Raw genomic sequence first — 129167 nt, forward strand, 5'->3', positions numbered from 1 at the left:
ATGGAACAACTGAATTCCGAGTTTTTTTCTGTTTGTATAATTTGATAAAGTTTTCACTAATTCCCCTTTTGTATAATGTTAACATTTTTTTTTTTAATCCGTAACAGAGACGGAAATTAGCCAGCGGGGATAGCAAGTTAAATGCATTAGATCCCAATGAATCACTAACAGCAACGCAACGTTGCGCTTGGTGGGTATCCGGATGGTAGAACGTCTGAGTAATTCGCGTGCTGTTAGAGCTTTTCCCGGCCCCACTCAGACTGAGTAATGGTAATGTGAGTAGATCACTGGGCAAGGTTAGCCCTAACGCGCTTGCTTGCGATGCAGAAGGTCCCGGGTTCGATGCCCACCATCGACAAAAAATTGTACTCATTTTTTGATCGCAAATGTTTCAACGGGTTATTTTCTGGTGTTCTTGTATTAAACCCTGCACCTAGATGGCAAGTAAACAAAAAGTCATTTGTATTCCAGAAGAACCTAAAAGGAAGTGCAGAGGACAAACCAACAACCTACCAACAGATAAATGCATTACCTACTTTTTATGTAGAACTTTCATGATTTTTCAATGTTTTGTCTCATATTTTATGTAAAAAAAAAATAATAATAAAATGCTTACTTACCGTTCAATTGAGAGTATATTTTTCTTTTGAAAAATGAAGTTCACTCAGACAAGATCAAATTAAGAGGAAATAGTGACTTGGATGGTTACACCACACTATGTCTAAAAAGTTAAAAACAAATTTAATATTTTGTGGGGATTCAACCAGTTTCGACCAGCATGTGAGAATCAATTCGGCAGCTTTAGCAGGTTTAGTCTCTGAGGAGCTCTGAGTTTACTGAATTCCCTTCCTTGTGAACGGGGCTACTGATTGAATGAAAACATTATAAATAAATATTAATCATTTGTTCTTTTTATTATTATTATTATTATTTTGTCTCGATCTTAATATTCTGTCCATTTCTGTACATTTTTGGTCTTTCTAATATTCTCTGCTTATATTTCTCTCATTTTAAAATTCCCTGGACTAATTCCCTTAGCTTTTAAAAAATGTTAGGAAAGCTTATTACTTAAATAAATACCTTGTGTGATACCTTTCTATTTTTCTAGTTTGGTTCTTTTTTCCTCAAGAAAATGATGTCTGGGTATAAACCTGTTCTTTTTTTCTTCTATAAAGTGGACGTCGAGCTCTGAGAAAATATAAATTAAAGACGTGAATTCCCGTGAGGTTTTTCACGAGGTTAGTATTTCTTGCTTAGTCTTAGAATTAAGCCTTATTGAAAGGACTTCGTACCCGTATAAGAACATTAAGTGGGAGGTTAAGTAGAGAAGTGTCAAGAATAACATTCACCTCCATTAATATTGTAAATTGAGAACTCGGGAAATTGACACTGGAAAATTTCTTAAAGGTAAGTTTCTTCTTAGGAAAGACTTACTTTTTCAGGATCCCAAAGAAGGAGAAGAGGAGGACGAGCAGAAAAAGAAGGAGGAAGAAGAAGACGACGACGAAGAAGAAATGGTTGAACGAGTTATACCTTGAAAATTTAATTCAGAAGTCCGCTTTTCTCTTTATTGACATAAATATGTATGCTACTGACATTTTTTTTTCTCTATCAAATTCGTCACATAGAGAAATATGAAATTAAATTTTGAGTTTCGATTTCAGGAAAAAAACGTTTCGAGGTTTTGAATTATCTGACTTTGCACATTTCAGACAAATGAAATTAGGTGTCAACAGTTAGTACATTTGGTGAGATGACATTTAACAAAATCCATACAATCCAAAAAGATTTTCTGTAATCAAATTTCGTAAAATGAAGAAGAAAGGAATGAATTTGAGGAATAAGAAGAAAGAAAATATTTTGTGGAGACAAAGCTTGGTTTCCATTTATGAAAGCTCTTCCCATCTACACTTGCTTTAATATCACTGTAATTAAGATGCTCGTCTGAGAAGCGAAAGAGTGCGGGTTCAAATTTCATTCCAGGCGAGATATTTTAACCTGAATAATCGTTAGAGTAAGGTTGTGGTTATGTCCTGGGTCAGGCTAGGCTTGAGTTGATTTTTTTTTCTTTTGCAGTCCTAGCAAGATACATGACGACAACCTAATACTACTCGAACGGAGATCATTTCTCACCTCTAGTCCTCGCAAATATTTCACGCTCTGAGTTTCATATCTCAATCGGTCGAACTGCTCCTGAGTGAACACATACTCCTGCTCTCCCGTGTCTCCAGCCTGGACTGTATTGTCCCCGTCAGTCCTGGCACTGAACTGTTCACTAGGATCCCCGGACTGGGAGCTAGCTCGCCCCCCTGAGGCGTCTACACAGAGGTGTTGCGGGTTTTGTTGTCCTCCTGGCGAGGCTTTGTGATCATGATTGTTCGGGGCGGACTTTTTGCATCTCTTCGCCTGAAAAGGCAAGAAAGAAGAGCACGGAATTTCATTATAACTCTTTATTGTTCAAAATTCATGCAAATCCTACAAAAGGCGAGATTATTACCTTAGGCAATATTTGTCATTCAACCCAGAGAATTTCATCTGTGTGAAGTATGCTTGAGAGAGTACCTATGTTTAGCGAAATCTGTATTGTTGAATTTGTTGAATAGCGGACACTTTAATTAAATATTTAAATAATAAAATAAATGTAGTTCAATATGAAGTTCCAAGCTCAATGTGAAAATAATTGAATTGAAAACAGATTTATAAACAGAAAATCCGATAGCTCTTCCCTCTTCTTGCAATAATTATTAGTCATCATTTTATTATTCATCAAAATAAAATTATTTTGAAGCAACAAAAATTCAATTCTAGGCATTTCCTTTGATTTTCCATTCAATCGCACATACCTATTTCGCGAATTTAATTTCGCTATGAAATCTAGACAACCTACGCTCTTGATTATTTTTTGCACTCTACAATACGATATTTCGGGCTTTAAATCTCTTTGTTTTCAGGAACTTTTTTTTTCTCCTCTCTAAAATTTTGAAAATTTTCATGCTCGATTAATCCGAAGCTTTTGATGGGTATAAATACACCTTCCATTAGAATATGAGGACAGAATTCAGGAGCAAATTTCAAATTAAACTTTTATATTGAGACCCCCTCCATATTTCCTTGTTTTTATACTTGTAGGATAACTTCATCAGTTCCGCCTTGTAATTTTTGAAGCGACAGTTTTATAAAGGTACCCGAGTATCTTAGATACTGGATGAATAAATATATCATTCTTTATAATTTCTAAATTATTTGATAAAATTGTTATCTTTCACGTAATGCAATTGTATCTTTCTCTTGGTATTCTTTCTCCGTATATTATCACAAAGATAAGGACTACAGAATAAAAACCACGGAAGAAAATAATGGAAGACCCTCCACCACCTAAGAACTTTGGGCAAAATAAATGTACTCAGGTACCTATGTGAGAACATCTGAGTCCAAAGATATAAATTATTTAGTGCAGATGTCTGAATATGAATATTGAATAACTTTTATCCTACTAAATTATTGCTGGATTCCGTTATTATTTGTATGAATGCCGTTTAACTATTTGAGTATGCAATGTGCAACATAAGCTGAATTAGTGGAGATGTTAGGTTTTCAGTTTATTAGAATGTGTACGTGTAGTCCCATCCTGTATTGAATTTTTTCTATCAAGTTTCTGTTTAGAGTAAAGCTCATTGACTTGAAAAACTTTTGAATAGGTAGCTAGGTACCTATATATTACTTATAGCGCTGGTATTTTCGTTGTATTTTTAAAAGGAAGTTTAGGTAGTACAACTTGGATAGGTAGGTAGATTTTTTTCAAGTTGAATTATTTTGTCCAATTGATCAAAAATATCAAAAAAAAAAAAAAAAAAAAAAAAAAAAAATTAAAATTTTACCAATAGGACAGATTTCGACCTTTTTTGGCGGTCTTTAGCTATAGCGACAAAACGGTTGGAGATATTGTAAAAGTTAGGGTAAAAGAACACTCAAATAAGCATCATTCAATAGGATTGATGTTCACAACAGATTTTTTCATTCTTACAAAGAACTTAGATTTTGGTCGAGTGATGCAACACACGGCATAACTTACACAGACAAGACCATGGTGCATTTTATCAGTCACTAATTATTATTTACTACACAACCGGGCCTTCACTTCACTAATCAATTAATCAGCACATCGTAACGGCTTTAGATTTGGCACAAGACTGAACACTGATCAATGCTTAATCACACCTCGAAAGGTTTTTAGGAAAAATCTGGTGTGAACATCACACGACTCTCCTCATCCTGTTGAATGATGCTTAATTTGGGTGTTCTTGTTCTTGTAGCCAAACTTTTACAATATCTCCAACCGTTTAGTCGGTATAGCTGAAAACCGCAAAAAAACGGTCAAAAACCGCCAAAAAGCGGTCAAAAACCGCCAAAAAGCGCCAAAAAACGGTCAAAATACCGCAGCACCTATCTCAACCAAACATTTTAAGTTGCATCCTTGTCACATTTGTGGACTACATACCAAATTTCAAGTCTTTAGCTTATACCGTTCCCGAGATATTGTTAAGTTACACCGAAAGGTTTTTAGGAAAAATCTGGTGTGAACATCACACGACTTTCCTCATCCTGTTGAATGATGCTTAATTTGGGTGTTCTTGTTCTTATAGCCAAACTTTTACAATATCTCTAACCGTTTAGTCGGTATAGCTGAAAACCGCAAAAAAACGGTCAAAAACCGCCAAAAAGCGGTCAAAATACCGCAGCACCTATCTCAACCAAACGTTTTCAGTTGCATCCTTGTCACATTTGTGGACTACATACCAAATTTCAAGTCTTTAGCTTATACCGTTCCCGAGATATTGTTATGTTACACCGAAAACCGCCAAAAAGCGGTAAAATGCCGCCAAGCGTTACACCGGTCTTAACCAAAAGTTTCGTGTCGCATCCTTGTCACCGGTCAAAAACCGCCAAAAAGCGGTCAAAATACCGCAGCACCTATCTCAACCAAACGTTTTGAGTTGCATCCTTGTCACATTTGTGGACTACATACCAAATTTCAAGTCGCATTTCAAAATTTTCACTGTTTCAAATTAAATGCGTGTTGTAAATCTCGTTCCCCAATCAATACACCTAGATAAATTTTATGACTCGACTTGGACTCGAAACACCAACCTCCAAATCAGCGGATTCCATAGCGTTAATCACTATTATTACTACAGGGTGTCTACCAAAATGGAAAAATAAAATTCCCTGACTTTTCTCGGTTTTCCAGTCCATTTTTTCCAAATTTCCAGTCTACTTTGTACCAAATTTCAAGACTCTAGCTTTTACCGTTCTCGAGATATTTTGTTTACAGACAGACACACACACGGACCAATGGCTGAAACTTTGGATTTAGCAGGGTGTCTACCAAAATGGAAAAATAAAATTCCCTGACTTTTCTCGGTTTTCCAGTCCATTTTTTCAAAATTTCCTACAGGGTGTCTACCAAAATGGAAAAATAAAATTCCCTGACTTTTCTCGGTTTTCCAGTCCATTTTTTCAAAATTTCCAGAAATTCCAAATTTATATATTTTGTTGGACTAAGTATTCTCACATTTTAACTAAAAATTTAATTAGGTTTAGTTTAGACTTAACAGTTACACTTTGTGGGGAGGTATAAATCTATAAATTATAATAGATACGACAATAAGGTGGTAATAAATCTTTTTTCTTTCTTTAATAATATACCTACCTAATAATTATACCAAGATATTTTAATATAACGGAAGCTAATTATAACATTTTAATTGGTTTATTTTTACACAAACATAACATGACACCAAAGAGGAAAATAAAATAATATAATTTTATATAAACATCTAGGTATATTCGCCTTTTTTTACACTTTTAAGAAAGGTTTTATTCAAGAGGGACCCGAAAACAAAATCGAGTTTGAGTAAAGTTTTTTTACTCTCTATTACTACAGTATAGCGGAGCTATACTAGTAATGAAAGTATTGCAATCGGTCCAAATTTTCAAAATCGGGAAATGGTTGGAAATATCCGTGTTTTGACCCTGATTCAAAAAAGTGGTTTTTAGCCCATGGTCTGTACGTTACGTACGTACGTACTACAGGTTTAAATGGGAAAAAGTAGAACAAAAAAGTAGTTTTTTTTTTTTTTTTCTTATCGTCCCGAAATCGAAGAGAGAAGGAAGACAGGATAGGAGAAAGCCAGCCGTTCCGAGAACGAACACTATCCCATCTGGATAAAATCCGCCCCGGGCTGGAATCGAACCCTTGGCTTAGCGCTTACAAGGCAGACGCGCTACCAACCAAGCTATGCTGACTGAGTAAAGTAAAATAGCTTTAAAGTTTTTGATTTCCATCGAAAAGTATTGGAAGATTGATCAAAAATTCTCGTTCATCAACAAAAATTCTTTTTTGGGACTGATTTTTAACATATGTAGGCCTTAGCGGGGCAATTCTTGCATAAATGTTTTCAATCGTCATTGTTTTTATCACCATACTTTTTACCCAATTATCGTCCTCGCTGTCTCATTTATCATGCTAATCCTAACGTCAACCGTAAGCTTGAGAGTACCAACTTCTATTAATAAAATATGAGAGCTATGTGCCTACTCAATGTTTGTAATTTATAGGTAGGTACTTACCTACATTGTATTTAAAAAAATAAAAAAAACACCATGTTCTCTCTTTCTAATTCCCTTCTCTCTCTCCTTCTTTCATTCCTTCCACCTCCTCACGATTACCACATCTTTTCCTTTATCCGCTGTCTCATTTATCATACTAATCCTAACGTCAACCGTAAGCTTGAGAGTAACTTCTATTAATAAAATATGAGAGCTATGTGCCTACTCAATGTTTGTAATTTATAGGTAGGTACATACCTACATTGTATTTAAAAAATAAAAAAAAAACACCATGTTCTCTCTTTCTAATTCCCTTCTCTCTCTCCTTCTTTCATCCCTTCCACCTCCTCACGATTACCCTTCCCACATCTTTTCCTTTATCTCCTCCTTTCTAATCTCCCCTTCTCTCTAAACTCATCATTACCTCGTCTCCTCTCTGTTTCTACTACTCTCCTTCTTTCCTCCTCTTCCCTCTTCTCATCACCCTCCCCCTCTCTCTCTCTTTTTCCTTATCTCCTTCTTTCTAATCCTTTCTTCTCTCCTCTCGTCGCTACCCTCTCTCCTCCTTCATCCTCCTGATCATTACTGTTTACGCGATACCGGGTCGGTACGTCAACACCACCCGGTAAACTTTGTCCAGAGAGGCATTAAACTTGTCACGCGTTACCCTACTAATATTATTAGATCGAAGCATAGGCCTCTCTCTCTCCGCTCCTCAGTTCCTGAAGTGCCACTACACAAGACACATACCCACGCCATACAGTCCACACAGTGATCACACTCTTTATCCGATCCACACCCCAAAGGAAGAAAAGGACAACGCCGGCATCAAAGTAAGCGTGAAGAAACACACCAGGTGAGTGGTACTCCTCCCTCTCTTCACCTTGCTTTCCCCTACAATTACTCTTCCCATGTCTTTTCCCTTATCTCTCCTCCTCCCTAACACTTTCTTCTCTCTCCTCCTTCATTCTCCTTAACTTTACCCATCTCTTTTCTCTTATCTCCCCCTTCCTTAATCCTCCCTTCTCTCGTTCTCCTTTCCCATTTCACCATCAATCGTTCTCTCACCACAGACATTACTTACTGACGTGCAGGCGGTAAGAGGTAGACATACTGACGATTGGGTGGAAGCTTTTCCTTTCGTCAGAAAAAAAAAATCTTCGTGAAAATCAGCCGCCCTAATACAAAAGTTATTGCGTTACTGGCATATCTACTTCCCAATCTTCTCAAGCCTTCTTCCACTTCAGAAGAACTGAGAGAAGACATTTTTGAAGAAAGAAAAAAATCAGATAATCGTTGACTACAAAAGTTCACATTGTTTTTATCTGATGGAGGCGGTAAGAGGTAGACATACTGACGATTGGGTGGAAGCTTTTCCTTTCGTCAGAAAAAAAAAATCTTCGTGAAAATCAGCCGCCCTAACACAAAAGTTATTGCGTTACTGGCATATCTACTTCCCAATCTTCTCAAGCCTTCTTCCACTTAAGAAGAACTGAGAGAAGACATTTTTGAAGAAAGAAAAAAATCAGATAATCGTTGACTACAAAAGTTCACATTGTTTTTATCTGATGGAAAAGCCGTGACGTCATAGTTTGGGAAATTATTAGAGGGAATGACGTGTTAAGGAGGATAAATTGGATCTCTAACATTGGAGATTTTTTTTTTAATAATATGGAAAAAAACTGGACTTGAAGGGTCATCTTTTCTGTTGAATGTAGGTACTCGTGTCTCATGTAGATTTAATGGGTAGTTGGGGGGGAATGACGTATTAGGGAGGATAAATTGGATGTCTAACATTGGAGATTTTTTTTTTTTTTAATATGGAAAAAAACTGGACTTGAAGGGTCATCTTTTCTGTTGAATGTAGGTACTCGTGTCTCATGTAGATTTAATGGGTAGTTGGGTACCTATTACAGAAAAAATGTAATTTTCCTGGAAGCTATGAGTAAACCTTTGAAGTTTTATTCTTTTTATTGTTTCAGTTTCATATTTCATGGTCTACAAGTAGTATTAATTAATTAATGTTCTTTTTTTTCAAAAGAAATAAATTGAATATTTTCAATAACAATATTCATTTTTTTTCTCGTTTTTATTGAAAGTTATTTACCTTTTTTCTCTAATAAAGAAGGTAGTAATATTACAAGGAATTTAGGGTACACCTAACCTATTTTTTATGTACTAAGTACCTAAAATTGATACTAATACTAGTGAAAATTTGGAATACATCTATATTCTACAAGTAGTATTAATTAATTAATGTTCTTTTTTTTCAAAAGAAATAAATTAAATGTTTTCAATAACAATATTCATTTTTTTTCTCGTTTTTATTGAAAGTTATTTACCTTTTTTTCTCTAATAAAGAAAGTAGTAACATTACAAGGAATTTAGGGTACACCTAACCTATTTTTTATGTACTAAGTACCTAAAATTGATACTAATACTAGTGAAAATTTGGAATACAGGCATTCTTCAAAGTCCTATAGGTTGGAGTGGTGTGGACTCATTGGAGAAAAAGTTGTAGTGGAAAATGACGTACAAGAAAAATTCACTGAGTATAATGGTCACGGGATAAAAACTCGGGTGATAAAACCATCATAGCATACAAATTCCTCTTCTACGAATGCACATCGGTTGGAGTTGGTATCTGACTCATGGACCTAGTCCGTAGTCCACTAAAAAGATTATTTTTGGGGGGATTTATTTTTTTCAAGTTACAGGGTTCTTTCGTGAGCTCTTCCACCCAACAACTATAACTCACCTTGTATTTTTTCTCATCCAGCATTTGATGGGTGATCTTATAGTAATAATTACCTCGGGATGTCTACTTTGAGCTCCGAAATCCTTTAAAGTTCAACGACTATTTATTGACTCTCAAATAGATCTAAATTTGAAAAATTAAATTACTAAGATCTAGGTTGTTAAAATTCTTAGACAATGTGCCACAAAATAAAATCCTCAATGTACCTATTGCCTACTTACCTACCATGTTAGATGCGATGCCCCAAGTTGTAAAAGGTCACTCAAATTTGGTGATGGCAAAAACCCGTTCTTTCTTCTTCAGTCGATTCTAAACTCCCATGAAACTTGAAAACTTTTCCTTCTTTCAAAAGAGTCCAAGAAGTTTTACAATCAGGGGCGAAAGTTGGACGATTCCAGGGAATAAAATTGTGAACAGTAGCTATCTACAGACTGGTAGAAACAAACCCAGCCCTGGGAAAGACTTTATGAACACCTTGTTTAGACTACAGTGCTTAAACCTTATTTAAAGTGTGGGCGTAAAGGGACTTTTCAGTCTCATTGTAGCAGTAAATTTATGTATAAATGAGGTATATTCTATTGCACAAATGGTGTTTCATAGAAAGTTCAAGATTTCCATCACCCACAAACCTGGGGAAAGGGAAATGGTCAGTACTCTTTCATTTACAAGACAGAGGTATAATTAAATTGGTTTGTTTTTACTGAGCACAAGCCTGAGTTCTATTCCGCAGACGCCAAGATTCGAATGCTTTGTTCCTGATGACCTAAACAAGCATGACTTAATGTAATGTGCCACAAAGTAAAATCCTCAATATACCTACTGCCTACTTACCTACCTACCATGTTAGATGCTATGCCCCAAGTTGTAAAAGGTCACTCAAATTTGGTTATGGCAAAAACCTGTTCTTTCTTCTTCAGTCGACTCTAAACTCCCATGAAAGTTGAAAACTTTTCCTTCTTTCAAAAGAGTCCAAGAAGTTTAACAATCAGGGGCGAAAGTTGGACGATTCCAGGGAATAAAATTGTGAACAGTAGCTATCTACAGACTGGTAGAAACAAACCCAGCCCTGGGAAAGACTTTATGAACACCTTGTTTAGACTACAGTGGTTAAACCTTATTTAGAGTGTGGGCGTAAAGGGACTTTTCAGTCTCATTGTAGCAGTAAATTTATGTATAAATGAGGTATATTCTATTGCCCAAATGGTTTATAACAGTGTTTCATCGAAAGTTCAAGATTTCCATCACCCACAAACCTGGGGAAAGGAAAATGGTCATGGTCAGTACTCTTTCATTTACAAGACAGAGTTATAATTGAATTGGTTTGTTTTTACTGAGCACAGGCCTGAGTTCTATTCCGCAGACGCCAAGATTCGAATGCTTTGTTCCTGATGACCTAAACAAGCATGACTTAATGAACCTTAAAACAATAAATATTGAACCACGGAGACGGAAAACTTTGGACAAACTTATTGACAGCCCCAGAGGTCTGCGTTTAATTTCCATCTCAATCAGAAAGAAGGGGGAATTATGGTGCAGGGAACATAACATATGAAGTACGAGTATGCAAGCAAAGTAGTAGATAAATTCTTCAGGAACCTACATTGATGGAAAATTATGATACCATCATAACAAACCAAAATTTAATATTACCTAGAGAGTATACATATCATAAGTATTCGAAATAAAAATAATACCTAATTAGATAAAAACAGGAAAGAACTGTTCTAATTCACAGCTAGGAAAAGGACCTATAAAAGGCCGAAACAATAGGAGGTGGTAGGGAAAAAAAATCCCGAAACGATATGATTATTCAAAAGTGGGTCAAAAGTTCCAGCGGTGATAGCACGTTGAATGCACCACTTCCCAATGGATCATTGACGTCAAGCAACTTTGTACGTGGTTCATATCCGGATGGGCTACCATCTGGGCCATTACATGCTGCTGGCTTTTTCTGGTCATTCTCAGGTTGCTGTCTCCGAATGTGTTTTTATTTTAGGGGTTAAACCTTCATTTGTGGAAAAAAGTGCAAGCAGTTAAGCAGATATATACGTATCATCAGGCCAAGTAATGTTGAACCCGAATCCTGTACAAACAATCCGACGACAGATTAATATTTTAATTAACTTTCCTATAAAACAACCCCGGTTACACATTGAGGGCATGCCTCATAAAGCTTACTTTACAGTAAAGTTTGCACTTTGCACTGTTCGAATTCACGAGCAAAGTAAATGGAACAGGGCCTAGAAATAACAATGCACTTAGCAAACCATTTCTTGCTATGTTAATTGAGCTCAGAAAACTTTCCATAAAGCTCAAGCATCATTTGCCTCGGTGTTATTGTAAAGCTCGGTCATAAAATTTTACAATCCAGGGCATGCCTTGGATAGAGGAACGGGAGGGTAGGCGAAACATTACTCAACCTGAGAGGAAAGAGAAATAACTTATCACACTGGCGAAGCCCTTTAACTCGAACGTCCAAAGAAACGACACAGACCACATGCGTCCAATGTAGCAATTGTTTCATTGCTACGACATAAAAACGGCGGTGGGACATTTTTTTTTTTTAAAGTAGCGTTAAAAATAAGATATAAGGTATGTCAGCCTAGTTAGCTTTTGGAATAGCGCCCCTGACTTGCAAGCGCTAGGTTGGGGTTCGATTCTCGTGCACGGCGAATTTTATCCCACATAATGGCTCTGAATAAAGATGAATTTTTTTAGTGGATGTGCCAATTCTTCCTTGCTATACAGTTTTAATGCACCGGACTGGTCCGTGATAAAATTATTGGTATAAGTGGGGCCATCGGCTATAATAAACGCCCTTGGTCATTGCGACCTGGTTAGATCTTTTGTGACATGTGATAAAAACTAAAAATTGGAGTTTTTTCTTACTTTTTCACAGGGGGCTTTGAGTGTCCCATTGGGACCTGTGGGGTGCAAATCATCACTCCGTGTAATCAATATACACATTTCCGCAATTCTTGTCACCTTAATCGTAATTAATTTCCACCCGAAACCTTCACCATCTCTGTCAATCTCTCTCAATCTCCTCCTTCGTTCCTCTCTCTAACTCCTTCTCTGTCTCTCTTGCTCTCCCTCCCTTCCTTTCTCTCTCTCTCTACTTCCCGGAGGACACCACCTTACCCTCTTCTCCCATTCTTTAGGGTTTGTTACCTTCGCCACATTTCAAGCACTCTCCCTCTTCCTTACCTAATAAACCTCCTCTCTCTTTCTATCTATATTTTTCTCTCTCTCTTTCCTCAAAAAAAAACCGCTTTTTCTTTCTCTCCCTTTTCCTTTCCCCCTTCCCCCCTCTCTCTCTCGCTTACTCTCGCTCCTCTTTCTCCTACTCTCTCTAATCTCCCCTCAATTTTCCCTCCTTCTCTAATTTTCACATCATTTCCTCGGGTGGTTTTATTGAATCATTCGTTTAACCCCCTCCATACATTTTTGAATGTCATCATTTGCTACACGTACTTCCGCAAATCACGGAATAGTTTGACCCACTTTGAACTCTTTTTGTGTGCGGGGGAGTTTATTTGACTTTGGGTTGGGTCTTTTTGCAGACTATTCAATCTGTGACGTCCTTCTACTTATGATTGGAATTTCTAATGATGGCTTTTTTACTTTCTATTATTATTTATTTATTTAGAGATTTTGTGGGAACTGTAACAACACTAAGTGGGAACTGTAACAACGGAGGCATTATGGTCACCAAATCGAAGGACAGACCCTCCAAGCTAACTAGGCTGACACTATAAAGGATCTTTTGCTACTTTTGATGGAACCCTTTTGCTGATTTCTACGAAGAACTTTCTGATTTCTATCGTGGATCCGTTTTATTATTTCTACTGGATTCTTTACTCAATTTCTACAAAGTATCTAGATAGGTTCTAGGTGATTTCTTCCAAGAACTTGCCGATTTTTATCGTGGACCTGTTTTATTATTCCTATCAGATTCTTTACTCAATTTTTTACAAAGTATCTTAATGCTAGGTGATTTCTACCAAAAAGTGCAGGTGATTTCTACCACGAACTTTTCCTGATTTCTATCTCGGACCGTTTTATTTTTATTACCGGCCTATCGGATTTTTTACTCAATTTCCATTTTCTACAAAGTATCTAGGTATGTAGATTCTAGGTGATTTCTACCAAAAACGTGCCAATTTCTACCAAGCACCTTTGCTGACTAAGGCCTATAGCCAATTTCCATCTCCCCCCGTTCTCTACGATATTTACCTCTCGGCTTTGGATCCGCTTCCGCACCGTCTCTTCATATTCCTCCTGGATCTATCTAGGTGATTTCTTCCAAGAACTTTCCAATTTTTATGGTGGACCTGTTTTATTATTCCTATGTATCGGATTCTTTACTCAATTTTTACAAAGTATCTTAATTCTAGGTGATTTCTACCAAAAAGTGCAGGTGATTTCTACCACGAACTTCCTGATTTCTATCTCGGACCCGTTTTATTTTTATTACCGGCCCATCGGATTTTTTACTCAATTTCCATTTTCTACAAAGTATCTATGTAGATTCTAGGTGATTTCTACCAAAACGTGCCAATTTCTACTGTGCTGACTAAGGCCTATAGCAAATTTCCATCTCCCCCCGTTCTCTACGATATTTACCTCTCGGCTTTGGATCCGCTTCCGCACCGTCTCTTCATATTCCTCCTGGATCTAAAGAAACTTCCAACAAAAACGTCAGTAATTAAAAGGACAAGGACATCAGGTAGGTAGCACTCTGGGTATCAGATTTTCCTACATTAGCACATTAACGATACTAGTGGTTCTGTGAACTGTAGACCTCACTCAGATTCTTTTGCCCAAGCTGAGAAGAAGGTACGATTGAATGCTTATTCACATGTATTGAATTATCCTGGATCTTCTTCCTCAGAGACAGCATGTAGTTGCGATCCGTAAGTCGCACGACATTGGACCCCATGAGTTTTTCCAATCTGGTCTGCAACGGTGGTAGATTAAAACTGGAAGAAAACAACAAGAGGAAATGAATCGCAAAGGACAGCGGAATTAAATGGCTGAGGAATGTAGGAAGAAAAATGAACCTCTTTGGTACTCTGGTTGGGGGAGCCAGCTGTGACGTTATTTTGGAGAGAAAAGGTGCTCAACCAATCAACTGGAGGTTTACATACCTATTATTTTATTATTGTGCACCAACCAAAAAGATAGTTTTCAAAACTATGACCGGTCAATCACGCTGCGACTGTTGGCACATCTAGGTCTGCCAGACCGCCAGAACGTGTGTGCCGGTAAAAGCTTCCGACTCAGACGGTCTGAAGACTGAAGTCGAAAGCTTTTTTTTTTGCTACACACGTTCTGGCGGTCTGAAAGACCTAGATCTGTCCGACAATCGCAGCGTGAGTGACCGGCGACCTATGATGTTATACAGTATACACGTATGTACATTTCCCCGTTTCGTCCACTACGTTAAAGAATAAAAGTCGCTAAACGTTGTTTCGTCTACTGAGCAAGACGTTTTGTCTACTACGCTGAAGAATAGAAGAGGGATGATATTTTTTATTTCGAGCTTACTAAGTCGAAAGAAAAAAATAGCGTGTCTGAATATAACAAGGGCGGCGCGGTGTGTCACATACCACAACGTTAGGTGAAAGTTTACACCGATAGAGAGTATTTGGGCTATAAGGACTAGAATGTTAATAGTAGGTAATGGAGCAGTCTATTAGGGGTAGTTTCCATTTGAAGACAAGCTACCCGCCTCCACATATAAACCTAACCCAGCCTGAGTGAGGCCGGGAATAGTCAGCTTGTTGTACACTGACGTGCCTTCTATTGAGTGTTCAGCACAAATTAAGATCTATTGAAAAGCAATAAACCCCTATTATTAGGAAAATACACAAGTCCAAGACGAAATACCCCAGTGGCGAACCTAACCTGTAAGGAGAGGGAAAACATATATCAGAGTTCTCTACAGTAGAAATATGTTAGCCAGCCTAGTTAGCTTGGTTGATAGCGCGTCTGCCTTGTAAGTCCTATGCCGCGGGTTTTATTGCCGCCCGGGGAGGATATTATCTTGAACGGATAATGTTCGTTCTCAAAACGGCTGGCTTTCTACTATCTTCCTTCTCTCTTCGATTTCGGGACGTAAGCAGTTACAGTTCTCTCTATCAAACCGAGTTTAAACTCACTTTGTGGCCCCGGCCATAAGTAGTTCACTGAAGAAACTGAAAAGGGTAGTTTTTTTTTTATTAAACTTAATCTTCACACATCTGTCGTCCACACCACTGCCGAGTTATAAACACAAATTGAGAATTATTCAATACATAACCCCCATCTATCCCTTCTCTCTTCGGTTTCGGGACGTAAGACCTTAGCAGTTACAGTTCTCTCTATCAAACCGAGTTTAAACTCACTTTGTGGCCCCGACCATAAGTAGTTCACTGAAGAAAGTGAAAAGGGTAGTTTTTTTTTTAACTTAATCTTCACACATCTGTCGTCCACACCACTGCCGAGTTATAAACACAAATTGAGAATTATTCAATACATAACCCCCATCTATCCTCCTACCCGTATTTCTCAGCTTCCTAACATTCACCCCCCCAAATAACCTTCATTCCTCAGCTCCCTAACCTTCTCCCTCAAATAACCTTCATTCCTCAGATCCCCGACTTTCCCCTTAAATAACCTTCCCAATTCCTCAGTCATTTGTTTGTTTACATCATGGAATGATGCGTCTGCTTTATCACACGCTTCTCTGAGGAATGTTATGTTGTTGTATCGGCTTCAGCTGTAGCCGAATGGTGATGGCAGAATAAAGAAAGGATATCTATCATTTTATTCCCCCTGACGTACACCATGATCTCTAGCCATGCCTTATAAAATTGGCTCCTCAACCATTGAGAAATGTTATGTTGTAGATTTGTAATGGAGTGTAGAACATCTTGGGAATACTCCGCCGCGCTGATAGCACGTTGAACACACCAGTTCCCAGTGGATAATTGAATCAACGCAACGTTGCGCGTGGTGGGTATCCGGATGGATGACTCCGGGAAACCGGGTGTTTTTCCCGGCCCCAATCAGGCTGAATGAGTTTCATGGGACAAAGTCGAAAAAGAAGTATATAATAAAACAGGAGAAGAAGAAAGGAAAAAGATATAACATGCTCGATTTTTTTATTTCCCAGCAGCAAGTTAGTATGGTATACTGGTACTGACATCTCTAGCCAGGTAATGTGATCTTCATAACGCCACTATTATAGCTGAGATTCATTACAACCTTGGGGAAAAAAAAAGTTCTCGATATGGGTTCTTCAAGTGTTTTGTACCGCCTTGTGAGGACGATTGAAGAGCTGATTTGAATTCCGGTGAAAGAGTAAAAAAAAGAAACAAAAAAGTTCTCGATATGGGTTCTTCAAGTGTTTTGTACCGCCTTGTGAGGACGATTGAAGAGCTGATTTGAATTCCGGTGAAAGAGTAATGGCTTTATCCCAAAGTACCCTTAAAACCAACAAATACATAAAATAGTAATAATTACCTCGGGATGTCTACTTTAAGCTCCGAAATCCTTTAAAGTTTAACGACTATTTATTGACTCTCAAATAGATCTAAATTTGAAAAATTAAATTACTAAGATCTAGGTTGTTAAAATTCTTAGAAGTGAAAATTTGGAATACAAAAGGAGAGAGAGCGAGAGAGATAAAGATAAAGAGACGACAATAGAGTCAGAACAAGATTTGAACACCAACCCTGAAAACAGTGAAAACACCTAATAGGCAAGAAATGAGTAATGCGAAACAGCAAAAACTAGCTGTACACAATTCCCATTCCTCCCCCGTCACAAAACACATTGAAGGTGTGTTGAAAATACTCAGAAACTTTTACTCATAAAAGTAGCTAAGAAGAAATGAAAGTTTAGCTCGAATAAAGGAGAAGGTTAAGTGAGAACCTTGCATGTTTGCATGACTTTCTCAAGGCAGACATAGCTATGCTTAATGTACATGACAAAATTTATACTGACAACAAATACATAATTTTGTATATCTTCCAAACACAACAACTCCTTCTGTCCCCAGGGATTTTGATAGGTGAATTATAAGAAGGCAAATTATAATTATACCTACGTATAATTTGTTCATATAAATTATTATAAGAAAGTAAAGACCAAGATATAGTTAGTTACAAAATTGATGTATAGGTCGACTATGTAGATCAGAAGTCATACTTCTCGAACAAGAAAAAAATTACCTTCACCAAAGCAGATGGCTACTACTTTTATTGTGGTCAAATAATCTAATAACATTTGAGGATGAAGATAAAAATATCCTCAAACAATGTTAATGGGATTGAACTCGGCTTAACGTAAATACATACACATAGCATCATTGAGTATCTCAAACTAACACTGAAGAGAGAAAAAGTCAAAGTCGAATGTTGTACCATGAGTTTAACAAATAGAAATACCTAATGTAATGCCGACTAGCTCACGAGACTCTTGTAACCCAAGACAACAATACTATAGAATTTTCCTAGATAATATAAATAAATTAACTTACGGAATATTCATAGTTTCAAATAAAGGAATCAAGAGACAAATTTTATTTGTACTTATTCAATTTCCAAAGGTGCTTACATGATAACACATTAAAGGTTTACCTGGGAACTTTACTTAACCTAAGTGTACATGGGAACATAAGTATAATAAAACGGGAGAAGAAGAAAGGAAAAAGAAATAACATGCTTGATTTTTTTTTATTTCCCAGCAGCAAGTTAGTATAGTATACTGGTACTGACATCTCTAGCCAGGTAATGTGATCTTCATAACGCCACTATTATAGCTGAGATTCATTACAACCTTGGGGAAAAGATCATATTCAAAATTAGTGAACATTTCTTAAAAGGTATAAAATAATAAAAATACAACACTTGTATGTAATATCAAAATAGTATGAGAATGACAACAAGATTAAAATTGTGATTCCTAATTTCACTCGTTTTTTTTTCAAATAAAATCTCTTTATCCACCTCTTGAACACAAAATTACAATGAGTCAAATTGGTTTACTTGAATGAGTAAAATGAGCAAATAATTTGAGATCAGGTAAGTATTTACAACACATGTAGGTAATCAATATGTAACAATAATAATGGGCATTGTAATGAATGTAATAAATCAATCAAATAATTCTTGATTAAGATACATGGAACACTGAAATAAATGATAAGTCTTTTATGATTAACTGGTCAACAAAATCCTAGTAGAGTTTGAATTTTTGATTTCTGCTTGTTCCTGTAACAGAAGAAAATGTATGTTAGTAGTAATAAAGTAAGTATGGAAATAATAAAACGTACTTGATTCATACTTATACATCATTAGGGTATAATTGCATTTGTGACTGATCAACCTTGCGTACATCCTTGGTGTTCTGCGCGTGCACACATTTGTACACTCCACCTCCCAAGTGTTTCTGGATAATGTACGGGCCGTGCCATCGCGGCAGCAAGCTGGCTGTAACATTGTTGGGGGCACTGGATAGTTGATGATTTCTTAAGTATACCTCCTGAGCTGGCTCTAGTGGCTTAGGTGTTTCCTTTGAAGCATACTTTTCTTTATATTTAAACATGTTATCTCTGGCCTTCTTTTCCAGTAGTCTCAGGCTCTGTCTTTTCTGGTCCACGTATTCATCTTCTTCAACAGAATCGTTAAACAATGTTTTCAGATCCTGGGGGTGCCGAATGTTTTTCCCAAACATAAGTTCTGCAGGTGAGTATTTAGTTCCAGCATTGACAGAATTTCTCATGGAGAACAGAATCTTTTGAATGTTTACGTCCCACGTTTTATGATTGTTCTCTAATAGGAATACTCTAAGTTTGTTTTTAATAACCTGGTTTTGTCTTTCCACAGGATTCTGTCGTGCTGTGTACGCTGCAATTGTGTGGTGTTGAATGTTCCACTTGGTCATTTGTTCTTTCCATATTTTAGACGAGAACTGAGGTCCATTGTCAGTAATTACCACCAAAGGATATCCAAATCTTGCGAAAAACTCTTCCAAGAGTGGTAGAATCTTCTTTGAGTCCGGGTTTGATACTGGGTATGCCTCCGTCCACTTCGAGAATGTGTCCATTGCTACCAGTAAATAATTTTTTCCTTTCTTGGAACGAACGTAGGGACCCATGAGATCTACAGATACCGTATGCATAGGACTAGTTGGAGCTCTTGGTGTTAGATGAGTTTTGGTCGTTCTTCCTGCTGTCTTTACTCTAGCACACACCTCACACTTCTTTACATACCTTGCAACTTCTTTGTTCATTCCCGGCCAAGCAAACTTTTTTTTTTTTGATAGCCAGTAGTGTTTGGTCCCTACCTGGATGACAGTAGAGATCATCGGAATGATGAAGTTCAATGACTTTATTCGTTAGGGTTTTGGGGAGTAAAATCTTGAAGTCAGTATCAGGTCCATTTCTGATATACAACAAGTCATCCAGTTTGTATTTATTACTCTTATAATCTTTATTCTCTTCTAGATGTTTCACAATATTTTTACAATAACTGTCCTCTCGCTGCTCTGCCTTGATTTGTTGTAATAGGTCTATCTCTACAACAGCATTCACATGAATACTTCCATCCTGGGACAACTCTGGACATAGCATTCTTGACCAATTTTCAGCGTCCTTTCCCACTGGAGTGTCTAATGGCTGTCTTGACATTGCATCTGGGAGTTCATTCTCTGTCCCTTTTACATGTTGTATTTCGAAAGAGAACTCCTGGAGTAAGAGGGCCCAACGAACTAACTTACTTTTACTATCCTTGAATTTCTCCAGCCAAGTTACTGCCTTGGAATCCGTTCTTAAGATGAACTTTTTCCCATCCAGATAACCTCGATATTTCTTAACTGCCCAAACTACGGCCAAACACTCTTTCTCATTTATATGATACCGTTTCTCTGTGGGGTTTAATTTACTTGAAGCATTGGAAATAATTCTTCTTTTCCCTTCAGCATCTTCTTGATAAAGAGTGGCGGATATACCAATATCACTGGCGTCTGTTTGCAGAATAAAAGTGAGATTATAATCGGGTCTATGTAGGGGTTCTAGATTTTGAAAGGTTTCTTTTATCTTATTGAAGTGGACAGTATCTGTTTCATTCCAACGAAAAGGTTTTCTATGAAGAATGGCTGTCAGAGGGTTCATTACTTCGGAAGATTTAGGAACAAAATCCCTTAACCAGTTACACAATCCAAGAAAACTCTGTAGTTTCTTTTTTGACGTTGGAACGGGTGCATTCTGTATTGCCAGGACATGAGCTTCTTGTACTTTGTTGGATTCAGGTGTAATTGTATGGCCAAGATATGAAAGTTCATCCTTTCCGAAATGGCACTTCTTTAGGGAAGCACGTAATTGATGTAACTTCAGCCTCTCAAACACAAGTTCTAGGTGATGAAAATGATCTTCCATAGTTTTAGAATATACCAAAATATCGTCCAGAAAGACTTGACAGAATTTACCCAGGAAACCTTCTAATGTTTTCCTCATCAACCTAATAAAAGTTCCTGGACTGCCTTTCAAACCAAAAGGTAGCACCTTCCATTGGAACTTACGATTATCCGGAGTCGTGAAAGCAGTATAAGGTTTGCTGGTTTCTTCTAGCTTAATTTGCCAATATCCTCGTTTAAGGTCGATTGTAGAATAAATGGTGTTTTGACCAATATCATTTATCAACTCTTTTATGTTTAAATTTTCGGTGTCTTCATCATGAGACCATTCGTTGATCTTTCTGTAATCCACACAGAATCGTGGTTCTTTGTCGTCTTTTGCTACCAGCACAACCGGTGAGTTGTACGGTGAGGTACTAGGCTCAATCAAATTTTGATCAAGCATCTCCTTGACTTGATCGGAAATTATTTGCTTCTTCTCTGCAGAAACTTTATAGTTCATGCAGTTAATTACCTTATTGTTTTTCATATTAATTTTGTGAGTTATGTCCTTAGTTTGTGACAAAGGTTTTGAGTTGTCAAAAACCGTTGAATATTTTTCTAACAATTTCTTGAGTCTGGCTTTCAGATCACTGGTAAAGGCTGTATTGATCTCAGCATCATCTACAGTAAATACATCATTAGTTGTTGGAACATATCCGATGAAGTATAGGACTACATACTTGTAGTTTTGAAATCCCTTGCAAATTCAATATAAAGAATAATTATAATTTGACTTAACAAAAGATCAAAAGTTTTAGATTCAAGATTGAGCTTTGCTTTTCACGAACTGCGTTTCGAAGAATTTGAAGAATAAAAATCTAGAAAACCAAAACAAGCCGCGTCATCTCGTTTTGTACATATTTCCCACTTGGGGGCAGCACCTTACGGGCTATTATTTAGTACTAGAGAAAACCGCTAGGTTGAGTTTTATGTTAGTATCGATTTTTAAGTTATTTTTGATTTATCCCGCTACAATAGGGATCGTTCACACGATAACAAGCTACACGCGATTGCACAGATGGACGGACACCCACCAGGCTGTACCTACGAGTATGAGATCAACATCTAAGTCAAAATTTGATACTAGACAGCATATTATTATCTGGAAACCATCTTTTCCATTGTGAGATAACATGGAACAACAAAAGAACAAAAAAGGGATCAAGCTATTTATTTTTTAATTTACTCCCCGCTGGTTAATTTTATTATAATTTTTAGGAATTACAATGAAAGGCGTCTGAGCTAAAAGCTGGCTAAAATTAAAGCTCCGACTTAACTTTTAGGTTGAATAGACCCTGAGCTTCAACATGGTATGTATGCTCTACATGACGTACTTAGGCAAACGGCTGAACTTGATTAAAAGTTCGATGTACCTACGTATAGACAGGAAAAATGCTGAAAATAGGAAGGAGAGTGAGGATAAAAATCCCCAACAGAAGCAAGGAGCAAGCTGTTTCCAAAGGGGTTAACATGAGACGGGTAGACTCGGGGGTTATTTTATTTATTTATTTATTATTTTTTGACAATTATTATTAGTCTAAATTTATTTTAAAAACAGGAGCGGACTGGCAATATTTTCTATTCTAATAAGAAACAATTTAGCCCAAAGCCGCATTCCATGAGATGTTACCTGATATCATCAATCACATTTTTTCCTACTTCTTTAAATATTACATAACTATGTGGATATTTATATTCCAACATATTTATATTTTTCCATACATTTTTTAACATTATTTTTATCCTACTGTCATAAACAGAAGTCTGTTCGATCGATTTTCTGCTCATATGTGTAGGACCTGGTTTCTGAACGGACTAATGTAAAACTCTTTAGAGTCTTTAAGATTTTGAAAACTCTTGGTATCGAAGAGACAGGATGTTATGATGTTGTACGACAGCATTAGTTTTCAAGTTTTCATCGAAACAATTTAGCCCAAAGCCGCATTCCATGAGATGTTACCTGATATCATCAATCACATTTTTTTCTACTTCTTTAAATATTACATAACTATGTGGATATTTATATTCCAACATATTTATATTTTTCGATACATTTTTTAACATTATTTTTTATCCTACTATCATAAACAGAAGTCTGTTCGATCGATTTTCTGCTCATATGTGTAGACCTGGTTTCTGAACGGACTAATGTAAAACTCTTTAGAGTCTTTAAGATTTTGAAAACTCTTGGTATCGAAGAGACAGGATGTTATGATGTTGTACGACAGCATTAGTTTTCAAGTTTTCATCACATGTGTTCACATTTTAATTTTCACAAATATTCTTCTTAACTTTCTAAACCTTGTGGAGGACCTACGGGAAGTCGTTTTGGTAACCAACCTTCGATGATTTCAAAAACGATATAAATTCAAAGTCGAATGGAAATTCAAAGCCCAATTCATTTAACTTTGGTGTTTATGGAATAACCAAATCAATTTTATTTAGCTTAATACCAAGATTAGTAAAATAAGATTATTTTTGACGAACATTTATTTGCATAGAAATCAAAATACAAAATGAATATTTTTATGTGCAAGTGGAAGGGTAAGAAGAAGTTGCCCGTCAAATGCCTATAAAAAAGGCCAAGACAAGAAAGTCAAGACCCCTACAACGAGATTTCATCTCCTCTGCACTGAGTTCAAAAATCTCAAGATAGCTGAGGATGCGAAGAAAATATAGATACATATTGTACGTGATTGTGCCACCACACTGACTTTCCTATGCAAGTTTCTCTGAGTCTGAATTTTGAACATAACTTCCGCGTAGGAGTAAAATATCTGTACGAAACTAAAATTATTGCATACACTTATGCAACTACACGGGTAGTAGGTACCTACAAACTATTATGGTATTTTCGGAACTGTGCATTTCGAGACTTCCAGAGAAAGCCACAACATTTCCTATTTCAAGTCAGCGAACAAAATTTAATTAGGCACATAACATATCGTGTCTTAAGTAGTGGGAACAGCGGAACACTCTCATTTAAATTAAATTCGGAATCCCATGTTCTTGTATTGTATATTGCATATTAATGTTCATGTAGAGAAGGGTTAAAAGAGTCTGTAGGGTTACTTCTTTTTTGCGCCTTCCAGATTAAAATATTTTTCCTTACAAAAAAGGGTTTTTTGTGACGTTTTAATACAGTACCGGAAGAATAAAAAACTTTCAAACGATTGTTCCAAGGTTTGGCTTCAATTTTCCGCTTTCTCAACGGGGTGTCCACATTAATTGTATAATTTTAGAATTCCAATGAAAAGCTACTGACTTTTTAATTTTTCCTTCTCGTGGGGGAGAAGGAAAAAGTGTTTTGGAAGGTTGAAACTTTCGGAATTCAGCTATTCCATAAAGCTTACTTTACAGTAAAGTTTGCACTTTGCACTGTTCTAATTCTCAAACAAAGTAAATGGAACAGGGCCTAGAAATAACAATGCACTTAGCAAACCATTTCTTGCTATGCTAATTGAGCTCAGAAAACTTTCCATAAAGCTCAAGCATCATTTGCCTCGGTGTTATTGTAAAGCTCGGTCATAAAATTTTACAATCCAGTCCTAGTTTCCTACTACTTTTCAGATGGAAAAGTTTCCCCATTGGATATTAAGATGCGAACAAGGAACAAGGACTCTCTGATGGCGCAGAACACAAGATTTCTTATAAAGAGTACCTATATACTCGACTCTGAGAGGTATTTATATGTAGTTATGTACAGGTAAATGAAACAAGAAAGAACCAAGGATTTGGTTTGAAGAGAATAGGTACTCGACATGTGAGGTAGGTACATACATCAACCAAGAAAGAACCAAAGTATTGGGGTTCAGCTATAATAATACAAAAATGGTCTTCAACAATTTCAAACTTCAATCATTGGTGATTTGGAAATCCTGGTATTCTGAAAACTAAACAAACTTACCCTATGCGATACTTGTACATTTCAGCTTTTTCCCACTTGATCAATTTCACCCCCATTCTGGTAGCTTGATGGATCAAATAAACTTATATTTCCACAAGTTTCTGGGACCTTTTAACGAGTTTTTTCCCTTCAGACCAACTTTTAGGAGGTTTCTCCTTTCAAGTCAAAATCACACTAAAATTTTGTTCGCCCATCAAAGTTTGTTCTACAAATTTCTTCATTAGCTATGCATGTTTGATTTTTTTCCCTCTCTTTTCGGAAGGAACAAGAGAATTCTGAGGAACACTTTAATAGCTTTGCAACTAATGATCCCCATAACAAATTTCAACAGGGTTACCTATCCAGTACCTCCGCTATGGTTTACAGTTATTTTTTCGGAGTTTTGACCCGATATTTGGATTTTTCACAACTTTTTACATAGGAATCAACCATTTATTAATAATTTTTAATTTTTACCCATTTGCAACTGCTCCATTGTGAGGAAGAACGATCATTAGATTAAAATCCCTCCTCCTCATCTTTCCGTTCCATACTTTCATTTGGATTGAGAAGTGTGGGGAACAGCTTGTGGGTGGATGTGATTATTATCTACCCCAGTAAAATATCCTACCTTTCACCATTACATTTTAACAAATCGGTTTTAAAGTGAGAAATATTACCTCTCTCTCAAAGAGGTTGAATTTTTCCGAAATTGTTTTTGGTTTCGTCCGCCCACCTCTCTTCTTCTCTCCCTTGCTCCCTCCTCTGCATAAAATATGTATATTCTAATACCTACAAAATCTACAAATTTAGATGTACCTAATAATCACACAAGTAGGTACGTACATAAGCATGTGACTCTCAGACTACTAGTAACAAAATAATCTGATTTGAAAATACTTAATCAATATTTCAACATCTCCTCTATTGCTTACTAAAGGTCCTACCTTTGGTGGGTTTTAGAAAGAGGTGGAGCTTTGGAGGAATGGGGAAAATTTGTTGGGATTTGAATCAGCTGGTAAAAAGAACACTGACCCATCTATATATGTACTCCGCTATGATAAAGCGCTATGCAAGAAAAGCATCGAAAGAGGTATGCAGGGAACATGTCTTCTTCCATCAAACAATATAAGTATGTGAAACCCTGAACATTTTTCTACTCACGCAATCATGCAAATTACCTTACAAACGCCTGTTAGTGTAATAATAGATACGATTTTCATGTTTTATGTAAACTTTCCCGTTTTTGTTGTCCATAAAATCAGAAGACGCATGCGTGATGGTTCCCACGAAAAAGCATGTTGGTCTATAGCCCATGCTAATATTTGGATTATTCAGAATGAAAACCGAGAGATACATTAGGCCCCAAGCGACAAGCTGCCCAGCTCCTCACATGAACCTCGAACAGCCTGAGTGAGGTCAGGAAAATCCAGTAGCTTGCGATTACTCAGATGGTCATCTACAATTCTACACAGATACCCGGGATAGCAGCTTAACTCCATACACCAAAAGCCTACTCAGAGGCTTAGGTGTAGGGGCAGACAGCCCTAAAGGGCCCGCTATAATAGAGCGCTATGCAAGAAAAGCATCGAAAGAGGTATGCAGGGAACATGTCTTCTTCCATCAAACAATATCAGTATGTGAAACCCTGAACATTTTTCTACTCACGCAATCATGCAAATTACCTTACAAACGCCTGTTAGTGTAATAATAGATACGATTTTCATGTTTTATGTAAACTTTCCCGTTTTTAAGAATTGGGGTCTTACAGCGGAACATCCAAACAAATAAATAAAAAACAAACATCTAAACCAAATGCAAATTGGTCGAAACATTGACCTCACTATCGTTCGGTCAAAAAGTGTTAAGGTTCTTATTACAAAATAAAATTGAAAGTGACACTATCGGTGGTACATTAGTTGGTACCTGTCAAAGGCGAAAGAATTCCCTAACTACTGTACTCCATCTTACAGTCAGAATGTTACTTGTTTCTCACTTTGAATTAGAAAAGAGCAAACTTTTCAAACATGAAAGTATTTTTCAAATCAAGAGACTGAATAACATCATTTAAATTTAAATTAGAAACAACTTCCAGCTTTCAACACGCGATTGCACAGATGGACACCCACCAGGATATGTACATCTGTCTACATTTTATTAGATATGTAGGTACCTACCTATCTACTTATGAGGTTAACGTCTAAGTCAAAATTTGAATCTAGACAGCATATTATTATTATCTGGAAAACATCCTTTCCGTTGTGAGAAAATATGAAACAAGAAACAACTTCCAGCTTTCAGCATCACTTCAGAGGGGTTGTCCACCTGTAACTTTCGGAATAGGAACGTGTCAGGCAGAACGTCTTTTGAAGTTTCCCAAACTTCCGAAAACTTTCTTCACAAAGGAGTTTGTTGAAATTTGCATAAATTTGCTCGCCTTGTTGAAAACTTTTGATTTGCCTTCAAAAAAGACTTCTGATTACTTCATCCTGAGATTCCTGAGGCAAACGTTCTTTGGTGCTTACTTTTTTCCAATTTACTCTCGGTTTCCTTCCCACTTGATTTTTCGGTGTTTCTAGCTTCTACTTTTTTTTACGTTGTCAAATTTCAGGAGGGAAGCTAAAATGAAAAAGAACAGCTAGAAGGACATAGATTCTACGAATTGTTACCATTTAATCTCAAGATCACTTGAAAACTTTTGATTTGCCTTCAAAAAAGACTCCTGATTACTTCATCCTGAGATTCCTGAGGCAAACGTTCTTTGGTGCTTACTTTTTTCCAATTTACTCTGGGTTTCCTTCCCACTTGATTTTTCGGTGATTCTAGCTTCTACTTTTTTTTACGTCGTCAAATTTCAGGAGGGAAGCTAAAATGAAAAAGAACAGCTAGAAGGACATAGATTCTACGAATTGTTACCATTTAATCTCAAGATCACACATGATTTAATCTCAAGATCACACATGGCCTTTGTGAAATCAGGGTCGTGAAGACTGATAACAGTCCTTGGATTACACAGTACAGTCACATGATTTAATCTCAAGATCACACATGGCCTTTGTGAAATCAGGGTCGTGAAGACTGATAACAGTCCTTGGATTACACAGTACAGTTTCGAATACATTACCCATGTTAAATGGGGGGAGGTCAAAGCTTCTAAGAAGAAGAAGGAGGAGGAGGAGGAGGAGGAGGAGGAGGAGGGGGCGACCAATATGGAAGAGGAGAAGAAGACGGAGGAAGAGGAGAAGAAGAAGAAGAAGAAGAGGAGGAGGAGGAGGAAGAAGACGACGACGACAGAACAAAGGGAGATCAGAAAACAATGAAAGTGATATCTGATCTGTACTTCATTAAGAAGAAGAAGGAGGAGGAGGAGGGGGCGACCAATATGGAAGAGGAGAAGAAGACGGAGGAAGAGGAGAAGAAGAAGAAGCAGAGGAGGAGGAGGAGGAAGAAGACGACGACGACAGAACAAAGGGAGATCAGAAAACAATGAAAGTGATATCTGATCTGTACTTCATTGAACTCGTAAGGATTTTTTAATCAAGATTATTGAGAAAGACGTACGAAAATAACTTGAAGCTAAAAACGACACTATACCGACTCCCTACTCTATGTTTCAAGAGAAAAATAGGAGAGAGGAAGAGAGAAGGAGGGAGAGAGAGATCAAGCCAATACCATTTGGCCCACCATTTTAGAGAGGTCCAAAACTTCCTTACATGGCCTCTACTCGTACAAAATAGTACAGTCCAATTCTTCTTCTGCCACTTCTTCTCAAGAGAGAAGGAGGGAGAGAGAGATCAAGCCAATACCATTTGGTGCACCATTTTAGAGAGGTCCAAAACTTCCTTACATGGCCTCTACTCGTACAAAATAGTACAGTCCAATTCTTCTTCTGCCACTTCTTCTTCTTCTTCTTCTTCTTCTTCTTCTTCTTCTTCTTCTTCTTCTTCTTCTTCTTCTTCTTTTTCTTCCCTGTTAGCAACAAGATTGGCCAATCCTAAATTGGGTAACTCAAAATCTAACCACCTGGATGTTTTCTTCCCTGTTAGCAACAAGATTGGCCAATCCTAAATTGGGTAACTCAAAATCTAACCACCTGGATGTCCAAACCAAAATTTAATATTACCTAGAGAGTATACATCATAAGACAGTATTCGAAATAAAAATAATACCTAATTAGATAAAAACAGGAAAGAACTGTTCTAATTCACAGCTAGGAAAAGGACCTATAAAAGGCCAGATACCCGGGATAGCAGCTTAACTCCATACACCAAAAGCCTACTCAGAGGCTTAGGTGTAGGGGCAGACAGCCCTAAAGGATGAGTTAAGCTTCTACGAATCTACACGGATGCCAACTACCAACCACGCGCAACGTTAACTTCATTGAACCGGTAGGACCTGGTGTATTCAACGTGCTGTCGCCGCTGGCAACATTCCAATTGATCGATAGTTCGATACTCGTTCTACTTGAAAGTTGAAAGCTTTTGCTACTTGACCTTCTCTTCCAAAAAGAGTTATGTCTTGAGGCAGGGGTCACTTTAGCGTTTAAACTCGGTAAGTTTAACTCTTGGATTACCTGAGCAATCTGATTAGTTGATTTCAAACTTTTCAGCCAATCAGATTGCCCCAGTAATACAAGAGTTGAACTTAAACCGAGTTTAAACCCTAATTGTGGCCCTGGCCATAAATGTCTTTGGTGTTAAGAGATAAATCAAAATGAAATATGTATATTTCACCGCTCTTTAACTTTTCAAAAGAATAAGTTCTACTCGTACTTGAAGAAACTTTCAATGAAGAATTTCAAACGCCCTTACCCTTTTTAAACTTCGCGTTTTCTGACGATTCGAATATCCGCAGTCTATTTCAAGTAACTAACTGACTGTCAGAACATTTCCCCACATTATAAATAACTATGCCATCTCTATAGTACTCGATAATACACGTACGTCAGCGACACCCATTGAATTTTCCATCAAAGGTGTTTATTTACCTACGTGTGACATTACCATTCAAATTGGGTTGAAAGCGGAGGAATAAATAAAACGGCAAAAGTTTCGTTTCCTATATCATTCTTTCATGTCTTTCCCTATTATACTTCCATAGTGAAAATAACACCGAGAGGTGGTGTGAGGTGTGAAAATTTATTTGACAGGTATTGTTTTTTGAATTGTTCAAGGAATGAGAGCGTTTATCTTCTTATTGGTAACACCCTTGTGAAATTTTTTTGTCCTAGATGATATTTTTATTGTATTTTTAGGCATTTCTGAAAATTGATAAAAATCGAGAAATTAATGCAACCTAAAGGTGAGAAAATCACATGACCAAAGAAGATTATGTGGTATCTTAACTTGATCTAAAATCGGAAGAGATTCTGGATTGGTATTCTATCAGGACTGGGGACCAAAACATTACCTGATTGTGTAAGCTTGTTGCAAACAAGCTGCCTATGAAAGTCCTTGCTTGATCTAAAATCGGAATAGAATCTGGATTGGTATTCTATCAGGACTGGGGACCAAAACATTACCTGATTGTGTAAGCTTGTTGCAAACAAGCTGCCTATGAAAGTCCTTCCTTTTGGAATTAGGTGGATTATAAGATTGGAAAAACTGAAATCAATTTATTAAACCCAGTCTCATTTATAAACGAAAAAAAAAAGTTTCATCACGTGATTTTTCTGAGGGAGAGCGCGCGTGACTTGACTATAAAAAGTGGAATTTTATCAATGAATATAATCCACAGTAGTATGGCATAAATTAAAAAAAAAAAATGAAAAGTGTGACATTTTTTGGAGTAAAACGTGATATACGTACGTTGTCAGAAAAAGCTCCCTTTATCTTGAGAAAATGGTAAAGAATCGGGGGAGAAACTATACTTGAGTTTCTGTGAGAAAAGAGTGCTTTGCTGCTTGAAAAGTGTGACATTTTTTGGAGTAAAACGTGATATACGTACGTTGTCAGAAAAAAGCTCCCTTTATCTTGAGAAAATGGTAAAGAATCGGGGGAGAAACTATACTTGAGTTTCTGTGAGAAAAGAGTGCTTTGCTGCTCTTGTGAAAATTGAAAATTTTGAACTTTCTATTTCGAGAAAATGATGAATAACTTACGTGCCATAGAGAAAAGTCATTCTATTTTTGAAGGAAGGGACTCCTAAGACGCAATTCTAGATGTGTACCGGGGGTGAACTTCTGAGGTCAAGATGCACCGATCTGACAAGAACTGAGGGGAGTATTCACAGAAACCGTGAGGAGAACCTGTGAACAAAGAAATAAACGTTTTTGAGAAAAGCTGATTTAAAAGATCACATACTGAACCAAGAATTCACATGCGATGATCAGTTATTCTTCTGAGTTCTGATAGATTCTTGAAATAATACGAATTGCCTCCTTTATGCGTTATTTCTTGCGCGTAGGCAGTTTTACAATAGTTCGACACTCCGGCTTATAGGTAAGTACTTTCAAATTGAAGCACTATGAACAAGGGGGAATTCTAGTAACCCACGTACTGCAGAAATAAGAGAACACCTACGTTAAGTACCCAACTACTACGTAAATGTATTTTGTAATTATTGCACGGAGGAGGGTTTTTACGAAGAGTTACCCAGAAAACGTTAATTAGTTAGAAATAGATATTTTTACTTTTTTACATCCATAATATTTCAGATAGAGGCTTAAAAATACTCAACAGTAGCATTAGTTAGTTATACGCCACTGCCATCCACTAATAGTCAGTATTATTATTGTTGTAAATAAATGAGGCCTTTTTAAAACTGTTCACATAAGAGAACTTTTTAATCTTAGCCTACAGTATAAATAGGTAAATACCTACGAGTGTGTCATATTTTTTTTTTTTTTTTTTAAGTCTAACAAGACCTTGTACTGCTAGTAGTATTAACCCAAAATGAAAGTAAGTCTTATTTCTTGCGCGTAGGCAGTTTTACAATAGTTCGACACTCCGGCCTATAGGTAAGTACTTCAAATTGAAGCACTATGAACAAGGGGGAACACCTACATTAAGTACTCAACTACTACGTAAATGTATTTTGTAATTATTGCACGGAGGAGGGTTTTTACGAAGAGTTACCCAGAAAACATTAATTAGTTAGAAATAGATATTTTTACTTTTTTACATCCATAATATTTCAGATAGAGGCTTAAAAATACTCAACAGTAGCATTAGTTACCTGGATGTGGGAAGATAGTTCACTTTAACGTGGGAGTAAGAAGGAAAACAGGTGGGCGGTAAATGTCCTAATTTACAGGAGGCAAAAGTTCGCATCAAAATAAATGAGACACCAATTACTACAGAGGTTAATAGACCTTAACGTTTAATATCCCGCTTCATTGTGTCCGGCCTTTGTTCTTTAACCCTGAACACACATCCGGTTAAGGCCTGTTCCCTTTTGTGGTTCGGGGAAAAAAATCGTGTCGTGTGTAAGTGGGAACGCTCTCATTTAAATTACATTGCCTAAAAGGACATTTTGTGTCATTCGGAAAAAAAAAATCGTGTCTTAAGTTGTGGGAACAGCGGAACACTCTCATTTAAATTACATTCGGAATCCCATGTTCTTTTTTGTACATATATTGCATATTAATGTTCATGTAGAGAAAAGTTAAAAAAGTCAGTAGTCTCAGTAGGGTTACTTCTTTTTTGCGCCTTCCAGATTAAAATATTTTTCCTTACAAAAAAGGGTTTTTTTTGTGACGTTTTAATACAGTACCGGAAGAATAAAAAACTTTCAAACGATTGTTCCAAGGTTTGGCTTCAATTTTCCGCTTTCTCAACGGGGTGTCCACATTAATTGTATAATTTTAGAATTCCAATGAAAAGCTACTGACTTTTTAATTTTTCCTTCTCGTGGGGGAGAAGGAAAAAGTGTTTTGGAAGGTTGAAACTTTCGGAATTCAAACTTCTGCAATTTTATCGCAAAACTTCCTCTTTAAATATTGTTCAAGGGCTAAAAAATACTTTTTTGGGGACCCAACGGATATGCCTACCCATTTTCGGATATTTATATTTTGGACTGCTTGAGATACCAACCTTCTTATTATGTATGTGTAGGTGGTTCTGACATTACAAAACAATAAATAATGTTCATAATTCAAAATTAAATTTCATCTCCTTGTGTTAGGTTCTATGAATTTTTTCCCTCTCAGAAGATTTACTTATCTCTTGTTAAAGCTTTTGAAACTTGAAGCTTCTTGAAAATTTCGGAGACAAAAGTGACGCGTTCAAGCTATCAAATTCAAAACCTTCAGCTTGTTTGAAACATAATAAAATATAAAAACCTGAAGCTGTTCTCAAATTCCAGCGGTAACATGCGTTGACACTGGGTGTTGACATGGGATCAGCATTTTCTCGTCAGCAAATAATGAGATTCTGGTACCGATCAATATTTTAGATTTTCAGATATGATCCTCCCTTTCCAAAATTTAATAAATTCAATCACGTGTCCTCAATTTTTGCGAATACAAAAAAAAAGCTTGGTTTGTGTCAAAACCCTAAATAGAACAGTTGCGCTTACTTGGGTGAAGTTTCTAAGTCAAAGAGCGGACGAAAAAGACAACTGCCTGAAGTCTGACGTCACACATCTTTGCGGGATCAGCATTTTCCCGTCAGCAAATAATGAGATTCTGGTACCGATCAATATTTTAGATTTTCAGATATGATCCTCCCTTTCCAGAATTTAATAAATTCAATCACGTGTCCTCAATTTTTGCGAAGACAAAAAGAAAAGAATAAAAAACGCTTGGTTTGTGTCAAAACCCTAAATTGAACAGTTGCGCTTACTTGGGTGAAGTTTCTAAGTCAAAGAGCGGACGAAAAAGACAACTGCCTGAAGTCTGACGTCACACATCTTTGAACTCTTTCATTTGAACGGAAAATAAAAATGGAATTTTCGACCGTTTACAGTTACAAAAGGCATAACTAGGTCTCGGTTGTAGATGCGAAGGACATTTACAGCCTTTGATATTAGTCATTAGACTCATTAGCTAATGAGTGAATCGAATAATACGGAATTTCAAAAAGATTACAACGACGGAGAAGATGTGACGATTATCTGTCCTAGATATAAGTTTAGTGACGGTCCTTAGACACAAGGCGACACCAAGCCGCCGACCATTTTGAAACCCACTTTCCTCCAGATTTTGTCAACAACTGTCATTTATTTATTTTGATTCCAGTCACGGCAAAGGTCAGGAACCTTCATGACTATGAGTCCCGGATCATCCATGGAACTATTCCAGTTCCATCAGGGATTGACACCGCTAACAATGTGCGCTATTTCTCCCAAATACTCCTCAGTAAGTTGCACTTTTTCGATTACATCTATTATCCTCTTTGTACTCGTATATCCTTTTTTATGGTTCAACGTCACTGTATAACGGGTACACCTACTGATAGATAGTTTATGGGTTATAAGGACTAGATAGGTAATGTAGGAATCTATTAGGGGGTTTATTCTCTCCATTCGGAGACAAGCTACCCGCCTATTCACAATAACCTCACCCAGCCTAAATGCCGTGAAAAGCCAGCAACCACGTGCAACTTTGCTTAACTTCAGAGAACCATTGAGAAATGCAGAAATGGTATAGATAGTTTATGAGTTATAAGAACTAGATAGGTAATGTAGGAATCTATTAGGGGGTTTACTCTCTCCATTCAGAGACAAGCTACCCGCCTATTCACAATAACCTCACCCAGCCTAAATGCCGTGAAAAGCTAGCAACCACGTGCAACTTTGCTTAACTTCAGAGAACCATTGAGAAATGGTGCATTCAACTTGCTTTCGCCGCGCCGCTTTATACGCCATTGCCATCCACTTATAGTCAATATTATTATTGTTGTATATAAATGTGGCCTTTTTAAAACTGTTCACATATGTAAGAGAACTTTTTAATCTTAGCCTACAGTATAAATAGGTAAATACCTACGAGTGTGTCATTTTTTTTTTTTAAGTCTAACAAGACCTTGTACTTCTAGTAGTAACCCAAAATGAAAGTAAGTATAGGTGATTATTATTATCATCACTAATTCAACTCCTGATTACCAGGACTTGATCACTACTCTACCAAGATAGATTTCAAATTAGGATCTAATAACTAATCTGCTAATAATAGGGTCCACTTGGTCCCAGGACCACAACCTCATATTTTACCTGCCATCTATGAACTTCAGAAGGAACTCCCAACTACGTCATTGTGCCCAGAAAATTCAAATTTCAGAAAATTCCGCCAGAGGGGAGTAGCGAACACTCTTTTGCAGCATCCGCACCATTCCCTGAATGCATCATTTTCCTCAGCTCTTCACAGCTTCACTTTCTCTTCCTCTTTCTTTTCATATTGATTTCATCTCCACAAACGCTCTTTCGTGCTGCTGCTTTGCCTCTCGAAATTTTTTTGCGAAACATTTTTTGTAAGAATCACCTTCCTCCGTTTTTAAAAAATCTGTTATATTGCCTATTTTTCCGCTAGCTTTTCAGTAGTATATTTAGATCACATGAAATTCGTTTGACAGTTTGGACTGAATTTTTTTACGTTTATATGTGCCGTCCGCTCCCTTTTGGCCTTTATATTGGATAGAGTACCTGGTGTTGACTTGGAGCAGAATCATCTGTGATTTGTATGCGTAATAAACTAAGAAAATAATAATTGAGACGTAAATTATTTGAACAGTTAATGAAGAAATAATAAAAATAATAATAAATAAATCATTTGTTACATATTATTTTAGACACTTATTTAAATAATTTGGTCCAACCACACCCGAAGCTCACAAGGACATGACTGAGATTCAAATGAAAGCGGCACAGTTCAAAGAAGAAATGGAGCGGTCTAAAGCGATTCCCCTGGAGGAGAGACAACTCATGGGCAGGTTCGGTGTGTGGTTATTGGTTGGACTGTGCAAACCTTCACCTGATACCCCAACACATGTTCTTGGGAGATTGCTGTCCATGTTGTTCCATTGGTTTCATGTAACTGCGTATTCTTTTGATGGTAAGATCTGAATTATTCCTAAAATGGTCGCACATTGAACTTGGAGAGAAGTTCCCAAAGATATGCACTTTATGGAGAAGTTGATCCAGAAATTGTTCAACTACTCGTAAATCTTGCTTGCAAGTAAATGACATTTCGAATGGTAGTACTTTCATTATTGTCAAGTAATTGTTCCACTTACCTCATAATTTGTACCACGTCACACGCATTTCAGAGCTTGGTGAATGCACATTGGAACGGCTCAAGAAAGATTACGTGTGCGAGTGGATGGCTGACATTTGCAAGTATTGAAACCTTCATATTAGTTAAGACTTAATAAAATTTCCAAACTCTTATAATTTTTCGTCGAGATTTGAAAAAGGACTCTAAAACTTTCCAGGTAATTCACAGAATATACTACTGATAGGTACCAAACTTAAGGTTCTTCTGTTATTAATTCCTGATATATGATGACTGGAACTTCTCAGTCTGAATATTAATACAGATTAATAACTAAACTGATACTTACCGGTGTCTTTGGAAAACTCAAATATAATCATAATGAGACCGGATACTGATTGATGAGCAAAGTGATCACGGTTTTCGTATTTTCTTGCTGTAATTAATCAAAACGGCACATACATAAATAAAGTAATAATATCATGTCTAAAATTTAGGCATGCAAATAGTTCTGCATTGGAAAGTAGAAAAGTAAATTTTTGAAAGTACCTATGTCGACAAAAGGTCATCTAAAATCAAACATTTGGACACTCCTCTTATCTTCTATATGCTGATGACCTCAAAATCTATCGACCTATCTGTACCCCCCATGATTCCTTTCTCCTTCAAACTGATCTTGATCAGATACAGAAATGGCTTAATGAAAATAAACTTTCCTTCTCTCCCGAAAAATGTGAACTCCTCATATTTAGCAGAAGAAAATATCTTCATCCATCTTCCTACATAATAAACAATGTTTCCATTAAGTCAGTCTCAAACAAAAAAGATCTAGGAGTAACCTTTTCTCAAAACATGTCTTTTAATCCTCATATAGCCAACATTGTCCAATCAGCCTTCAAAACCCTAGGATTCATCATGAGAACTTTACAACCTACTGACGATCCTGAATCTTACCTCCTCCTTTTCCAATCTCTTGTCCTTTCCAAACTTATCTATGCATCTGTAGTCTGGATGCCAAGCACCAAATCTAAGATCTCACTGATTGATTCTGTGCAGGCTGCTTTCTGTCGTCGTCGCTTTTTCAAGCTGAATGGCTTCTACCCTGTATACCCTAATCCAATCTCGTACAGGGATTTGCGTGAGCATTTGTGCTTGCCATCCATCGAGTCTAGACATAAACTTATACAACTTCAATTCCTGCAAAAAGTCATTCATGACAGTATAGACTCGATGGATCTGGTGAATGACATTTGCTATCGTGTTCCCTGTACGAGAATTAGAAGCAATGAACTCTACGAATTTTTTGCTATACCTCGATCCTCACACTCCAATCTGTCTCCGATCTATAGAGCTCTTACTGAGTATAACAAATACCATTCAGATGCCATTGACATAGACCTATCTGTCCCATATAATCAAGTCTTAAAAACTTTAAAAAATATTCTTTACAATAACTAATATATGTAGATGTAGGTAGGTAGGTAGGCATTTATTCATCCCCCCCTCTTTTTTATTTTTTTATTTTTTTTTTATTTTATTATTTTTTTTTTTTAATATCAAATGTAATACCTATGTAAATTGTATGTAATGAGTTTTATCAATACAATAAATATTAATTGAAAACTACGTCATTGTGCCCAGAAAATTCAAATTTCAGAAAATTCCGCCAGAGGGGAGTAGCGAACACTCTTTTGCAGCATCCGCACCATTCCCTGAATGCATCATTTTCCTCAGCTCTTCACAGCTTCACTTTCTCTTCCTCTTTCTTTTCATATTGATTTCATCTCCACAAACGCTCTTTCGTGCTGCTGCTTTGCCTCTCGAAATTTTTTTGCGAAACATTTTTTGTAAGAATTACCTTTCTACGTTTTTAACAAATCTGTTATATTGCCTTTTCTTTTCCGCTAGCTTTCCAGTAGTATATTTAGATCACATGAAATTCGTTTGACAGTTTGGACTGAAATTTTTTCACGTTTATATATGTGCCGTCCGCTCCCATTTAGAGTACGTGGTGTTGACTTGGAGCAGAATCATCTGTGATTTGTATGCGTAATAAACTAAGAAAATAATAATTGAGACGTAAATTATTTGAACAGTTAATGAAGAAATAATAAAAATAATAATAAATAGATCATTTGTTACCTATTATTTTAGACACTTATTTAAATAATTTGTTTTTAAATCAAGAGTGAGTTAATTTAGTAAATAGTATTTGACATTGCAAAGGAATTTTCATGATTTAAGAATCAACATTAATGAGTGATCATTTGAAGTCAGTTGTTTGCACAAGCAACCCTAAATCCCAAATAACCGAACATTTTCTTCTTTTAAACGGTTCAAATAAAATCAATCAAAATTACTACCTCAAGGATGAGTACTTTGGCCTCTGCTTGTAAGTATTAGGTATTTCATTAGATAAGGAAATCGCAAAAGGCATAACTAGGTCTCGGTTGTAGATGCGAAGGACATTAAATTTACAGCCTTTGATATTAGTCATTAGACTCATTAGCTAATGAGTGAATCGAATAATACGGAATTTCAAAAAGATTACAACGACGGAGAATGTGTGACGATTATCTGTCAAGTCCTAGATATAAGTTTAGTGACGGTCCTTAGACACAAGGCGACACCAAGCCGCCGTCCATTTTGAAACCCACTTTCTTCCAGATTTTGTCAACAACTGTCAATTATTTATTTTGATTCCAGTCACGGCAAAGGTCAGGAACCTTCATGACTATGAGTCCCGGATCATCCATGGAACTATTCCAGTTCCATGGCGTATTCTTTTGATGGTAAGATCAGAATTTTAATTATTCCTAACGGTGCGCGGTGTCCACACATTGTCGGCGGCCATCGATCGATGACCGTCGACTATGTTTGGACGCACCTTGAAATGGTCGGGCATGAACTTGGGGAGAAGTTCCCAAAGATATGTACTTCTTTAGGTATCGAAGTTGGTCCACAAATTATTCAATTACTCGTAAATCTTACGTACAAGTAAATTACATTTCGAATGGCAGTACTTTCCGATTTTTCATTATTGTCAAGTTCAACTTACCTCATATACGTAATTTGTACTATGTCACACGCATTTCAGAGCTTGGTGAATGCACATTGGAACGGCTCAAGAAAGATTACGTGTGCGAGTGGATGGCTGACATTTGCAAGTCCCATTTCGACGTTTTCGTCTCCTGTCTCCTGCCTCATCCACCAGAGTACGCCAAAGTCGGTGGTCACTGGGACATGCTGGTGTCGAGAACATCCCATTTGAAGAATGGACTGAATCGATTTTTCTGTCTGGTCCCCTACACAACGTATACGCTGGAGATTTGGGACCATGTGATGCCATATTGGTTGGAAGCCATTGTCAAAGATGTTCCTGAAAAAGAACTGTCTGAATTGAAACTTCTTCTCAGGTAAGATAATAAAAATAATACCTATGAGTCCTATGACTACGGTGTCTTTTTAGCCTTAATATCTTTTCCGTTGTATTTCAACTTTCATCACTAAGAAAAATGGGCACTAGGCTATTACTACGGTGTCTTTTTAGCCTTAATATCTTTTCCGTTGTATTTCAACTTTCATCACTAAGAAAAATGGGCACTAGGCTATTATGTTTAGGTAGTTGAAACTTACTTTTTAATTTTTGTTTGTTTCAGCAAATTCTTGGATCCAGATCTGAGTATTTTGGGCGTTGAAGCGAAAAAGATCTACCAATTTGTGGCTATCCGATTCAAACAGACCAGCCCAAGGGTTGTGGAGCAGACATTATCATGGTTACAGGTAAGAAATTGATTCACAAATAATTATTTTTCCTTCACCTTGGGCCTTTTGCCTACTAAGAAAATTCCTATATTATTCCAGTAGGAGTAAAAAAAACGTTTCAAAGAACCTTTCATATTGTTTCAGATTTTGACCATTCTGGAAATCGCCATTCCCCTTCACTTGCTTTTCTCATTTTTCGAAGATGGTGTCACTAGCATGACGGAGGTTCCCAAAGCTGATTCTGAGAGAAGGAGTAGCATTTGTAAGTCAAAATTACTTATTGTTATGTAAGTCCCCACAAAAAGTCACTAGGCGATCAGACTTGGAAAAAATAACAGTGAAATCAAGAAACCAGAGATTCAAGACTCTAGACACCAACACACTCCATTTGTCAAGGGTCTAGGTTTTCCTTGCCCTTGGGATCACTTTAATTTGAAGAAACAATTTTACATAGGTATATATAAATTTATTTTAATTTTCTATTTCAGCTCCTGTCATGGAGGATGACTCTGCACCCAATTCTCCATTATCGGACGATGAAGGCAAAAGCAAGCAAAGTGGCGTTCAATTTCACACGGAAATCGAAATGAAAGTCACCAATTGCGTCCTTATGTGTGATCTCATCCTCAAGCAGGTACATTTTACATAGGTATATATAAATTTATTTTAATTCTCTATTTCAGCTCCTGTCATGGAGGATGACTCTGCACCCAATTCTCCATTATCGGACGATGAAGGCAAAAACAAGCAAAGTGGCGTTCAATTTCACACGGAAATCGAAATGAAAGTCACCAATTGCGTCCTTATGTGTGATCTCATCCTCAAGCAGGTACCTGTATGAGTATTCAGACTGAGAAGTTCCAGTCATCATATATCAGGGATTAATAACAGAAGAACCTTAAGTTTGGTACCTATCAGTAGTATATTCTGTGAATTACCTGGAAAGTTTCAGAGTCCTTTTTCAAATCTCGACGAAAAATTATAAGAGTTTGGAAATTATATTAAGTCCTAACTAATATGAAGGTTTCAAATTTCAGCTCACCATTGTCAAGTGCTGGAATGTCTGATGTCAATCAAGCTGACACTTCTGAAAGACATCCTCTGTGTAATCGCATACGGCACATTTGCCGCAAGAGCAAGTGCGGCCAAGCTGCTCTTTTACTACTGGCCCACCTTCAATTCCAGTCTGTTCGAGCGCAGAGGAGCCCCACCAAGGTTCACAAGTGAGTACTCTCCAAACCTACTTTGGGTAAACGAACAAGGTCTCTAAATTCTACTTTGAAAACTATATTTTCCAATTAATAGGAATACACGTATTCCTACATACCCTACAACCAAAAACTCTTGAAAGCTGCCTCGGTAACTTACCGATATGACGATTCTATTCCTTATTTTTCAGACGATTGGGTACCATTCGTTTGTCAGCGTGAAATGTGTCTGAATGGAAACGGTCGTCCTAAATCCTCTGCCGAAGCGGCCAAAGTCTGTTTCGATCCCAGCTTGTCAATAACATTTGCCACGAACAAGCCACCACCTTTGTACTTGTGTATTGAATGTGCCAACGAAATTCATCGAGAGCATCCCAATCAAGTATTCCATGACATCCTTCATCCTCTGCAGCAAGTTTCGGTGTCCTGTGAAAACAAGGTAAAGTTGGAAACAGAGGAAGCGAAAGCAAATACAATTTCCTCTTTTGGAAAGAAGAAATTGAGCTAACCTGGCATTAATCTACCAAAAATCTCTCACGGGGAAATCTAAATAGAGAAAAAAGCGAGTACAAGACAATAGCTCTACCAATAATTCAGAAACATCTATCTTATATTATAAGAACGAGATCCATTCACAGTTCACATTTCATAGTTCACACACTGATCGCTCTATCTCTAGAACCACAACAGTCCTCTGCCGAAGCGGCCAAAGTCTGTTTCGATCCCAGCTTGTCAATAACATTTGCCACAAACAAGCCACCACCTTTGTACTTGTGTATTGAATGTGCCAACGAAATTCATCGAGAGCATCCCAATCAAGTATTCCATGACATCCTTCATCCTCTGCAGCAAGTTTCGGTGTCCTGTGAAAACAAGGTAAAGTTGGAAACAGAGGAAGCGAAAGCAAATACAATTTCCTCTTTTGGAAAGAAGGAATTAAGCTAACCTGGGATTAATCAATCAAAAATCTCTCACGGGGAAATCTAAATATAGAGAAAAGCGAGTACAAGACAATAACTCTACCGATAGTTCAAACAGAAACACTACCTATATTTTCCAACACAAAAATTCGACCACTTGTGATGAACTATTTACTATTGTACACAGATACTCACTGATTTCTTCAAGTATGGTTATCTACTCCTACTAAGTATGGTTTTCTCATTTTACAGGGCTGTCGGTCGACGGATAAGAGCGTTGTGGCTCTCTGCTTCTCCACAGAGTGCGCTAGCTACAATGTTTATCGACCAATACGTTACTGTCGCCAATGTCATAACTCTCGGCACAATAATAAGCGAGGCGGTGATCATATAATTCACACCTGTCTGCCTAACGCTTGGAGCATGAACGCTGAGATGCAGACGTACCTTGTCGAGTCCATAGTCAGGTAGGTTTCTCAAAGGAAGAAAAATACGCAGGTTTCGATATTAGTAGGTGTAAGATTCGTATTAGGCAGGTCCAGGATGATATATTAGTCAGTCCCAGTCTAACAAGACTTTATTGTGTAAAGGCAATAAGTCACCTGGAAGTTTAATTTTGTAATATTTAAACCTTGAAAGTGTCTTTTTCAAATCATCTTACCCAATTTGTATTGCCAATGCAGTAGATTCTTGACTTTACAGTTTACATTGTTATGGAAATCAGACAAGTTTCAGTCTTCAATAAGTAATTTTATTAAAGAATCAAGTCGGTACGTACCTACGTACATACCTAAGTGTATAACCTGCATACTTTTTCAGTCTACTCAAAGAAGCCCGTCCAACCACTCCTTAGATTCCCATACAAGTCTTACAACACATTATGTGCACTATTTAGATTACCTAGGTCTTAAAACGTTGCTGATGACTACAGATGAGTATTGTAGAAAACTTTTATGTTGTAATCTAGTGAATCTTTTCTAAGTAAGGTTTTTCAGTAGAGACGCAACAGTAGTTATATTCCATGTGTTATTGCTTCACAGATAATGACGTCGCATACGGCACATTTGCCGCAAGAGCAAGTGCGGCCAAGCTGCTCTTTTACTACTGGCCCACCTTCAATTCCAGTCTGTTCGAGCGCAGAGGAGCCCCACCAAGGTTCACAAGTGAGTACTCTCCAAATCTACTTTGGGTAAACAAACAAGGTCTCTAAATTCTACTTTGAAAACTATATTTTCCAATTCCTAGGAATACTTGTGTTCCTAAATACCCTACAACCAAAAAGCTGCCTCGGTAACTTACCGATATGACGATTCTATTCCTTATTTTTCAGACGATTGGGTACCATTCGTTTGTCAGCGTGAAATGTGATAATGACGGCCACAGTAGAAACGGTCGTGGAGCAGCTAGACCTCGCTCCCATTCTCTCTCACGACAGGGGATCCATTCCTCAAAACATGCCCCGGTCCGTCACCCTATCTGATGGGGAAGACAGCAAGAGGTCCCGTAAGAGTGACAACGAGCCTCATTTGGACCCGGAGGAAAATCCAGAACCTTTGGATGACGATGTGTGGCAAACATCGGCCGGAAATTTTAAGTTCAACCTGGAGGAGCTTCCTCAACAACTCCAGTTCATTCATCAGATTCTGAAGGTATATCTGGAAGTACTCTTATTCTAAAGTTAAGAAAGGTACAGTTAAACACTTACCTAGAAAGCTTTATTTTTTATGAGGAGGGAAATGTTTCCCATCATAATTATGCTGGAGTCACGGTTCAGGGTATGGTGTTTCGTCCTTCTATGGCACCATTCTTTTCTTTGTTATTCTTGGAACAAAGGTGGTACTTGGTCAGGGAATAATACCTATTATTCTTAGATGTATTTATTAGTCCTAATTCTGTAGGTAAGTGTCATTTGTACAATTAGTTTCCTCTAAAAACAAATGTGCAAAGACAGGAAGACCCAACCCGGACATTGGACAATAAGACAGGTAATTTTGTATGATTTTGACAGTTTGAACCTACGAAGCAAGACACAAATCAAGAAAACCCATCATACTTTGAGGATGGGCAGAACATAGAAAGTCACCCAACCTAAATAAGTACGTACCTACTCTTTGCTAATAATGTTTTACCTTGGCATGCTCTTTTAGTTTCGAAATTCGAACGTTAATTTTTCTTTAATTTATTGGAGTGTGATGCATGTGTGATTAATTTTGTTTGAATAACTAGGGCACTTTGAATCAAAATATTTATTTAATAATTGTGTTTCAACTCACTAATAAAGTGCTTATGAACTGATAGGTCCAAGGTGCAAACGGTACAGCGGAAGTGTGGAAGTATCGACTATGTATGTCCGAACAATCAAATGTTGGATCGATTCAGTTACAATATGGGTCACTAGAGAAATGAAACAAAATACACCTTTAGCAAATTCGGCAACGAGTGAAATTCATTAGGCATATTAAGATCCTATAAAATAATTAGTGAGGTTTTCCCCCGGATTTCAGATGGTCAGCAAACTCAATCGTTGAACATCACAGAGGAGTCCAGTATCTCCAATGTCCTCAACAAAGTCATCGAAATAGAACAAAGTGACAAAGAGACCATACACTTGATAATTTTCCTCCTCATGCAGTTCCTATCCAGATCTGAACAGGTAAATGCCAATCAGATGTAGGATGATATAATGGAATAGAATATACCACATTTATACTCCTAGGATGAGACTGAAAAGTCCATTTACCCCCACAGATGATGTAAGAATTTTAGTATCGGGATGGGTGCCCATCTGGGCAATCGCCTGCTGCTGGCATATCCCGGCCCCACTCAGGCTGGCTGAAGAGCCGAGGTTAATGCGAGGAGGCGGGTAACTTGTCGCCGAACGGAGAGTGAAACCCCCGTCATTAAAAACCCGTTATAAAGTGACGTAATCCCTTACGAAGCATCAGAATCTGAAGCTCTTTCATACTTTTCAGGCATACCCATCGGACGAAAAAAACGTTGCCAAAAAACAAACCATTGTTTTACGACATCTGTACTTACGGTGAAACCCCCGTCACTAAAAACCCGTTATAAAGTGACGTAATCCCTTACGAAGCATCAGAATCTAAAGCTCTTTCATACTTTTCAGGCATACCCATCGGACGAAAAAAACGTTGCCAAAAAACAAACCATTGTTTTACGACATCTGTACTTGCTCCTGGGCTACAACCAAGTTGAGAGAATATTCCAAGTTTCGCCTTCTAAACTGAGGTAAGTGCGCTACATGCTTGCATCCTATACTAACCTCCATTACACTATGTAGTATCACACATCAAACCAACGCGTAAAAAATTACCTTTAAGATCTGATTTCACTTTTCCACTCGAAAGAATTGTAGTTCAACAAATAAAAACTTCAAGAGTTATCATAGAAATAATTTACTATGGAAGGATCTATGGATCCATGGATAAGTAGGTAGATACATGCTTGCATCCTATACTAACCTCCATTACACTATGTAGTATCACAGATCAAACCAACGCGTAAAAAATTACCTTTGAGATCTGATTTCACTTTTCCACTCGAAAGATTGTAGTTCAACAAATAAAAACTTCAAGAGTTATCATAGAAATAATTTACTATGGAAGGATCTATGGATCCATGGATAAGTAGGTAGTTACCCATTTTCTTTCTATGAGAAGACCTCTGATATTTCATGTCACCAATGTACACAAATTACCCACAGAATGTCCCCCGTGTTCAACATTTGGATAAGTAGGTAATTACCCATTTTCTTTCTATGAGAAGACCTCTGATATTTCATGTCACCAATGTACACAAATTACCCACAGAATGTCCCCCGTGTTCAACGCTTTCATCTCGAACCTCCCTCAACTCTACGATCAAAACAACCTGATGGGAATGCTCATGTTGCCTACGAGTCTTCTATTACTTCAATATTGCCCATGTCCTCCTCACCACATCATTCCGGACTTTCAAACTCACCCGAACTATTCCCTCTGGTACTTGGAACCCGTCGCCAGAAGATCTTGGTTGATGTCGTTATTGGTCCTTCTGTACAAAGTAAGTTATCATTCAATCATTCTACAATCTGCATAGTTGGTTTGCTAGATTTCACGGTTGTAGACTATAATGTAGACTTGATGATCGGCAACTGAGGAGTTCATCTCGATAACGAACTGAAACGAAGAGAGAGCAAGGATTTTGGTCAGCTGTGGATTTGATGATCGGCAACTGAGGAGTTCATCTCGATAACGAACTGAAACGAAGAGAGAGCAAGGATTTTGGTCAGCTGTGGATTAACTTCAATATTTAACCATGAGCTTATGTTATGAAGTCCAATATCCCGCGTCTGCCCTATGAGTGCTAGGTCGCGGATTTGATTCCCGCGCGGGGTGAAAATTATCCTAAACAAATAACCGAACATGACACGTCAAGTACTTGTAGTTATTTATCTTTCAAGTAAACCAAGTAAACACCATTTGAATCTGAAGCCACCATTTCAATGTTACCCAGCTGTTTTGGTCAAGTACTTGTAGTTATTTATCTTTCAAGTAAACCAAGTAAACACCATTTGAATCTGAAGCCACCATTTCAATGTTACCCAGCTGTTTCACATCTTGCTTTCAGTACCATTACAATGAAGAAACGTTTGCACCCAATGTGGTGGCCCTGATCAAAATCGTGATGAACACATTGGACGCTCAACATCATGTATGTCGTAGAATACCGCCCACAGTCGTTATGGGCGGTCCACCTTCTCGTTCAAGAGGTAGGCTTTAGTTCAAGATGGCTCAATTTTATACATAAGTATTTAAGTTCAAGAGGGTATCATGCGTTCTATGTAGGTATATTTTTGACTCGGCCTTGGGCATCCATATTTTTGCCATGAGCTTGTCCGTAATCAGGACGCAAGTTTATGGCAGAAATATGCATCACTCCAGCATCGATCTAACTATAATCAGGGCCCACCTTGAGATCGAACAGGGGGTCTCCTCAAGATGTCTATCAGGTAGTCCCATCATTTTATACCTGCGTACATCGAAAATTTGAGCTGATTGTGATTTGAAATCTTTCAGACGTAAGTCAACCTTCGCTCGGCACAGACGAGCGTGATTTGGGTGACAGTTCGGATACGCCTCCAGCCTCACCAAAACAGTCGGACCTAAGGAGTAACTTGAAGACATCGCTGGAATCTTGCTGGGGAGAAGAACACTCCATGCTTCCATTCTCACGACTCAAGAAACCGGCGTAAGTAGAGAATTTGCCTTTTAGGATGCTTTTGTCCCATCAGCTCTGAAGGTCTAATGGCAGGGTACAGAGTCCGGTGGGTGGGTAGGTTATAAACTGAAGATTTCAAAGAGAGCTCACAATGACAAACTGAAACCAAAGTGTTTTTGATTTAACTTTGACTGTAGCTGACACTAATGATTGTTTTTTTTTTTTCTTTTTTTTTTCAGATTTTCTCCTGAGGGAAATGGTTCTGATATTGAGTTGGCAGTTATTCCAGAAAAAGAAAATCAAGTAAGTTGACTTAAGGCATTGCCTTGCACAGTATAACCTATTATATATTTTAGCTAACGATTTTTTTAGCTGAATCCCCTTTAGAGATGAGCTATTTTCTACCTTCAAATTGATCTTTATAGGTCTAAAACGTACTAATTATTGCAACTAACCAGGATTGCTTTGTTTGCAGGATTCTGAAGAGGATGATGTAGCGCATGACATGGGAAAGAAGAAGTCCACGGGCTCCATTCGACCCATGTGGTATCATTTTAGCTAAGATTTTTTTAGCTGAATCCCCTTTAGAGATGAGCTATTTTCTACCTTCAAATTGATCTTTATAGGTCTAAAATGTACTAATTATTGCAACTAACCAGGTAAACTTTGCTTTGTTTGCAGGATTCTGAAGAGGATGATGTAGCGCATGACATGGGAAAGAAGAAGTCCACGGGCTCCATTCGACCCATGTGGTTCCCTGACGCCAACGAACGACATGTAAGACACGTATTGTTACTTTCTATCACTATGAATACCTACTTTTATACCTATGTACCTACATCTCTAACGAGAAAGTACTCGAATTTTGAAAATCGGGAAATGGGTGGAAATATCCGTCTAAAGGTGTGTCCACACATAGTCGACGGCCTTCGATCGATGTGAATTTATTGTGAATCGATGTCGATCGACGGCTGGTGGAGTATGTTTGGATACACCTTTAGGAACCCCATTTTTTTCTTTGGAATCGGCCCGAATTTTCAAAATCGGGAAATGGGTGGAAACATCCGTCTAAAGGTGTGTCCACACATAGTCGACGGCCTTCAATCGATGTGAATTTATTGTGAATCGATGTCGATCGACGGCTGGTGGAGTATGTTTGGATACACCTTTAGGAACCCCATTTTTTTCTTTTATTTGTGATTACATTACCGGTGATTATAAAGCCAATGGTCTTCATTGCCATATGTAATGATTAATTAACATATCTTTTTTCAGCAGCCGGAAGGCAAAGAGAACGCTTGTGCCAATATGTTTGCCAAGCTAGGCGTGCGGGAGGGTGTCAAAATGTTGGTGTCATCTTCCCTGTTCAATGTAGCTTCACCTACTTCTCCGCCACAAGTCAAGTCACCAAACACAACCGTTAGTCCACAAGTTATCCACAAGTAAGTGAGCTATACTTTTACTTATCCACCTTTAAATCATTATAATGTCATGTTTTGTGAGAAGTTTTTTTTTTTTTTTTTTTTTTTTTTTTTTTTTTTTTTCCCCAGCGTTGAGAACCATTCAGAAATGGTGAATTCAACTTGCTTTCGCCGCGCCGCTAACGCTGCGCCGCTTTGATCTGGCGCACTACCGTGCTCTCAGATTCGTGTTAGCGATCGTAATGGTAGATTGGTACATAAATTTCCTGTTCGACATTTTCATTTTCAGCCCTCCTCAAAGATGTCCCCAAGTCCCCGTACGAAATGCTCCCGTTTCCCGAGAAAGATTCCGCCCGAATGGCTATGTAAACGCTGCGCCGCTTTGGTCTGGCGCACTACCGTGCTCTCAGATTCGTGTTAGCGATTGTAATGGTAGATTGGTACATAAATTTCCTGTTCGACATTTTCAGCCCTCCTCAAAGATGTCCCCAAGTCCCCGTACGAAATGCTCCCGTTTCCCGAGAAAGATTCCGCCCGAATGGCTATGTACGCTTCCTTGGATTTCAAAGGACTCTACACAGCCCTCGTTCAGTTGTTAGATATAGCCCCCATCATACAGTTTGGAATGGTAGGATCCAAACAAGGGTAACTACGAAAAACGTGTTAATTACTTTTTTCAAGGTCACTTTGATCGTTTTTTTTTTTCACGGACACTATCGAACCTTTCTGCAAGCGTTAGGTGCCCTGTGGCTAAAGGTTCCTGAGAACCGCGAACTCCTTTTTAGTTTTTTCACGGTAAAGGTGTGTCCACACATAGTCGACCTACCGTCAATCGATGTCGACTGAACCGACCACACTGCCTCGACAATATAGATTTACCTCGTCGATCGACGGCCGGTCGACTATGTTTGGACACAGCTGTGTATGTGAAAAAAAATCTGCACCATCATTACCTTTTTTACTCGCCAGATGGAGTTGCATCGCGTGGAGAAACATACGGGAATTCATACCACAGTTTGGACACAGGGGTACGTATTTAGTTCTATTCATTTTATTGCATGTGCGGAGTAAGGCGATAAGAGCTTAAGGTCCGAAATCCCTACGTTCTAGAACCCTAGAACTCTAGGCCAATGTAAAACATCACATACTAGGTATATCATGTACATACGAGTTAGAAACAGAGGTATACCACCTAACTAACTTTGTAAATTGTATTATTTTACAGTTCTTTTTTCGGAGTTTTGACCTCATATTTTTTTATTTTTCACAACTTTTTACATAGGAATCGACCATTTATTAATAATATTTTACCCATTTGCAACTGCTCCATTGTGAGGAAGAACAATCATTAGATTAAAATTCCTCCTCCTCATCTTTCCGTTCCATACTTTCATTTGGATTGAGAAGTGTGGGGAACAGCTTGTGGGTGGATGTGATTATTATCTACCCCAGTATAATATCCTACCTTTCACCATTACATTTTAACAAATCGGTTTTAAAGTGAGAAATATTACCTCTCTCTCAAAGAGGTTGAATTTTTCCGTTTTTTTTTTTTTTTCACGGACACTATCGAACCTCTCTGCAAGCGTTAGGTGCCCTGTGGCTAAAGGTTCCTGAGAACCGCGAACTCCTTTTTAGTTTTTTCACGGTAAAGGTGTGTCCACACATAGTCGACTTACCGTCAATCGATGTCGACTGAACCGACCACATTGCCTTGACAACATAGACTTACCTCATCAATCGACGGCCGGTCGACTATGTTTGGACACAGCTGTATATGTGAAAAAAAATCTGCACCATCATTACCTTTTTTACTCGCCAGATGGAGTTGCATCGCGTGGAGAAACATACGGGAATTCATACCAATTGTATTATTTTTAATAAAAATCCATATAGGTCTTGGAAATCTTGGAAACTGGCAACATTCGTTTTCAATGAGGATTGCTTGGTTAATGGTTACTTACCATTACCTATTGGACCACCATAGTCATTTAGTCATTTCTGAATCTCATTCCAGAGTTTGGTGACGAGCTCCTGCAATCTTACCATTACCTATTGGACCACCATAGTCATTTAGTCATTTCTGAATCTCATTCCAGAGTTTGGTGACGAGCTCCTGCAATGTCTGGGCTGTCTGATGCCATTCCTCGAAGGAGAACAACTGGAAGGTTTGCCCTATCTCACAGCCTCCCTCCTTTCCGTGCTCCCAGAGTATCTCCATCAAGATGTCATCAATACCCTATGCTTCTACATCATCCCCTTCACCATAAGTAAGTAAACAAAGAACAATATAAGATTCACTAGGAATAAATTGACCAAAGTGTGCATCAAATTATGACAAAATCAACAGATGGGTTTCATATATATTTTTGATTTTGTTTCAAGTTTCGGTCCAAACGTTTGATTTTAGATGACCTTTTGTCGGCATAGGTACTTTCAAAAAGTTCCTTTTCTACTTTCCAATGCAGAACTATGTGCATGCCTAAATTTTAGACACGATGTTATTACTTTATTTATGTACGTGCCGTTTTGATTGATTACAGCAAGAAAATACGAAAACCGCGATCACTTTGCTCATCAATCAGTATCCGGTCTCATTATGATTATATTTGAGTTTTCCAAAGACACCGGTAAGTATCAGTTTAGTTATTAATTCATACCGTAGTGTCGCAAGATATATGCCGTATGCTCATCTCCATGATGTCGGCACCTTGGATGCAATATCACGTGTGTACGCAGAAGATGGACTGTCCGATATGCGAGGCTTGCATCGTGTGGCATCAGCTGTCCTTGGAATTGGTGGAGTATGTCACCCAGGAGCACCCTGCCCATCCGCCTGATGTAAGTGCTGACGTTCCTTCCTGGAAAGAATAGAATATAATTTGTTTATACTGCTCTAGTAATCCCTTTGTCCTAGTAATCTAAATAGAATAGTGCAATAATATACCTTTTCTTTACAGCTCAAGTAGTATTCATAAGTCCATTTACCTCATCAAAAAATAAAAAGATTCATAGAATAGTGTGTGTTTTACAATTGCAAGTGCATTAGCCGTAGAAAAATCCATGCAAAATACAAGAGTATCACTTCGCGGCTTAGGAAAAGGGTACCATTAATCGTTTTACTCCGCCTGAGGTGTGATGATCAGAGTAACAGGAAGGTCCAAATACGTAAATACATCCATCATTTTGAAGGAATGTTTACCATTGCCAATATTAAAATTTCAATGTTAAGCCGTAGAAAAATCCATGCAAAATACAAGAGTATCACTTCGCGGCTTAGGAAAAGGGTACCGTTAATCGTTCTACTCCGCCTGAGGTGTGATGAGCAATGGGTATATCAGAGTAACAGGAAGGTCCAAATACGTAAATACATCCATCATTTTGAAGGAATGTTTACCATTGCCAATATTAAAATTTCAATGTTTGATTCTGCAAATAATAACGGTATGTGAAAATACTTTTTGACCTTTCGTAGATTATTTTTTGGACTTCTTTAAGATAAATCAAAACTAATAAATGCCTATTGCCTATTACGGACCTACTCGTATGTGTCCGTCGCAAGAACATTTAAACAAAGAACACTGAAAAACTTGGAGGTGTTATTCAGGAAAATGGATGTGAGATTTAGAAATAATTGTGAATTTTTCTGTAACATTACCTAGTACATGTTCACTATGAAGACCTTTCATTGTATGGGTCGGATCAGTAAAAGAATTGAAATTTGGACTGTATAAAGTACCCATTAGAGGCAGATATTTTGTGAATATTATTGAATTAAATAAATTTTACGAGGATTTACCTAACTTATCTATTGTACATTTGTTTTCACGCAGATAAAGAAAAGGTCTACAACAGGCAATACTCGGCACCAATTTTACCAAAAAGGAAATTGTCACGATTTGGTTTAGGTGTGTTTCTTTCCAATTCAACTTGGAACTTTTATTGACATTATTAATAGTTTTATTTAAGTCAATTTTATAATTAGCTTAGAAATTAGATTTACATTTTATTCCCTAACAAACGTATTTGCTTTAGATAGGATGTTTCAACTTATTTTGACATTCTCTTTAATACCTGTACCATTGATTATACCTACATAGACTTAGAAATACACTTGAGTATTATTGGACCTTGAAAAACGTTTCAATGTTTTCAGGCCCCCGAGGAAGAGGTCGACATTGATGATGGAACGTCCAAACGGAGTCCTCCCGAAAACGAGAAGAAATGCGCCGAAAACAAGCCGGATGTTGTCATGAGCATTCCCAACATGATGGAAATGAACACCGTTGGAGGCATTCTGGTTAATATGCCTCACGTAATTACACACGGACACATATACATTTCCCCCTTTCTTCCTGTTGTCTTTTGGTCGTTTCTCTCCTAGTTAGGACTTTCCGTCTGGTCTATTGTAGAAAAGTATCCCTTAGATTCCCTTGTGTTTTTGTCCAATACCTTCATGATCTTTAATTTAAAGAGCTAGAAAACTGTCTCTTAGATTTCCTTGTGTCTTTATCTAATACCTTCGTGTATGTAGACCGTCCCTTGGTATTCCCTTACTTTCCTTTGTTGTTTGTATTGTAGTCTGTCGTCTGTCCCTTTCAACTTTCATTAACATGTAGCATATAGCCTACACCTTTGATTGATGTGTAGAGTGTCCCTTAGATTCTCTATAGTAGAAGAAACCTTCAATTTATTTGTAAATTTTTCCTCAAACACTTTCAATTTCCAATTTCCCTTAGATTCTCCAATTTGTGTATTAGGAAGCCCATTTTTTCTTGAAAAAATAGGTGAATAATACACCTGAGTCTCTACCCATGTGTAGTTATATTTTACTAGGTAAATAAGAGACACTTACATAATTCAAATTATACCATTAGTGCCTTCCAATACATAAATAAAATGTACTCCCGTTCCTCAAGTTAAAGAAGCTAGAAATTTACCTGGATACGCTTTCAGTGTAGTTATTATTCAAACGCAACTATTCCCACGAGAAGTTTGGCCATTGCACAAAGTATTTAGAACCTAAAGCTGTGTCCACCCATAGTTGACAGCCGTCGATCGATGCCAAACTATGTGTAGACACAGCTTAGACAGTACCAACATTGTAGTTTTATTAGATACCTACTATAGTAGACAAGTATTTACTTAGTGCCTAGTACCTACCATTTAGTTTTTTGACAGTACCGAATAATACCTATTATTCTTAGATGTATTTATTAGTCCTAATTCTGTAGGTAAGTGTCATTTGTACAATTAGTTTCCTCTAAAAACAAATGTGCAAAGACAGGAAGACCCAACCCGGACATTGGACAATAAGACAGGTAATTTTGTATGATTTTGACAGTTTGAACCTACGAAGCAAGACACAAATCAAGAAAACCCATCATACTTTGAGGATGGGCAGAACATAGAAAGTCACCCAACCTAAATAAGTACGTACCTACTCTTTGCTAATAATGTTTTACCTTGGCATGCTCTTTTAGTTTCGAAATTCGAACGTTAATTTTTCTTTAATTTATTGGAGTGTGATGCATGTGTGATTAATTTTGTTCACAATATTTGTCGATGTCGGCTAGGATTAGTTACTTAGTGACAGCTAACTACGTATGTATATAGTCTTTTGTGATATAATTGCTCCCTCTTCCATGAAAAAGATGTAAAACTACGAATGTTTTTAGGATCTACCCAACACAAAGGAGTCCAACATTCTTTACTTCCTACTACAAAGTCTTCACTTGTTTGTTCTGCATGGTGATGCTCTGAGCAAAGCTATGAAGGATCACAAAGGTTTTGTAGTTTGGTGTCAAGAAAATCTCATCATTAAAAAGTAAGTACATATTTAAATTTGTGTGAGTAGTCCAAATTATTGAACTGTAGCTTTTTGACAAAATTCATCTCTGTTGAGAATTGAACTCGAGGTCTTCAACGTGAAAGTTTTGGTTGGTATGATAAGCATTGAGCTGCGGAAGGGTAAATTGTTTATATCAAGATTATTAAGTAGGTAAATAATCCGGTGCTTCAAATAAACCCTGCCTGTGTTATCTATGTACATAGCTTTTATCGCATAGAGCAAGATTTACGTATTATCTTTTAGGAAAATCTTTTCCAAACTTTCTCAAACTAACTTTTTCTCTCCAGTTTATGGGATTTGTGCAATGCGGAACACTCACACATTTGTGAGGTGGGCGTACCCATCCTTCTGCACTGCATCAGTCTTGAGTATGGATCCGATGTCTTCTGGAAAATCATCCAAGAAGAGTTTCATCATACCGACTGGAAAGTTCGCTTTACGGCAGGTAGGCAAAAGTCCCAAATGAAAATTAGTTGATGTGTTGATATAAATTAGTATTTTCTTTGTGTATCAAATGTCAATCTGAAAATAACTACCTACTTGGTCTGCGCCGTATAATATTTCTAGTGTTGATATAAATTAGTATTTTCTTTGTGTATCAAATGTCAATCTGAAAATAACTACCTACTTGGTCTGCGCCGTATAACGTATAATATCTCTAGTAAGGCTGTCAAACTTTCTTGACTTGGCTAAGCGGAGCGCTACCGCGCTCCTCTTTGGCGACCATTTAATAGATTCCATCATCCTTTATTGCACCATTCACCATTTAACTTGTCTCCATGTATTGTGTTTTCAGTGGAAAGAGTGACGGTGATTGCAAGGTTCATGGATTCCACACCTCTGAAGACTGACAAAGTCCTGCAGGCAGCCCTGGCCAATGTTTTCTGTCACCTCATATCTAGCATGGATGACATTAGTCCTTATGTGGCACAACGGGCTACTCTGTATCTAGGAACTATACATGATACCGCACTCAAAGTAAGTGGACTTGGACATTTTATTTTTTGGGCCTTTCATAATTTACCTTTAGGGGTAATATTGATCGCTGCCAAATAAGAAATTTCGCGACAAAAATGCCAAATAAGATGTCATGGTAAAATGACCTAGTATCAAAATATCCGACATAGGCAGCGTCGACAACAATAGTGACAAAAACATTGCACCTTTTAGTAGATTACTCAACTACATAGTATTGGAATTATAAGGATTATTGCTTGTTGCCAGTTCTCAGTACAGATGTTGAAATTTGCAAAACTTGACTCATCTTTCTTTCTTCTAGTCTTTGGTGATTATTTCTAGTAAGGTTGTCAAACTTTGACTTGGCTGAGCGGAGCGCTACCGCGCTCCTTAATAGTAATTTTTCCAAAAATATTTTTTCATCGATTTTTCCTTTTTTTCTATTCTTTGGCGACCAATTAATAGATTCCATCATCCTTTATTGCACCATTCACCATTTAACTTGTCTCCATGTATTGTGTTTTCAGTGGAAAGAGTGACGGTGATTGCAAGGTTCATGGATTCCACACCTCTGAAGACTGACAAAGTCCTGCAGGCAGCCCTGGCCAATGTTTTCTGTCACCTCATATCTAGCATGGATGACATTAGTCCTTATGTGGCACAACGGGCTACTCTGTATCTAGGAACCATACATGATACCGCACTCAAAGTAAGTGGACTTGGACATTTTTTTTTTTTTTTTGGGGCCTTTCATAATTTACCTTTAGGGGTAATATTGATCGCTGCCAAATAAGAAATTTCGCGACAAAAATGCCAAATAAGATGTCATGGTAAAATGACCTAGTATCAAAATATCCGACATAGGCAGCGTCGACAACAATAGTGACAAAAACATTTCACCTTTTAGTAGATTACTCAACTACATAGTATTGGAATTAAAAGGATTATTGCTTGTTGCCAGTTCTCAGTACAGATGTTGAAATTTGCAAAACTTGACTCATCTTTCTTTCTTCTAGTCTTTGGTGATGTGTCTCGAATCGCAATTTGACAATGTGATCATTGATCGTCCAATGGTACTTCAATCGCTGTATCAACTCCATAATGCCCTCAGTGATCGGAAAATTATCTCGTGGGAATTTTTCTTGAATCGATTTGATACATTGTTTCTGGAGGCTCAAATCAATGCTGACAGATCCGCTGATATTTCATATTTGAGAGGTAAGATAAATATTTTTTTCATAATTTAAATTTACTCTGTATCTTTTTTAAATGTTTCTGTGAAAATATAATATATTCTTGTTTGTAAAACCCAAATTAATGTGGTAAATACTTTAATATTAATTTGATATTTGTCTCATTTATTATCTTTTAGATCTCTTGAATTTGGACTTCACAAATGAACTCTTCGTCAAGAAAGTAAATCGGATCCAAGACAATATATTCTTGTTTGTAAAACCCAAATTAATGTGGTAAATCCTTTAATATTAATTTCATATTTGTCTCATTTATTATCTTTTAGATCTCTTGAATTTGGACTTCACAAATGAACTCTTCGTCAAGAAAGTAAATCGGATCCAAGAAGCCTTGTCAACGCAATCATCAGACTCACACCTGGCGAAAACTTTGAATGCCAGTTTTGGACACAAATGGCCCTACAAAAGGACAATGTCCGCTCCAGCTTCAATTCTTACGAGGCAAGATTTGAGCAAAGGTAAGTTTTCAACTGGTACTGATGTAAACGAAATCGAAGTCAGTTAATTAAATTAAATGTTTAACATATTACTAGATAGAGCTAAAGATGACAACAGGAAATTTAGATGATATGGAACAAAGGTAATTTTTTTGTGCAGAATCCGTCATCAGTAACAAATAAAAACCTTAAGAAAACGTACTTCATTTTTTCCCTGAACATATCTATCAGCCAAAGAGAAATTCACTCCTCAATGTTTCAATATGGGTCTTTTTTTAACCACTTTTTGGAGAAGTTGGAGAAGTTATAGAGAGAGTGTTCCATCATCAGAGTGTTCCATCAAATCCATCATAGAACTAGATTTACTAGCTATTAAGACAGCATAGTTAGATAGAATGATACATGTTTGTTTTCGTGTTCTTTTCTCATTTTCTTTGTCTTATTTTCCTTGTTTTGGTTTTACTTTCTGCTTTGTGTGTGATATTTTCTTCCTTTGCATCAAACTGAAGACTCTCAATCGCCTCGCAGTACTGTAGGGGCAAGCATATTGTTTCCAATGTTTAGAGTGCCCCCGCCTTCCGGTGTCGATTCTGCAAATAATAACGGTATGTGAAAATACTTTTTGACCTTTCGTAGATTATTTTTTGGACTTTTTTAGGATAAATCAAAACTAATAAATGCCTATTGCCTATTACGGACCTACTCGTATGTGTCCGTCGCAAGAACATTTAAACAAAGAACACTGAAAAACTTGGCGGTGTTATTCAGGAAAATGGATGTGAGATTTCATGTTCACTATGAAGACCTTTCATTGTATGGGTCGGATCAGTAAAAGAATTGAAATTTGGACTGTATAAAGTGCCCATTAGAGGCAGATATTTTGTGAATATTATTGAATTAAATAAATTGTACGAGAATTTGCCTAACTTATCTATTGTACATTTGTTTTCACGCAGATAAAGAAAAGGTCTACAACAGGCAATACTCGGCACCAATTTTACCAAAAAGGAAATTGTCACGATTTGGTTTAGGTGTGTTTCTTTTCCAATTCAACTTGGAACTTTTATTGACATTATTAATAGTTTTATTTAAGTCAATTTTATAATTAGCTTAGAAATTAGATTTACATTCCACATGAGTGGGAAAAGGCAAAGAAGAAGAAGCCTGTGGAGGCACTCACTTTGAGGCAATTACTAGAAAGACAAATGGTCCTCAGAACTTATCTTTCAAAAATATTTATGGATTTACAAATCGTTATTGAACTTTCAGGTTACAGGACAAATCGTCACCAAAAGAGCCAGCAACGCTGACACCTAAAGAGAAAAATATTCCTGACTTGTCTATTTCAATGGACATTTATCCTCCGTGGCAAATATCAGCCATTCCCAAACCTAGCAAGAACTTGGTGCCCCCTCCCACACCATCTGGTGAACGGTTGACACCCGCTGGAATGTTGAAGCCTGGTATGTGTGCAATTATATACATTATAGTATGACAGTATGAGTGAGTCTGTTACTACTCACAGTTACAGGTTTAAGAGCAAACATCACGTACCCTTTCTGATCTAATACTATTAGACATACACATGTAAATTATACAAACAGACAATATAAGTAGGTATTGCTCAACATGCAGGTAGGTATCTTGTGAGTACGTTCTAAAGTTGAGTGAGTCTGTTACTACTCACAGTTACAGGTTTAAGAGCAAACATCACGTACCCTTTCTGATCTAATACTATTAGAGACATACACATGTAAATTATACAAACAGACAATATAAGTAGGTATTGCTCAACATGCAGGTAGCTATCTTGTGAGTACGTTCTAAAGTTTATTTGCTTTAGATGGGATGTTTCAACTATTTTTGACATTCTCTTTAATACCTGTACCATTGATTATACCTACATAGACTTAGAAATACACTTGAGTATTATTGGACCTTGAAAAACGTATTGTATCTAATACTGAAAGTTAAAGTAATATACATAGAAAAACATAGAATGATACCTACGTACATTACATAGTTATTAGTTTAATAGAGTTGATTGTATTCCGTAGATAAATAATTTTAATTATGTAAAATTGCTTATTGAATTTTTATATTCCTATCAAATTTGCGTTCTAAAGTTAAGATGTTTCACAAATTAGGAAAGAGTTAATTACAACTATTTTTGTTTTCTATGGTTTCAGGTGTTGGTCAAAGTAAAAGCATTTCTCCCAAAACTTTCCAATATGACGAGCCATGGGGTTCTCCCGACTCACCACTTTCCCGGATGGATATCCACATGCTTCATTCTCCTATGAGTTCTTTTGATTCATATTCTCAGTGTGAACCCTCTCCGACACAAAGTGTCACTCAATTAGAACTTCCTGTCCAGGAGAGACTCCTCCCCATTGGTATCAGCTCCGCAAATACAAGTACAACTGAAGGAATGAAAAATTTGGTTCAGCATATTACAGAGGATCAAATTTGTGTATTAGGAAGCCCATTTTTTCTTGAAAAAATAGGTGAATAATACCTGAGTCTCTACTCATGTGTAGTTATATTTTACTAGGTAAATAAGAGACACTTACATAATTCAAATTATACCATTAGTGCCTTCCAATGCATAAATAAAATGTACTCCCGTTCAAGTTAAAGAAGCTAGAAATTTACCTGGATACGCTTTCAGTGTAGTTATTATTCAAACGCAACTATTCCCACGAGAAGTTTGGCCATTGCACAAAGTATTTAGAACCTAAAGCTGTGTCCACCCATAGTTGACAGCCGTCGATCCCTTAGATTCCCATACAAGTCTTACAACCTTACAACACATTATGTGCACTATTTAGATTACCTAGGTCTCAAAACGTTGCTGATGACTACAGATGAGTATTGTAGAAAACTTTTATGTTGTGATCTAGTGAATCTTTTCTAAGTAAGGTTTTTCAGTAGAGACGCAACAGTAGTTATATTCCATGTGTTATTGCTTCACAGATAATGACGAATGAGTTCTTTTGATTCATATTCTCAGTGTGAACCCTCTCCGACACAAAGTGTCACTCAATTAGAACTTCCTGTTCAGGAGAGACTCCTCCCCATTGGTATCAGCTCCGCAAATACAAGTACAACTGAAGGAATGAAAAATTTGGTTCAGCATATTACAGAGGGGCCGTCGATCGATGCCGACTATGTGTAGACACAGCTTAGACAATACCAACATTGTAGTTTTATTAGATACCTACTATAGTAGACAAGTATTTACTTAGTGCCTAGTACCTACCATTTAGTTTTTTGACAGTACCAAATAATACCTATTATTCTTAGATGTATTTACCAGTCTTATTTCTATAGTGTCATTTGTACAATTAGTTTGATCTAAAATCAAATGTGCTAAGACAGGAAGACCCAACCTGGACAATAAGATAGGTAAGTTCCTATGATTTTGACAGTTTGAACGAAGCAAGACACAAATCAAGGAAACCCATCATAATTACTTTGAGGATGGGCAGAACATGGAAAGTCACCCAACCTAAGTAAGTAGGTACGTACCTACTCTTTGCTAATAATGTTTTACCTTGGCATGCTCTTCTAGTTTCGAAATTCGAACGTTAATTTTTCTATAATTTATTGGAGTGTGGATGCATGTGTGATTAATTTTGTTTGAATAACTAGGGACCTTTAAATCAAAATATTTATTTAATAATTGTGTTTCAACTCACTAATAAAGTGCTTAAATGAACTGATAGGTCCAAGGTGCAAACGGTACAGCGGAAGTGTGGAAGTATCGACTATGTATGTCCGAACAATCAAATGTTGGATCGAGGGTCTTCTTGAACCATTTTCCAAGATTTTAAGCTATAGTATTCAGTATCAGCAGCTGAAATATAATTACCTTATTGATCTATGTTATCTATGTAATCGAGGATTTGCATTTAATCGAGAACGTGAGAAGTTAATGCTGACACGCGTAGTAGTTAAGGTCTTCTTGAACCATTTTCCAAGATTTTAAGCTATAGTATTCAGTATCAGCAGCTGAAATATAACTACCTTATTGATCTATGTTATCTATGTAATCGAGGATTTGCATTTAATCGAGAACGTGAGAAGTTAATGCTGACACGCGTAGTAGTTATTGAATTGGTTCAAGCTTTGAAATTCAAAACAACCATCACATGTGCCAATTTCTTCATGTTGATTAGTTTTGTTCTGCAAGATATTGGAGGAGTTTTACCACCCAGCATAGCAGAAGATGAGAATCTAGACATAAGCAGTGTTCCCTATTATACGACAGGAGCGTCTGAGTGTATGAAAAACCATGTCCAAGATGTTCTGGACTTTCTGAGTGAGTTGAATATATCATTCAAACTGAAATACATTGGGGTCGAATTGAATGAAGATACTGTGATAGGAACATTGAAGTCTGCTATTGCTCAATATGTGATACTTGAGATTGCACGAAATAATTCTCGAGATGCAAGGGCTGTGTCTAAATATCTTCCTTGGTTATACAACGTGCAGAAAGAAACCAAAGACCTCTCGGAATGTCTCGTCCATATAAGATTATTAAGTTGGCTTCTGATCGGTGCTTTGACACAATCTTGTCTTCAAAACACTTCTTGCCTCCCAATACCACAGGACACAGCTTGTTATGTGGCCGATCATATTCATACAATTCTGGGATGTTATATCGACCACGTGAACTCTGGTACTGTGTTTCCTATGAATACACTTTACCATGTGTTTGTTCTTTGTCAACTTTGGACAGTCTACATCGAACATGCATCTTCTTTCAATCTCCCAAACACAGAGGCCCATGCACTCACCATGTCCATACTGTTTGACTTTTGGGGGAAAGTGACCAACGACATATTAACTCTCCTTAGTGTGTCGAAAGAGGTGGCATCCATTGTCAACTTCTACTTCGTTAATCTTCTGGAGACTCTCTATGCATGCAATGCATCATTATTGGCCAGGTTAATACCAATTTGGACTCCCATTTTGTTCTCACACAACCTGCAACTTTCCATGAGTCTTAGTGTGAAATTGCAAGAATGTCGTAACTTTACCCCTAAAGCAGCTCTTTCTCATCAAAGTATCAATAATAATTCTATTTTGAAATGGTTGAGGAAGTTACAATTTCAGCTAGGCCAGAATGAATGTTACCAGTCACAGCAAGATCAGGATGCACTGATTTGCGAGGAAGACTCGCCTGTTGAAGAAGAAAACGAGTGACAGCATGGATTAGATATTCATACCCTGTATATCTAATTTATTTACTCGTATTATTCAATTTCATCAATATCTTTAGTTTATTATTAAATAAATATTATTTAAAGTAGATAATGACTTATAATTATAATGAATATTATCGTACCTCGTAGAAAAGGTATTATCCTTACATGAAATTGTTGTTAAATTATTATTTATTTGATAGGTCAACTATAGTGTGTATCCCACATCTATGTCCAATTGTTCAAGAATGACACGATGAGTAATCTAATCTCGTCCCGTGTGCATCTTGATAATAAACTCAATGGATTACAGAAAAAAAAAAAAAATCAATAAAACTGATGTCAGATAACCACATCAGAAGAAAAAAGTAAAAATATAAAGAACACAAAATAATATTACTTATATACCCAAGACAAGTGGGTACATAAACATGCTTCACTGAAATGTTTATTAGAAAGTAGGTAGGTACTACATTACGTTATACAGCGTATACTACAATTTTAGTATAGGTGATTCCTACCGTGAAATGTACCCGAATTAAAATATGTGATTAAATTAATAATGAATTTTTTGTGATTTTGGGGCATGGAGCATCATCCCCAATTCCAATTTTATTATGTCTAAAAATAGTGTAAGTTTTTCGAAAATTGTGCACAAATATATTTCCGGCTATGAAGAACTTGCAGGAGGCAATTATCCAGGTAATCCAGGTAAGGCATTAATTTGCTTTTCTTTTCATTACAAGATATAAGATAAGATATATTTTTATTTTGTTAATACACAAGTACCTATAATAATTATTTGAATTTGTATAAATGTTATCTTAAAGAAAGTTGCAATGTCGAAACAATAGATGTCGTTGCATTGATGAATTGTGCAACAGGTTTTACGATATACAAATTTACAGAATTTAGACATCAATATTCAAACTATCAAGAAATAGGTACAAATACAATACCTACATAGAAGAAATAATCATTAGTGTAATTAAGAGGGGCTGCATGGATTATACACAACCACTTGTACAAACCAAGATAAGAAAACATCTTGCCACTTTTCATTCTGATATCAACTGTAGATAATTTTCAATACATTGTTTACGTTATTAATATACCTTAGAATTGAAACCTGACGTGAAATATTTGGAAATTAATGTTTTGAAAGGAGTTCCTACAAAATAGTCCTGTAGTCCTTTTCCGTAACAGGAGTTTATTTTGAAGTTTTACTTGATTTTGTGGAAAATGGTGCTGCGCGGCGTAGGTCCACCTTTCTTATCAATTTATGGAGCACAGCACTGAAGTGACTTGAAAATGTTACATAACAAGTTCTTTTTTTACGACTTACCTTTGTCAAACGATTCGATTTGCATCTCTGGTTTTCACCTGAAATCACATTTCAAGTAGTAATTTTATTAAGAACGTCTTAATTGAAAGGTAAGTAAAAGAATCAAAGATTTCATAGATAGGTAAGTAAAACAACCTACTACATAACTACACAAGCATGTTACATAATCCTTGTTATTTTGTAAACAAGTTTAGGTTTCGCGCCCTTTCTATTTGTTTACTAACACTACAGCTGTTTGAACATGTCTTGTGTATAGCTTACTGCATACCTACTAGTTAGAACAAGGCGTACTACTGATATTCTACCTACAATCAATCCGATCAATCATGTATGTACAATTGTACATACTAGAAATTATATTTGAGGGGGACAAACTTTTCGAATGACTTATACTTAAAAGCCCCAGCTAACCCAACAACCTTAAATATTCCAAGATAACACTATTTACGTAACAATGCTGCCCTCTGTGATATCTCGTTGGAGTTCTCAAGAGGGGGTTTTTCCAGGTCAATATCCTGAAAACGTGGAATTTCGTGTTCCAGGCAGAAACAAGCTGGGCCCGTCCCTCCGGGAATTTTTTAGCCCGTAGTTTACTCGATCGTGGTTAAAGAAAATTAGTACCTATGTACCTACCTATTTTGTTTAATATTCAGTTTATTATTATTACTCGCACTGCGTGCTCGGGAGGTAGCGTATAGGGTCGCGCTGCGCGCTCCCGGGGCTTCGCGGGGTTGCCCATATGGTCGCGCTTCGTGCTCCCTTGTTTACGGTCGCGCTGCATGCTCCCGGGGCTTCGCCCGGTTGTGTATGCTGTCGCGCTGCCCTGAGAGCTTTGGGGGGGCTTAAGCCCCCCAAGCCCCCCCCTATCGCCGCCTATGCCCATTCTCCTCAAAAACGTTGATCTTCAATAATGGCATATATCAATACCTACCAATGTCTGATTGTGAACCTCTTATCTTTCATCAGCTTCGATTTATCTTTTAGTCTGACTTTCTCCTTATCTCCAGAACTCAGACTAAATCGAGAGTGTCACACTCGTCTCATGATGAGGTATTTTGTCTTTATTTTTACTGAAATATTTACATAAATGTTGTCATGTCTGTGAGCCAAGGTCCACCTTTCTTATCAAATTATGGAGCACAGCACTAAGTGACTTGAAAATGTTACATAACAAGTTCTTTTTTTACGACTTACCTTTGTCAAACGATTCGGTATGCATATCTGGTTTTCACCTGAAATCAGATTTCAAGTAGGTAATTTTATTAAGAACGTCTTAATTGAAAGGTAAGTAAAAGAATCAAAGATTTCATAGATAGGTAAGTAAAACAACCTACTACAAAACTACACAAGCATGTTACATAATCCTTGTTATTTTGTAAACAAGTTTAGGTTTCGCGCCCTTTCTATTTGTTTACTAACACTACAGCTGTTTGAACATGTCTTGTGTATAGCTTACTGCATACCTACTAGTTAGAACAAGGCGTACTACTGATATTCTACCTACAATCAATCCGATCAATCATGTATGTACATACTAGAAATAATATTTGAGGGGGACAAACTTTTCGAATGACTTATACTTAAAAGCCCCAGCTAACCCAACAACCTTAAATATTCCAAGATAACACTATTTACGTAACAATGCTGCCCTCTGTGATATCTCGTTGGAGTTCTCAAGAGGGGGTTTTTCCAGGTCAATATCCTGAAAACGTGGAATTTCGTGTTCCAGGCAGAAACAAGCTGGGCCCGTCCCTCCGGGAATTTTTTAGCCCGTAGTTTACTCGATCGTGGTTAAAGAAAATTAGTACCTATGTACCTACCTATTTTGTTTAATATTCAGTTTATTATTATTACTCGCACTGCGTGCTCGGGAGGTAGCGTATAGGGTCGCGCTGCGCGCTCCCGGGGCTTCGCGGGGTTGCCCATATGGTCGCGCTTCGTGCTCCCTTGTTTACGGTCGCGCTGCATGCTCCCGGGGCTTCGCCCGGTTGTGTATGCTGTCGCGCTTCGCGCTCCCTTGTTTACGGGCGCGCTCCCGAGGCTTCGCACAGTTGTGCATGCGGTCGCGTTTCGCGCTCCCTTGTTGCGCTGCGCGCTCCTGGGGCTTCGCAAGGTTGTGAATGCGGTCGCGCTTTGCGCTCCCTATTACTACATAATATATGTACAAAGTATAAAGAAAATAACACAGGTACCTAGGTACAATTTCGATAGGTAAGATATAAAATGGTTTTCTTCTTTCTTGTAGTCAAACAGTGCATATTGAAACCTTACCTAGCGGTTAATTTAAATTTCCATTATCAAGGGTGTCGTAACGGCCTAAAAATTTCTTTTCCATAATAAAATTGCATTCCACAAAAGTCACAGAAACTGATAAGTTCCTGCAAATTTCAATTGATAATATACTTACAGCTGTTTGAACATGTCTTGTGTATAGCTTACTGCATACCTACTAGTTAGAACAAGGCGTACTACTGATATTCTACAGTATAAATAAAATAACATAGGTAGGTACATTTCGATAGGTAAGATATAAAATGGTTTTCTTCTTTCTTGTAGTCAAACAGTGCATATTCAAACCTTACCTAACGGTTAATTTAAATTTCCATTATCAAGGGTGTCGTAACGATCTAAAAATTTCTTTTCCATAATAAAATTGCATTCCACAAAAGTCACAGAAACTGATAAGTTCCTGCAAATTTCAATTGATAATATACTCTGAATTGATTGATTCAATGACGATCATACTCTATGGAACAAATATTGGTATCTTATGTCCCAATGTCCTCTATTAATACCTCGAGGCCTCGAGCCGAGCCTCAGCCATAGCTCTTGTACCACAGAGACATATTATGATGATGAAAATAATATCATTCAATCGCTTGGTGGTTCTTCGTTGTAGGTAGATTAGTAAATATTTAAAATTCTTCTCGCATTTTACTTTCGCTATAAGCCCAGCGTACACGTAGGCACCTGGTAGGTGCATACGAGATATTTTTTGCAAACCGCAACCTGCAACAGGGAACAAATCTGTGAGAAACGCCTGTCTAAATGCCTTCTCGGGGTGAATAAATGTAGCTTTTTAGTTCGTCCTTCCTTTATTATTAGTATTATTACAATAGAAATAAAAAGGTATAAGGGGCGGACTATTGTATTCGCTTCGGTGTCGTCTGTGTGTCTGTCTGTCTGTTCCCATAGAAGGACTTATCCAAACCTGGTCGACCTATGTAGGCAACCTGCAACAGGGAACAAATCTGTGAGAAACGCCTGTCTAAATGCCTTCTTGGGGTGAATAAATGTAGCTTTTTGACCAAATAAAGTGAGATCAAAGTTTCGACTTGAGAAATTTGTACCTAACACAAGTCCGACAGTAACTCGAAGGATTATTCTGTCTTTGATGATTTTTGACAAAATTACAGGTATTCAACGGATAAATGAAATATTTTGTTGTTCTTTCGGCTCTATTGGCCTCGTAGGGTTCTTGTTGAGGTCTACAGTTCAATGAACTGATAACTGATGGTATGAGCTTACTTTGTCTCGTAATATAAACGGAAGCGTTTTGTTCACAAAAGGAACCAATTATTGAAGAATTTTAACTGAAGATGTTGCGGGTTCAATAGAGTAAAATATACTCGATGACAGAGATATGCACTAACAAAGACCTCGTTGACCCGCGGATTAGGTTAATTTAAGACCGGTTTCAGCGTTGTCCATGTTAAGCTACGCCGAGCAACGCCAATAAATGGATGGGTGACTTAAACATTATATTGGTAGTTACATATTAGGAAACATTAAAAGGAAGAACGGGCTCTAGTCTTGATTGACCGAATGAAGTGAGATCAAAGTTTTGACTTGAGAAATTTGACAAGTCCGACAGTAACTCGAAGGATTATAGGTACTGTCTTTGATGATTTTTGACAGGAAATATTTTGGTTGTTCTTTCGGCTCTATTGGCCTCGTAAGGTTCTTGTTGAGGTCTACAGTTCAATGAATTGATAACTGATGGTATGAGCTTACTTTGTGTCGTAATATGAACGGAGGCGTTTTGTTCACAAATGGAACCAATTGAAGAGTTTTAACTGAAGATGTTGCGGGTTCAATAGAGTAAAATATACTCGATGACAGAGATATGCACTAACAAAGACCTCGTTGACCCGCGGACAATTGAATATCGGCAAACATTCACCAATTAATTTGCTATTATGACACTCTGAGGATACTGTGAACATGGGACAATATGGGATATGGGACGATATGGGATGGATGGAAATGTCTGGAGAATTCTGTACGAATCTCAAGATATCGGGGATTCTCACGATCAAAGGAGACATAATTATCTCAAATTATTTATTCAGGGCCCGTAACAGAATGTTCAAATGAATTTATAGACTTCTGCGCGAAAAAAAAAAAATAATAATAATAATAATAAATAAATGAATAAATACATAAATAAAATGATGTTCAATCGAAATTTGTAGAGACTGACAAATATTCCTTCCTAAAGGAGGTACCTCATGCCTATACTATCTCGTGAGGTGGCAATGGGGGAAACGCCACTTTATAAAATCTTCTTTTGATAGTTTTTATCTGCCTTTATGACTTGAGTATTATTCCCTGGGCTTTGCGGTGTGCTCTCTTCCGTGATACTTACCAATCGAAATAGAAAAGATGAGAGTCAGTATCATTAATAGAAAAACCTTGTTGGGAAAGATATTGTCATTGGTAACAAGACCTCCTCTGGTCCCTTTGTCCCACCCCTGATCTCCTATTTAAAGTTCTGAAACCAGACCTGACTCGGGTACCGTCTATCTATTGGACATCAATGACAAAATTATAAATCATTTTTTCGTATCAGTCGTGTTTCAATGTTCAATAAGAGTAGTTTTGGGGATCTTGTCGACTGTTTTAATAAATTACCATCACTTACAATCCGTGTTATTAGACGCGTCGTTTTTATTCAGCCTTAATTTTATCTTTACAGTGACATGTTGTGTTTTTATCAGTTCAAGCCTTCAAAGTAATCAGGCTAGCTACTTTCGTGTAGAAATAATTCCGTGTCTGGGGCTCTCTCGATATTTTTGTTTTGTTTTTTAATTGTTCCTATAGAAGTGCCTCAATCAGATTGCTGTTAATCTGTTTCTTCTAAGTGTTCAGACCTTGTTGATGTTCGTAGTGTCGGGTGTAGTTTTATTTACGTTTTGTTTTCGGTAAGTTTGGAATTTGGATACCTAGTTTAGAAGGAGGTGGGTGAAAGATAAATGAGTTACCCTCTAAATTAAATGCTAATTATACGAGTACCTAATCAGACTTAACACAGTCAGCTCCCATGGCGTAGTGGTCACTGCGCTCGCCTTGCACGCGGGAGACCCGGGTTCGATTCCCGGCGGGGTCAAGAAATATTTAAATGCTAATTATACGAGTACCTAATCAGACTTAACGAGAAATATCGCATAGGTATTAAGTAATCATCTATTATTTTGTGGCCGGTATAAACTTACATTTTTACATAAATATCTGGTTGTCTTGTACCTATTTTGATTTTTTTCGAGACCTACTTGAAGGTCTCGTGGGTAGATACATAGTTACGTTTTCTTAAATACTGTTGTAAGTTTACACCTCGGTGGTACAGGTACACAGAAAGGTCACTCTGAGGCTTGGGTGTGAGGGCAGGGAGCCCCAACTGATGGGTTAGGCTTAGATGAATCTAAAGGGGCAGATATTACTTGTCACAAATGTGGTTCCTCGAATACTTACATCTTGAATCTTATAGCTTGACTTGGACTCGAAGCAACAACCTCCAGACTCGAAGTCCTAGCCGAAGACAAGACTCTACGAAGGCTGGCAGGTACACAGAAAGCTCACTCTGAGGCTTGGGTGTGAGGGCAGGGAGTCCCAAATGAAGGCTTAGGCTTAGACGAATCTAAAGGGGCAGATATTACTTGTCATAAATGTGGTTCCTCGAATACTTGCATCTTGAATCTTATAGCTTGACTTGGACTCGAAGCAACAACCTCCAGACTCGAAGTCCTAGCCGAAGACAAGACTCTACGAAGGCTGTCCTTACCAAAGTTCACCAGACTTCATTTTTCCTAGTAAACACTTCACTACAGTTCACCAAACTACCTCCTAATTTATATTACTTTCAGTTACATTTAGTTTTCTTTTTCTTCGCCTTTTCTCGTGTACAGACGGGGTCGGCGTTTTTCGTCAGCCTCTCAATCAGCCCTAAATTCCATTACATTTAGTATGGGGAATCTATTCATGTCCTTTATTTTGCTTTCAATATTCACAGTTCCGAATCACAGCCTGTGCCATAGCCCTCATCGGAGCCAAACTCAATATGAAGGAGGTTCTCTTTGTCAACTTGGCGTGGTTGCCAAAAGCTACAGTTCAGGTAATTTTAAAAATTATACTGACTTTGATCCGAAAGAACATCAATGAACAATGAATATAAATACTTTTTTTAGGGCATAATTGTATCCAGACTTAATAACTTAATATGTATATCTAATATGTTGAAATTTAACTTCACCGGGAAAAAAACAACCCTAAAAGCCAAAAGTATCTTCTTCCAATTTTGGACTGGTTTTTGTGATGGGAATAATACTAGCCAAACGGTGCATGTAAATACTTAAGGTGATTTTAAATCTCAAGTCCTACTAAGGTAGAAGGTAATTTATCAATTTTGCAAGGTTATTTCAACAATCCAAATTCCTCATTCCAGGCTGCCCTGGCTCCCGTAGCACTGAACCTGGTGAACAAACTTAACATGGAGGACACGCCCGAGCACACCTACGCCACCAGTATACTGACCATAGCCGTCCTGTCTATCCTGATAACCGCACCACTGGGCTCCATAGGAATCACATGGGGTGGTACGCGACTCCTTCACAAGTCAGAAGTGGCCATCAGATAGCATTAGTTCAAGGACATAGAAGTGTCAAGGTCACAAGGGATAGTTCAAGGTCATAGTAGTATTTTTAATGTCACGAAAGCTAGTGCAAGGTCTGTCGAGGTAGTGTATGGTTTCAGTCGACATCGTTCGAGTAGATCGACGTCCACGGTCGATTGACGGCGTCAACTATGTATTGTGTGAACACAGCTAAAGAAATACAAACCTACCCATTACTGAACTGACTATCTACAATCTACATAAATATCTGCCCAGGGAAGTTTTCCAAATTCTAAGTAAAAAACGATTTCTTGTTTACAGGCAGCAAAGACTTCAAGAGCAGAACACCACAAAGGTAAGTATATTTTTACTACCCACTATTTTTTGGCAAAATGTTCTTCAGAAGTTACTGACCATAGTGCATCATGATGCGTTCCCACTCACTCGGCATTTGCCGATCGGCATGATCTGTTTCCATTTATTTAAATGTGGAAACGACCATTAAGTCGAACTTGACCTTTCGTTCTGACGTACCTCTTAATTCACCGTGATTATGATATGTTTATGAATGAGAGTATTGAGGGCTAGGTTCCAACTGGCAGACCTTCCTATAGTGATAACTGACCAATCGCTTATGTGAAATAGGTAGCATAATACCTATACCAAAATTTTCTAATAATGAGCATATTGACCATATGCCGTGGAATCTACCAAATCATAGATGCTCCTCAGAAACACAAGATAATATCCACGTTAGGGATTGTTTATGTATTATGAAGCTATGAGAATTTAGAAATATAGTTATTTTTCTACTGTAGATACAACTAATAAACAACAAGGTGTTATGAGCTAGAGAGCTGTGATAATGAGCATATTGAACTTATGCCGTGGAATCTGCCAAATCATAGATGCTCCTCAGAAACACAAGATATATCCACGTTAGGGATTGTTTATGTATCATGAAGCTATGAGAATTTAGAAATATAGTTATTTTTCTACTGTAGATACAACTAATAAACAACAAGGTGTTATGAGCTAGAGAGCTGTCAGAATTCATTACCTATATCCCAGTACATATGCATTGCATAACCCAAGTACGAGTAATTAGTCAATACCCAGATCATTAGGAGTGTAAACAATAGGTATCATCTATGCCCCTAGCATTACAAGGTCACATTGGCATGAGCATTTTTCTAAAGCATTTCGGTATTTACTCGTACGTGTACATCAAATTCTGGCGTTACCGTTTACCGAGTGTAATGTGTAAATTGTTACCAAGTGTAATGTGTAAATTGTCAAACATAAGTTCCTCAAGTTTAATGTCCATTTGGAATTGTAGGAACTCATTTAACAGATAATTAATGATAACACTTCACGTGTTTGTATGCAGGGATTGTGATATGTAAGCCGTTCTTTTGTTTGTGTAGTAAGGCCTGTGATAAGGAAGAAGTAAGGCCTACTATATTCTGAGTTGTCTTAAAATGCCTGGACTCTGGATATATGTACTTTGGATGCTTGACGTACTTATACGGAACCCGGATAAACTATACACAAAGGGTTGGGAGCTCAGTGGATAGAGAGCAAAAGATAGTTCAAGGACATAGAAGTGTCAAGGTCACAAGGGATAGTTCAAGGTCATAGTAGTATTTTTAATGTCACGAAAGCTAGTGCAAGGTTCTCAAGTTTAATGCCCATTTGGAATTGTAGGAACTCATTTAAGAGATAATTAATGATAACACTTCACGTGTTTGTATGCAGGGATTGTGATATGTAAGCCGTTCTTTTGTTTGTATAGTAAGGCCTGTGATAAGGAAGAAGTAAGGCCTACTATATTCTGAGTTGTCTTAAAATGCCTGGATATATGTACTTTGGATGCTTGACGTACTTATACGGAACCCGGATAAACTATACACAAAGGGTTGGGAGCTCAGTGGATAGAGAGAGCACTGGAAATCTGATATGAACTACCTAATGATCTGTGAACTCCGTGTTCCAAAGTCCATCAGGACTGAAGAGGTGGTCAAGAGGAAAGAGGTCTGAAAGGATAATTATGTTCATGTCTAATGGGCGATAGCCGTCGATCGATGCCAAACTATGTGTAGACACAGCTTAGACAGTACCAACATTGTAGTTTTATTAGATACCTACTATAGTAGACAAGTATTTACTTAGTGCCTAGTACCTACCATTTAGTTTTTTGACAGTCTTTACCAGACTAGTGTTTTGACCTCTATATCACAGAAGCAAGGTTGTACATCTTTCCAGATTTCATTAAAATTTCCTTCGATAAATGGTTCCTCCAAGTTGATCCATAAGGCAAGGTTGACACATGGAGGGTGCTGATGTGTTAGGTATGCGATGTGTTCGACCGTCGATCGACGGCCATCGACTATATGTGGACACAGTTTTACACCCATACAAATGATGTGTTCCAATCAACTTGACTCCTCCATATAAATTCCTTATCTTCACACTTTCAGCTTTATCCTGAGCGCTGTAAGTCCAGCAGTGGTAGTGCCCACTTTACTCGAGCTCAAGGAAAAAATTGTACTCAGATATAGCTCGATATAATGATACTACATCAGCTTTGTTAAATTGTTATTGGACAATTTATAGAGTATCCTAAAGCTGTGTTCACACATAGACGACGCCGTCGATCGACGAGGTGAAGCTATGCTGTCGAGTCACAATGCGTGTTCTGCTTGGAATATCCCCACCATACCGGTGTAGTGCCTCCGATATCAGTGGCGGAGTCACACAGAACTCGAGACCTCTAGAGAGTATTTATGGCCAGTCCACAAAGTAAGTTTAAACTCCGTTCTAGAAACAAGAAAAGTTCAAACATAAAATAATATTCATAATACTCGTACGTATATTAATATTATTAAAACGTTAAAAATGTAGGTATTCCTATTGCACCTGCGTTAAGGTAGAATATACCTAGATGGTTAGAAGATGTCTCTATCAAATGTAGAATAATTTCAGAGGCTAGCCAGTAGCCAAATGGCCTTCGCTATTTTACCTGTCTTTATTCTGGCAACAGTCTTTATACTGGCAACAGCTGTCTTTGCTGTCAACTCCGTTCGTATGAACATTAACTCCAAAACTGCTCTCCTATCCTATTTCTATTCTCCTACTTCCATAGTGTAATTCCCGGTATATTTTCTTATTTTGACACTTCACGGCAGAGCACTAAACTACAGGTTTTCTGGACCAAGCGTTCCTTAAAATTGTCAAACTGTGTCTACTCATAACTACCTTCGACACTGAATGATGAGATAAAAATTTCAATATCGAGAATTCACTTTTTTAATTCACTACCTCAGACTTTGGATTTCAAGTGAGAGGGGTACTCAGTTTCTCAGTTACCTCTCAGGTCTCCGTCGATTAATTACGTAAAGTAAAAAAAAACATCGTTGTTTAAATTGATTTTTTCGTCCCAGTGTTCCGTGGTATACAGATATAATTATTATCAACAATAACAATAGTGTATTATTCTTATCATTAACATTATTACCTACTTGACTGGGAAGTTTTTTTTTATCAGTAACACTCCAGTGGTTTAATTGCCTACTAACGATTTTTTATGACAACAGGTACCTGATGTATTTAACTGTGCCTTATAAAATTGTACTACTTAGCTCCTACTATTCTTTTTTAAGTATTTAACTTCTACTGTACTAATAAACATCATGTAACTTGGATAGGCATCTCGAAAAAAGAAAACCTTTGATGAAGAATTAGAGGAAAGAAAATGTCTAGTGCCCGGGGTTGAGTATAATGCGGATTAAGGCTGAAAATTTTGAAATCAACTAACCAGAATGCTTAATCCAAGAGTTCATCTTAAACCAAGTTTAAACCCTTATTGTGATCTTGCTCAGCTTTACCGGTGTTTAGTGTTTACTAGTGATGAGTGAGACATATTATTTTCCATGAATTCTCTCCCTGAGCTTGATACAAGGGTTTTTCAATACAGTAGGTCAAAATGATAACGAATACAAAAAAATAGATTTCCGAAAGCCAAGGTCAGCACTATTGAGAATAAATTAGTAATTTTTACTTTGGTCTTTTCGAAAACATAATACCTACGTTATTCCAAACAACTATAGGAGCATTAACCATGATAACACTACTACAAACATAGAACCCATCGAAACAAAGGGGAGTTACATACATCAAGTGAAATTTCACACAAAATTATTTCTTCAAATTTTGCCCCAATCACCCTTTCCAAGTGAATACAGTTGTCAGAATGCAGACTTACCGTCCACTTAACAATGGAACATTATTACATTAAGTCGAAAAGTAACTACATAGTAGCTAAGCATAAGGTTTCATCAAATATTCACATCATTCAGAACAGACATACAAACATCAGGGTTGTTTATAACCCCGCTTAACCCCGCGTCTGTATACCTGTTAGTTTCCAATTTATTTCCCTCTTTAGATAAACGTAACTGTAGCAAGGAGCACGTTTTCCTCAGTATTCACATCATTCAGAACAGACATACAAACATCAGGGTTGTTTATAACCCCGCGTCTGTATACCTGTTAGTTTCCAATTTATTTCCCTTTTTAGATAAACGTAACTGTAGCAAGGAGCACGTTTTCCTCAGTAACGTATGGCAATCTCATTTGCCATAATGACTATCTGAGCGCATGTTGCCTTCAAATTTTGTGCTCCCGGCTTTGGGCACTTCAAATTCCGCGTTTGGGAATTCTTCCCTCGCAAATCACACAGAGGATATGTTCAGAGCAGAGTTTTCTTACTTCCTTGAATGATATTGTATTCCCATCTTCTTCTTTCATTTCTTCCCTCGCAAATCACACAGAGGATATGTTCAGAGCAGAGTTTTCTTACTTCCTTGAATGATATTGTATTCCCATCATCCGTCATCACCACCATAAGCATTCATACTCTGGACCATTGCCATGGATCTAATACGCGTCATTTCACCACAAACATGTAAAATTCACAAAGCCTTCCTCATTTCCAGATGTTTCGATTTTGCAGTCTGGATCTGGGCGTTATTATTATTACGGGGCGATTATGTACTCAAATCTTATATTATAAGAACGAGATCCATTCACAGTTCACATTTCATAGTTCACACACTGATCGCTCTATCTCTAGAACCACAACACCTAGAAAGCTGAAATTTGGTAGGAATATTCCTTTTATGGTCTAGGTGTGCAATAAGAAAGGATTTTGCGAAAATCTAAACCGATCCTGAGATATGATCAATTTTTGATCGCTAAAATCACCATAAATACACAGAGTGCAGCTGCAGAGACTGCGGGAGAGAAAACTTTTCCTCACTCGCCTAATATTTGAGTTTCGTTTATGTTTTTAGTTTGACAACCAAGTTCGGCCATGCTTTTCCACAGTTTGGCATGCCTCGGGATGAACTAGCGGGATTCCGGAGCGAAGCGACGGAATTCAGCTATTTTATTATAAAGACTTATGCCAGTCATTCACGCTCGGACCGTCTGACAATCCCAGGTCTGACAGTCCGTGTGTGGCGAAAAAAACCTTCAGACAGTTAACTCCAGAATTACCGGTGCCACAAGCTAAAAAATATCCTTTACTTACCCTTTCTTATTTTCTTTCCTTTGCTGGGGTTTTTGTTGCTTCCTGAAATACAAATAAGAAAAACTCGTCAACGAAATTCAAATATCATTTCAACATTTTAACCTTCAGGCAGAATTTTTATGATGATAATTAAATAATTAAATGCAATGCATGGGTATTGACAATGCACCAATATTTCTAGTCCCAAGAAGTCTTTAGGAAAATTACCGCGTAAAAAATTGAAGGTCCTATCAGAAGAAGAATCCAGGTAAAACCTATTCCTAAACCTACACATGCGCTTATCTCGTTACTCATGATGGTCGTATATTTGTCAATTTAATGACAGACATAAAACTAAAAAAGTTGGTTACACGATTCGACCAAAACAACAAGAGACGACAGAGATCTCAAAGTAAAAACCATGAAAAAAGCAAGAATTAGAGTTAAGGACGGCAGAAATAGCTGGGAACCTGAAGCTCCAAGCAACATTGTACAAATCTGTCCCGGTACAGGTTTATACTCCTTAACTAAATGAAAACATTAGTCCCAAGCACACTGCCTTGCCTTGACCTCAGCAAACAAAAACGTAAACATAAACACACTATGCATATCAGACACGTAGGAGTTCCAGGGGAAAGGCATGGTGCCTCATTATCCCATAATCCCATGTGAAACGTCAAGGTTTGGAGACGTTATATGCAAGACCTTTCCTAACAATTTCCAAAACTTTAAAGAATTGGATGTCTTATGCATAGGAAAAGATGAGCGTTTTACCGTCATTTTTACTTCGTAGCAATAAGATAGCTACGTTAGACTCATGTAGTCTGTGTTGTAGCATGCTCATCCCGTTGTATGTCCCTCACCAAATGGGTGATAATGATAAGAGACCACAATGGGTTTCTTGTCTCTTATCTTACAGAATATGTCCATTACGAGTATAGTGATGTACATTTTTGGCCTCAAATTTTCATTTACCTACCAAAATATTTGTCTACACATTTCCAATACTAGCTGTAGGTATAATTTATTGATTTGCAACATTCATATTTAATAACCTGATATCTAGGGCCTTTCCTACCTAACATAAGCAGTACCTACGCCTCTGGCTGAGACGACAAAACATGATCATCATTCAAATCACAGTGATACTGGGCTGGGAATCTAATGTGTATAACTACCTATACCTATAAACGTAGGCTAAGATGTTTTGTTGTTGCTATAATTATGATGCATTACCACAGCATCGTGCAACATGCTATTGCGGAGTACTAGACATACCGCATATTAATCTGCAATTATTTTTCTGCACTTGGTTGATCTGGATTTTCAGAGAGATGAAAGGATTAAATAGAAAATAGACGATATAGTAGACAAAGTCTTCATGTACTGGCTGATCGGAAAATGTCAAAGTTTTCTCAAGAGGAACATTAATTTTCATGAAGAGGAACAGGAATTGTCATGGTCAGAAAATTTTGCTGAGATTTTTTGACTGGCTGATCGGAAAATGTCAAAGTTTTCTCAAGAGGAACATTAATTTTCATGAAGAGGAACAGGAATTGTCATGGTCAGAAAATTTTGCTGAAGTGATTATTTGATCATTGCAAAATCGAAAGAATTATTGCAGGTAGAGGATCGGTACCTTGGGTTTTCCTTCTGGCTCTGTTTTCTTACAGAAGCAAAATTCTACTGGCAAATTGATTAGTTAATTACCCATGGTGAGATGTGAATTGTGTAAAGCACTTATGAAATTGATTCGGTTTTCTATTCCCGTGTTGCCTGTGGATCAAACTTGATACCGAATGACGTTGTTTCCTTATCATGTTACTGCTAGTGTTATTTTAAATTTCCGATGTGTGAGTCATGATGCAATGCGTTAGGTTACGGATTACCAGTTGAACACTTGTACCTTGTTTGTTTAGGTGTCGTAGAAACACCTTGAAATACTACCATGGATGTTATTTTAAATTTCCGATGTGTGAGTCATGGTGCAATGCGTTAGGTTACGGATTACCAGTTGAACACTTGTACCTTGTTTGTTTAGGTGTCGTAGAAACACCTTGAAATACTACCATGGCTGCGGTTTGGAAATCGATATCGTCAAGTAGCTTGAGTTTTCTTATCCTAGTCTGTGTAATGGTCATAACTTCCTTTAAGCCCTACAGAGACACGAGTTCTCTGAGATCTAGGCGCACGGCAATGCGCCAGGCAAGTTCGGGCCTGAGCACGCCAGTGATTTTCTTATCTTAGTCTGTGTAATGGTCATGATTTCCTTTAAGCCCTACAGAGACACGAGTTCTCTGAGATCTAGGCGCACGGCAATGCGCCAGGCAAGTTCGGGCCTGAGCACGCCAGTGGTTTTTATCAGTTCAAGCCTTCAAAGTAATCAGGCTAGCTACTTTCGTGTAGAAATAATTCCGTGTCTGGAGGTCTCTCGATATTCATCAGGTAGTCCCATCATTTTATACCTGCGTACATCAAAAATTTGAGCTGATTGTGATTTGAAATCTTTCAGACGTAAGTCAACCTTCGCTCGGCACAGACGAGCGTGATTTGGGTGACAGTTCGATTTTTTGTGATTTTGGGGCATGGAGCATCATCCCTAATTCCAATTTTATTATGTCTAAAAATAGTGTAAGTTTTTCGAAAATTGTGCACAAATATATTTCCGGCTATGAAGAACTTGCAGGAGGCAATTATCCAGGTAATCCAGGTAAGGCATTAATTTGCTTTTCTTTTCATTACAAGATATAAGATAAGATATATTTTTATTTTGTTAATACACAAGTACCTATAATAATTATTTGAATTTGTATGAATGTTATCTTAAAGAAAGTTGTAATGTCGAAAGAATAGATGTCGTTGCATTGATGAATTGTGCAACAGGTTCTACGATATACAAATTTACAGAATTTAGACATCAATATTCAAACTATCAAGAAATAGTTACATAGAAGAAATAATCATTAGTGTAATTAAGAGGGGCTGCATGGATTATACACAACCACTTGTACAAACCAAGATAAGAAAACATCAAATGTTATCTTAAAGAAAGTTGCAATGTCGAAACAATAGATGTCGTTGCATTGATGAATTGTGCAACAGGTTTTACGATATACAAATTTACAGAATTTAGACATCAATATTCAAACTATCAAGAAATAGGTACAAATACAATACCTACATAGAAGAAATAATCATTAGTGTAATTAAGAGGGGCTGCATGGATTATACACAACCACTTGTACAAACCAAGATAAGAAAACATCTTACCACTTTTCATTCTGATATCAACTGTAGATAATTTTCAATACATTGTTTACGTTATTAATATACCCTAGAATTGAAACCTGACGTGAAATATTTGGAAATTAATGTTTTGAAAGGAGTTCCTACAAAATAGTCCTGTAGTCCTTTTCCGTAACAGGAGTTTATTTTGAAGTTTTACTTGATTTTGTGGAAAATGGTGCTGCGCGGCGTAGGTCCACCTTTCTTATCAATTTATGGAGCACAGCACTGAAGTGACTTGAAAATGTTACATAACAAGTTCTTTTTTTACGACTTACCTTTGTCAAACGATTCGATTTGCATCTCTGGTTTTCACCTGAAATCACATTTCAAGTAGTAATTTTATTAAGAACGTCTTAATTGAAAGGTAAGTAAAAGAATCAAAGATTTCATAGATAGGTAAGTAAAACAACCTACTACAAAAGGGGGCTCGAAGTGCGAGTATTTGAAGATGTTATTGTAAGTTTGGAAACACTGGAATCTCGACATAAACACTTCATTTTGTAACTAGGCAACAGTAATACATTAATGAAGCGGTTTACTAAAGTTAAAGTCACCATTGCGCTAGAGGGAAGCGGGAGAGAAAATGGTTTCAAAAGCCAGTTTTTAAAACTTGTGAAATTTTACCTAAAAATGCAAATAATAAAACTACGGATTTTTCTCTTCAGGAAATAATGGAAAACATCAACAAAAGATGACAGAGTCAACCATACAACTAGAGGAAAGCGGGAGAGAAAATGGTTTCAAAAGCCAGTTTTTAAAACTTGTGAAATTTTACCTAAAAATGCAAATAATAAAACAACGGATTTTTCTCTTCAGGAAATAATGGAAAACATCAACAAAAGATGACAGAGTCAACCATACAGCTGGAATCCACGGATCCAGCTTATCCAAATGGACACCCAAACATAAATGCCCAGCACACCGAGTAAGTAGACATTAAACTAGTTGGGTGAGACAACTTGAATAAAATTTATAGCATTTCCCCAGATAGGATTAGATAGTATTTCATGAACATTGGTCTTTTCCTTTCATCTAAATTTATGATTCCTGCCTCGGTGGTGTAGTGGTCAAGATGCTCACCTGGTACACAGGAGAGCGTGGGTTCAATCCCAGCCGAGGTATGGAATTTTATCCTCAATGTAATTTGAGAATTTGACCACAATAGTTATAGTAGCCTACTGTTGGAGTAAAGGGAATTTTCAGTACTATGCGAGCAGTATAAATTAGCACTATTCTTATTCCTCTTTATTTCCAGGGACAACTTCCTGGTGCGGTTCCTGCGCGCTCCCCTGGACTTTGTATCTCCTCTGTTGATCTCCTACATCACATGGGCCATCATCTTGCTCCTAGTCTGGGGTCTCCTGTATTGTATCCTCACCACGGATGCCTTGCCAGGCGGGTCTGCCTTCAACATTTGCCTCCTCATCCTTGTGGCGCAGATCTTTGGCAAGGCTGTTGAATATCTGAGGCTCCCCTCGCTTCTGGGCATGTTGATAGCGGGGATCTTCATGAAGAATGTCGGCCTGTTCAGTGTGACCCCCGGCGTGTATGAGGAGATTGTCATCCTTCTGAGGTACTTTTTACTTTCTAATACTACAGTTATAGCGAAGCTATACTAAAGCAATAGTAGCTGAGAAAGTATTGCAATCGGTCCAATTTTTTTATTCTATGATCTTCGATAGAGGAAACTGCAAGAACGGAGAGCTTATCGTCAACTGAAGAGAGTAGGAGAAAAGGATAGGAGAAAACCAACCGTTCAGGGAACAAACGGAACACGATAAAGATCACCCTGGACGTGAAATTCAAGGTAGGCTTACTATCTTCAGAGCTAACTAGGCCCTCTTAGTTTAGGCAAGCTACTTGTGTCTTACGTGAATTTTTAACAATTAACAAAATCAGAGGAGAAAGGACATATTATTATTTATAGATACATTTTTTTACTTCAGGGAAATCGCTCTGACTACCATTCTAATCAAAGCTGGTATGGGATTGGATGCTGCGGCTTTACTTAAGCTCAGTTTCGTGGTGATACGCCTTGCCTTACTACCATGCCTGGCGGAGACCGCGGGGGCCAGCATAGCCGCTCATTTCATTCTGCATTTTCCTTGGCTGTGGGGTTTGCTCTTGGGGTAAGTAAATTTATTTATTTCACATTACGTGAGTAGTGTGTTTCTACCTTTAGTAGGACAAATTACATACACGTACTTACTCTTTGGGTAGGTACGTAAATTTAATATGACGACTATAAGATTTTCCTTGGCTGTGGGGTTTGCTCTTGGGGTAAGTAAATTTATTTATTTCACATTACGTGATAGTAGTGTGTTTCTACCTTTAGTAGGACAAATTACATACACGTACTTACTCTTTGGGTAGGTACGTAAATTTAATATGACGACTATAAGGGTACAATACTTATACTACTGGACAAAATTATTTATCTCGGTTGGGATTGAAATCGCGTCCTCCTGTTTACCAGACTAGTGTTTTGACCTCTATATCACCGAAGCAAGGTTGTACATCTTTCCAGATTTCATTAAAATTTCCTTCGGCAAATGGTTCCTCCAACTTGATCCATAAGGCAAGGTTGACAAATGGAGGGTGCTGATGTGTTAGGTATGCGATGTGTTCGACCGTCGATCGACGGCCATCGACTATATGTGAACACAGTTTTACACCCATACAAATGATGTGTTCCAATCAACTTGACTCCTCCAAATAAATTCCTTATCTTCACACTTTCAGCTTTATCCTGAGCGCTGTAAGTCCAGCAGTGGTAGTGCCCACTTTACTCGAGCTCAAGGAAAATGGCTACGGTAATGACAAGAGTATTTCTACGCTGGTAATTGCGGCTTCGAGCGTTGACGACATTGCTGCCATTTCCCTCTTCGGCGTCATTTTAGGATGCATCTTTTCCGAAGGTATGTAAATATGCAAAGACCGTCTCATAATAATCAAGAATGGTTTCCGGGATTCTGTGTTTTCAATATCCCTAAGTGCAAGGCTATGAAGGTCAATGACCTGACTGCTATGAATCGGCCTGTGCACAAAAAGCCCACTCTGAGGCTTAGGTGTAGGGGCAATCAGCCCTGAAAGATGCGTTAAGCTTATACGCATGTTGAGAAAAATCAAACAGTACCTAGAGGTATAAGTATTGTCTACTTATGTATGTATATCCGCTGTACACAAACAGTCCACTCTGAGGCTTAGGTGTAGGAGCAATCAGCCGTGAAAGATGCGTTAAGCTTATACGCATGTTGAGAAAAATCAAACAGTACCTAGAGGTATAAGTATTGTCTACTTATGTATGTATATCCAGATAATTATATCATGTTTAGTGTAATACGGGATAGATAAATACCTATTTATTGCTTCCAGGGGATTTGACCAGCAAAATTGTGCAGGGACCACTTGAGGTTCTAATCGGTCTGGCATGGGGCCTCATTTGGGGACTCATTTTGGCCTGCTTCCCCAATAGACTTGACGTAAGTACATCTCCAGTGCGAACATTTAGATAAATCTGGATAAAGTAGAAGTAGTTGACATTTTCGTGTAGCTCCAAAGTATCTAATCTTCTAATCTATTATACCCGTCACTCACTCTCAGACCATCTGACAGACCACGGTCTGACAGATCTGGGTCTTTCAGACAGGCTGAGCGTGAGTGGCCCAAAAATATAGACTTAGGTCTATCAGACCTGAGGGAGAGGCATAAGTTCTCTACAAGCATGTATGTTTGTATGCATGGGTCGAATCTTGTTACTCACTTTAAGTCACTTTTACTGGGCCGATTGGCTTGAAAATTGATACACTTTACCTTACTTTATTGCTTTGTACAAAGTCTATGGTACCTGAGATGAACATGATTTCCCAATTTATTTTATCATTTGGTACCTTTAAGCTAAAAGAAATTGAGAAATCACATTGATACACACACTTAAGTATCTTGAATGGCAATAGGATAGATATTCTAGCAAAAATATTATTATTGTTTTCTTTTTTTAGTGAAAATCATTTATAAAATTTCAGAAAAATGTTATCACGAAGCGTTGCCTGATGCTGGGCAGTGTTTGTTCGTTGGCCGTTCTAGGCAGTCAGGTCATTGACCTGGCGGGTGCTGGACCTCTTGGTTGTATCACAACTGCCTTCATCGCAGGTGTATGCTGGAAACTGCAAGGCTGGACCCATCAATACGTAAGTGTTCCAATGACGATTTAAGACCTGATCCAATAGGCTATGATAATTTGATTGTGGTCCCATAGATAACAGGATAATAAGCGTACCGAGCCAAAGGTTGCAATAATCCACATTAAACCAGTGGTCAAGTGAACTGTAGATACGTGGATAGAATTCACTCAGAAAAAGGGTTCCTAAAGAAGAACTCTGTTCAAGAGATTTTCATGAGTGCCGTGTGTTTTTCTGAAGCATGCAATGTACTAAGCATATTTGTCTCAATGATTCGATCCCACTGGGTACTTGTTCTTTATTCGGGTTAGGATTTTGTGGTAATCTTAAAGCTAATTTTATTTATTTACCTACCTAGGTACCTATTTTATTAGTGTTTTATTTTTCCTCAGTAACGTATGGCACTCTCATTTGCCATAATGACTATCTGAGCGCATGTTGCCTTCAAATTTTGTGCTCCCGGCTTTGGGCACTTCAAATTCCGCGTTTGGGATTGAAATTTTGAACGTGTTTAATATCTTCTTCGCAAGCTCTTGAGCGTGGTAAATTTACTAACAATGATTTTTACATTATAGGCATCTTTATTGTGTAAATTATAGTACCTTAGTAACTGTTTTTTTTTTTTTTTCACTCACTCGATTTGACGGAATAAGGCCTTGTGCTTTTTTGTGATACTAATGTTCATTTTGTGATATTTGCTGTGTTGTGCGACTTTAAACTAAGGATGGATAATAAGAAAAGTATACTTCCCCAGAATCAAAATCGAACCCCTTCCATTATAGTACAGAACAATTCGAACAAAGTTCAAAGGCCAGAAGATATCGATGTGCGAAATAAACTGCTACCTCCGAGTGGGAATGGTAAGTCTTTTCAGTAGGAAGTTTCATTCTCATCAGCAAATTTTCTTCATGCGTCGAACATGTTTGCAATATTTGATCAAAATTGAACAAACCGTTCGAGAGTTACAGCGGAATAAGCAAAAAATAAACGGATGAATTGAATGTAATAATACAGCTGGAGTGCGGCGAAGTGCTTCCTAGAATAGGCTTTAGATCATCTTGTTATTGGACAATTTATAGAGTATCCTAAAGCTGTGTTCACACATAGACGACGCCGTCGATCGACGAGGTGAAGCTATGCTGTCAGAATGGGCGATAAATACTAAATCTTCATGTCCACTAATAGAAGACAGTAATGAAATGATGTGCATGTTGAGTTGAAAAAAAATGACGTTTAGGCAGTGTATGGTTTCAGTCGACATCGTTCGAGTAGATCGACGTCCACGGTCGATTGACGGCGTCAACTGTGTATTGTGTGAACACAGCTAAAGAAATACAAACCTACCCATTACTGAACTGGAACTGATAGAATGATAAGAAATCCATAACTATCTACAATCTACATACATATCTGCCCAGGGAAGTTTTCCAAATTCTAAGTAAAAAACGATTTCTTGTTTACAGGCAGCAAAGACTTCAAGAGCAGAACACCACAAAGGTAAGTATATTTTTACTACCCACTATTTTTTTGCAAAATGTTCTTGACTTCAGAAGTTACTGACCATAGTGCATCATGATGCGTTCCCACTCACTCGGCATTTGCCGATCGGCATGATCGGTTTCCATTTATTTAAATGTGGAAACGACCATTAAGTCGAACTTGACCTTTCGTTCTGACGTACCCCTTAATTCACCGTGATTATGATATGTTTATGAATGAGAGTATTGAGGGCTAGGTTCCAACTGGCAGACCTTCCTATAGTGATAACTGAACAAGGGATAGTTCAAGGTCATAGTAGTATTTTTAATGTCACGAAAGCTAGTGCAAGGTCATAGAAGTGTTTTCAAGGTTACGAAAACTAGTTCAAGGTCATAGAAATGTTTTCAAGGTCACGAAAGCTAGTTTTCAAGGATATTCATATTTTTTGCTGAACTATACCTAGGCGTTGTTATTATAAAACCCTCACGTATGAGACGGGAATTTTCATTTATTTATTTTTTCAATTGTGTTTATTTGAAGGTTATCATTGTTTTTTAACCTTACGACAAGAGAGATAAAGCCCTGAGTAGGGTAAAAAAAATCTCTTGAACTTTATGGATCATGATTCCCGTTTTGAGTATTGCGGGAAAACGCGCAATTCCAGTACTACCCTATGTTCATAATGGGGGGATCTGACTTGAGTCCCGACTGTGATATCCGAGTTGCGCATAAAACCTTCACGTACGAGACGGGAATTTTCATTTATTTATTTTTTCAATTGTGTTTATTTGAAGGTTATCATTGTTTTTTTAACCTTACGACAAGAGAGAGAAAGCGCTGAGTAGGGTAAAAAAAATCTCTTAAACTTTATGGATCATGATTCCCGTTTTGAGCATTGCGGGAAAACGCGCAATTCCAGTACTACCCTATGTTCATAATGGGGGGATCTGACTTGAGTCCCGACTGTGATATCCGAGTTGCGTCCGTCCGATCCGAGTTGCGTCCCTGAGCTACCTGAGCTAGAACTATGTACTTTATATACTTATCCTAGTTTGAAGGTATACATGTAGTACAGGGTGACAAAAAAATACTGTACGCAGCATTTTTTCCGCTTTCATCATGTAGGTACCTACAATAAATAATATTGTACCCACAAAGAATTGGGGAAACAAATGCTTACAGAAGAGGGAGGTAAAAAGACTTAAAAACTTTCTTTCCGTATCCGCACGGAGAGTAAGTAAGTAAGAGGTAGATAAAGGAAGGAGGAAAGGAAGGTAGCCTGAGTAAAATAATGAGGGTGACGTAAAAAAAAAAACAATGTTGAGATCCGACTACAGATGACAAGAGGACTTGGTTGGGTCGCTTAGTCTCGATTTAGTGACTCTCGGATAAGGCGTCCAAGGTCATTACCACAGCATCTTGCTGGACCCACGGAACTATGTAAACACAAGACTTATCCCTATGAATATATTATGGAGCGTCACAATGCGATGGGCGATAAATACTAAATCTTCATGTCCACTAATAGAAGACAGTAATGAAATGATGTGCATGTTGAGTTGAAAAAAATGACGTTTTAATGCCTCAGGATCCAATCTGCAAGAATCTAATTGAACGTGTAGGAAAACTGGAAGCGTTTGCAATTTAGACAGGATCGCAAAACATATTGTCTTTGTTAGAGCAAAACAAGTGAAATTTTCCTAAAGATCCACAGAAGAAAATAATATGTATGAAAGTCGGGGCCCCTTATGACAAAGTCACCCTGAAGGGTATGAAATATTGCACATGATTTTTACCGAAGAACTAGAAGGAACAAGAAGGAGTATTAGCATAAAGCGGATGTCATTAATTCATGGATACAGAGGCAGCTATAGATGCATATAGAGATCCTGAGAAAATAATAGCAAGAATCAACCTTTATCAAACAGTGACGACTGACAACAGTGACAACCATGCAAAGATGGGCGAGGTGTTGATTACCAATGTTCAGCAATGGATAAGTAGACAAAACAGTACACTGCACTTAAAATTGACAAATTTTCTTCTAATTTTGGTCAAAATTTACATACAAATGCATCCTAATTGGGGATGTTTTAATCAACAGTATGATACCCAAAGTATCAAAAAATTTCTGAATGAAAACTCAGCAGACGAACCAAGAAACAAGAAAAGTTCAAACATAAAATAATAATATATTAATATTATTAAAACGTTAAAAATGTAGATATTCCTATTGCACCTGCGTTAGGGTAGAATATACCTAGATGGTTAGAAGATGTCTCTATCAAATGTAGAATACCAGAAGAAGGCTGAACTTCTTCTGGAAGACCAATTTCAGAGGCTAGCCAGTAGCCAAATGGCAAATGGCCTTCGCTATTTTACCTGTCTTTATTCTGGCAACAGCCTTTATACTGGCAACAGCTGTCTTTGCTGTCAACTCCGTTCGTAGAAACATTAACTCCAAAGCTGCTCTCCTATCTTATTTCTATTCTCCTACTTCCATAGTGTAATTTCCGGTATATTTTCTTATTTTGACACTTCACGGCAGAGTACTAAACTACAGGTTTTCTGGACCAAGCGTTCCTTAAAATTGTCAAACTGTGTCTACTCATAACTCACCCTTGTACCTTCGACACTGAATGATGAGATAAAAATTTCAATATCGAGAATTCACTTTTTTAATTCACTACCTCAGACTTTGGATTTCAAGTGAGAGGGGTACTCAGTTTCTCAGTTACCTCTCAGGTCTCCGTCGATTAATTACGTAAAGTAAAAAATAAAATAAAAAACATCGTGGTGTAAATTGATTTTTTCGTCCCAGTGTTCCGTGGCATACAGAAATAATTATTATCAGCAATAACAATAGTGTATTATTCTTATCATTAACATTATTACCTACTTGACTGGGAAGTTTTTTATCAGTAACACTCCAGTGGTTTAATTGCCTACTAACGATTTTTTATGATAACAGGTACCTGATGTATTTAACTGTGCCTTATAAAATTGTACTACTTAGCTCCTACTATTCTTTTTCGAGTATTTAACTTCTACTGTACTAATAAATATCATGTAACTTGGATAGGCATCTCGAAAAAAGAAAACCTTTGATGAAGAATTAGAGGAAAGAAAATGTCTAGTGGCCGGGGTTGAGTAGGTATAATGCGGATTAAGGCTGAAAATTTTGAAATCAATTAACTAGAATGCTTAATCCAAGAGTTCATCTTAAACCAAGTTCAAACCCTTATTGTGATCTTGCTCAACTTTACCGGTGTTTAGTGTTTACTAGTGACGAGTGAGACATATTATTTTCCATGAATTCTCTCCCTGAGGTTGAAACAAGGGTTTTTCAATACAGTAGGTCAAAATGATAACAAATACAAAAAATAGATTTCCGGAAGCCAAGGTCAACACTATTGGGAATAGATTAGTAATTTTTACTTTGGTCTTTTCGAAAACATAATACCTACGTTATTCCAAATAACTATAGGAGCATTAACCATGATAACACTACTACAAACATAGAACCCAATACATCAAAACAAAGGGGAGTTACATACATCAAGTGAAATTTTACACAAAATTATTTCTTCAAATTTTGCCCCAATCACCCTTTCCAAGTGAATACAGTTGTCAGAATGCAGACTTACCGTCCACTTAACAATGACGTTTTAATGCCTCAGGATCCAATCTGCAAGAATCTAATTGAACGTGTAGGAAAACTGGAAGCGTTTGCAATTTAGACAGGATCGCAAAACATATTGTCTTTGTTAGAGCAAAACAAGTGAAATTTTCCTAAACATCCACAGAAGAAAATATGTATGAAAGTCGGGGCCCCTTATGACAAAGTCACCCTGAAGGGTATGAAATATTGCACATGATTTTTACCGAAGAACTAGAAGGAACAAGAAGGAGTATTAGCATAAAGCGGATGTCATGAATTCATGGACACAGAGGCAGCTATGGATGCATATAGAGATCCTGAGAAAATAATAGCAAGAATCAACCTTTATCAAACAGTGACGACTGACAACAGTGACAACCATGCAAAGATGAGCGAGGTATTGATTACCAATGTTCAGTAATGGATAAGTAGATAAAACAGTACAAGGCACTTAAAATTGACAAATTTTGGACAAAATTTACATATAAATGCATCCTAATTGGGGATGTTTTAATCAACAGTATGATACCCAAAGTATCAAAAAATTTCTGAATGAAAACTCAGCAGACGAACCCTGTACATCAATGTGATAGCAATTAAAAGTTATCTTGATGGAAGATTAAACTGTAATACCCACATTACCATATCATGGGTGCCTCAATATACATAACGGACACTAGGCATACAGGGTGGCTCAGAATCGTAGGAAACGCTAGTGCTAGCCTTAAAGCCTTATATGTATTTACGGATGATGAGAAGTGTCCATCAGCAATCTTCAAGTTCAAGAGATTTCACCCTACAAATCTCAATATGAATAACCTATTAGTCTTGGTCTTTTAGTACTAGACTTACCTACCTACTGTTAACAGCAAGCTATTTTTTTATTCAGGTACTCTGCGTTATGAAGTTTTGTTAAATTCGTCAATGAATCTTACTATCAAAACATCAGTAGGCTGAGTGCACCGCGAAATCCACAAACAGGTTGATCCATCCTGTATCCAGAAGTAGCGTCAAATCATCAAATCCGTAATCTATTCCTGTTGCATCCTCTTGTCCAGTGAAAACTTGGGCGACACAATACATTGAGGAGCACAGCAGCACTCCGCCCCCGCCAAGGCAATATCTGATAGGGTACTCGTGATATTGACATTGATAGAAACTAGGAATCAATCACATCACTGCTGATGTCTGTAGTTTCATCGTCTGGTGGTTAAACCAGGGGTTTGACATCGAGATTAGTGATGATAAACTGAAACAAAGAACAAGCGAGAGGTTTATGATCAATTGATCATCCAGTCAAGGAAGGTTAGCTGAGATATAGATATTGTCCTTAATATTTGAATATCATTGGAAAATGAGAATTGGACTCTAATATGTAGTATAGCTCACTGCTGGTGTACCTACTGGGAATTTTTGGTCTCTGTCAAAGTTATAGTAATAAAAGAAGAATTTATGTAACTTCAATTGATCATCCAGTCAGGGAAGGTTAGCTGAGATATAGATATTGTCCTTAATATTTGAATATCATTGGAAAATGAAAATTTGACTCTAATACCTATGTAGTATAGCTCACTGCTGGTGTACCTACTGGGAATTTTTGGTCTCTGTCAAAGTTATAGTAATAAAAGAAGAATTTATGTAACTTCAAAATTCTCCAACCAAGATGCTTAATATTTATAGCCACACCGTCAAGTTAGATTTTACATATTACGATTACACAATAGGTACTCAGTTCTTGGACACTCTCGTGCCTTTCTGTTGACAGATCAAGAGTGAACCTAAAGTCCAATCGACTAAACTGATATTTACCGGATGGAACCGGAATGAACCGGAACCAAACACTTTGGATTCATCAGGTCCCTTGTCATTTCTCCTCGACCAAAGACTTACAATATAATCTAAGGACTTTGGTGCTCAAGGAAAACATCCCATGTAGGAAAACGTCCTACATATTTAGCATATTATTGGCATCAGTAGATATGAATACAATATTGAATGGGCAATTAGGTGTTCAAGGTCGTAATATCAATATTGTTATTCCTCAATGTGTGTCGAGTTTGTGTCCAAACGGTAGGTCATATGGAAACTTGAAACGGGGAAATTTATGGGTACCACGGTCCCATAGTGGAACGTGTAGGACATATAATGAACAATATTTTATTATGTAGGTTTTGTTGTTGTTTTTAATAATTTTACAGGGGCAAAACCCATGTTTAAGTAGAGAACTGGAGATGTTCTTTGCGTTTACTTCCGATAGACATACATACTTCAATTGAAGATAATTTGAAGGTATTTAATAATTTAATTCTCTGAACATTTGATGTCCTGTTTCTCTTATTATTAAGAAACCTGATATTAACTTATTAATCCAAGAAACAAGAACATTACAAAGAGTACAGCCATTATTTATTTTCTAGAGTTATATAAGGTACCTAACTACCTATACGTCCTATACGTGCACAAAATTATACTCTTTGATTAAAGAAAATTAAATCCCACTGCCCTCCTGAAGAGGAAATCCGTGAGAGTGGGATGACTTTGCAAATTAAAGAGAGCATATTTGCATAAATTAACAGCAATCAGAATGTGGAAGCAAAAAAAAAAAAAAATGGTTTGCATTGCTCCACGACTCCACGTACATCATAAATTGGACTAATAAATTGCAGAGTTATATTTAAATTAAATAAATAGCTTAATAAGTAGGTTCAGGCATTTCTACCTATAAGTTGAAGTCACTTATGCAGCATTGTTCCAAAATATATTTTTAGGCGTACGACGCGACGTCGCAGGACTAGAAATTCGATCTGGAGTTTCCGAGCTCCACAAGAACTTGGAGCCTCACAAGAATCACTCTATCCAAGTCATTTTCTTTCAGCTAACCCTGAAACCCGTCCACTGCACCCAGTAAACGAGTTTTTTTCCACGGAAGAGATAGAATCATGGATGATGGGAATGGTGATCCCTCACAAACGCTATTTCCGGTGATAAATAGCTGGAGTACATTGATTGCTACCCATCCTCATGATTGAAGACCCATTGTCAGTTGACCATAAAGTCCGTGGCATGAATGCAACTGAGAGTGAAAAAATTAGTACCAATTCAGCCCGAGTCGAAACATTGTGCGCTCCTCTTGGGAATTTTTGACGAATCGGATATCTTTTGCAAATAGATTTCGCGGATACCTACCTTTTGCTAAATCGATTTCGGACACTTTTGCAAATAGATTTCGGGTACCTTTTGCTAAACTATTTCGGATACTTTTTGCAAATAGATTTCGGATACTTTTTGCTAATCAATTTCGGACACTTTTTGCAAATAGATTTCCTTTTGCTAATAGATTTCGCGGATACTTTTTGCTAATAGATATAGCGGATGCCTTTTGAACGTGTAATTTAATATAACGAATGAAAAGTTTTCGATCATCTAATGTAGGTAATTCGAGTGTTTTTCCCGGTTTGTTCGGATTATGATTGCGGTGTGTAAAATTCTAAACTAATAACTTCCTCGGACTCATATACAGTCACTGCATTTCCATTTCCTCCCATAAATAAATTGATAAGTCCATTTTCCAATCGTTTTTTCCTCCTGCACTTGCTATTATGCAGGCACCTCATATTATTGGTTTCTTTCTGTGCACAATTTTTCAGAAGTTCCATCATGTTTTGCCAACATTCGATGACTTATTTCCATCACATTTTTATCGTTTCATTACCTATGTAGCCATTGTGCACAAAAAAACATACCTATTAAATACATCTACTACATCATTACGTAGGTATAATAGTTGAAAAAAATCCATCATTGTGGCTCAAAAAATTATAAGTAGATACATTTCTAGTGTGATAGGGATCTACGAGCCCCCCTACCTAACATACATGATAATTAGGTATATTACCAAGGTTACATATGTAAGACTAATAGGGAATGCAAATAAGACTACGAAGGTGTGGACATGATTTTTCCTCACGATTATCAAAAAGATTCCGAGGCCTCTTCTGCCTGAAAATACAGAGCACTCAAAATCTAACATCTTCTACGCATTGAATATGGAAAATTTGAAATTAACCATCTATAACTAATAAAATGGTCTAGGAAATTCCGTCTTTAAGTTAATGATCATAATTAAGTCAATGTACATGAATGCATTTCAGGTATCAGTAGCATTAAGAACCCACAATCATCTTGAATTCTTCACGGTGAAGTGTAGGTACCAACCTACAAACCTACATACAGCATACAGCCATCCCAATATAGGTCGAAATCAAATACGAGTGCATTTTATCAATATGAAATATCTCACTGAGGTAGCCCTTATCAAGTTATTTAATAGTCCTCTGATAGTGTCATGATCGTCATTGGAAAATAGGGTGGGAAACAATAATAGGTAAAATGATGTGAGTCAGTCACATGAAACAATGACTCTCTCTGTGACTTCAAATGGCGAGGCAACCTTTAATTTGTGTTTTTTTCCACCTACCTACTTACTGTTTGGAATAAAAGAAAGCACTAATATCTATAGTAACTACTTATTAAATCAATTACCTAGGTATAGCTATGTATCTTGCTCGAAAAATAACTAATCACCTCTATACCCACCTACTTTATTTGTTGGGTATTTATAGATTTATTTTAGTTGAAAAATTCTGAAATTATTTCTCTAATAGGTGTAAGTAGCCGGTAGGTACCTAACATGGGTAATACATATCTTTTGAACGGTTTTTGATAGAAATAAAAGCGATCATAAAGCGTGCCGGAAGGTGGGCGAACGTCAAGAGTTCGAAGTTCTTCCCGGCCTATATCACGAAATAGAGTTTCATAGGGGGCATTTTCATCTCAACTTTTCTCCCATTCCTCTCAACATGTTGACAAAAATGGTCAAATATGTGAATGAATGTGAACCTTTATCACTAGCTAGTGACTGCATGTGTGTAAGTAAATCTGTAAATATTAAGTCCCGAGGGAGAAGAGTTGATCAGTGATCACCTTGTATATTGGTGTGATACCGAACCTTGGAAACCATTGGACCCACGTGCTTCTGACATCACCTCCCTGATAGAGTTTCACTAGGTTATCACTACTAGTGCGTACACAGGGGCGAGGAAGTTACTTTCGCCCCCCAGTTTTCATTTTTCTAGGGAGAAGATAATATTTTTCATTTATAGAGAATGAACAGTAATTTATTGAGAGAAGATATTTTCGTTCCTGGAGATTGAACAGTCAAATTTTGTGGTGTTTACCAGGAAATCTGGAACAAAAATTGTTTGGTCAAAAATCTTTCCAAAATTGTTCGTCCATGGATCTTAAAGAGACACGTATTATCGGTAGTTGTAAAAGATACCTTCTCTTTTTTACTCGGTTGCATGTCTAGGCAATTCCAATTCTCAGGCTTAATTCTTGAAAGGTGTTGCCCTCTTAGAATTTCCCTTCAATTAATGGACTTGTAGAAGGGCAAAAAGAGGGACACTATTCCCACAAAAGAGACACTATCCCGTAGGTCTGCTGGTAAGGATGGACCGGATTCTATGATTCTACTCATTCTATACTTGAGGTTCCGTCCCTGTCGCTAAGCCGGGATATATGTGTTGATGATAAAACGCTTGATAAAGACAGCTGTTTACTTACTGAGCAGAGTGATAATTTTACGACACCTGAATATTGCAAACAAGGTCTCATGAGAGGTAACCTGGAAAGGAACAGTAAGCACTTAATATGATTCATAGAGATCGTGAAAGAATGGGACTACCGGTCCTATCTCAGCTCTTAAGCTGTGTCCACACATAGTCGACAGCGTCAATCGATGGTTGGTCGACGAGGTGAATCTATGTTGTAGAGGCAGTGTACGGTTTCAGTCGACGCGACGTCGATCAACCATCGATCGACCATCTGCGGACACAGCATAAGAAGTGTCAAAGAAGTTACTAAAATACTTGGTTAGTTCACGTTATTTCCATACGGCATATTGCACCTGCTGTTAGCTACTTATCCCGATTTTTTTCAACAAAAATCCCTAGATAAAAGGGACCTATTGCAATCACTATTCCATGTAAAATTTACAATAACGTTCGGCCCATTAGGTGTCGGACTCTTCAGTAAGAGATAAGTATTTTTGGTAATTGAAGACGAAGGTGTTTGGGCCACGAAGAAGAAGGCGGTGTTTTGCATAGTTGATGCTCCTTCACTTTAGCGGATGTAGACAATCAACAAGACATAAACGACTGGGCAATCGGGCTTCTGAGTTCGATTCCAAGAAATAAATCTATCAGAATATTAGATTAAGCGGTGCCAATTTCCTAGTTTATTACTCGTCAATTTGTTATTGCATGTTTGATGTACATCATTAGTTTTATGTCAAGTGATATTGTTTTTCATATGCGTGAGAGTTGACTATGATCTGAAAATTGGTAGTTGGTGGTTAGCTCTTACGATAGATCTGAGCACACGGAGTATACCAGGGAAAGTTTCAGTAAGCACGCCTCCTGAGTATCTTTCTTTTACGGTTTCACCTCAAGTTTATTGGCTCCTGGGCTGCTCATAACCGGTGTTCTGTCGTCTCATACAGAAAAATCAGGACAAAATCAAATTCATTCAGGACAAAGTCATTCTCTTTTCAGTTTCATATATCAGTTTATTTTTCATGAAATGAATTGTCCATAGTGTTGAACTTTGATTTCAAGGTGTGGCGCTCACAACAACACTCAACACAAAATATAATCTTACATAGAAAACGCAGGTTCTCGTTTCTCCACAATTTCCATCTCTGATTGGAACGCGACTAGCCGGTGACTTGCCTAAGGCTGCGGTTACACTTGATTAGCTGAGAACACTAGAAGCATAGAAGGCAGAAGCTAAAGGCTGTGGTATAGATCTTTTGGCGATTATCGTAAAATATAGCTGGGTAGTGCAGGTTGTACATAATTAAAGTATCAAGTATGGGGTCCCATCTTCTAATTGGGTATTGTGTATATTTTGCACAATGTAACCCTTTTATCTACATGTTCCTACTGACCTAATAACGTGTTTTTTTTCCTTGTTAAGGTAATTGCCGAATTAATTATAGGTGTAAACATTGTATGCACATGCTTGTAATAAAATGCATGCATTTTGTTTTAGAAGCATAGAAGGCAGAAGCTAAAAGCTGTGGTATAGATCTTTTGGCGATTATCGTAAAATATAGCTGGGTAGTGCAGGTTGTACATAATTAAAGTATGGTGTCCCATCTTCTAATTGGGTATTGTGTATATTTTGCGCAATGTAACCCTTTTATCTACATGTTCCTACTGACCTAATAACGTGTTTTTTTCCTTGTTAAGGTAATTGCCGAATTAATTATAGGTGTAAACATTGTATGCACATGCTTGTAATAAAATGCATGCATTTTGTTCTTCTCTGTATTTTAGTTCAACGAAACTTTCAGTTTTCGTCACTTCAGTATGAGGTACTGGATTTAATTATTATGAAATTTTAATTTTAGTACACGTTTCTGTTTTGAGTGCGTTCGGCGAGACATTTTTTTCGTGAACGGTGTCTAATTCTCAAACCCCAACCATAGAAGTTTGGTTGGCCAAAAGTCTTCAATAAAATAAAGATTCCAATGTACAACAAAAATAACAAATTGAAGCAGGGTGATCTGCCAACATACAAAAAAATCTGAAATACATCAGAAAGAATCAGGAGTATTCCTGTATGTGACTATTTCTAATACATTATTATCTATCAAAAAGTTCCAGAACACTCTATGGAGACAACAGAATCTGTGGATACCTATTCGGTTTTGTTGATAAGTTGATATACAGTTCTAACTTCCAATTCTAGAGAGGTCAGTTTTATCACACAACACATGACCGACCTAAAACTTTAAATTCTAAACTAAACCAATCAGTGAAGCTATTCTCTGTTACCTATAAATCTTGGCCAAACATTATTCTTTTGGCTAATCTCATGGAAATTTATCTCTTATAAATTAAACAGTTCTATAGATATCAACAAAGACTGTGGGTTAGGAGCAATGACCGATTTAAAACTTTAAATTCTAAACTTAACCAATCAGTGAAGCTATTCTCTGTTACCTATAAATCTTGGCCAAACATTATTCTTTTGGCTAATCTCATGGAAATTTATCTCTTATTCCAATAGCACTAATTAACAGACAGCATGGCATCCAAAGAGCTTGGTTTGAAATTTAAAAAATGAAACTAAAAATAAAAAAATAATTGAAAATTTTTTGACATGAACCTTGGAAAAATTTCCATATAATGTATCTTAAGATAATTTATCTGTCTGCATTTCCATATTCCTCTCCCCCACCCCTAAAGTCATTCTCTTTTCAGTTTCATATATCAGTTTATTTTTCATGAAATGAATTGTCCATAGTGTTGAACTTTGATTTCAAGGTCTTCAATCTATTCATTCAGAATAATACGTGTGTCCATTGTATTGTCAATGGTCAAACTGTTTATGAAAACGTACAATACCATTTCCCTATAGATCTACATAGGAATATTGGTTTATAATACCTAAATGATTCATGTTGTCAATTATACTCGTATGGTAGATCGCTAAAGGAAGTTCTCACCTAAAATCGGAAGGTGTGGGAAAATTGCACAAAACGTGTGAGTGAAATACTCAATTTAGTTCGGATTGAGCGTGGCTTGATACTAAACAATCTACTGAGTAAAATCGTGGTCATTGATTGACAAATTTTAATATAAACATTTTGAACAATTTCCTGTCCCTTGGGAATTCCGTGCAGTCTCCATAAGACAATTAAACGCAGATTGATAGTGCTTATTTATACTGCTCGAATGAGTTTAGAATACCATTAAACCTGCAATAAAAAGTAAAGTGCTGCTGGATAGTGTGCAAGTTCTCAAATATTTGTGAATAAAACGCATAGGTACCTCCGCTAAGGCCAGTCACACACTATCAGGTAGACCTGACAGGTACGGCTGAAAGGTCCGCCTGTCAGGTCTACCCAATATCTGATAGTGAGTGGTTGGCCTAAGATTCGCTACATTCTGATTACCAGTCGAGCGGAAGATCATTTAGCTACTGAGGAAGTAAAAGGTGACACTCCCATACTGCATATCCTCTTTCCCCTGCCTCTCTATTTCTTCCTTCCTTTCCCCTCGTTGAAACTGACTCTGTGTATCTCCAGCCAAAGAAAACTCTATGCTTTGGCCTATGAACACAGCACACCACAGACCATACGGCATACTATGCACACAGCCTCCTACTCAACTCACCGACCATTAAAACGAAAACCTACAACAAGATGTATGGATACGGATAACTTACGCATAAATTACTTTTATTTTGGTGTACCTAGCACGTGAGGCACCTCAGATGAATTTCGGGTATACGAACGGACAAATACCCTGGAGAAAAATACATATCACCCAAATAGGGCACTCTCGTGTGGTGTGGACAATACGGTCTACTGTCCTGAAATGTATGGGAGCAACCTTTTTTAGGTTAAGAAAACTAGGCGCTTTCCCTCCTAAATTTAGAATGCCTTCTTCTTCTTCTTCTTCTTCTTCTTCTTCTCCTCTTCCGTCTTCTTTTCCTACCACTCCATAGGTCCGCCCTTCTCCCTCCTTTCTCTCGGAAGTCTTCCTTGACCTTACCTCTCCACCTCAGTTGTGGTCTCCCTCTGTAGTCTGTACGAATGCCTATTGGGACAAAACCTCTTTCGTAAGCATACCTACGATTTCGATTACAGCTCCCCAATTCACAAAGCGACCAAGAACACACCCTAAAATATTCAAGGAGTAAACTGTTTGTCATTGTCACATCATGTGCTCATAAGTATAATTAAAAACACTGAACACATGGCACGGATAAAAATACTAAAATAATTATACAGGGCAGTCGTACAAAACCTGCGGCCCGCGAGCCTCATGGGGGCCACTGAGTTTTTTTCCGGCCCAATAAACTTTTCTGTACCGCGTGAAGCTTGTAACTCTGAAATGTGACCCGCGGCAAACAAAAGTCAAGTATGGCTAATTTAGGGTGTCCCTCGCCACTAAAAGAGATTACGTCAGCCTAGTTAGATTGGAGGGTAGCGCGCCCACCTTGTCCTAAGTCACGGTTTCATTCCCGTCCGGGGCGAACTTTATCCCCAAACAGATAAGGTTCGTCATCAAAAATTCTGCCTTTCCGATAGATAGGATTAAATTAATTCTATCTATCTCATAGGCAGGTACATACATACATACTTATACCGGGCTCTGCATGCAACATAGCTATTCGTGGAGCACTTTTCTCATGTTTGTATTAACTACTCATATCTCATGTTCTGTATTTATTTTGAACTTGGCACTGGTAACATTTACATGGTACATGGTTATGTTTGCATATGTACATAATGCTTGTGACATGGGGGTGTCCTGTCCAATGTCAATGTCAGGTCGACACTCGAAAAAATTCATAATTTTATATTGCTTTTTTTTAGCATGTATTATTTCGATACATAATTATATGTACCTACCTTTTGCATAATATCACGCTATTATTCATGTAACTTTTTATTATGCTTCACATAATAATATTGTTTTTTTTTTTTTTTTTCATTGGTTTTAATATTAGGTTACTGGCAACATTTCAAAGCCACCCACAACCTTCAATAAAATTCACTTGGAATTAGAAATTGAGCGGATTTTCATATTTTTTGCTCTCTCTCTCTCTCAGTTTTTCCTCCATAATGCACGAGTTTGCAGTAAATCTGTCAGGTGTTATGTACCTACATAGATTGGAACGCGTCTCTCTCTCTCTCTCTCAGTTTTTCCTCCATAATGCACGAGTTTGCAGTAAATCTGTCAGGTGTTATGTACCTACATAGATTGGAACGCGACTAGCCGGTGACTTGCCTAAGGCTGCGGTTACACTTGATTAGCTGAGAACACTAGAAGCATAGAAGGCAGAAGCTAAAGGCTGTGGTATAGATCTTTTGGCGATTATCGTAAAATATAGCTGGGTAGTGCAGGTTGTACATAATTAAAGTATGGTGTCCCATCTTCTAATTGGGTATTGTGTATATTTTGCACAATGTAACCCTTTTATCTACATGTTCCTACTGACCTAATAACGTGTTTTTTTCCTTGTTAAGGTAATTGCCGAATTAATTATAGGTGTAAACATTGTATGCACATGCTTGTAATAAAATGCATGCATTTTGTTCTTCTCTTTATTTTAGTTCAACGAAACTTTCAGTTTTCGTCACTTCAGTATGAGGTGCTGGATTTAATTATTATGAAATTTTAATTTTAGTACACGTTTCTGTTTTGAGTGCGTTCGGCGAGACATTTTTTTCGTGAACGGTGTCTAATTCTCAAACCCCAACCATAGGAGTTTGGTTGGCCAAAAGTCTTCAATAAAATAAAGATTCCCATGTACAACAAAAATAACAAATTGAAGCAGGGTGATCTGCCAACATACAAAAAAATCTGAAATACATCAGAAAGAATCAGGAGTATTCCTGTATCTGACTATTTCTAATAAATTATTATCTATCAAAAAGTTCCAGAACACTCTACTTATGGAGACAATAGAATCTGTAGATACCTATTCGGTTTTGTTGATAAGTTGATATACAGTTCTAACTTCCAATTCTAGAGAGGTCAGTTTTATCACACAACACATAAATTAAACAGTTCTATAGATATCAACAAAGACTGTGGGTTAGGAGCAATGACCGATTTAAAACTTTAAATTCTAAACTTAACCAATCAGTGAAGCTATTCTCTGTTACCTATAAATCTTGGCCAAACATTATTCTTTTGGCTAATCTCATGGAAATTTATCTCTTATTCCAATAGCACTAATTAACAGACAGCATGGCATCCAAAGAGCTTGGTTTGAAATTTAAAAAATGAAACTAAAAATAAAAAAATAATTGAAAATTTTTTGACATGAACCTTGGAAAAATTTCCATATAATGTATCTTAAGATAATTTATCTGTCTGCATTTCCATATTCCTCTCCCCCACCCCTTTAAGAGTATTTGGCAATTGGCAAATTTGTTAAATCGATTAGATCTCAGCGATAGACCTACTTATATGTCCATTACGAGTATAGTGATGTACATTTTTGGCCTCAAATTTTCATTTACCTACCAAAATATTTGTCTACACATTTCCAATACTAGCTGTAGGTATAATTTATTGATTTGCAACATTCATATTTAATAACCTGATATCTAGGGCCTTTCCTACCTAACAAACGCCATGCTTTCATAATGCGTCATGCGGGTCCAGTCCATCTATGGCTGAGTTTTCCACATCCATTAGTCATCTGTAAAATGAATAAAAAAAAGTAAAGTGAAATCCTAATTAATAATAAAGAGTAAAGTATTACTTGTGAAATCCTTTCGTTATCCCACCCCTTTAAGAGTATTTGGCAATTGGCAAATTTGTTAAATCGATTAGATCTCAGCGATGGACCTACTTATATCCACGATTCCACGCCTATAACGACAAGTACAACTATGTAGTGGTCTGTAGGACTTTGTTACAGGGAACTAAGTACAGTCTAGGTTATTGAAAAAGTAGCTATCTTGTCCTCTCCTAGATACTTTTTACGGACAAAAACCGAGAAGCGAGAAGTCCTTCATAGATGGGCCGCGGGTACCTAACTGTTTAGAGCTCGATATGGTATTATTAGGTATCAATATCATTACTGCACGGAATATCGGCATAGCCAACATAAACTCCCCACCCCTTTAAGAGTATTTGGCAATTGGCAAATTTGTTAAATCGATTAGATCTCAGCGATAGACCTACTTATATCCACGATTCCACGCCTATAACGACAAGTACAACTATGTAGTGGTCTGTAGGACTTTGTTATAGGGAACTAAGTACAGTCTAGGTTATTGAAAAAGTACCTAGCTATCTTGTCCTCTCCTAGATACTTTTGACGGACAAAAACCGAGAAGCGAGAAGTCCTTCATAGATGGGCCACGGGTACCTAACTGTTTAGAGCTCGATATGGTATTATTAGGTATCAATATCATTACTGCACGGAATATCGGCATAGCCAACATAAACTAAGCTATGGTAGGTAATATAAACTTAAACACAATTAATAATAACAATAAGATCATTACGAAATTTGACTAATCGTCAAAATAATACTCATTAGTATACTTAATACAAGATTAGACATTATCGTATCAAAATTATGGTAGGTAATATAAACTTAAACACAATTAATAATGACAATAAGATCATTACGAAATTTGACTAATCGTCAAAATAATACTCATTAGTATACTTAATACAAGATTAGACATTATCGTATCAAAATCAAACAATAGCGGGTAGTCCATTTAGAGTCAACGATAAAACAAAAATCAATGAGGATGGGTGGTGCCAAGGTTAGGTCGACAATCACGGTTGTCTATTTCCACTTTTTCTATTGTTATTTTGCAATCATTCCTGTTGGGTACGACCTAGCTAAATGATGTATTGTCTACAGCAATCAAATTTGACGAATTATGCCTAGATCATGTATTTCTGTGTGATCCTGAATTGTATTTCTCTACATACAGTAGGTATATGTTTTTTCCTCTGAGACCGCAAAGTACTCAGGATACAGTAGGTAATTAGGTCTCCTATGTTGTTAGATTTGTAAATTCGTCAAATTAAGTACGACCTAGCTAAATGATGTATTGTCTACAGCAATCACATTTGCCGAATTATGCCTAGATCATGTATTTCTGTGTGATCCTGAATTGTATTTCTCTACATACAGTAGGTATTTGTTTTTTCCTCTGAGACCGCAAAGTACTCAGGATACAGTAGGTAATTAGGTCTCCTATGTTGTTAGATTTGTAAATTCGTCAAATTAACTTATGCCAGTCATTCACGCTCGGACCGTCTGACAATCCCAGGTCTGACAGTCCGTGTGTGGCGAAAAAAACCTTCAGACAGTTAACTCCAGAATTACCGGTGCCACAAGCTAAAAAATATCCTTTACTTACCCTTTCTTATTTTCTTTCCTTTGCTGGGGTTTTTGTTGCTTCCTGAAATACAAATAAGAAAAACTCGTCAACGAAATTCAAATATCATTTCAACATTTTAACCTTCAGGCAGAATTTTTATGATGATAATTAAATAATTAAATGCAATGCATGGGTATTGACAATGCACCAATATTTCTAGTCCCAAGAAGTCTTTAGGAAAATTACCGCGTAAAAAATTGAAGGTCCTATCAGAAGAAGAATCCAGGTAAAACCTATTCCTAAACCTACACATGCGCTTATCTCGTTACTCATGATGGTCGTATATTTGTCAATTTAATGACAGACATAAAACTAAAAAAGTTGGTTACACGATTCGACCAAAACAACAAGAGACGACAGAGATCTCAAAGTAAAAACCATGAAAAAAGCAAGAATTAGAGTTAAGGACGGCAGAAATAGCTGGGAACCTGAAGCTCCAAGCAACATTGTACAAATCTGTCCCGGTACAGGTTTATACTCCTTAACTAAATGAAAACATTAGTCCCAAGCACACTGCCTTGCCTTGACCTCAGCAAACAAAAACGTAAACATAAACACACTATGCATATCAGACACGTAGGAGTTCCAGGGGAAAGGCATGGTGCCTCATTATCCCATAATCCCATGTGAAACGTCAAGGTTTGGAGACGTTATATGCAAGACCTTTCCTAACAATTTCCAAAACTTTAAAGAATTGGATGTCTTATGCATAGGAAAAGATGAGCGTTTTACCGTCATTTTTACTTCGTAGCAATAAGATAGCTACGTTAGACTCATGTAGTCTGTGTTGTAGCATGCTCATCCCGTTGTATGTCCCTCACCAAATGGGTGATAATGATAAGAGACCACAATGGGTTTCTTGTCTCTTATCTTACAGAATATGTCCATTACGAGTATAGTGATGTACATTTTTGGCCTCAAATTTTCATTTACCTACCAAAATATTTGTCTACACATTTCCAATACTAGCTGTAGGTATAATTTATTGATTTGCAACATTCATATTTAATAACCTGATATCTAGGGCCTTTCCTACCTAACATAAGCAGTACCTACGCCTCTGGCTGAGACGACAAAACATGATCATCATTCAAATCACAGTGATACTGGGCTGGGAATCTAATGTGTATAACTACCTATACCTATAAACGTAGGCTAAGATGTTTTGTTGTTGCTATAATTATGATGCATTACCACAGCATCGTGCAACATGCTATTGCGGAGTACTAGACATACCGCATATTAATCTGCAATTATTTTTCTGCACTTGGTTGATCTGGATTTTCAGAGAGATGAAAGGATTAAATAGAAAATAGACGATATAGTAGACAAAGTCTTCATGTACTGGCTGATCGGAAAATGTCAAAGTTTTCTCAAGAGGAACATTAATTTTCATGAAGAGGAACAGGAATTGTCATGGTCAGAAAATTTTGCTGAAGTGATTATTTGATCATTGCAAAATCGAAAGAATTATTGCAGGTAGAGGATCGGTACCTTGGGTTTTCCTTCTGGCTCTGTTTTCTTACAGAAGCAAAATTCTACTGGCAAATTGATTAGTTAATTACCCATGGTGAGATGTGAATTGTGTAAAGCACTTATGAAATTGATTCGGTTTTCTATTCCCGTGTTGCCTGTGGATCAAACTTGATACCGAATGACGTTGTTTCCTTATCATGTTACTGCTAGTGTTATTTTAAATTTCCGATGTGTGAGTCATGATGCAATGCGTTAGGTTACGGATTACCAGTTGAACACTTGTACCTTGTTTGTTTAGGTGTCGTAGAAACACCTTGAAATACTACCATGGCTGCGGTTTGGAAATCGATATCGTCAAGTAGCTTGAATTTTCTTATCTTAGTCTGTGTAATGGTCATGATTTCCTTTAAGCCCTACAGAGACACGAGTTCTCTGAGATCTAGGCGCACGGCAATGCGCCAGGCAAGTTCGGGCCTGAGCACGCCAGTGTGTATATTACACGAAACATTTCGACACATTTTTACCCCCATCATCATAACTCCGTTAATTTTCCGCGTAATATCACAAAATTCATAATGTTAACCTATACGAGTATTTGCTTATTATGCGTGCGAAATTCCGAAGTTCTAGCTCTAAGGAAAAGGGTAGAAAGGACGGCTTGAAAATCCCCCACAAAAACACAAATGTAAAAAAAGGCCAAGTTCCTATCCAAAAATGTCAAAAATTTGGCCTTTATTTTCTGATCTCACAACTTTTATAGGGCGACATTTTTGGATAGGAACTTGGCCTTTTTTTTCACATTTGTGTTTTTGTGGAGGATCATGATTACATGACATGACACGAAACAAACAATTTTTTCATGGACTTGGTCATGAAGAAATGGGTGAGGCTAATGGTAAAATATACGATTCGACGCTACTTGGGAAGCTGATGGATGTTGTTGCCTATCTTAAAATAATTCAAACATCCAATAAATTAAAATACGCATAAATAAATTAGAATATGTAATATCATAAATGGATAAATATCTCCTATAAACCATTTACTTCTCTATCCCGAGGCGAGGCTCTTTGACTATTATTCCTAGCGTTAGATTCCATAACACCTTATCAGCATCAGCAATTATTTCCATATCGATAGTGCGTTTATGCGATGCTGTGGAAATAGCTCAATCAATGTTTTCAAACAACATTCCAATGTTATTGGGTTACTTAGGTATCACGAGTATACACCTAAGTACCTACATATTACATGATATTACTCGCTCGAATACCTCTAATAACAAACAATCAAAAAGGTTCCTTCTCAATTGGAATTTATTTTCTATAACTTCTAAATTCACACCTGCATAAAAATTTGAATAGGCAATTTACGAACTGTTTTGTGATTTCATATTATTAAAATACCTACCAACTAGTTCTTCCTAGATGTACCTACAGATTCTATCTATTCGTTAGAACTTATAATTTGTTCCTATAATTCAATAATCTATTCAATGGAGGTACCCTAACATTTCACGAAATCAGTTTGAGCTCTCTATGACCGAATAGAAACCTAATGAGTTCGTAATTTACCTGGATATGTCAAGGGGGGATAATGCCATGTTTGGGCACTTGAACGTAACCTTGACAGTATTATAGTACACTTGAGCTAGAGGATTCACACACGTAATTGTGCATACATTAGTCAGAGGTCGCCCTATGCATTATGAATGAGTGCAGCCATTGGGGAAACAGTCTTTATTTTGGACGAAGTAGAAATATTTTCACAGATATATCTTTTCTATCATTTGTGTCTCTCGGGAAAACCTACGAGTATTCCAGTCTCATTTGCATTGTTTTTAAAGCAGCATCCGTACTCTAGTTGATCGACATCGGCTGAAACAAGTCTACGCTAAAGAATCTGAATTTTTCTTTCCGCCATATATTCCTTTTTTATGGCTTTCTTTTAAGGGTTTTCCTGGAGGAGCTCTTCCACCCAACCACTTTAAAATGTCGTAGGTATATGGGTTCCAATCGATGTCGATTAGTCGATTCACTTCGGTTGCCTGTAGGGTAGGCGCACCTTCATACTTTTACTCCTATTCTCACCATTTGCTTGGACAATGTTTGGTCTTGTTGCTTTTCATTTCTTCTAGAAAATTAATGTGAACCGCTCAACCCCTCGCCCTACCTAGGTATCTACCCATTCATTTCCATTATTTTAAATTTTCATGTTGAACGACAAAAGAAGGCGGCTCAAAAAGATATTAAAGATACTTTCAAGAAAGTGGAAAAAAAAAATACAGCAAGATACCACAAAAGCCACTCAAGGTGATCTTACCCATACCGGTGATACCATGCAATCTGCAATACTTGGGATTTGAAAGTTCTATCACTTACTTAAGTACTTACTTATCTTTATTCTTTATGAATAATTAGAAAAACAATTGTGTGTGTGTATTCTCTATTTTTAACCATGACTTTGTGCCATTAAGTTTGAACTTAAACTTTCTACTGGAAAAAGAGGTGGGTTCCTCCAATTTGGTTGATTAAATATCTACATATTAGCCAAGTGGCCATCCTTTTTTCGGCCAAGGGGCTATCTCTGTAGAAACCCTAAGCCTGTGTATAACACGCCTTTTTGGTCAAGAGCCGTGCTATTATTAAAAACTTCGAACTGTAACTATCTATTAGAAAGGTGGGTTCCTCCCCTTTAGTCAATTATTTACAACCCTATATTGACCTCCATTGGAAGCAGAGGTTTCTGGGTTCCCATTATGTCCTTGATGTTTTCCAGTAGTCTTATAGTGTCACTGTGTCCATTTAGTCGGGTCAGGATGGTATGTTTTCATTAGAAATATTTGCTGAGAGGAGTGAGAGGTGAGTACACTCTGACTTGTTGCATTTCCATTTTTTTAAAAGTCAAACTTCATGTTCCATATCTGTCAAAAATATTTTGGGATAAGGAAAGTAATAAGACCTTTTTTTCTTCTTTGAACCCTTTAAAGACTGGCTACTGGCTGCCAGTAGCTGCTGCAGAATATTACGCATTATTTTGTGTACCAGGAACATAAAAAATCAATACCTAATTGAAACTCGAAATGTTGTATATGGGATTTTACCTCAAAGAAACCCACTCTTCTCTCATGTGCATGTTCTTTTCATTAATGGTTTGTACTTTGTAAGTACCCTTGTGAAAGAAAAAATAAATAAATGAAAATAATCCAGTTACTTACTGGTTGACAGGTTTAATACCAATTTGAACGGTAGGTACCTCCAAACCATTTATGAAAAGAACAGACAGGATGTTCATAAGAAGGAGAACACCATTATCTACCCACAAATCTTTCATCCTTCTTTGGGAGGGACTGGTTTTAAGGTACTGGAAAGGATTTTCTGGTCTTTTATTAAATGAAATTCAAAGCTAATAAATAATAATAACTTGAACGTGGAGACCACGCCACGACCAGATCAGTATCACAAAAATAACTCCGTGTTTTTTTTTTATTGTTAGACTTCAAGCAATACATTTCCATCAGAACTTCAAGCCATACACATTGCATAATCATCACAAGGCGTATTTCTTCATAGACCACGTTCTTATGGAAGTAAAGTCTGGTATTGACGAAAGAATACTGAAAATATTTTTTCAATATTTAATCTTTCATCAGAGAAATTCATGTGGTAGTAATTAACCTAACTTGTGTCAAAAATGTCAAATTGACTTGTATAAAAGGATCAAAAGTAGCTGCGAAGGAAAACCTAGGTAGGTATTACGAAATCAGAATGTGTTCCAAGTTTCAAACGTCATTCTTGATTTCTTACACTAATGACCTAATGAGTAATAATGTAGGTAATTCTATGACAAAAAAAAAAAAAAAACCCTAAAGAATCAAACTGATTGAAAACCCAAACCGCAGCACACTTGGAAGTTTCGATTTGTGAGGGAACACACATATTTGAAATTGAAATTGCGGAAAACCATATGAAAGTAGATAACTCCTATCAACAAAGTGAAACTGGTTGTGCTTTATCTCGCACTCCATGTTGAACGTGAGATTTGCAGAAAATGTGATCCATGGTTTAAAACGAGAACAAAATAGAATTGTATAGCTACTGTGAAAATAATTTTGATACCAGTGCACCTTTTACTTCTAATAGGAAACAATATGATGTTTCAGTTGCCTGTTGCAGTAAGTTCGTATGTAAATGAAACCAATATAATTGAAACTTACTCAGGCATCCTTTATGAGCATTTAATGAAAGTGGACTTAATGTAAAGCTAAATGTTAAAGGTAATGAGGGACATACAGAAAGTCACGAAAAGGGAATTATTAAGCATAGGTAGGCGAGCTTACACATGTTGTGTCATATAATGATTCATTAGTAATTCAGATACACAAACTAGGTTAAGACACTCAAAAATTAAGTCAAAAATAAGTAGGCACCTAAATCTTATAGGTAGCCTTTCTACAGGAGTATCCACACATAATCGAAACCATCGATCGACGAGGTGAATCTATGTTGTCGAGGTAGTGTAAGGTTTCAGTCGGCGTCGACTACAGCTTAACACTTTTCACTTTCGAAACCAGAAGCAAATCCAGGTCTCTGAAAGTGAAAAGTGAACCGCGATAGTTTACAACGGATAATTTGTCCATTGAATGTGTTTAGTTTGATGACTATACAATCTACTGAATGTTTGTTGGCATTATAATTTAATGCAGTTCCCAGTCACTCCTATTCATGGGACTGATCGACAGGGTCATACTTGAAAGAGTTCATCCTATTACATCTTACAGCACAATGAGGATTCAAGAGAAAATTTAGTAAAATTCAATCCATATAAACCTCTGATAAACTGATAATGATGACTGAACAACATAGTTGAGGCAAAAACCGGAGGATATGGCACTTGATTCTGACTAATGCTAGATTGCTATCGATTTGTCATCAGCTCATTTTTATGACACTTCATGATGCACCTATCGGCCTTATGCAATATTCAACAATTGTAGCCAAAACCTAAGCAATCACCCTAGCTAGGGCTGATTGAGAAGCTGACGATAGACGCCAAAACGCCCGAAACCGTCTGGAAAAAGGCGAAGAAAAAGAAGATCGGAACTATGCAATATCTGCAAATTTGACTCAAGACTCTTTTACTTCACTTTGTTTGTGTTGAATTTAGAATGTCTTCAAAAAACATACCCTAAACATGGATCAGTATGGATCACTGGGTGATTCAAATCACTATTTACAGAAGTATAGGCTCTGAAGAACAATAAGGTATCGAAGCTTACTCTTCTACATACCTCATACAAACCTTGACCATGATAAGCGTCACTCGTACATGCCAATAGGGACAATATGATTGTGTGGTTTTATCTTTTCTAAATGTAGTTTATAGTTTGATATGGGTATGCAATATCTGCAAATTTGACTCAAGACTCTTTTACTTCACTTTGTTTGTGTTGAACTTAGATAAATGTCTTCAGAAAACATACCCTAAACATGGATCACTATGGATCACTGGGTGATTCAAATCGCTATTCACAGAAGTATAGGCTCTGAAGAACAATAAGGTATCGAAGCTTACTCTTCTAGATACCTCATACAAACCTTGGCCATGATAAGCGTCACTCGTACATGCCAATAGGGACAATATGATTGTGTGGTTTTATCTTTTCTAAATGTAGTTTATAGTTTGATATGCAACGCCATGCTTTCATAATGCGTCATGCGGGTCCAGTCCATCTATGGCTGAGTTTTCCACATCCATCAGTCATCTGTAAAATGAATAAAAAAAAGTAAAGTGAAATCCTAATTAATAATAAAGAGTAAAGTATTACTTGTGAAATCCTTTCGTTAAATTGTTTCTTTACATGTTCCATCTTTTGTAATAGGTAGAAGTGCAATTTTTGTGCAAATTCCTTTCATAAGTTGTGTTCACATCTCCAAATCCTAATAGTGCAAATCAATTATTTATTTATTTAATTAGCTATTTTTATTATTTTCTGAATGCGCGAATAGGATCATAATATACCTAGCCACTAAAAAACTCTTTTGTGTATTTATTATTTTTTTATGCTTCTTTATCTTTTTAGGTTTAAAAGAATGTAGGTAGGTATAGGTAGATATTAGATACAAAGTAGGAGAAGAAAAAAAAAATATTATATATATATATATATGATTCCTAAATTCTTATTGAAATAATAACAATGAAATTTCTTCACAGTAGATATTATGAATAGACCCCAATTTTTTTCTAGATAAGGATGATTTTGAACACTAACAGGACCAAATTTACATGAGTACATTTCGCACAAATGTTCGAATATTCTAAATTTTTCTTAATCACACCATAATAATAACTTCTCCATGGAGGTAACCAGCAGTGTAACCCTCACCAGTGTAGGACCAGCTGAGCTGGATATTTCCAAGAATATCGAAGTGTCCCATATTTACAACCCCAGCTATAAACCCGATAATCCTGGATTTAATCCGAACTGCAATTCCACCCCAGTGACACCTCTACCAAGCTCGAACAAAAGGTATTTATGTGCTATCGATTTTTCATTTCTCTTTCTTCTATACATCTATACGTATCACAGTTTTTTCCTACTATATCGGCAAATTTTCCAACCTTTTTCCTACTATGGAAAATATTCAAGAAAACCTTGTTTATTCTAACAATCCAAACACCATACTGAATATTGCATGAAAAGCATACAATTTGTACAAACATGTCACTTTATCATTGTAGAAGTAAGCGATATAGCACAAGAAAGCAAGAACCCCCTCGCATATTTTTCGTGGTGTGGACACATCTTTCCATACCGGTTTTATTTCACCGGATGTCTGTATCACTGCATGAATCGTGTGGCGTGTGGACATGGCTACTTTTATATGAAGAGTTTAATCCAGCACATTCTGTGCCGGAGGCTACAAATCACGTGACTGCTACTCAGTTAATAGCCTACCTCAAGTACTTCTTTGGCTTATCAAAAGTTGGCATTTTTCCCAGCGAGTCCAAAACAAACCTGCTTCATTTTTTCTCACCGGTCTGTCGTTTAGCATTCAGTTTGATTCAGCATCTGAAATGGAACGGAGTACAAGGTTTTGGTGCTCAGACGTAACTTTATCTCGTCGAAGCTAAGTTGTTTATTTTTTTCAACACAATTGGTTAAAATGTAGTGATCGGATCGCTTTGCAATGTCCGATGAAAGAACGCTCTTGGCCCACAGTTTTACACAGGATATTTGCTATGAAGCCATTTCTCCCAGGTAGATTATCACATCTTATTTCAACGTCTGTTTAAGTGCACTGGGTATTTGGGCATCTTGCACGAATGGAAACTGTTTTATCTTTAAGTTACTTTCTTGTATGTTATATTATTAATATATGAACTCTATCTTCCACAACTGGTTCAACGAAAGACTATTACGGAGCCCTCAAAAGCGCAACAATGTCCAAAATCTAATTAGGAAACACTTATTATGATTAGGTGTTGGCATTGTTGATTGTTGCCAACTATGTAATATTAATATTATGTACATACATTGTTGCCAAATTTTATTGAAATTGTACAAAACATCAAGAATTATAAAACAAATAGGCAAGTAGACAAACTCAATCAAAACCATACTTAAAACTCATTTGATCAAAAATAACGCGTTGTGGATTGCTACTTTGCATCCAATCTACGTCTCTCCGAATGGAAGTATTATGTAATATGATAATTTATTAATTTATTTAAAATGTACCACCCAGATGATTTAGAGAATCGTTCATATTCAAAGAAGTATCTATCCACATCTACATACTGGTATAAAGTTGAAAACAGTCGCTATACTTCTGCACTACTGCTCATGTTCAGTTTTATAGGTCTGGTTATCGTTGAAATTATTGACGGTCACTTCCCTCTCGATAAGCTTGATGCATTCAGAATTTGAATCAACGAGAGACAAAACTCACTAATTGATTCGATTCAAAGTAAGGAATGAAACACCCGTATTATTAGCATTTCATCTTATTAACAAATGCAGATATACCATGAGATATCACAGAAAGTGTTTCATTGTGTAGTTATGGCAGGGTTGAATGGTAGAGATTGCCCCAGGCAATAATTTCGCCCTATGTTTGTAATTTCTTTTACATATTTGTGGACATTGAATTATAACCAATAAAGAGTCTAAATAAATAAATAGTTATGGTAAAAACAAAACTGTTTATTTCTTGTTTCAGAGAGAAGAAACCTCCGTCCAGGATAAGGCGAATCATAACGGAACCGTTCGGCCCCAAAAATCTCTACGTGCTCCGTCTACTAGGATGGGTCATATGTCTTCTGGTCTCATGGGGTCTCCTGTACACCCTGGTGAAGGAGGAAGTGGCCCCGGGAGGTCAACTGTTAAAGCTCCTTACGCTTATTGTATCCGCCCATATTGCCGGCATCATTGTGTCCCATGTAAACCTCCCTCCCTTGCTGGGCATGTTGGTGACGGGGATAGTGCTGAGGAACATCAAGTTCTTTGAGGTGTCTGGTACATACAGAGAAATCGTAGTCACTACCAGGTAAGCCTGCTGGGTCAGCAAAATGGTGTCATTTTTCCCCGTAGCTGCGTAGTTTGAATGACAGTTACAGAGCCGTGGAACAAGAAAATAGGAAAAATTACATCATCTACGGAATAACCCAATAATTAAAAATATTAAAATTAATGCCCAGAAGTATGTAAATCATGGACTGACGAGGACTGGAAACAAGTTGTTTTAGTGTGATTCGATATCCACCCAACACTATTAGTATCAACCATTTCGACTTCCATCCTCTAATGTTAGTCTCGTTTGGTTTGCAGGGAAATTGCACTAACTGTGATCTTAATCAAAGCCGGTCTAGGATTAGATGCGAAGGCTTTGAAGAAGTTGAGCTTTGTCGTTCTAAAGCTTGCCTTCATTCCATGCATCGTGGAAGCAACTGGAGCCGCTGTGTGTTGCTACTTCATACTGGGAATGCCTTGGGTATGGGGATTCCTGCTGGGGTAAGTAATAACAAAATACGTTGACATGAGTTACTTTTAAAGACATAGGATAAATCAGATCATAATATTTCAAAAACACTCCTGTGTTTTTGGTAAACCCTGTTCCAAGTGTTCCATACCAAAACCCTGACATCCTGTACTTATTTATCTTTACCTCCAGTGCTGGGGTACGTTGCTTTGAATTTTCCTTCAAAAACACTCCTGTGTTTTTGGTAAACACTGTTCCAAGTGTTCCATACCAAAACCCTGACATCCTGTACTTATTTATCTTTACCTCCAGTGCTGGGGTACGTTGCTTTGAATTTTCAAATCGTAAAATTCAGAACCAAGGCTGCGGTTTAGTAATAAATTTTAGTAATCTACATAGTAGTAATAAATTGTCCTTTTGAAGTTACATATATACCCAAATGTTTAAATTTGATTGAGCGATGTCGCGTTGTACCACGAAGCGACGTCGCTTCGTAAGACCGAAAATGTTGATCCAGTGTAAACAATGAACATCAGCGCGGCGTCGACTTAAAGAACCTACCTTATCTTGATTTGATTCCAGATTTGTACTGAGTGCAGTAAGTCCGGCAGTCGTTGTGCCAACGCTTCTCAAATTGTCCTCAGAGGGATACGGAGAAAGTAAAGGAATTTCCACCATGGTCATTGCTGCCTCTAGTTTGGACGACATTGTCGCTATCTCAGCGTTCGGTATCTTCCTGGGATTCGCTACGAATGTAGGAAAGAGTAAGTAGAGTGTCAGCACCTGGTTGAGGAATGAACTCCTTTGAGGAATAAACAAGGTTTTCCAAGGAATATTGCCTTGAATAAATGCCATGCTTTGCCTAGGCAGGTTTAGCATCCCAAAAAGAGGGAATTTTTTTTCGCCATTTTATTTTCCTTCTGGGCAAGAATTCCTACTAACTTCTTCCGCAATTTTACTGTCCCTACAGGCCGCTCTGGGGTCAGTAGCACTCGACATACTGAAAAACAACTCACCCCCGCCCGCCGACAGTGTCGAATACCCCACCTACTTACAAGAACTTTCCTTCGGGCGCGGAGTGCTCACGATTGCAGTCCTGTCCATCCTGGTGACTGCTCCCGTGGGTGCGATAGGCATTGCATTCTCCGGGACACGACTGCTGACGAACGAACCATCGAAAGAGAAAAATCAACAGCCTTCCAACTCACAGATAGCGGCGTCTATTGATCACTTGGATGTATAGTACTGGTACCGTCTAGTGACATCGAACCAACCTGTGCAACAAAAAACCTTTTCAAGATCTGATCTTTATTTCATAAGTTTTTGCACGTTTCACGAGGAGTATTCAGGCAAAACTGACAACTGGCTCTTAGGCCAGCCACTCATTATCAGATAGACCTGATAGAGTCAGATCTACCCGATAGTGTGTGTCCTCATCAGGTATCAGGTTGACCTGACATTCGGACTTTTTCAGCCGTACCTGTCAGGTCTACCTGATAGTGTGTGTGTGTGTGTGTGTGTGTGTGTGTGCTCACTGTGCTCATCAGGTGAAAGTGAATGGCTGGTCTTATCAAGCTTGTTTTATGACAGCAGAGAGCGAAGTGTACTTTTATTACTTACCTATTTAGTTAGGTAAGTTCGTGCACTTGTGCAGCCAAAATAAAATAATATTTTCTTACCTAAAAATAGGTATATTTTGAAAATATGTATAATCTGCTCTCTAATCATTTGGGGATTAAGCGCCAGTTGACACTTTTCTTAATGATAAGACCGCGCTACTGTCATGTGAGATTTGTGTGGGAAATACTATGTGAGATTGATATCCAGATTGCCAAGGTCAGCCACTCACTATCAGGAAGCTGTACCTGCCGTCAGGTCTACCTGATAGTGAGTGTCTGGCCTAAAGAGCTTAACAATAGAATTAATGATAAATAAATTGAGTATAGAGAGTATAGAGCTCAAGATAATGATGAGATTGGTGTACAAATCTCGTCCACACTAACGTAGTTTTTAGTTTATAGGTTTTTAAATGTGTATGGTTTTTAGCTGAAGCTATGTTCAGACCTACAACTGAGTCGACCTACGAATAAACAATATTTATAAACATATTGTACGTTCACAGTCTATGATAGGTCATAGCAATAGTTCGGTCATTATGATAGGTCATAACAATAGTTCGGTCATTTGACTCTCCATTGTTTTAAATCTAGCTTTAGGATTTTCTATAGTTTCTGTACGGATGGGCGTAATTCAGTTATTGTACTGATAACGCTGTAACCTGATAGCACTAAATCTGAATGTGTATCATTGCACAGATTTACACGTATAGAGACTTCATTGTTATCGGATTAAGAAACCTTATTTCGTAAGGTAAAACTGTCCTGATAGATGTAAAGGGGAACGAATGCATTTGAATACTCCTGTTATTTAGTTGGGCCAAGCCCTGAATGTTATCTTTATTGAGATTATTGTGATTAATGTTAATTTGTAATAAAGTTGTTGACAGTTTTATTTTCTCAACTGTAATTAGTTTCTAACAAAAAGAAGGTGCGAGTTCTCTGTTCCCTTTTGTGATCTCAAAATACAGGTAGAAAAATATTATAGAGGACTTGTGTATTTAATATTCAACCTTTTGGATCATATTTAGTCATTACCAACTTTGTACCTATTTAATAGATATCTACCTTATTATTGGGTAAATATATTAGTTTCTTTTTACATCCGCAGTCCAACGCACCTAGAAAGTATGGGAGAAAATGTTTCTTTGCTCTTCTTTTCCAGGTATTTTTCTCTAATTATTTTTATTGGTGGTGAAATTCTCTGAAAAATGATAGTGAAAATCGCCAATTTTTTTTTAACAATTTAAAAGGCAGGGAAAAACGGCTCATAAGGTAATTTCTTTACCATTCCAAAACCAATTCCCCCCCCCCCCCCCAGCGTTCGGCATCTTCCTGGGATTCGCTACGAATGTAGGAAAGAGTAAGTAGAGTGTCAGCACCTGGTTGAGGAATGAACTCCTTTAAGGAATAAACAAGGTTTTCCAAGGAATATTGCCTTGAATAAATGCCATGCTTTGCCTAGGCAGGTTTAGCATCCCAAAAAGAGGGAATGGACTGGGCTACCCAAAGAAAATGAATCAGTTGGTCAACAGAATCATGTCTTTAAGTCCTTGAGAATCATGTCTAACATGACTTGAAGTCCTTGAAGAGGATGAGCAACATAAAATATACATATTTTCTAACGGAGTAGCTGTGAATATCCGACAAAGCCTAACATTAATAAGACTTCTGTGTCATTTCAGGTGACGCTGACATTACAAACCAACTGCTTCAAGCACCAATTGAAATCTCCTTAGGTGTTCTATTTGGCATAGTTTGGGGACTGATTTCTGCCTGGCTGCCTCATAAAGAAGATGTAAGCTTTTGGTGGGGGCGGGGCTAAAATCTTTCAATTGATTAGCCGATTATTATTATCAGATTATCACCTATCGGAATCAGTAATGATTAACCCTATTTAACCTAGAATAAAAAAGAATATCTTTCCTAATATTAAACAATAGGATAATATGAAAACCCAGTACAGAAAAACAAACATATGAAGACAACTTAGGAGTGGACCAACCACAAATCAAAATTTATGACATTTACCCTCATAAAATACATAACTTTATAGGTATCCGGGCTATACAGATAAGTGGTAAGACTAATTTTTATAGCCTTATCGGATAATTATGAGTTTATTCAATTATGACTTTTTAGGTCTCGCCATGTGTGACTAATTCCAGTGTTTTGTTTTCAGAAATTTGTCGTGTTCAAGCGAGTGTTTATGATTGGTGGAGGCGGTTTGTTCTCAGTCCTGGGCAGTCAAATGATTGGTTATAATGGAGCAGGTCCTCTATCCTGTATTATTTCCGCGTTTGTAGCATGCCTGTGCTGGAAATGGCAGGGATGGTCCGATTCTTACGTAAGTTTCAAGATGAAGATGGTTAAATAACCCTATGTTTCATAAGAGGCTTTTTCAAGTATTGATTTTTCTCTTAAAAAGGAAAGTAAAAAATGAACCCGAGAAGTCCCTTCACCCATAGTCTTTTAAATCTCTCAAGCTATCTCTCAAGCGGTTACGGTTATCCCATAAAATATATTGGGCACGTAGTTTCTCTACCCCCCTTTATAGGCGCTTTAACTTGTCCTTAATGGTTCAATTTAATGTTAATTTAATGTTCATTTTAATATACATATGTACCTTGTTTTCTATACTGTCAGCTAAACCCACAGAGTCGCATTATGCCAATAGTTTAGTGTTTAGTTTAGTTCAACAAGTCAATCATATTTTTTCAGAATCCAGTTGCCACAGCATTCAGTGGTCTGTGGCTAATCATGCAGCCAGCGCTGTTCGGACTGATCGGAGCTGAAATCGACTTATCTCAAATTGACGCAACTCAGATTGGACAAGGCCTTATTGTTCTCGCTGGTGGACTTGTAGTGAGTGTTTTTCATCACGTAGCATTATTATCAATTAGTTAGAATTCATTGAATATGTAGATTTATTTATTTTATTTCATCTAACGATTCTTTCACAAGCTCAATAAATCTAGAGCTGAATCCTCCTCGTCTAAAACTTTAGCAAATATACCTAGCTCAAGTTTGCGTCGACTGAGGATCAAAAGGCATACCTACGCTGGGGTACTATAAATAGGGAGCAGGAATCCTAAACTAGTCTAGCTACCGTATTCATATGTAGTTCAAAGAGGGATTAGGCGTATTTTCCTTTCGGGAAACGGATCACTGATCATTGGAAGATTGAACATTGCTCGATTGTTCCAATTGGAGCAGTGGTTAATTTTCTAGTGGTCCCTTTCCGAAGGGAAGATACACCTATTATATGACATTAAAAGAACAAGCCCTAGTCCTCACGATGCGATGGTTCAGAACTTGGACTCGCATATTTTCAATTGCGACTCTCTTTTAATGTCTGATGGCCAAGATCATGATCTAAGTTTTATCTTGGTTTAAGTTTAACTCTTGGATTAAGCAATCTGATTGGCTAAAAAGTTTGAAATCAACCAATCAGATTGCTAAATCCAAGAGTTAAATTTGGGCTAGGTTGAAACTCGGATTGTGGTCCTGACCATGACTTACCTATGATAATTTTTACCTACCATTTACACAGAATCCATATTTGTGTTCCAGTTCCGGGCGATAGCTTGCACAACTTGTTTGTTAGGGACAAACCTGAATTGGAAAGAAATGATTTTCGTCAACATCGCATGGCTACCAAAGGCGACCGTTCAGGTATGGAGAAATTCCACATTCCATGTCTTATGAAGAACTTTGACCTTTCCAGCCCTAACATGGGTCTGAATTGACACTTGGTTCTTCTGAAAATATGTAGATGCACAGATTGTGTTCATACTGTTCATAGGGTTTTCCTTCCGGGAGTTAAATATTGTACGCTCCCCTTTGATGTCTTCTCAAGTATTCTCCAAATGAATTTATTATTATTATTATTATTATTATTATTTATTTATTTATTTATTTATTTATTTATTTAAGGCTTTTTTGGATGACCAAGTACATAAGCCTTTATAACAAGGTAGTTTTGCTGAAAAGTAAGAAAGTATTCCTTTTAGTTTCGTATTTTCGTAATACCTACTCGTATTTGGTATTGAAATAGATCAATGCTTCATGGTCATTTAGTGCAACAATAGTGCAGCATGTCAAATCCAAGTAAAGCGCCCCCTCTTTATAACAAGGTAGTTTTGCTGAAAAGTAAGAAAGTATTCCTTTTAGTTTCGTATTTCCGTAATACCTCCTCGTATTTGGTATTGAAATAGATCAATGCTTCATGGTCATTTAGTGCAACAATAGTGCAGCATGTCAAATCCAAGTAAAGCGCCCCCCAACTCGAAATTTGATGACGCTACTAAGAGATATACGCCACAGACCAGGGAGCCGTTTTCAGGCAATTGTAGAGCGAAAACCGGGGGCCGGGCCGTCCGTGCGTTCTCCCTGCTATAAATAATATTATATTTGTTTGTTTCTCTGTTCGTTTGTTTGTTTATTTTTCCAACTCAACCTGTCTAGACTTGAATAAATGACACAAACATAACAATAAAGTCAACAGCTACATTATTAGTAGGGACTGGGGACCTACATCACCTATTTAACCTATTATATTCTTTCTATAAATTCTTTTATCAAGGATAGTATAAAACCAAGTTTAGTATGACCTGCCAATAAAATCCCATTTAAATAGCCTGATGCCTAATGGGATTTTGCAGATAGCCTCTTTTTATACCTATCGTTATTTTCCCACAGGGTTTGAGGAAAATCCCCAAGCATGGGGAGTTATAACTAATCCCTGGAGTTTGTTTTACAAAACTCCTATCACCTATTAGCTATCAGGATACAGAGTCCTACTAATGTCCTAGAGCAGCTTAGTTGAGAACTTTGAATTTTTGACTACTTTCTTCAGAGAGATAATTTGCTCAGCATCGGTCTGGGTCTCTCTCTCTTTCTCTATCTCTCTCTCTCTCTTCTTCTACAAAGTAAAAGTACAAACACTCATGTTCGTCGTGTATTGTTATGTCCCGTGAAAGATATCTGCCTTCTTTTGGAAAATAATATCAAAAGGGACGAACAGAAGGAAAATGAAAATGCTTTTCATATCCTCTTACATTGACAATGCCCTTATGGTAAATAAAGATAAGGCCCAACACAGGACAAAGTACAAAAGGACCTCGCACAATAATATTTTCCGAAAAGGGTCTAATGGAAAATCAATGTCGAGCTTTTCTTTAAAACCACAGTGGCGTATTCTAAATTCTAACGTAAAATTCATACTCAAGATAAATTCTCGTAAAACAACGTACTATCGTACTAACTATTGCCTTCACCTATGAACTGTTGCCCGTTACCTTCTTCTTCCTCGCCTTTTCCCGTGCTCAGACGGGGTCTGCGTTTTTCGTCAGCCTCTCAAAGCCTCCTACAAAAATTTTACGAGCGGATGCCCTTCGCACTCAACCCTCAACCATTGCTATTTCTTTAGCAAGGGAAATTTCAGGCTGGTATGCTCCCTGTTGAAAGTCCCACAGCCAGACCTAGTCCCCCAGCCGTTACCTGCGAACTGAAATATACTTAAAAGATCCTGTACTACTTAGGGAATAAAAGGACCTTTCAGTCTCATTCTGGCAGGATAAACAACATTAACGTAGGGTACCTAGGTACCTGAAGATTTTCACGTTATTCTACACAACCAATCACCACTGAGTATAATTATATTTGCCTCGAATTTTTCTTTTTATATAACTTGCAAAGTTTTATTATTTCATATCAGAAGTTTTATCTTTTACCCAAACTTTTCATCTCGTTCTCCTAACTTCTCTCTCTTGCTCTCTCTCTCATTCTTTCTCACTCTCTCTCTCATTCTTTCTCACTCTCACTCTCTCTCTCTCCATCTCTCTCATTCTTTCTCTTTCTCTCTTTCCCTCTCTCTACCTCTTTCTCCATCTCTCACTCTTTCTTTCTCGTTACGGTTCTCGTTTCTCCTTGTTTTACTTTTCCTTTGTGCTAGAGATTTCTTTTTATTGTTTTATTTTTACTTTTTTGTTTGGGTTTCTTCTCAAAGAGATTTTTTCCTCCTTCAATTTTCATCGCATCATACTCGTAGCCTTCCTTTGTCGACTTCCAGTCCTTCAACTTTGTGCTTGAAATTTGACTTTCTTTGACTCAGAAAAGTGAGTCAACATTGCAACATTTAGGTTGTTGGAATTCTGTATAGTAAAGCGCCGAGCTTCCTGATATTCTAGAGTTCAATATTAGAGTGCCGGCACCCAGTCACTCGGTTAGGCTTGCGGCACCCTATTTTCTCTCTCCGTGTAGCAGTTGAAAAGCTACCTTTCAAATTGTTACTGAGTCGCCAACTCCCCATATCACTAGGAGTTTTTATCTCAAATGATATTTGTAGATATGAGTTTTCATACAAATATCATTTGGAAAAGAACGTGTCTTCTGTGTTGTGACGTCACATGAATGCAACATGAGCTTTCCGTGTCACTTCTATATTTTGCTGAAGCAATATCTTTGTTTTCTGCATGCATGACTGTGGGTTTGTGTGTGGATGTGGGTAAATGGGTAGGTTGAAAAGTAGGTGAGTATATAAAGCTACGTATGTACCTACTGTTATCATGTCTATTTTGTATAACCCACTTTGTGACAATTGTGATATGGTAAAGTTCATATAGACTTATAGACAAAGTTGCCTTGAAAAGAAAGGAAGAAGGTAGGAGAGGAGAAGATAAATAAAGAGAGAGAAAGAGACGGAGAGGAAAAGAGAGAGAGAGAAATAAGGAAAGGAGGGTAGGTATGAAAGAAAGAGAGGGAGATCATAGGGAGAAAAATAAAGGAAAGGGAGAGAGAAGTAAAGAAGAAAATGAAGAAGAGACATAGAGAGAAAGAGAGAGAGAGAGAGAGAGAGAGAGAGAGAGAGAGAGAGAGATAGAGAGAGAGAGAGGGAGAAAGAGAGATTTCGTAGAACGGGGTAATGTACATTTCATTCTATTTAAAGTTTATAACTAGAAGAAAAACGGACGGGCCAAGTAATCTTGACTAGAGACCATCAACCCCTCTCGGTGCAGCTAAACCGCTACAACAACAACAACAACAACAACAAAAGAGTCTATGAAGACGCCAATCAGCCGCGAGTTCCAACAGACATAATACCTACCTACATACACAATACCTACAGTAATACACAGATACCTTCCCCTGCACTACAGAGTCAACAACAACAAAAGAGTCTATGAAGACGCCACTCAGCCGCGAGTTCCAACAGACATAATACCTACCTACATACACAATACCTACAGTAATACACAGATACCTTCCCCTGCACTACAGAGTGTCCGCTACATCTTTATTTATTTTGCATTCCAATGGCTCAATACATTCGAAATTTAATCGGACTTATAAACAGACAAATGAGGATAGAAATCGTGTAGTTTGTCACACCAAACTCACGAGTAGAATGGAATGCATGTTTGTGCTTTTCAAACGGGCAATGCGCCAGGCCAAATTTTCTGAGAGAGTTGACCAATAGAAGAATAGAAAGTAGAGGAATCTCTTTTTTTTTATCACATTTCCCTGAAAAGTACACACTGCAGACTGTTAAGAATACAAAATACCTACCTACAACTATACCTATCCTACCTCTACATCAATTTGAGAAAGTAAGAGACTAAAAGCAGAGTTTTTTACTTTTTTTCCCTAAAAGAAAATTTAGGACAATTCCAAGTGGAGAAAGAGAGATTTCGTAGAACGGGGTAATGTACATTTCATTCTATTTAAAGTTTATAACTAGAAGAAAAACTTTAGCTTAAAGCTTATTTTCATTCAGTTTTCGTGTGTCTCTCTTCTATGTATAGCTTTGTCTCTTTTATACTTCTAGATAGGTAAGTAAAGTACTGCTCTGCTCAAAGTATACGTCTTTATTTTTACTTTAGTTAACTTTACTTTATACCCATTAGTATTGTTTATTTCTTTATAACACTACAGAGTCCCAATTCCATCTATGCCAAGGTCAAAAGTCAAGGCTAACCATCAAGGTGTGGTTTAACAAACTTTCGACATGCAACTCCTGCTGTAATGAAGCCCAGGGCAATTCACAAGGAGGGGGAGCATCCCATTTGCCCGGGCTCCTCAAGGGGGCTAGGAGCCAGCCAAAAATACTGGGCAGTCGTATTTTATTGTTCTTAAGAAAGAAAATACAATACGACTACCCAGTATCCTTAATAAAAATAAATAAAAAAAAAAAAGTTGTGAAGATTTAGCACCGGGGCCTTGTTAAGGCCCATTTCCACTTGTCGGGAAAAAGTTGTATCGTGCACTGTGGGAACACTCTCATTTAAATTACATTGCCTACAATATTTTGTATCGTTCGGAAAAAAAATCGTGTCGTGTATATTGGGTACACCCTCATTTAAATTACATACATTACCTACAAAACATTCGGAAAAAATCGGATAAAACTCACAAAAGGGAATGGGCCTTTAGGCTGTAAACAGCCCTGATGAACCCCCTCCCCCTTGCTGAGTACAGCCATGAGTCACGTGATTACGTTTTCATTACCTACTTAGCAAACTTTTAGCTTTGGACATAAAACGTTGTAATTTTCATAAGTGCAGAACACATCAAAGTACCGCTGCACGCTGGGGGAATGAGGTACTTTATGACAAGAGAAATGTGGGGGAAAATCATTTACTTACATTACTATCTTGTCATTACCATTGTATTTTACATGAAATGAAATTAATTAAAGGTTTGATGTTAAATCGATGCTTGAACATTTAATAGACAATTTGGGAAAAATTTAAACAAGGTTCCAAACAGATCTATTGTGGACGTAAATCATTCTGTCTAATTTCTATGTATATTGTTGCAAATTTGAGGGCGATCTTTTTTTTAACTTGAATATCATTTTATTCCAAATCCGCAAATTTGCAAACTCCCAGACCTCCCATAACTGAAAAGAAAATGCATTACACAAAACATCAAAATATTATCCACATGAAATTTACGTTTTTTTAATGGGTACAGAGGGAAGAAATAAGTAAAAGAAACTTCCTTTTTCTCTCTTTTCTTTTTTCGGATGTACAAAGATGTTTACGACTACTTTCTTCAGAGAGATAATTTGCTCAGCATCGGTCTGGGTCTCTCTCTCTTTCTCTATCTCTCTCTCTCTCTTTTTCTCTCTCTCACCCTCCCCTCCTCTCTATGAAGAGATCATACAGCATACCCATAGGTTTGAAATTTGAATCCTAACTAGTAGTCAGGGCATAAAATTTTACTCCCGTTATGTTCCAGAAAATTTTGACTTGACTTACCTACAAAACTCGTCCTATATTTTTCAACCTAAATTTACCTAACATCGTACTGCTGGATTACTGGATTAGGCCTTTGTCCAGTTCCAGTCTTATCTGAGAAACATAAACAAAGTATAATATTAATTTGTAACCTGTAGGTATTATTCCAATTCAAATTTTAAACTTTGAAGGTGTCAAAATGGGCTCATCTCTATTTTGGGTTAGGATTATAAAGGATGAAATATGCCTATTCGTAGTAGGTATATGTTTAATGTTTATGTACCTATTTCTTAATCCTTTCAATGGAGGGGCAAGGGGGGAGGGGGGTAATTCTGTCATATTATGTTCGAAATGTTTGGACGAGGATTTATAATTCAAAATGTTGATTCGTGTTGGGCACTTTCTAATCCTGAATTTGTTCAACATTGAAAAATAAATACCAACAAACCGATATAGGTAGGTATAATTTATCTAGCTTTATTTTTCCAACTCAACCTATCTAGACTTGAATAAATGACACAAACATAACAATAAAGTCAACAGCTACAGTATTAGTAGGGACTGGGAACCTACATCACCTATTATATTCTTTCTATAAATTCTTTTATCAAGGATGGTATAAAACCAAGTTTAGTATGACCTGCCAATAAAATCCCATTTAAATAGCCTGATGCCTAATGGGATTTTGCAGATAGCCTTTTTTTTATACCTATCGTTATTTTCCCACAAGGTTTGAGGAAAACCCCCAAGCATGGGGAGTTATAACTAATCCCTGGAGTTTGTTTTACAAAACTCCTATCACCTATTAGCTATCAGGATACAGAGTCCTACTAATGTCCTAGAGCAGCTTAGTTGAGAACTTTGAATTTTTAACTACTTTCTTCAGAGAGATAATTTGCTCAGCATCGGTCTGGGTCTCTCTCTCTCTCTCTCTCACCCTCCCCTCCTCTCTATGAAGAGATCATACAGCATACCCATAGGTTTGAAATTTGAATCCTAACTAGTAGTCAGGGCATAAAATTTCACTCCCCTTATGTTCCAGAAAATTTTGACCTACCTACAAAACTCGTCCTATATTCTTCAACCTAAATTTACCTACCATCGTACTGCTGGATTACTGGATTAGGCCTTTGTCCAGTTCCAGTCTTATCTGAGAAACATAAACAAAGTATAATATTAGTAACCTGTAGGTATTATTCCATTCTACTTCTAAACTTTAAACTTTCAAGGTGTCAAAATCGGCTCATCTCTTTGGGTTAGGATTATAAAGGATGAAATATGCCTATTCGTAGTAGGTATATGTTTAATGTTTATGTACCTATTTCTTAATCCTTTCAATGGAGGGGCAAGGGGGGAGGGGGGGTAATTCTGTCATATTATGTTCGAAATGTTTGGACGAGGATTTATAATTCAAAATGTTGATTCATGTTGGGCACTTTCTAATCCTGAATTTGTTCAACATTGAAAAATAAATACCAACAAACCGATATAGGTAGGTATAATTTATCCAACTTTTGAAAATTAGGGCCCTCCATTATTGATTCAGTTTTTCATACTTTTAATAAACTGATGTTTTTTTTTTATACAGAGGGGATATTATTGATGGAGAAAATCCCAACAGGCCGGGTTTATGCGATGTGAATTGTGAACTCAGTCGAAATGTAATTGTTACCTACATAGGTACCTAAGCAATCTACGCATAATATTAAATAAATCTGTTTCTATGGTGAAATGAAACAATGAAGTCGCTCTAGCCCAGTAAATAGGTATATTGCGGTGAAAATTTATTAAGTTCTCCCAGAAGCGAGAGTAAAATTCCATACCTGAGCTGGGATTTTAACCTGCGACCTCCTGATTTTAGCAGGCGAGTGACTGACAACTTGACAACTGAGCTACAAAGGCAAGTTTATAAGTTAGCTACCTAAAATTCTCCCAGAAGCGGGAGTAAAATTCTATACCTGAGCTGGGATTTGAACCTGCGACCTCCTGATTTTAGCAGGCGAGTGACTGACAACTTGACAACTGAGCTACAAAGGCAAGTTTATAAGTTAGCTACCTAAATAGTGAAGGCGCCATAAACTGAAAATAGGTATACAACTATACACGCTTTCAGCCTTTACCATTAAGGCCTTTTTCCTAAAATTTCATTCCCACACGTCATTTCTCACCTGCTAGCAGAAATAAAACTGCCCGCCATTTTCATCAAAAATTCTCAGAAAGTATTTTCCTTATGGTAATTTTATTTCGAGATTACATGCTCGAGTGAAAAAAGGGAAACATTCTCCGGCCTGAATGTTTAGGGATAAAGACTTGATCATGTTTGAGAGAAATTCACTCGTACATAGTTTTCAACTATTTTCTTCAATCCCTTGGATATAGCACACTACTCAAATACTCGTTAAACTTAAATATTGAAACCTTCTGTTCTTCTTATATTGACATGAAAATAATGCAGGATAAAAGATGGGGGTCTTCGAGAAAGTTGGTTTTAGGAAGAGGTTCTAAACTTTCTTTTTCAACAGAATCTGTTCAATTACAAGCTATGTTTTTATCTTTCTACTAGTGGTTGACCCGTCCTTTGTACGGGACCACCACACACACAAACACCCCCACACACACACCACACCCATCACACACATCCCACCACACACACACACCACACCCATCATACACCCACCACACACACACCCAAAGGCGAAGGATTTAGCGTCTATTGCGAGTTGAGAGTTTCTGGTGATAAAACGTGTCTCAGCAGGCGGTCAGCCTTAGGTAGAATAATGCAGGATAAAAGATGAGGGTCTTCGAGAAAGTTGGTTTTAGAAAGAGGTTCTAAACTTTCTTTTTCAACAGAATCTGTTCAATTACAAGCTATCTTTTATCTTTCTATTCTAAAGGCGAAGGATTTAGCGTCTATTGCGAGTTGAGAGTTTCTGGTGATAAAACGTGTCTCAGCAGGCGGTCAGCCTTAGGTAGGTGTTTTCTTCGAAATATGTCGAAGAAATGAAAAATAGTGACAAAAATGAGAAAGAAAAACAAGAAGTAAATGGAAAAAGAAGAAAAGGAAAGTGGAGGAGGGGAGAAGGAAAAAAAGCGGAAAAAAACAGAGAGAAAGAGGAAAAGACGAAGATCAAGAAGAAAGTCAAAGAGAAATGGAAAGATGGAGAAAGAAAGAGAAGTGGAATAGGAGAGAAAAATAAGGATATAGAGAGATGGAAAAAGAGGAAGGGAGAGAGCAGATAGGGAAGAACTAAAAAGAAAGCGGGGGAGGGAGAAGGAAAATAGCGGAAAAAGCGGAAAAAGCAGAGAGAAAAAGGAAAAAACGAAGATCAAGAAGAAAGTCAAAGAGAAATGGAAAGATGGAGAAAGAAAGAGAAGTGGAATAGGAGAGAAAAATAAGGATATAGAGAAAAAGAGAAAAGACAGAAAAGGTAGGAAGAGAAAGAGGAGGGAGAGACAACAGAATTTATCTTAATAACTACTTCATTTACACTCCGTACCACGTCCCCTATCTTTTTCCCCAAAAGGGTCAGTTGTATATTTTTTCCATTTTCTTTCATTCCAGATCCATCGGAGCCCTCAATTCTGAGGCGAAAAATGGTATATTCTTTTTTACTCTTTTCTCAATATCTTTTGGTAAAAATTATATAATAATAATTGATTTTTCGAGCTGAAAGAGCTCGTATCTAGGGATTGCAATGCGGGATCCCGCAATCCCGCAATCCCGCGGGATCCCGCACCTTTTTCCAATCCCGCAATCCCACAGTTTTTAGCTGCTGGATTTGCGGGATTTTTCGGAATTAATGGATCCATGAATTAAGATAAAAATACCACAAAGAAAAGGTTTAAAAATTGCTTAACTCCAGTAACCTATTGAAAACTGTTGAATATACTGAGCTATCGCACACCGCGAGATATAAATTCAGAATACCCCCGTAAAGCGATTACTGAGGTAGAGACGGTAGAGTAGACATCTCCACTAATCTATCCTATGTTGCACATTGCATACTCAAAAAATTATACGGCTTTCATACAAATTCAAACCTTTGAAAATTTGCCGGATTTGGAGCGTTTCACAACAGAACATTAAAGTTAAGCAATGACGAGTATGGTGTACGTCTGGATAATATTAGATTTATTTTAGAATATACTACATATCAGATTAATAAGCTTTTTGTCATGGAGCCTCCTCGTAAAGTCTGATTTAAGAACTACTCCTAAAAAGTATACCCTGATGATATTAGAGATAAGGATGTACCATTGTACCTCGAGGTATTTAAGCAAGCAAGTGGCGAAGATGCTGAAATCTTGTAACAAAATCGAGAGTATTAATATCTACAGTGTTGGCGAATCAGAGATAAATAAATCTTTTTAAAGCAAAAATTAAATACAGTACATAATCCAATAAAATCTATTTTAAACGATGATGTGTACAAAATTCTATGAAAAAATAATATACAATGAAAAATTTTCCTTTCAAAAAGGCCTTTTGTTTTTCAGCCCTCGGCCCCACCACTGGTACAAATAAAGGGTAATTTTTGTCTCAACTTTTAAAACACACGTCTTTGTTTTTCATATCTGGAAAGTTCGAGAAGTTTAAGCTTGGAATAAAAGTTTAATTACGTTGTGTACCTTTATGTGACTTGAAAGATTTCGACTTTAGTGACAGAAAAGCTGGGGAGGGGAGAGGCAATATAAAGGAAATTGATTTCTTAAACTCTTCTTCCTACATAGACATACAATGTATCTATGTCTCTGTTGTATCTAATGTGTGTTTTTTCCGCTCCAATCGTTTGTTCTCTGTGCTTTTCGTTTTGATATCTGACTCGCACAATGCTTTAAAAAGAAAAAATGTCCGCTACATCTTTATTTATTTTGCATTCCAATGGCTCAATACATTCGAAATTTAATCGGACTTATAAACAGACAAATGAGGATAGAAATCGTGTAGTTTGTCACACCAAACTCACGAGTAGAATGGAATGCATGTTTGTGCTTTTCAAACGGGCAATGCGCCAGGCCAAATTTTCTGAGAGAGTTGACCAATAGAAGAATAGAAAGTAGAGGAATCTCTTTTTTTTTATCACATTTCCCTGAAAAGTACACACTGCAGACTGTTAAGAATACAAAATACCTACCTACAACTATACCTATCCTACCTCTACATCAATTTGAGAAAGTAAGAGACTAAAAGCAGAGTTTTTTACTTTTTTTCCCTAAAAGAAAATTTAGGACAATTCCAAGTCAGCTCTTGTCAAATTACTAAAGTTTAACCTTTTTTCTAAAAAAAAAAAAAAAAAAAAAAAAAAAAAAAAAAGGGGAAAAAATAAAAAAGCACACAAACACCGG

At 37.3% G+C, this 129167-nt stretch overlaps 6 protein-coding genes and 2 long non-coding RNA genes across 19 annotated transcripts in view; 6 read left to right on the top strand and 2 right to left on the bottom strand.

The window, feature by feature from the left end:
• LOC103514162 overlaps positions 1-9400 on the bottom strand; it is a 10017-nt gene extending 617 nt beyond the window's left edge. Inside the window, exons 1-2 of one of the 2 annotated variants that reach the window (XM_026827184.1) lie at positions 9368-9400; positions 2134-2406 (exon numbers count right to left, since the gene is read on the bottom strand). In XM_026827184.1, coding sequence (XP_026682985.1) covers positions 2134-2406; positions 9368-9391 — 297 coding nt within the window. In that variant the 5' untranslated portion in view covers positions 9392-9400. Of the gene's footprint in view, positions 1-1752; positions 2407-9367 lie in introns of those variants that run through there. The other variant, XM_008479032.2, reaches the window with a different exon arrangement.
• Positions 9401-33687: 24287 nt separating this feature from the next.
• Positions 33688-62232, top strand: LOC103514401 (protein unc-79 homolog). Its single transcript, XM_026827065.1, has 22 exons — positions 33688-33778; positions 33877-33996; positions 35440-35688; positions 38945-39263; positions 39507-39630; positions 39757-39874; positions 40101-40246; positions 50204-50249; positions 51047-51222; positions 52538-52741; positions 54060-54208; positions 54520-54677; positions 55029-55210; positions 56206-56407; positions 56709-56900; positions 57389-57484; positions 57836-57971; positions 58149-58342; positions 59069-59183; positions 59871-60053; positions 60265-60287; positions 60841-62232. Exons 1-22 carry the CDS (start codon positions 33688-33690, stop codon positions 62091-62093), a joined length of 4476 nt encoding a protein of 1491 aa, XP_026682866.1. The 3' UTR covers positions 62094-62232.
• LOC113469491 (protein unc-79 homolog) lies at positions 44078-47115 on the top strand. Its single transcript, XM_026827255.1, has 5 exons — positions 44078-44393; positions 44868-44989; positions 45571-45802; positions 46370-46511; positions 46819-47115. Exons 1-5 carry the CDS (start codon positions 44367-44369, stop codon positions 46992-46994), a joined length of 699 nt encoding a protein of 232 aa, XP_026683056.1. The 5' UTR covers positions 44078-44366; the 3' UTR covers positions 46995-47115.
• A 462-nt stretch (positions 62233-62694) lies between the features above and the next one.
• On the top strand, positions 62695-83415 carry LOC103514419 (sodium/hydrogen exchanger 9B2). Of its 5 annotated transcripts, XM_026827231.1 has the most exons (8): positions 62695-62719; positions 78525-78608; positions 80003-80111; positions 80442-80759; positions 81133-81315; positions 81929-82104; positions 82562-82668; positions 83212-83415. In XM_026827231.1, the coding sequence occupies exons 1-8, from the start codon at positions 62710-62712 to the stop codon at positions 83398-83400; spliced, it is 1176 nt and encodes a 391-aa protein (XP_026683032.1). In that variant the 5' UTR covers positions 62695-62709; the 3' UTR covers positions 83401-83415. The 5 variants fall into 5 exon arrangements, with proteins under 5 accessions (XP_026683032.1, XP_026683048.1, XP_026683042.1 ...); XM_026827247.1 differs by lacking the exons at positions 62695-62719; positions 78525-78608 and adding an exon at positions 68341-68677; XM_026827241.1 differs by lacking the exons at positions 62695-62719; positions 78525-78608 and adding an exon at positions 68344-68641.
• On the top strand, positions 69680-85361 carry LOC103514409 (sodium/hydrogen exchanger 9B2). 3 transcript variants are annotated; one of them, XR_003392891.1, is made up of 3 exons: positions 69680-69828; positions 70159-70439; positions 71924-71961. XR_003392891.1 is itself a non-coding variant. In XM_026827265.1 (3 exons), the coding sequence occupies exons 1-2, from the start codon at positions 69775-69777 to the stop codon at positions 70348-70350; spliced, it is 246 nt and encodes an 81-aa protein (XP_026683066.1). In that variant the 5' UTR covers positions 69680-69774; the 3' UTR covers positions 70351-70399; positions 85156-85361. The 3 variants fall into 3 exon arrangements, 2 of the variants coding, with proteins under 2 accessions (XP_026683066.1, XP_026683062.1); XM_026827265.1 differs by lacking the exon at positions 71924-71961 and adding an exon at positions 85156-85361 and having other exon boundaries at positions 70159-70399; XM_026827261.1 differs by lacking the exon at positions 71924-71961 and having other exon boundaries at positions 70159-70441.
• Positions 73749-118302, top strand: LOC103514428 (sodium/hydrogen exchanger 9B1-like). 5 transcript variants are annotated; one of them, XM_026827202.1, is made up of 10 exons: positions 73749-73922; positions 83943-84227; positions 84831-84864; positions 112205-112531; positions 112813-112995; positions 113546-113727; positions 116265-116377; positions 116762-116926; positions 117301-117444; positions 118153-118302. In XM_026827202.1, the coding sequence occupies exons 2-10, from the start codon at positions 84092-84094 to the stop codon at positions 118285-118287; spliced, it is 1419 nt and encodes a 472-aa protein (XP_026683003.1). In that variant the 5' UTR covers positions 73749-73922; positions 83943-84091; the 3' UTR covers positions 118288-118302. The 5 variants fall into 5 exon arrangements, with proteins under 5 accessions (XP_026683003.1, XP_026683011.1, XP_026683017.1 ...); XM_026827210.1 differs by having other exon boundaries at positions 84091-84227; XM_026827216.1 differs by lacking the exon at positions 73749-73922 and adding an exon at positions 73969-73987 and having other exon boundaries at positions 84091-84227.
• On the bottom strand, positions 109579-118194 carry LOC113469517. The gene is made up of 2 exons (XR_003392898.1): positions 118122-118194; positions 109579-109746 (listed from the first exon to the last, which is right to left on the bottom strand). It is a non-coding gene; the product is annotated as an uncharacterized LOC113469517 (long non-coding RNA).
• On the top strand, positions 113896-115703 carry LOC113469514. Its single transcript, XR_003392897.1, has 2 exons — positions 113896-115095; positions 115126-115703. It is a non-coding gene; the product is annotated as an uncharacterized LOC113469514 (long non-coding RNA).
• Positions 118303-129167: the final 10865 nt, after the last annotated feature.

This window comes from Diaphorina citri, unplaced genomic scaffold (genome assembly GCF_000475195.1).
Source record: "Diaphorina citri unplaced genomic scaffold, Diaci psyllid genome assembly version 1.1 scaffold43, whole genome shotgun sequence".
Lineage (NCBI taxonomy): Eukaryota > Metazoa > Arthropoda > Insecta > Hemiptera > Psyllidae > Diaphorina > Diaphorina citri.

What these genes read in the sequence shown, in the direction of transcription:
- LOC103514409 (XM_026827265.1), top strand. Translation starts at nt 69,775, where the DNA reads ATGAAGGAGGTTCTCTTTGTCAACTTGGCGTGGTTGCCAAAAGCTACA. An exon ending in TGCCAAAAGCTACAGTTCAG is followed by an intron (nt 69,829 to 70,158) that starts GTAATTTTAAAA and finishes TCCTCATTCCAG; the next exon opens with GCTGCCCTGGCTCCCGTAGC.
- LOC103514428 (XM_026827197.1), top strand. Translation starts at nt 110,339, where the DNA reads ATGGAGGTAACCAGCAGTGTAACCCTCACCAGTGTAGGACCAGCTGAG. An exon ending in GAAATCGTAGTCACTACCAG is followed by an intron (nt 112,532 to 112,812) that starts GTAAGCCTGCTG and finishes TTTGGTTTGCAG; the next exon opens with GGAAATTGCACTAACTGTGA. An exon ending in GGCTGCCTCATAAAGAAGAT is followed by an intron (nt 116,378 to 116,761) that starts GTAAGCTTTTGG and finishes TTTTGTTTTCAG; the next exon opens with AAATTTGTCGTGTTCAAGCG.
- LOC103514419 (XM_026827231.1), top strand. An exon ending in ATAAATGCCCAGCACACCGA is followed by an intron (nt 80,112 to 80,441) that starts GTAAGTAGACAT and finishes CTTTATTTCCAG; the next exon opens with GGACAACTTCCTGGTGCGGT. An exon ending in CTGTGGGGTTTGCTCTTGGG is followed by an intron (nt 81,316 to 81,928) that starts GTAAGTAAATTT and finishes TCACACTTTCAG; the next exon opens with CTTTATCCTGAGCGCTGTAA.
- LOC113469491 (XM_026827255.1), top strand. Translation starts at nt 44,367, where the DNA reads ATGCAGTTCCTATCCAGATCTGAACAG. An exon ending in GTTTCGCCTTCTAAACTGAG is followed by an intron (nt 44,990 to 45,570) that starts GTAAGTGCGCTA and finishes AATTACCCACAG; the next exon opens with AATGTCCCCCGTGTTCAACG. An exon ending in TATTGGTCCTTCTGTACAAA is followed by an intron (nt 45,803 to 46,369) that starts GTAAGTTATCAT and finishes TCTTGCTTTCAG; the next exon opens with TACCATTACAATGAAGAAAC.
- LOC103514401 (XM_026827065.1), top strand. Translation starts at nt 33,688, where the DNA reads ATGAGTGAATCGAATAATACGGAATTTCAAAAAGATTACAACGACGGA. An exon ending in TAGATATAAGTTTAGTGACG is followed by an intron (nt 33,779 to 33,876) that starts GTCCTTAGACAC and finishes TTTTGATTCCAG; the next exon opens with TCACGGCAAAGGTCAGGAAC. An exon ending in TCGATCGATGCCGACTATGT is followed by an intron (nt 60,054 to 60,264) that starts GTAGACACAGCT and finishes TAAGACAGGAAG; the next exon opens with ACCCAACCTGGACAATAAGA.